At 48.5% G+C, this 143,347-nt stretch overlaps 1 protein-coding gene across 4 annotated transcripts; it reads right to left on the minus strand.

Moving 5' to 3' along the window:
- Positions 1 to 2,650: 2,650 nt before the first annotated feature.
- On the minus strand, positions 2,651 to 118,928 carry NRP2 (neuropilin 2). 4 transcript variants are annotated; one of them, XM_053656886.1, is made up of 17 exons: positions 118,003 to 118,928; positions 102,559 to 102,736; positions 83,957 to 84,138; positions 76,074 to 76,304; positions 74,863 to 75,018; positions 73,017 to 73,186; positions 71,004 to 71,159; positions 58,551 to 58,695; positions 55,724 to 56,073; positions 53,702 to 53,846; positions 49,453 to 49,569; positions 46,463 to 46,603; positions 35,512 to 35,774; positions 33,882 to 33,978; positions 32,643 to 32,663; positions 8,004 to 8,054; positions 2,651 to 5,895 (listed from the first exon to the last, which is right to left on the minus strand). In XM_053656886.1, the coding sequence occupies exons 1-17, from the start codon at positions 118,073 to 118,075 to the stop codon at positions 5,591 to 5,593; spliced, it is 2,781 nt and encodes a 926-aa protein (XP_053512861.1). In that variant the 5' UTR covers positions 118,076 to 118,928; the 3' UTR covers positions 2,651 to 5,590. The 4 variants fall into 4 exon arrangements, with proteins under 4 accessions (XP_053512861.1, XP_037021945.2, XP_053512889.1 ...); XM_037166050.2 differs by having other exon boundaries at positions 32,628 to 32,663; XM_053656914.1 differs by lacking the exons at positions 2,651 to 5,895; positions 8,004 to 8,054 and adding an exon at positions 19,171 to 23,411 and having other exon boundaries at positions 32,628 to 32,663.
- Positions 118,929 to 143,347: the final 24,419 nt, after the last annotated feature.

The following is a 143,347-nucleotide window of genomic DNA, read 5'->3' on the forward strand; positions in this document are numbered from 1 at the left end:
CCACAAAAGAATCGAGCCCAAAGATATTCTCCGGCTTCTATGCAAAAGGAAGATGGAAAGGACTTAGCAACAGGAGCATCTGCAGAGCTTTATCCTCACTGCATGTACAACACAGATTCACACAACTAAACAGAACTACACCATTGGCTCGGCTGTCAGAGCTCAGGGCTCAAAATTAATGTCGCCCAAATGCCCAGTAGCGATGGGAAAGCCAAGATGTGCACGGCCTTCCCAAGGTCACAGAACTAGAGGCGGAACCGAGAATCCTGGTCTTCCAAGCCCTAAGCTGGTGCTCTTCCTTCTCCTCAGCATGTCCAAGTTCAAGGGCAGAGAAGCAACAGTGGGTTTGAAAACCTTCTAAAGCTTTCTTTGAAGTCCCACAAGGTTTAAAAATAGTTGGCTGAAAATACAAATGTGTCTGCTCAAGAAGAGGTGAGACGAACGGGTTGGGGGAGGAAAAGGGGAAGGAGGAGAGCAAAGCCAGAGAGGCTGCCTGCCTTGGCTCTGGAGTCAAGCCCTGCCAGGGCAGTTATGTGTGAGGCTTGGCAGTGCAGCAGGGCAGGCAGCGGGTGCTCCGGAAGGCTGCGCTTCAATTCCCAGTGGAGGCAGTCAGGGCTGCAGGATGGAGATTTATTAGTGGAGCTGTGCTCCAAGCCACGGCAACCTGGCTCTGCTGCTGATGAGGCCTGGGGTGGGGAGGGTGGGGTGGGGTGAGGAGGCTCTAGAGGCTGCAGCAAACTGCACCAGTTTTCAGGGGGGGCTGTTTGAATCGGGACAGAGGAGGGTTTTTACCTGACCGCAGCTCTTGCCGGCCTGCTGTTTGGGTGAGGAGCCCAGAACAGAACACCCCGAATCCTCAGACCCCACGTCCCCGGCACAGAGACTTTGCTTCTGTGCTGGTGAAGGGCTGTGCTGGGTGCCTCTGCACACAAGCGCCTGGCTTGGGTTGGGGCTTTGAAACACCTGCGTGGGCCTGCTCAGGCTGGATCCTCTGTGGGGAGAGAGGCCAGCCTGGGGCCAAGGGCAGAAGGAGGGCCGAGGGGAGGTTCAGGCTGCTTCCACCAGGAGGGCAAGAGTCCTCAGCCGAGGGCTCTCTTCCTCCTACAGCACTTGAACAGTGCTCCTGTGTGTCATAGGACACACAGTTTGTCCTATGGCAGGGGACGGAGGGAACAGGTGTCATCCCCTGGATAAGCCGCAGAAATAACGCAACTCGGGGCTCCCTTTGGTGGTCTCTTGCTCCGGTGTGCAGGGAGAGCACAGAAGGCAGGCCCTTCCTCCAGGAGCCCCTTTCTCCTCAAGGTCACCGAGCAAAGGAAGGACTGAGGAGGGTCAGCCTTGGCTGGGAGGGAGCAGGCTTCGTGGCGTGGGAATTCAGGGGCAAGCGTGCCTCTGTCTCAGTCCGTGGGCTTCTGAGGACCCCTCTCCTTTTGCTGACGAGAGGGCACTCGAGTTATCGTGAAGCCCAGGGCTGGACAGAAGGAAGCTCTGAGGACCTCCCTGGGTAGGTAGCATTTTTTAATCTGATCATCAGCCCCTCAGCTCCCCCCCCATCCCCCCGGGGGAAATATTTTCCCCAGGAGTTTTGTTTAGCTCAGCCTGGGATTAGAGGCTGAAGCTTGTGAGAACTGGAAGAGTCATCTTTCCATTTCTTCCTCGGGCTCCACCACCACCAGCGTGGTGGGGGCAAGGGCTCCTCGCATCCAGATGGGTTCTGTTTCCCGCAGGGATGGGCCTGTTCCAACTTCATTTCACTGCCTCCCCTGAGGTTTGTATAAACATTTCCAGAAGGATACAGATAAGGGGGGAAAAAGACCTTATGTAAACACTAGATGGCTAGAGACCAGGAGATATTATTAGTTTATTAGGGCTTTTAAAATACCCAAAAGCTCAACTAAAGGAAAATGGAATTTGCTTTTCATTTTAACCTCTGTTGTTGTTGCTTGGGTCAGTCATACAATAGGAGCAGGCATCTCAGGAGACATGCGATATTATGAAGATCGCAGAGAGGGCAGAGAGGGAAGTTGCACAAATGCGGGTCTGGTGACCTCACCAGCCAGTGAGAGATGGGGGCGGGGGTGAGGGACCCGTCCTTTCCACGAATTAAGGAAGGCCAAAGAGCGGCGCCGGTTCAGCAGCACCTTCCCACTGTGCATCTTACCTGGCTCTCAGCCGCGTCTGGAACCCTCCCCTGCCGATCCTGCCCTTCAGTGCCCCTGTCCCCCAGTAGCATCTCTACCTGCTAGTCCCTCAGAGTGGAAAGCTGTTCCCATACACTTTGCTTAACTGACTCCTCATCTCTTCAGGTATCAGCTTAAATATCACCTGCACAGAGAGGTCTTCCCTGGTCAACTGTTAGGAGCTGTATTTGTAGAGATCACTGTCTCGGAAACCTACCAGGCAAGTCTTTGAGTTAAAATAGCCCTGGGCAAGGTAGCCCACTACCCACCTCCAGCATATTTTCAGTTCCTAGAAAAGCCAGACAGACAACCTATTAATTCCACATGAAAGTGTCGAGAACCAATGTCCCAAGAGAGGGAGGCTGAGGGGTTTTTGAGACTCAGGACTTTCCCAGAAGTCCTGGGAGGACTGGGATGATCTGGTCACCCCAGGTCTCCTTTTTCTCCAATAAAAAACACGGGACAAAAAATCTCTGGTATAATGTTTATTTAAATAGTAATCTTAAAAAGGCTTTTTATACAAATCATATAAACACAGTTTGACATTGTTGTTTGTTTACTTTTTACATTGAAGAATCACAGTAAAAGCTCTCAAGTTCCCGCGATCTGGCTCAGCCAGTGAATGGTCGAATACCTTTAACTGCAAACCCTGGAAAAGTTAACCTTCGGAATGATGGTTTAACTTTTCCCCTTGTTTTCCTGCCATTCATGCTCATTCCTTGGACCCGCATCCCTGCCAACTCCTCATTCCCACCTAAGAGAGAAAGGGGCCCTGTGGCCCTGGTGACCATCTAGTCCGGGAGAGCGTGGAGGTAATGTGTCATTCAGTACAAGGCAAAAAAGGAGACCAATACTGTGAGTTGGGTTTCCCAAAGGGAATGACTTAAGGAGATGGGTCAGCCAGTCCACCTGCAGATAGAGACAACAAATGCACCAGGGTACCCCTGGCCACGTTATATAATCGGGCCCCACTGTCTTTCTGTCTCATCAGAGCCCAGCCTCCAGTGTTGGTGAGGTATTTACATGTGGCCCTGGGTGGCCTTTTTGTTCAGCATTCAGGGCCCACAGTGAATATGGACATAGGGGGATGCAGGTTGAGTTGTACATAACTTAGAGGTGAACTGCAGGCTGGAGACAAGGCTGGTCTTTGGGGAACTGTAAAATGGCCCACTGGGCAGGAGACGGTCAGACCCCCAGAGTAGGTTTTTGAACTTCTCTTCTTCTGCAGGCTACTTCCGGAAATCCCTAGGACTTGCTAGCTTCTGGAACACTGAGCGACATGGGAAGGTGAAGAGGAGGGTAGACTAATTAAAAACTTGCTTCTGCCGTAATGCCCAGCTCAGGGTGTGCCTCAAGCTAAGCCCTTGGGCTTGACAGCTTTACTTTTTACCTCTAACTACCACTGTGCCAACAAACGCCAAGATCAGCAGTTAACTCAGGCCCTAGGTCAAAGTCAAAGTCACAACAACAACACCGAGTCCCACGTGACCATTCACATACACAGTAGATACAGAGAACTCAAGGGCGGCAACGACACGTACACATGTGAATAAATAGCTGTCGGTATGAACTCTCCCTCTCTGCATACAAAACACTGGGACATCACCTTTGGAACTAGTGTTTCCATAAGTTAACATTGAAAGGAAATGGCCAGTCCCACTCATTCTTCCCCTTTCGCCTGGGTATGAGACAAATGAAATTGTGGGAGACCATAGCAGCAAAAATGGTCGGACAGTTTACCACTGATATGCAATAGTCTGGGCACACCGGCTGGGTTTCAGATGCATTTCCAGCACACTGGCAATCCTCAGGCATTGCTACAAAATCAGGATTTGGACCTCGATGCGGACGATCTCATCCTTCACACGGTTTCATTCTGTTCCTGATGCCGCCCCTTCTGGAGTAGTTGAGAGTCATCTAGGGTGACGACTGCCACTGGGGTAGCAGGGCTCATGCCATTAGTAGGATCAGCGATGACGTGGGGAGGGGGAGCGACGGGGCGTGGAGCCACTGGGGTTAGGGAAGGAGGAATGCCTTCGCTTGTATGATATTCACTGATTTTGACATGGAGGGAAAATACATTTTTCTTCCCTTTTTCAAGGCACTTAATAAAAAACACATAAAACTGGCGTGTGTATGTGTAAGAGTATCAGTCTCTCTGGGGCTCAAGCACTGTTGTCGTGTTGGGGTTCACGGAGCTGGCAGACTTCTGGTCAGACGTCCACATGCCCCAGCTCTGACTCTCCCGAAAGGCTGAGGTGGTGGCTGTGAACCCTAAGGAGAAATCAATGTTTCCTGGCCTGTCGGAGAGACCGGCTCCTCAGAACGTCTCTGTACAGTCTGCTCAGCCTTTGCTGTCACGTGACCAGAGGCTGGCCTTCTGCTCCCTCTCCACCGCTCTCCTTCCCACCCGGGGCACCAGTTACATCACACGGACAGAGAAGACATACCGATAGCCTGTACCCCTCCCACCCCATCTTTCAGAATATCCAGTGACATGTGCGCGCACGTGTGTACATGTATGTGCATGTGTGTATGTACATGTCTTAAAAGAACAAGGGGGAGGGCGAAGAAAAAGCAAAACCACCACCAGAGGCCCCACGAAGTAGCCTCACAGCCATAAATTCTGGTCTGAATGGCTCCTATTCACAAAGCAAGTTAAGGCTTGTCCATTTCTAACATGGAGGTGTTTTCTATGGATTTTGACGTGTGAAGTTTCCTTTCTGGTTTGTTTTAAATCGCAAATAAGAAAGAGCTGTTCATGCTGACCCTAAAATGGCAATTTTCCCCTGGATAAAAAAAGTTAAAGGCAACAACATCCTACTTAAATCCTAGGACTGGAACGGCAGCTTGTACGGTTGGCTGCAGAGTCTATGCCTCAGCTATCCCGTCCGTCAGGAGAGGATCAGAGGCTGGGAGAAGCTGGACGGCTTTTTTTTTTTTTTTGAGTTTTTTTCCTAAAGGTGGAAAGTCTGAAAAGACTCTGCTTTTCAATTGTTGATTAGAAAAGAGAAAGTAGAGGATAGTGATCACCTCTCTGCTTCTATACCGGAAAGTCATTCTCTTCTGCCTCTTTGAGTTGCTCACAGACCAAAAAAATAAAATATAATAATAATAATAACCAATTCACAAACAAAATAGAACTGTGACCCCCCCAAAGAGATGAGCTCCCATCTTTGTCCCAGCAATGACTCGGCCACTGCAGTGCTGGGCGGGTCATAACCCCCAGCACGGCTGCCTCTCCTCTCCTTTCTCAACTTGCCCCTCTGTCCTGTCCACACCTTCGGTATCCTGGACCGGTTTGATAGAGATTATGGCATTCAGTTTCCAAAGGAAAAAAAAAAAACCTGTAATCTTCACTAGCCCCTCTTGCTGGAATGAAACGTCAGGTGTGATTTGGGTGCAATCCGTCACGCCTCTGAGCAGCACTTTTGGTGGTTCATCTTGACCTTGTGCTTGAGGCCGTCATAGAGCTCGAAGTTGTAGTTTTCCAGCGTGGTGCAGCTGCGGGAACTCAGGCCGGAGTAGGAACAGGTGCAGTAGAGCAGGAGCCCTGCACATGTGGCCCCCAGGAGGACGCCCAGCGAGCTCATGGCGATGATGGTGATGAGGATGGGATCCAGCGTGTACAGCCAGCTCTTTTCTTTGTTGGCCGAAGGGGCACTGGACCCTGAGGTCGAGGAAGAAGAGTTGCTCCAGTCCACTTCGTACTCATCTGCAACATAAAGGGCAGGACAGATGGCACTCGATGCCCCTTCCTGCAGGGTGGACTAACTTAACCGAACCTCCCCAGCCCAGCTCAGAGCTTCGGAGCACAGCTAGGGAAGCTGGAATTTACACTGTTTGGCTTTAAAGCCCAGCCCTGCCGCATTCTAGCTGCGTAACTTGGGACAAGTTATTTAACCTCTCTTTGCCTTAGTTCTCTCATCTGTAGAATGGGGATAGTAGTAAAGTCTACCTCATGGGGTAGTTAGGAGAACTAAGTGAGTATTTATAAAGTGCTTGGTGTCCAGCACATCATAAGTACAGTCTAAGTACTTGATACCTAAATTACTTGACTTGTGCCAAGTAAACACATTATAACAGAACTACCAGGGCATCTTTGGAGCACCTCTGGGGGCCCTGTGTGTGGACACCCTTCTTTCTTTGCCTCCTCATCCCTTACTTCCAACTGCTTTGAGTTGAATCGAAGGACGGGCTGAGACTGTTTGCCCCTGGGGAGTTTCTCAATTTAGCATTTCTGGCCACCCAAGCAGCAGGTTTTTTCCCAAGCTACCAGACCTCACTTCCTACCTCACTAATGGGTTGAATTCTGTACCTTCCCCAGATTCATACATTGAAGTCTGAAACCCAAGTACCTCAGAATGTGACCTTATTTGGAGATAGGAGCTTTACGGAGGTAATCGAATTAAAATAGGCTAGGCCCTCATTCAATGTGACTGGTGTTCTCCTAAAAAGGGGACATTTGGAGACGGTCACAGATGGCGGAATGCCATGTGGGTATAGAGGTGGCCATCTGCTAGCCAAAGAGAAAGGCTTGCAACAGATCTTCCCCTCACGACCCTCAGAGAAAACCAGCCCTGTTAACACCTTGATCTTGGACTGCCAGGCTCCAGAATGGTGAGAAATAAACTTCTGTTGTTTAAGCCACCCAGTCTGTGGTACTTTGTTAGGCAGCCTGAGCAAACGAATATATTTCTACAGAGCCAAGGCATGCCCACTTCACGACTCACTCTGTGGGATTCCCTAATAGTTCCATGCAGAAAGCCAGGTGATAGATATATTTTGTAATATATGAGGAAACTGAGGTTTTAAGAAATTAGGTGACTCACTCCAAGTCCCAGAGTTAGCAAGCAGTTACACTAGGACTTGGATCAGGCTTCTTGCCTCCTTCTCCCCCCACCCTCTCCCCGTGACTGGCCTTCGGCTGCTGATCCGCCGCAGCCTCCCCACGGAGGCCAGTTGTGCAGCTTTGTCCATAAAAGGAGCGTTAGCCTGGGCTTTGCAGGGAGAGTCTGCCTTCAGTTAACAAGGTGCTGTTTGGATTAGTCACTCTGTTTCTATAACTACACTTGAAGTGTTTGATTAAGGTCAGGTTAAAAGCAGCTGCTCTATAAACTGCTCTTCTTAAATGCATCAATCTTGGTCTAGAGCTGTTCTTGGAGGGGCACCTTTGTGATCCCTCTCGGAGATCAACTTTGGCACTCTGAGAAGCCCCAGGAGACCCGAGCTGCTATGAGTCGGGGGCCAGGGGGAGAAATTACATCGACACGGTTGCTCGGTTGCTCGGCCGCCCTGCAGTCAAGGCTCGTGCTTCAGCCTTTTGAAGTATGTGTGTTTGAAGGGGGGAAATAGAGCTTGGAATAAATAGGAAAATTCGAGATGGGCAGTGTGAAAAAGAAACACATCTTGCAGCAAGACCCAACCTGGAGTCCTGGACAGTGTGAAAAGCGTGGCTGCAAGCCAGGGATCCGGAAGCCACGGCAGGCCTGGGAGAAAACCCACATTTACACGCGTTCACTCAGGCCCTTTTAGGAAGGAGGTTGGTGGGTTCAAACCCTGACTTGGGTAGAGGAGCCTGGCTCTTACTTCTAAAGGGTTTATCCAGATTTGAAGTCCATCAGTGTTGAATGTTGCCCGACATAGGGGACCTGTTTTGGATTAGGCAGAGGAAACTCAATAAACTTTTGAAACTCCAAATTTGACCTTGACAGAGCAATTGGTGGTTTCTGGCCTTCTAATACCCTGGGCATTATTTTGGTTGACGTCTTTATAACCAAACTTGAATTTCATGATTATCTGCTAAATCATAGCAATACTCACCATCAATTTCATCTTCATAGCCCCCTCTCCCATGTATTTCTGGGATGTCCACTATAATGAAAAAGAGAACAGGCAAATCAACTTATAATAAGTTCTACCACCATGGCTACAAGGCAGAGACTCAACCTTTCTGAAAATGACTCCCCACAATGATGGGCAGCAAAGCATCACATCTGCTTCTAGAACACTCATTTGGGTATGTTACTGGAGCCTTTCTCCTCAAATGATTTGTCTTTATTTCCAGTAGCCAGAAGAACAGAAACAATAAGAAAGGTCTTTAGTGCTAAGTAAGTTCTCACTCGTGTCTTTCTAATGATTGTCTAAGGCAACTTCAACGACATTATATGCCCATCCTCAGTTGCCATTACTGTGATGTTCATTTAGTATAACACGCTGCCCCTCCTTACATGCGTACATCTAAGAGGACTCAAGGTACAAGAGTCTTTCTCTTCTGGATTTCAAACAGATGTACGGTAATTTAAGGAAGTCACGTTTCATTGTTATGTATTTTAGTGTAGATGTAGAATTGGAAAGAATGTCATAATGCCTATTCACCCTCACATGTCTGTGCTCATATTGCTCATCCTTCCTTCCCTATTTTTTTCTATTGGCTCTCTCCAGTTTCGAATAGATCAAACGTAGGCATCCAATCTGACTAGCCCAGGCTTGAATAGAGCTAAGTTAATTTACTCTGAATTTTCTGCAGTATTACCACTACTTTCTTCTTTTCTTTTTATGATAATTTTTGGGGGGAGGGCTGTAATACAGGTGTCTCTATTCATTAGGCTGTCCATCTTATGGAAATTAGAGGTAATAAAAACTACCTGTTTAAAATGGTAAAACATTAAATAGAGAATCAAATATGTGGTGAAGAGCAGGGTTTTATCATCTCTTCCAATCTCACAAGTTAATTATGCTTGTCTTGGCTGTCAGCAAAGTGGCACCAAATGAATGTGTGTGGCCCTTTGGGAGTTTTATTCAACCTAAAGTCAGGCAGACAAACTTGAAGTCAGCGCTATAAGTTGATATGCAGAAATCAAAATTTAAAACACAACCCAAATTGCAAACAGCTAATGTATCAAACAAAAAGGGAAAAAAAGCCATCAGACGAGCCTGAACTCCTCCCTCAGCAGCACAACATCTCAGGGAAGATCTGCTTGACCATGACCTGAACGAGAGATTGATCCATCATGGCCACTCATAAAATCCAATCCTTTCCTGGAGGCAGCGGTCATAATCATATTAGAAGACCTCCCCATTCCTGGCTAAAGTGCTAAAGCACATTCTCATCCTCTTGGTCTCTAGAAAGGCATGTACACACAACAATGTGCCAAGACCCCACTTGAAAGGACTGACGCCATGTGGCACTGATCTGCCATAAATCCAGCCTGTTCCTGGCATGTTTATAGTGCACCAACTGGCACCCGCAGGCCAGGCCAGCTTCCTCACCCCAGTGCCCATCCCCTGCATTGTTCTTTAGGCCCCTACACGGCAGCCTGTTTCCTTGGAAAAAAGACATGAATGTGAATGAACCAAAGGCAGGTGGTGTCTGTCATAGGGATCAAATCGAGCCTGTGAAACTCTCTGCTCGGAGAGGTTTTTTAACCTTATGAAAAAAACCAACACATGTGGAAGGAAGCCATCCTATTTCTAACAATTAATCATTTTGATGAGATGCTCATAGGTCTTAACACCTTCATGGTTAAAAGAGAAAGAACACTGGATAAGATGGTATGAATCAGCCTAGAATAAAAGTTGTGGGGTTACTGCCAGTGGGTTTTGGGCCAAATCGCTTTGAGGTATTTGGTCTTTGCCAAGGCTGTGACGAATTCTTTGAGGCTAGACTGCCATCTTATTCCATCCCACCACTTCAGGGAAGAACTGTTAGGACACTGTTGATGGAAAGGGATGCATGTAGCATGAGTCTTAAAAAAAATGGTAGAGGGTGGTAATGACTATGAGAACATGTTGTGCCAGGAGATCACAGCCTCTTGTCTCTGGAGGCAGAGGACTAGATGAGATTTCTAAGAAAATGGACCAATGAAAGTGGTCTATGAAATTGATTGCCTAAATATGACTGATATTTCTGCAGATTCTGGAAAATCAAAGCCTACTTAAAGTGAAGAACACATGAGAAGCTTAACTTGGCTTTTGACTGCTCCCAGCAGTTTGGGTGATGAGAAGGGGTTGAAAAAAGGATAAGTTAATCAACATTTTCAAAAGCGCATCTGCTCACCAAGCCTTAAAGAAAGAATGGCACACTGGGGAAAACCCAAATAAAGGGAACATTCGTACAAAAAGCAATTTAACTTGATAGCAATTTTCTCTAGTCCCTTTGCTAATATTCTTGATATCTGTGTTCGATTAAGAGCATTCTTTCTCAAAATCCTCTTTACCCTTCACAGGCCACCTTCTTTTTCTTTTGAGCTTGGTAGGGAAACTCAGCCTATTTCCTCAGGGCGCTGGCAAGAAGGAGTGGGGTTCTGCCACTGGGTTCCTGTGGGTCTGGCAAAGAGAAGGCAAGGGTTTGGAAGAGGGAGGGTGATGAACTAGAAGCTCAAGGCAGAGAGTGGAGGCAGCACCTTCCTGGGAAGGAAAAATGACAGCCACACGATGGGGACCCAGCTTGGGAAGTGAGGCAGATGGCAAAAATATGGGGCACAAGTGACTTGGAATTCTGTTTTTAATTTTTGTTTTTAATGAAGAAAAGCTCGGAAAGAAGCTTCCCTGATTCTGTTCTAGTATGTGGGTGTGGTTATAACTGTGAGATAGATGAGGGAGAGTGGAATGGGCCACACCTTGTGGAGAATACAGACCAGAAATGGATCTGACCACCCACACGACTTCCACTTTCAACCTTTGTGCTCACATGACCTTAGTTCCTTTTGGGCCCCTGTGTGGGTTCAATCTCAGGCCAGTCCGACCGCCAAGCCTGAATTCTGACTCTTAGTACTGTGTTATGGCCAAACCAGGGCCCCTCCGCCCCAAGTCTGCACTCAAGTTCTCCAGGCATGGGCAGGACACTATGACTGCCACCACATTCCCATTGCGCCATTCTAGTAGAAATAAAGGTCTGCCCCGTCTTGGGTCCCAGTTGACTGGACACAGACCCTTCAGCTGTTTGCCTGCATTAATAACTCCCCACTTTGATGAGAACTAATGAAGACCACTCATGACCATGACCATGAAGATGTGGAAATCTGAAACGCAGGGCTTCACGTTTTCCATGATAGACATTACTCAGAGAGGTAAGGCTGATAGAAATTGTTCTTCATCGACCGACAAACTAACCAATTGGCCAACCATCACTTATTAAGGGGGTATCCTGGGTGCCCGGGGAACCATACTGTGCACTCTGGGAAAGGAAGATGTATGGGATCAGGTATTACAATCAAGGCCCTTCCCTGTGGTTGGGAAGGAAAGACCTGCCCATGCCGAAATAGCATACAGGACAGTGGGACACTGTGAAGGGGACTGCAAGTGCTGCTGGAGCCCAGGGCAGGGAGTGGGCAGACGAGGCCGGGCCACTGCCAGGAAGGAAACCTGGGGGCGAGGAAGGTGCTGCTGCAGAACCGAGGCTGCAAGCTGTGGATTCTAGGAATGGTTTCAAACACGGCACCTGGAGCTTTTGACTCATGCACTGATTTCTTGGTTGAGAGCAGATCCACTGAGAAATTCAAAGAGATTGCCTTGGCTGGCCACAAATCTTCCACCCTGTGCTTCCGGCAGGAGAGTCGGGTCTCCATCCCCCTCTGCCTTCACCAGCTGCTGCAGAGCAGCGTAATGAGAGGAAGCAATGCCTTTGAGTGCCCAGAAGGGAATTTAACAGAGCTTTACAGGTGTGGAGTAATCAAGTGAGCAGTGCAGCCTACTTAAAAAATAAAAACAAACAAAACCCAGGTTCGACAAGACATGGTCATTTTCATAATGACATTGAACCTCAGACTGTAAGTCCTCTTATTTCCCCAGGTGTCCCTTCCCTTAGCAACATCAACAGGTGGGTTAGATTCACAGTGATGAGTGATTCAAGATAAAGCTCCCATTATCCTGACTTTTCAGGGCAAGAGCTATTAAAACATACACTGGACAGCTCCAGGAACTCCCTTCACCCCCGAACAGTCAAATATTCTCCAGGGTCCTTATCAGTAGATCACAACACTATGGCACGAAGGGTAAACAGTCACAGGTAGGTAAGAACTGAACTTAGTCGAAGGAGATGTTTCCCCCAAGGGGTCAGGAACACTGCCTGGTGTGGTGAGACCACCCATGCTGTTGCAGGGCGAACGCCGCCGCAGCCACTCCAACCTGCAACTGGGAAATTCCCCGCTGAGCGCGAGCTAGGGCTGAAACAAGAATGCTTTCTCTCTCTCGCTCTACACACACGCACACACACACAGACACACACATTGTATCCTCTTTTCTCCTTAGTGTATTTCCATTTTTTCTTTTCTATTAAGATCGTTTGGGGTTAGTTTGTTTTTCTGTTACAGAAAACTTGAAACCTTCACTTTCACCACTTCTGCTGTGCTGTGATCCACTGTGCGTATTGGCCTTGACATTGCTCTGTGTACTTTCTGCAGTGTCAAGGATGCTTCCCGGGATTGCTCGAAGAGTAAGGAGCCTGCCCCAAATCACTGGCTACCTTTGGATAAATGATTTATGACAGTCCATCCCTGGGTCACTCACACACAGATCACTTCAGGACACTGACTATCACTGGTTCTCTTTGGAGAGTCCCTTCCCTGCCAACTCTGAGCAGTGGATTCAGAGGCTCGGTTGGTACTGAGGACAGGTTTTCCACCCAGAGTGCATTAGCAGAGAGACCGTAGGGGCCATCCACTCCGTACCTGAGGGGAAGCCACACGGGATATGGAGGAGTGGAGGGCTGGGAGCACTGGCCTGGAAACAGACTACCTACTTCTTGTCTGCATCCTGCCACTGCCCGGACAAGTCATTGACCTCCCTGAGTCTCTGCTCCTCCGTAAAGTAACCACTGATCTTCCCTGTTCTAGAAACTCTATCGTCTTCATGGGCAGAAAATGGGAAGGCAACGAGAGCCCTTCTGATGAAGACTCTCTGAGGACGGCTGCTGGCAGGAGGGGACAAGGCGCCACCTACAGGCACGGGCTCTGTGGCCGCACATGGCTCACTGCCCCAGCCTTCACCCCACGTCTGTCCTCCCCTGGAAGTGGCTGCGCCCTGAAGGCATCGATCTTCGGGTGTGCAAGGAGAGAGCAGACCATGAAAAGGACGGACACACGGGAGCCATGCAGTTCTGCGTTTGCAATACTTGTTCATTAGGCTTAGCAGCCAGTCCTGCCATCTGGCAATCCAGGAAACGATGATGTGGGTAACTGTGCCCCAAGTTTTAAGTCTCCACCTTAAGAGACAGGGCTGAGGAAACCTCACGGAAAGCCAGCCTTAACACCTCCACACAACCCGCCCAACTGCAAGCGGCCTTTAAAGCAAGGATGGAAGAGACTTCCATGCAGAAAATCGTGGAAATCATTCATTTTCACAGGTACCAGGTGTCATCGCTTCTATTTTAAAGAGAAAATTGAGAAAGGAGGGCAGAAAAATGCAGTAAATCGCTGAACAAATCAGCAGTAGAACTGAGAGCAAGCCACATTTTCAACACCTTGTTTTGGGACTACGATTTGTTTGGGAAAAGCTCTCGGCCACTCCGAGCCCTTCTTGAATTTGATTCCAAGCTTCTGAACTTCCTGAGCCAGCTACATCACCGGACCGTTCGGACGGGAGCAGCCTTCAGAAAGTCCTCTCAGCCTCTCTGTTTTGACCCCAGCGGGAGACACAACACTGGGACCAAAATAAATGAGAAACAATGAAGGACCAGGAGATAAATATCTCCTGGTTTAAATATCTCCTTGGCCCTTTAAAGTGTTTAATTTGGTATTGGCTACAGGTCCTTCTCCCCCCACGACACTCAATTTCCCCAGTTAGAGGTGCTCATTCCCAGTTGCTATAAAAAGCCAAAAGTTCAGCTGTGCATCTAAACTTCGTCAAAGCTCCTCCACAGAGTCAGGCTACTTGAAAGTCATTCACCCCTTGCTGGGTTTGGCTTGAGTTTAGAAGCACCACTAGAAGGGCCTTCATCGTGAGTTTCTCTCTCTTGGGCTACAGCCAAATCTATGGAAAGTCATGGAAAAAATATTCTTTTGGAGTTTTCAAGTGGTTTCAAGCTGGAAAGGAAAAGGGGGTTTGGTTTGAGATATTAGAAGAGTCGGAACTTGAATCTAGCCATTATTTCCTATTACCGTTAATTGGGTAACTGGGGGGAAACGCTAAACAGGATTGGGAACTCCAGCTGCAATGGGAAGGCTGTGAAATGACCTAATAATACTTTCAAGTGTGGCAGCAGATAAGCGGTGGAGGCTGGAACAGCTCCATTGGGCCCCCACAATGGCGTGAACATAAGAAAAATGCAGCCAGAGAGAAGCTAGCTCTGGAGAGAGGCTTCACAAGTGCACGGGCTGGAGAAACCCAGTGATGCAGGTGGAAGACAATTCTAGAGTCTCATCTTTGCTCTGGGCCACTGAAAAATCAGAGATGTTTTCCACCACTGTAGAAAGGATGTCTTCTTAAAGACGGCTCCTCATTTTCTTGAGGACCTGAAAACAACCTCTTACATTTGTATCTTACCTAGACAGTTGGTTATACTTACAAGCTGGGCAGCTTTTCCGAACACAAGAATGAATGAATGATTCTGTGGTGAGATTTTGGGTGTTCCCTCAAGGTGCCTCTCTCTACCCATTCAAGAGGTGATTTCCCTAGAAGCTTGCCGGTGACCAATGTAATAACATGTATTTATGTAAATAATTAGAACATAACAGAATAATGGCTCTGGCTTTAGTTTTGGTCTCCTCTAAGAATGCAACAAGTTGGAGGAAACAATCAATTAAGCCTCGGTGAAAGGAATCTGATCCATGCTTTTCTGGGAGAAGGTTGTGGGTGGTGGGAGGGCAGAGAGAGCGTAAGAATTCGGGAAAGAGACAAGCGGGGCCACGGAGAGAGAAGAGGGCGGAGGCTGAGGATGAACACCTGGCACAAAGGCAGACGGTGGAGACAGGCCCTCCTCAAGGAGAGAGGAGGGGCGACGGCCCCTCAGGAGGTCCAGAGCAGATGGTGATGATGCTGTGGGCCCGGGGCTTCTCACGGACACTATTATTGAGTTCACCCTCTTGGTCTGCACCTGGCCAAGGCTGGTGAGGCACCTCGGGTCTCCTCTGATGCTCCCACATCACCCCCATGTAGGTCCTAATGTCTGTTTTCCTACCTCAGTACCAGCTGTTGATGCTGCCGTGGAGAAGTGATGGGAATGCCAACGGGGGTCCCCAAGGTCCTTATACTCCTGTTCCTAACTCCTTGGTGGCAATAGGGAATCAGTGAGGGACAAAACAGCTCTTTAAATGTCTGTACTAAAATGTAGTCTCACACCAGCAGGCTAGCTGAGAACAGGACTCTGGTCAAGGCCACCTCTGCTCGAAGCTATCTCTGCACTCCCATCATTACGGGAGCTGGTTGCTCTCTAACAAGGTACAGAGAACTCCAGTTCAGGCAACCTGTTAATGAGTCCTGCTGCCTGAGAAAAATCGCTGTGGTCAAAGGCCAAGACATGGTGTACTGTCACGCCGGCTCTGAATCAGAGCCTTGCTTTTGGGTATGTTAGTTAATGATACTAAAAGGGTTCAATTTTACACAATTATACATAGAAGACAAAACAAGGCTTGTGTGTGTGTGGTGACAGGTCTCTTAGCTCACCCACATCTCAGGCTTACGCTGCTTTTTTTCCCTGAACCATCCAGAGCTATCTACACAAGCCTCATGCCCAGGAGTTAGCAGTCCTGGATTTCTGGCAGACACCGAAAACCCACAAAGCCCCTGTACGGCCGCAAGAACTATCCATGATGCTCTGAGTCCAGGTCACATTTTCATGACCACTTTGTCTTAGTGCGCAGTAGAAATCAGGGCAGTGCTCTTGGAAGAAATGGTGTTTTGGACTAACAGGTCCCTTGGTTTCTCTCCCATTTGCCACTCCTCCCTAGAGCCGTTTGGGGCTAGTAGCTTTGCCTGCATGTATGAACCTCCCACGAGAAAACAGCCTTGTTGCCTGGTGTCTCTCCTGGGGTCACATGAGCCCCAAACCTTCTCAGAGGGAAGCTGGATACCTCCTTTCAGTCCAGAAAGCCTGCTCCTCTTAGGCTCAGTGTGGGGCCCCGGGCACAGGGCCCAAGGATTGCAGAGTCTCAGTCAGCATGTAGACCTACTTGTGGCTGCTGGAACATTTTAGTCTGCAGTACAATACTGTGCACTGACCTTAAAGGATGTTTTTCACATGAATTTTTTAGTAGAAAGCATAAATAAATAACAGCAAGGCACAGCACAGTCACTCTTTGAGGAAACCAAGTGGAACTCATTAATCATGGAGAACAGGGCTCTGCCTGCTGAACCGGGCACAGAATTAACTCCTGGGCCGCAGCTGCCGCAGCTCCGGTGGGCTGCCGCCCACAGTCGGGCCCACATTCTCCTCATAGTGGAAGTTTTTGGAAGAAGTCCCCAGGATTAAAATTCCCTTTGGCTAAAACTATCCAGAGTCCTTTCTTGCAAGCACTCATTAGAGAAAGGGAGATAGTCACAGAGATTATGTGGCGGTGCAAATGTGACAGGGATGTCCACTGCTTTGTTACCCTCTCCAGCGGGGACAGGCTCATTTAAAAGGAAAACCTCAGCCAGTCAAGGCACGCACTAAAATGAAGACGGGCACATCGTCCGACCCCAAAATTCCATCGGAGAGAAACGTGCACAAAGAGGTGATGTCAAGGATGTTCATTGCAACATTGTTTATAACGGTAAAAGACAAACAAACTGGACACAATCCGAATGCTCACCAGTGCGGGAGCAGCTAATAAACTATGGTACTTAAACATGACACGGAATGCTACGCAGCAGCTAAAATCGGTGGGGTAAATCTGTCCATGTGCACTGACGTGACCTTGAGAGTTTGTCAAATGAAAAGAAGCAAGCTGTCCAGAGAGCCACCGCGATGATTCCATTTACGCAGAACCAAACCAAACCACAGAATCGGACATGCACATATGTGTGTAAAGGTATAAAGCAAGGCCTAGTCATCTATACCTCCAACCATCTCTTGTGGTTACACCTGCTGGGGAGGGGCATGAGGATGTAGCCACGTATAACTTGTAAAAAAAGAATAAAAAAGTAAAAAAAAGAAAAGAAACCAGTCACTGCCCCCCACTGTTCCCCAGCTTGTTTTAGGATCCATAAGCCCTCTAGTCACAAGCCTCCCCCAAGCGGTGCTTCCCCACTCGACACCCAGGGCAGCCGCCGGCAAGTCTGCCCTTGGTGCTTCGAACCGCCTCTTCTGTTTCTTGGTTTAATGCCCGTGGGACTTTAGTTTTTGTGAACTCTTGAGGGTCAGTGACTGAAAAGCCCAAGAATAAGCCCATTCTCTTACTTTACCCAGACGAGAATGACTCTGGGTTACCTGCCCACCCCCTGGGCACTTGGGGCAAGAGTGGTTTCTGCTGGTTTTCCGGCAGCACCTAGGTTCTCCTTTGTGCCATTCCATGCTAAAAAAGGTTTCGCCCTTTGGTGATTCCTCAAACCCTGAATCTCTTCATTGCTTAGGTTTGGGGTCAGAGGGAGCCCTTCCTTCCACTGTTAGTACAGTTGGACTCTGGCTGAGGTCTGTGGCCTGGCGCCTCCTGGGGGTGCAGCTTTCCGACTACATCTAACCTCCAGACGCCCTCCAGTGTGCCCGATCCGTGTCGGGCTTCATGAATTCCTACACTCTTCCCAGCCTTTAATTTATTAATGTAAGGCGATGCTTTTCCCTGCCGATTGCAAGGCTATCAGCTGGTGTTCCCCCCCCCCCCTTTTTTCTCTGGTTGGATTTGTTTTGTGTTTTTTTTGGTCCGTCACTGAAGTGGATGAAAGACAGACTGCAGCTGTGAGCACCCCAGTGATGTGCGCAATTAAGGACAGAAAACAAGCCGCACGGACAGATCTGCAGGTTGGCTCAGATTGGGCGGCCTGCAACGCAGACAAATCAAAACCTAAAACCGAAGCTCTTTCCATCGAAGATTACAGAAAGGCCACAGTGTGTGTGTAAAACAAAAGCCATCAGTGAAGAGGGGCGGGGACAATAAACACAAGCCTGCTGATTGGCTGGACTTCAGTTATCTGGGCTAGGGGGGCGGTGTCTGCTTCAACAGCAAGAATACCCATTTAAACAGTCGTAAAGGGCCAGGTAGGAGCCCAAACAGACCACGCTGCCCTCGACATCTGGTATTTATGATCCATGGAACACAATTTCTCTAACATTTATGCTTGAGTTCAATCTGAAACACCACGCTGATAATAGCACTGTGTCTGAGGCCTAAGATTAGAGTCCTAACAGACTTTGCCCTTTTGGGGCAGAGAAAGAACCTGTAGAATAAGCCTTGGGACTAGAGTCAAGGGGGGAAGAGCAATGATGAAATTTGCAAAGAGGGCCTCAAAAACGGCAATGCTACTGAAGCATAAACAATGGCTAATTTAATTTAGTCCGGAGAATTTGGCCCCAGGCCAGCTCAGGAAAATGTTGACTGAGCCCTGGTCTTTGCCTGAAACAAATACGTTGAGAGATGTTTTCATTTCATCCTTTACTAATGGGAACAAATGGCTTTAAGGAAAGCCAAATGTTATTTAGACAAAATGGGTAATTACGCGTGTCAGGGGGCGGGGTGGGGAACAAACAAGGCTCTCATAGAGGACATTCTACTCTGCTCCCCTGCACAGGACAGAGACCGCTGCATGGGGCCATCTGTGCTCACAGGGCTTCCTGGAAGCTCTGAAAACCAGAAGCCCGGAGGAGGTAGAAGAGTCGTAAGAGCACTTTTTCCTGGACCTAGGTTTAGAGAGGGGAAAGAAGGACTCTGGTGGAAGCTGGGCCTTCTGCATAGGTTCCTGGTAAGGCCTGTCTTCCTGGTGCGCAGACCCCTGCGGAAGGCTGCTGTGTGAATGGAATGCTCTATGACTAGGCCGTGGTGGGAGATCCTTCCACGACCTCTTCTTCACCACCTTCGAGAGACACTGAACATCTGGGAGGTTGTAGTTCCTAGATTTTTCTCCCCTAATCCCCCTATGATAGAAATATGTTATACAACGAATTGCTATCAACCCAAAGAAGGGAACCAAAGAAAAATACCTGTCAACGAGACCTGGCTTTTTGAACAAGTTCCCCCAAAGCCACTCTCCTCAGTTTTTATAGAAAGTCCCTTTTATAAATGGTTCTACCCGGAGAGTTCCGGGTTCACGGCAATCATATCATTGTCTTCACTACTTGCTGCAAAATGAAGTCTGGAATATCTATGAGCCTCGGACATGCTACAAGTTTTGCCTGAGAAAGTGCTCATCAACTGGAGATCAACATTCCCCTGGAAGTAATAATGAGGTATGCAAAAGCTAAGATGTCGCCACTTCTCCAAAGGAAGTTTATCTGTCTCCACAGATTTCAAGTACATGATTCAGGCCCATGGGTCCCATTCCTCTGGGGGACCCTTTGAAAGGAGAGTCCAATCTCCAGGGGTTTGCCATCAAGAGAAGTTTTGTGGAAATTCCATTGAACAATTTAGCACTTAGCAACTTCTGCAAACATCCCACACCAATCATAAAAGTTGGCTCAGCTGCAGAAACTGGATAAAACTCCTAACAAGCAGTAATAAAAATACACGAGAGAAAAGCTGGCATTTCGGTCTCATAGAGAAAAACCCACCTACCTCCCACAGAAAGGCCCTGTGGCTCAGAAGATAATCTGTAAACTGTGAAAACACCAATTTGTTCAAAGCCTACATTTCAGCTTTGTTCTCACAGGCAAAGGAGAAAAGAAAAACCCAGATGTTTGTATAAAAAATATTGTCATTTTATTACATTCCACACAATACATTTTCAAATAGTTTCCAATGTCCACAAGTTATTTTGACACACAGGCAACTGAGCAATGCAAGAGTTGTCACAGTTACAGGGCGAGGGGATAAGAACGGGAAGTTCCAATGTTTAAGTTTTCTTGGTTTCTTTCTTTTGTCGTTGTGGTTGTTCTTTGGTAATTTTTGATTATTTAGGTGTTTGCTTGCCTGCTAGCTTCATTTTCAAGACAGGGTCTTTTGAAAGATGGGGTGTCAACCTCGAAAACATGACTGTATTTCCTACACTTTTCTGGCTTTAGTACCAAGAAGGTGGGATAAGGGAAAGGACCATTTTACTTTATTTTAAGCATCCTGTTTTGTTAATGGCAATGATATTATCTTTCCCCCCCTTTCTTCCTGCCTTTTCCAGCAATTAGGGGTTAGCAATTGCCAGCACAACATCAAGGAAGGGTTTCCACCCAGAGATACGGGTCTCCTCCCTGGGTCTGTTGACACAAGACCTCTACTAAGGCAAAAACTTTGACAGCCCGAGCTAGACCTTCAGTTCATTCATCCATTCATTTTTATTTTATTGGTTGCTATTACCTCCTTGTCTTCTGAGAAGCAACTCTTAAACACATGCACGCATGCATTCACCTGTCTGGTCTATTTTTCTTGGAAGAGAGTGAGCCTTCTCTCCCTCTGTGAAACACAGAATTTTGCTTTTGAAAGATGCAAGTCATGATTTTATAGAAGAGCTGCCCTTTTAGCATAGTACCTGGATAATACTATGAAAGTTGCTGGGGAGAGAGAGACAGAGAGAGAGAGAGAGAGAGACACCCCCAGCTGAAATGCGTCATGGGGTTCACAAAGATTTGAGCAGTCTCATGTTCTCAACTATGGCATAAAGATGATGCCACATGGGGCATCAGATAAAGATACAGCATATTCACAAAGTTGTTGTCATCTTCTTTTAAAGAAGGGAAATCCTCAAGGGTGTTTGGTAACTCAGACAGTTGCTACACTGGCTGGATTTTCCAGGTGTAACTTCCTGACACACGCTTCCCTGGGTGCCTGCAGGGATGCCAATCATTTCGAGGGAATGTCTGGCCCCAAATGCACGGCTGGATGTAGACACGTGACATAAAAGGCCCTTGGTGACTGGCATGGAAGTCATCACATGGTATCCTGGGCTCCTGTCCCTCCTCCCTCTCCCTGCTTCTCTTTTCCATCTTCAACCAGGGTAGGACTCTTCTTGAAATGTCAAGGTGGCTCATACTCTAGCCTTTCATCTTTTCTTGGCAGGGCTGCTGTGGTTGAGACAGAGCTGCTCTTTGAAATAGAATTAAGAGTGGGAGAGCACCATTCTTTCGGGAGGATGAGACAAACCAGATGCGAAAGTCAGTGTGTAGAACGCTAGAGGGATGATGTGGATATTCTGAAAGAATGCTAAAAGTCTCTCCCAAGCAGCCGAAAAAAAAATCAATCATTAGTATTTTGTTCTCAGAAGGTATCTAGAGACTTTCAGCCCAGGCAACCACCAACTTTGGAGAGAATCTTAACACTTCCCCAGTGGATTCCTAGCAGGAAGGTGAGAAATAAACAGCCCGAAGGTGGAGCCCCAGTACTCTGAGAATCTTATTAAAATATGCATTTCCTATCAATGATATTAACTTCACTATGGAATCTATCCTTCGCACAAGATCATTAGGCCATTTATCTCCAATGCCCCTTTCCCTGTGTTGCTTAGAGAGGACAAATGGGCAGCCACAGATTTATCTTCATTATACTTTCTCCTGCCGGAGCGGCAACATCTGGAAACGCCAGGCCAGCCTATGAGGGTGTATTTGCCAGATGCTATGAATGCGATAAGGGGTAGCGCATTGGTGCATTTAAAAACAGTTACTCTTTATTCTCTCATCATATTCAAATACGTCAGGTGGACAGCCTTACATTTTAGTGGCTGTAGGTTCAGGCACACATCAACACCGTGAAAAGAAAGCAAATGATCTCTTTCCCCCCATGTTTTACAGATGCTATCACAATGACCGATATAATACCAAAGAATATGCTTTGTGATGTTCTTACTCAACTCTGTCCAAAGTTGGGACAGTGATTCCCCTCAGGGGAGGGGACAAAAAGAACGTTTCAGTCCTTCCCCCTCCTCCCTTCTCTCCCCTACCTCCTCCTGCTCTCGACATAAGCTACTGCTTTTCCTACATCAGCCTCCGTTCCCTCTTTCTCTATGACTTATTCCAAGATTGGACTTAACTGACCAAAGCTAGACATTCATTACGAGCTTCTCTTTTATAAGGCAACATGAGACAGATTTGCTTGTGGGCTGGAAGTAGGGGCGGTTCCACTCACACCCAGTGGCTGTTATCTTGTTACTTCAAAGACGCCAGGAGGTGTGATGGGGGTCACACCTGAGTGTGTCTGAGTGCATGGAGGGAACCTTCTTCTTGGGTCAGGTGGGTGGGGGATGGGGATGGGAAGGGCCACGTTTCAGTCCATGTGGCCTCTAGTTTTTTTTTAGGTACCTGGAAATGACAATGGTAGCCAACAGAAAGCCAGCCAGAGCTAGCTAAGGCAACAAAAAGCTTCAATCTCTTCTCCAAGTAAACAAAACTAGTATCGTATATTATTATCTTGTAAAATGTACCCCCGGAGAAGTAACACAAAAGTTAAAGGGGGCCCTCTCGGAACACACCCACACATTTCCCCCGGACAATGCACCAGGCTCTCACACCCACCCACACACACACACAGCGCTACTCACGCACGCAAAATGTATATTATGTACAAACACACAGATCCAGGCTTCCCCTTGAGCCTCCTGGCAGACTGCCCACTGAGAGGAGTTATGGGGTAAGGCAAGGGGAAGCATCAGGGGACCAGTCTCGGGAAGAAAACCAGCTGAACCTTGAGCCGTGAAGTGCTTAGGGGTGTATCTCTTCTCACATTTTGAAGATGCAACATTAGACCTGGGGTCGGCTGGTTGGTTTGGTATCAACAAAAGGAAAAAGGAAAAGAACTCAAGAAACATGGTCAGGATGGGTAAGAGTGCGCAGGGTTTGGGCCCCAAGAGAGAGAGATGTCTGAGAGTTCACACAGAGACTAGGCGAAGAGAAAAAAGTGCAAAATCGAGGCAACATGTTTGCAGTCTTTCTTGTTTGTTTTGGGCGCTGTCCTTGCTTCGGGCCTCAGCAGTGCGAGCTGCGGTCTTGCTCTAGCTTAATGGTTAGGGTGGGCTCCACTGCCAGAGGGGCCCCGTTGGTGTAGTGGGAGGTTTTGTAGGTGATGGAGTGATCGGTCTTCTTGGCCGCATAGCGGAACCGGTGGTAGTGGAGCACCAGGGCCAGCGCGACGGAGACCAGCACCAGCACGGCGCCCCCGGCGGCCATTACGTAATACCAGTAGACTGGGATGGGCTGCACGGGCACCGTGTCCACTGTGGGCTCGGTCCCTGGTAGGAGGGTGCCCCCTGGTGGAGAGACACAGAAGAGTGTTGCTAGGCTGAGAGCATGCAGACTAATCAAAAAATTAATTAAAAACAAAAAGAGAAAACACACACATGCTTTGGAGTGGATAGGGAAGGGGAATAAGATGACACTATTTTCCTGGCAAGCACTTCTTCTACTACCACTTTGCGGGAGGCACTATCAGACCCATTTTGCAGATGAGGAAATAGAGGCTCAGAGATGTTAAACCAACACGCTGCTGCAAGTAAATACTAAAGTATGGGATTCACCCAAGACGTGTATGATTAGAAAGCTCTATTTCTCTTTCTGTTACACCACAATTACTCTGTAATGCATAGAAGTGGTATAATTCCCATACACACGCACACACGCACACACACACAGAAGAAAATGATGTTGAAATGACTTCTGGGATTCTGCAAGGCCGATTCCCCGAATGTGTAGAAATACAGTATTTGGTCTGGCGGGCCAGCATTTTCAAACAGTGTATTAATTAGGCTGGCTGGACTTGAAGGTAAATTCCACATTGGATTGCCAACGCTCCCATGCCCACTGAAATCAGCTTGGTCTTGTCTAAACAGGTCAATTACCACTGTCAAGCAATGACTAATGATTCATTTCTTTAATTGGATAGAGGGCTTTAAAATCTGATTGGAAGGATGTTACAGCAAGAGGAAAACGTTGGCACAAAATGATAGTGGGTGTGTGAGAGCGAGAGTGAGTAAGAGCAAGCGGAGGGAGATCGTTCTTAATCACGGAAAAGACAGAGGAGGGAAGAGGCGCTGGTGGAGGATTTAGAAGGCAACCACACTCACTGGCTGGCCTCTGGTTGCCATGGAGATGATGTAGTAGATTTAAGCCCAGGGTAACTCTGGGGAAAGACTGGCTGGAGTCCCACTTGATGCAAAACAGTACTACAACTTGATTCTCCCAAAGATTTACATCAGATGAGAATCTGGCCCAGAATGGGACTGGGAGCTTTTGAGCTTGCCAAAACCAAACATGATCTTTACTTCTGAAAAATGATGTATGCTTAACCTATGAAAAATTCCTCCCTAGCTGCTCACACCAAGGGCCAGTGGCCAGAAGCATGTATCCTCTCCATCCACGGGCTACCCCAGTGGGGCGCCCTTTCCATGCTGCTGCCTTCTCCATACATCACTGGTCCTGCTCTGTGGGTGTATCTCTGCTCAAGACGCAGACAGAGCTTATTCATAGTTTCAGGCCTCCCCAAGGGGACCCAGAGCTCCTCAAGCAGAAGAACGCACTCTCATCTTGGTTTCTACCCCCACGTGTGCACAGAGAAGGCACTCAATATATGCTTGTGATTAAATGACCGAACCGAGGCAATGACTTCTACTTGAGTCAGTGTTCGCCCACTCCTGCAGCCCAAACACCAGAACTCCTCTCTTTGGTTGCAGGGATAGCTGAGGGGCGGTCAGACCCTCCGATGTCTTCTCAGAAGTGGTGGAAAAGTGAGAGCGTTTTTCTTGAAAATCTTTCAGAGCCTGTACACCTTCTCAGATCTTAATCACTGGTTCCTCTAGTCTTAGGATCCCTTCTGCTAAGGTACAGGGTTCGTGGACCCCTTTTGGGCCATCCGAAGTGCCACAGTATCGGAGGGGCTTTGTCGAGATGTGTCTCACAGCACATGCCCCGGAAGCCTCATCCACAGCCCTTGGGGTGCAAGGGACCCCAGAATCCCGGGCTCTCCTCCCTGCCCCTGTCTGTATGGTCGTCTTCATCATCCCTCATTTGTTTTTCTTGATTCCCAGACCATTTCTGGAATCAGGAAAATGCTCCCCCACCCCAACCATATTAAAAATTATGCATAGAAACAGAGGAAAGGAAAGCAAAGCGCTAAAAGCAGCTCCTTGAAATGGCCAGCTTTCGAGTCCCAGTGACGAGTGTCAACTCATTATTCAGGTCACCAAGAGTATCTGCTGCCTGGCAACCATCCTGCTGTTGGATTTTTGCGTGGGCTCAGGAGGACGCAGAAGAAACACCAAGTGTGCAGGAACAGCCCGAGTTCCCGTGCCAGCCCCCCTCCCCCAAGGGCACCCTTGGGCTCGCCTCTGATTTCGACTGGGCTGCACCTTGAGGGCCGTCCTCTTAATGAGGCTGCAGCTCCCCCGTGAGCGGAAAGGAAGGCGATAAACCCACAGGGATTAGCTCCCCACCCAAAGCACCTGACCAGACCACAAAGGCAAGAGTGCAGATTTTCGTCAAGCGGAAAACGGTCCCAATTGCCCACGTTCCCTCCATCGCCACCTAGTTTCAGTTCAAAGGGTTGCTTTCCTTCAGCTCAAATGCTGGTTTTTCAACATTAAATACACCACCCACGGCTCTTAGGGCTGGGGCTGAGGAAGGATGCGGCCTTCATGCTACTCCTGAAGCCTTTCTTGTGATAGAGACAAAGTTGGGGCACAGTGGGGAGCCTTAAGGGGACCCAGTGGAGGAAGGTGACATTACAATACGTGGACTACCCATCCAAAATCAGAGACAGACCCTGGGCGTCAGAGTTCTACTCTGCTTCAGAAGACTGGCTCCACTCTGGGTGGAAGACCCTCTTCCTCTTGGCAGGCCACATTTCCTCTCTGCAAATTATCAACATGGAGGAAATGACATTCGATTGGCTCCTGAAATGATTTCCTTAGACACTGGTTTGGAGAAACAAGAAAACAAACTACGTGAGTTTGTGCTTTTAATGGGAAGGGAGTTACAAAACAGAGGATGTACTTAAAAGTCCTTCCTGCATCTCCCACCGGCAATTTTTGGGTGACCTGCAGCTGGGGGTCAGAGAGCCTCAGAAGATTCACCAGCTAAAGAGACTCAACTCCCACAGGCAGGCAGATCGCTGGTTGGGATCCAGCTCTGCGGTAGCCTTCAAGGGCTCTATGCTAATGAGGCTGTGGTCTGCCAGAAAAGGAAGGTAATGGATCAATAGCAGTTCAATCCCTTTCTAAAGCCGCAACCTTCCTACAGCAGCAACCGAATGAGTATCAGATGGTTGGATGGATGAACGGATGGATGAATGGATGAATGGACTTTGGACTAACATTCAGATTCCCTGGAAAATGTTAATGACCCACTAGGTCTCCACCTAACAGTTATTCTTGGAAAGTGCCAGAGATCCTGCTAGCTCACACGGTGCCTCTATGTAAAACTGCATAGAAGGTGCTCCCTTCAGGCGGATCTCTCCTGCGCCAGGTGCCTGGGTTGGGGGGTAGCTGTATTTTTGCCCCACTGTACACTCAGCCACATGGGGTGGCTGGGCTGTTGCTTTACATTAAAGGAGCTGGGGTATGGTCCCCGACATGGGAGAAAGAGCTCAGGTGAGACTTGAACCTGGCCTACAGCTAGTCAGATGCTGACCTGAATGTTCCCTTTGATTGCTCCAACTTCTACTGCTTATTTGCATGCCTTCTTTTTTCCCAATTGGAAAATCAACTCCTGAACTATTTTTTTTATTAATTGCCCCCACCCCTCCCCCCATTCCCCACAGAGTTTTCTCCTTGTGTGATAATGAGAAACATATTTAAAGAGTCAGTAACTGCAAGTGTATTTGCAAAGCTAAACAGGCCTTCCTCTGTAAAGGTTCTGAGCCCTCTGGAGAGGGGGAAAGTGAACGTACAGAATTTGAATTTGGAGAAACAATAAATCCGAAGAAACCATGCACGGGAGGAAAGTAAGGAGAGGAATTACATAGTGGGCAGTGCTCCTTCCATTCGTGCTGTGCGAACAGGGTTCCTGGACTAACATGGAACTGGGAAAGGTGGCCAGCAAAGGAGCAGCTGTCCAGGGTCATTCCCTGTGCCATGGGCACAGGGTCACAGGCTTCAGGTGCATTATCCTCTTTACTTCTCAGGATTCTCAGATGGAGAATTGAGAACTTAGAAGGGCAAGTGAGTTTCTCCCGGTTTTACCTGGAGGAAGATTGAGGAGGAGGGCAGAGCGACACACAGTGAGACTCTACAGATGGCCCAGGGCCCTCGGAAGATGCTCACACCAGGGAAGGGGTGGGGTCACGACCGGAAGCATGTTCTGCGCTCAAACCCAGGGCTCAGAGAGCAGCGGTCTGCAGGTCCACCTGGCCCGCCCCCTGCACACCGCACACCGCACATCTTGTTGGCAAACGGCCTCCCTCATTTGTTCCACTTATTGCCCACGGCCGCCTTTGCGCTCAGGGGCAGCACTGCGTCCTCCCCACAGGGCCTCAGAAAGCCCACCACAGTAGCTCTCTGGCCTTCCACAGAAGAAGCGTGCAGACCCCGGCTCTCCGACGGGACGCCCCCACTCCCGCTCCCTTCCTGCCGCCTCCCGCCCTCGGAACCTGTCTGAGGACCGTCTCGGTCAGGTCAGGATCTCACTGAATCACCCACAAGAAAAACCATCTGTTGCAGCCAAGTTTACCACACGGCCTGCGGACCCCGGGGAGTCGCCCAGGTTCCCTTCAGTAATGTTTTGAAAGACAACAGTGGTGAGTCATCTCTTTCAGGAGTGGAAAAAAGGGTTCAGTGCAAGGAAGAACTGCTTGAGGCCTGGGCTGTCTGTGGAGTCCTTTTTGTATAGGTTGAACATAAAGTGTTGGTGAAGAGGCATTTGAGATAAAAGCTTTATTGAATTTGGGAGATTAAACAAACTGAAAAAAAAAAAGGTTGGCTTCTCTAGAACAGTTTACAGAAGATAGTAGAAGAATGTGGTCTGCTTGGCAAAAGAATGTGAAAGTGTGAAATATCCCTGAGAAATGACTTCCAAGCAGTGTTGGGAGGGGAGCTTTGCACGAAGCTCGCAGGGGCTGTGCTGACCCTGCCCCCCCCCATCTAAAATGCCTCTAGTATTTTTTTTTAATGCAGAACACGGACTTAATGTAGAAAGCACTTTCTATCTTGGTGTTTTAATTTAGCTAAAAGATTTTAAGTCCGGGGCATTCCATGCTCAATGGGCGAATGTAGACAAAAAAAACAAAACTGCAAAATTTGCACGAAGATGGAAAGTACTAAAAATATTTCTCCCTATCCCACTTTTTAAAAAATGTGAATTGTACCCTATACTACAGTTGTTTCAGTAGCAGTTTTAATTATTGCATCAAAAAATAAATATAAACAACGTCTCTACATTTCGATCTGTCGTTGGTTGGTTCCGGCCTCAGATGCCCCTCACCTTGTCCATCCCTGTCTCTAGACTAAGGCTTGTCCTTTCTGTGCCTGGAGAGAGGAGAAGTCCACCAGAAAAACATTCTTCTCCCCTTAGAGGAACTGGCACCAGCAGCTGTCTAGATGAATGGTGAACCTCACAGAGGGGGCAGGCAGCGGCCGCCAGGGAGCCACCCGGTTTGCACACATCTGATCTCCAGGCTTCCTTGCTCAGCAACACCTAGGCTCCATCTGGCAGCTGGAGACGGAGCGGGGCGCAAGCAGAGGGAGTCACCCAGCACAGCTGCCTATCTGGAACCCTGGTGGGTTCAGGAGTACTTCTCTGCCTTTCATCGGAGGATTACGTGCACAAACACCATTTAACCCTCACTGCGTCTCACAAGTGCTTCTAGTGGAGAGAGCTGTGGGGAGAAGGAAGCCAGGGAGAGTGGGACTTGGAGGCGAGGGCCAGGTCCTGTGCCCTGGGGTGGGGGCCATGACACAGGTGGGCAAAGCCTCTGGGAGGTGGCCGACCAGGGAGGAGGGTGGGAATGGGGCGGGAGAGACGGGCCAGCTGGCAGCTGAGACCTGATGCGCAGGGTCCAGCCCCCGCCGGCTCTGTTACTGCCCCCAAATGGCTCTCTCTGACCACTACTCCCCTCTATGCCCACGAGAAAGGCCTGTGATGTTCACTTTCTCCCGGCTTTACCTGGACGGGAACTGTGGAGGGCTGTGGACAGTGAAAACCAAGAGATGGGCCCTATGACCCTCAGACCTGCTCTGAGATGTAAAGCCCACATTCACAGTCATGAACCGGACACACTGATGTTCCTTTCGGCATCTGTCATCTCGGCCCTACCAACCACCTTCCCCGTGGAACCCGGCCTGGGGCTGCTGCTGGCCTCTAACGGCCGACTACCAGACCCAGTCCTTCTGCTCCCACTTCGTTTAAAGCCCGAGGCCTCTAACAGGGAGGAGAACTCTCAGCTCCGCTGCGAGTTGCTAAAACTAACCACCTGGTCAATAGCTACAGAACTCTGATTATGGGCTTTCTTTATTTTCACTGGCTTCTTTATTATTCTTTATTCTTTTATTGAAAAAAGGAAAGTATTGGTTAAGAGGAAATAATCCATTACCTTAATGACACTTTTTCTCCCTTTACACCTAGTTTTTCATTTGTTACAGCTAAAATTTTAGAAAAAGATACATGATGTACTTATGTTTGTATCCAGTGCTCAAAAATAAGAGAGAAAGAAAAGGAAGAAAAAAATGTACACCGGGCTACATTGTTTAAAACGTGACTCATAACAACAAGAAAAAAGTCTTTTTAAAAATTGCATGACAACTCAGTGCATTCATTCTCTCTTCTCCTTGTCCCTTTTCTATGGGGTCCTTTTTCTCCATGGCTTGTTTTTTTTTCATTACTGACTCACACCCTGCTATACAATCAAAGTATACACACTAAGCAGAAAACACAAGGTGATTTGAACAAAAAGAACGTTTCATGGCAAGAAACAAAGAAGAGGCAGACAACGAAAGAGACTTCAAAATATAAAAGACCAAGAACAGCTAATGAACCCAGGTCCAGAGGCCACTTTGACGGCATTGCCTCCCGGAGTCACCGTACACAGTGGTCCCTCCTGAAGAACGAGCATGCTCCTGTCTCACGGGTAACTTTGAATGGGAAAGAACAATTCAAATTCAAAAAGACACACTAACTATGGAAAGGCCTGCTGTTAGCAGTACTTTGCCGTCCACTTCCCATCTTCTGCTGCCCACGCCTGATTTCTCTTTCCGAGGGCAGAGGCCGATTTAACCCCAGGGCACCCACGCCCCCGAGAGAGAGGCCTGCCTCTGCAAGAGGAACGGCGTGCGCGTTGCTAGGTTAGACAGAGCAAGTGGTCTTCTTTCCTCTCCCAAATGGAAAGCTTTGCTTGAATCAAAACAGAGGCTTGCATACTGAGGTCCAAAGGGCCTCTGTCCACATGAAGACACTCTGGCCTGGGCTCAGCTGGCCACCAGTTTGCAGCTTGGTGTCAAACCTGTCAATGGGACTGAAATGGTCCATCCTCAGTTCTGGTCCTCCTCTCGACTCCGTGCTCCTCGGCCAAGTCTCTGCTCCCCAAGACTCAGTTTCCTCCTTCCCAAGATGCCCTTTACCCCACAAGACAACAGCCGTGGGCCGATCCATGCCACCCGTGTTCTGCCTTTGCCTAACCCTAAACCAGCCAGCCGGGAACACTGGAAACTCTTACCTTCAAATCACTAAGCTCTGTGTTTATTTTGGCTAAATGAGCTCGGTGGCTCTGATGATATTTTATTTATATACTTTTTGCAAGGGAACATGACTGGACTGCGAAGCCCTTTGGTAAACACAGCCTCAAGGAGAGCACATGTGCCCTGGTTTGTTTATTCTCTTACGGAAGCAAAGCACTCAGCCACTGGACCTGTCAGTCACGGACCCAGGCAGGCATGCGCACACAGAACGGTGTCTGCAGCGGTGGCTGGAAGTCTTTAACCAGCCTTCCTGGGAGCTTTGAGTCTCCACAACCAATTAGAGTCCAGTGAAACAACATAAGCAGGTTTCACTTCCCCAACATCAACATCACCTTAGGTGCTGAAGGTCAGAACTTGAATTCTACCATAATCCAAGTCGTTCGGTTTCAACCTCAGCATTCCTCCCCATGCTTAGATTTGAATCAGCAGAAATCGCACACCCAAAACGCACCAACACGGGCACATGAGTACTCAACACTTCAAGGGGGAGTGGGGAGGGAGGTTCCCGGAGGTGAGAAAGAAAGAAAAGATCGTCTGTGTGGGTCTGTCATTCTCTGCTCCACTGCCCTCTTCCTCATCTATTGTCCTCATCTATTGTCATGAGGCCGTGGGTGATGAGTGGCAAATTCGGTGACATGATTTGGAGTCAGAGAGCGCATCTAGGTGACAAACCAGGAATTCATCTCTTTCTAGCCAGGAGCTGGACAGATTAATGAGAGTGAAGATAATGAGTCTAGACTTTAGATATAAAACTGACTTCTCTTATCTCTGAAATGCTGTCACCTGCGGGGTTAAGGCCAGCGGGGACAGACAGGGCCCAGCAACCTTGCAGTTGTTTGCATACATTAGGTTATGCAGAACCCATCCCCAGGTGAGGGCAGTGTCCCCGAGTGCTGTTACACCCAGGACTGTCCCAAATCATTTAGAGTGGCCTCTAAACGCGTAGCCTTGGAACCTGAGTGCAAACTTCAGCAGTGACAACTCGCTGGATTGCAAAGAGGGCAGAACGTGAAACCCACTGCGTTATAAAAGCACCAGCACAACCACCCCCAGCCTGAAGGCCTTTCTCTTCATCCAACCCCCCCCCCCGCCCCCCACACCAGCCCCCGTGGGGCAATCATCTCAAATTCTTCTCTCTTTGATCTGCTCTTTATTTACTTTATTAGGGAGAAAAATGTCCTTTTCTGTTCTTCAGTCCTCTTTTCAAAGGGCTCTAATTCCAGTCATCAGATGTGCCTCCGGATTCCCTTTATTAGACACCAGCTCCTGAAGCCTACAGCGTTCCCTCTTTCGGATGACCCCTCTGAGTCTCTCCCCTGGTCTTCCTTCCCCACCGCACTGCCTGCCCCTGAATCACACTGAGGGTTCGTGGGGACCGCTGCCTCGGAGCCCTGGAACTAGGACTGGAAAGAAACCATCTTCAGGCCCAAATAAATCATTGCCACCTCATTTCACTTTTAATTTGCTACTGATTTTTTTTTGGTTTCGTTTCCCCACAGCCTCTCCTCTCTCACCACTCATGCATTTTCAGCCTCATTGCTCCCCGTCGGACAAAGCAAGGCTGAAAGGTTTATCTGTAACCTATTTGTCTCTATTATAGGTTCCTAAACTTTAATTAAACAGGAGACAGTGAGGATCTCAATCCTCCTTCCTTGCCTCTACGGGTGTTGCTGGTGCCATCTAGTGGCGAGAAGGTGTGGCGTCTATTTTCTCTTGCGACACGTTAAATTTGGAGGTGTGTTCACTCCATCAAATTCACATCACATGAGGGGAAGGAAAAGGCATGCAGAAAAAAAATTTTTTTACCTTGAAAATTCTCACCTGCAAAAGCTGAGATGGGTTCTGGAAAAAAAAACAAAGAAAGCATTTTGAGTTAGATAAGGAGAAGAATCAAGCGAACCCAGGGCATGATGAAGATGACTTCCATGAACTCTTTAAAAAATAATACTCCTTAGGACATGTCCCATAGCCTGCACATGTTCTAGGCTGTGTCTAACACATGATCACCATGGGGGCTGGTGGGCGGAGAGAGATTCTCAAAGTTACTTTGGAACAAAAAGCCCTTTATAGGGTAATGGGTCCCAGAAGCATTGTAATCAGTCACTTACCACTGATTACTTTCTCAGAATCTGGATTACTTTGATATGCCCGGGGCCTGAGAGTTGCCTGAAGGGACTGGGTGGTCCCAGGTGCTTCTGACATCACCAGGCACACACACCCGGGGCCCTTGTGCCAAGAAAAGCACTTGGTGAGTTACTAGTTATTACTGTCACCCTGCTGGTGACAGTAATATAAAGGCACAGAAAGCAGGTTCCGTGCCTTCTCAGGATCCCCTCTTGCTATGAGGAACATCTGTGGCTCTGATGGAATAGGACCAGGGTGCTCTAGGGGCGAGCTGGGTACAGTGCGTGTATCTGAGGTGGGCTGGCTGCTCTGCACTCTGGCCAAGGGGGCACTCATGATGTCCTTCCTATACTGGTCACTGAGTGTGCAATGGTTAATCTTACACTAAATCTGGGACCTTGGGCATTGGAGTTCTGAGCTTCAAAGCAAAATCTACAATGTTCCTCCACTGCCATAATTTGCTCTGCAGTTCATTCATGCAGAAGAGCTATTTGGGTGATTATGTTATCACTCTGATGTAACATATCTACTATTTTTGCTCACCAGTAAGGCTTCCATTAAAGCCATCAAACCTTTCCAACACGTAATTCTGACTGGCAGTTCTTCTTGTAATTCTTGTCCTCAAGCATTTTTTTTTTTTTGCTAAAAGCTGGAGTCTGATGCCGGGGTCTTGGCACCCCCAGTCTCCACACACTTAGTGCATGTCTGTTTCCGCATGGGCATGGGACTACAAGACTTCCCTTCACCTGACCCCTACCACCCGGGATGCTGCCTAAGACACAGTGACACTCACTCCTCGCCTCCTGCCTAGGCTGGTCGCTGCTTGCCCCACTGGGTGACAACTGGGTCTGAGAAGGGTGTGCTGCCTTCCCTCGAGTACCCCAGCCCCCAGGGTCTCATTTGAACAAGCCAGAGAGAGACCGACACTCAACGTACCCATGCAGTTCTCCAGCGGGACATCTGTGCTTATCCGAATGTCATCAATGGCAATTTCTCCTGAATGTCCTTTCCTGATAACTCCCTCGAACACAATCTAGAAGCCAGAAGAACACGAGCCATGGTTAACTGAGCTTCCTGGTCCCAACAGTGCAAGGATTCCCAATTTTCTGTGAACTGCAGCTTAAAACGTGTGTGTGTAAGAGAGAGAGAGAGACGGCTCCTGGTGCACATCTGCCGACCACATGGCGAGGTGCTTGGAAATCTTAATTTAAAAAGAGTTGGTTCAAATCAAATGTGTATTTGAAAGGATTAAAAAATATATATTACAAGGTGATGGATATTGTCCAGTAACTCAAATGTATTGATTAAAGAGGCCCCATTCGGGGTGTGTTTAAAGAAGGGTTAAAATTTCCCTAGCCATTTTTGAGCTTCCTTTCTCATAAATCTTTCAACTGCCCCCCCCCCAAGTATTTGGAAACTCAGGAGACATGAGCAGGTGGGGGTGAGGTGAGAAATAGGGTGCACAGCTTCAGATCGCCTTGGGAGGAACACTGTTTTATGACCCTGTCATGACAACTAGAAAGGAAAGGATTTGTTCCTTTAGCAATAGTTTACTGAGCACCTACTATGTGCCAGGCACGAGAATGGTCACAAAACCTCATAGACAAGGCCCGTTGAGAATCTCACCGTCTAGTGGGTGAGACAGAATTGCAAACAGATACTTCCAAGATGTATTAAGATTAAAGCAGGAATGCAGGTGGGTGGGGAGAAACTCGGGACACCTTACACCTCCAAAGTGACCGCACACTGCACACAGAAGCCCCTCTGCTCTCTGGGCTTCAGCCATTCCCCATTCTCACGCTCGCCAGATTCCCTCCGCAAACTAGCACTCGTCCTCTGGCAAGCTGAGCGAGCAGTTGGCTGCCTCACCAGCCATCTGTTGCCGCTTCTCGTCTGGGGAGGAGCAGGTTAATGCTTTGGCTGGTTCTCAGTCACCTCTTCCACGGCGCCTACTCTACCCAAGTTTCAGGCACAGCTGCGCATACCCATCTGTGCCTCAGTCTCTCGCTCTGTGGGGCAGAGATAATAGAACTAAACTCCTGGAGCCACTGGGAGAGAAACCACTCATTAGAGATGAGTCTCTCTGGTCTACTGGACATTAAGCACAAACAGCAACTCTTCCCTCCCTGAGTTCACACACAGGCTGGGACAGGTCTGGGAGGTTGTTCTCCCGGCTCCACGGGAGCCCGAGCCGCTCCACGGGCCTCTTCCCTGTGTCTGGGGGGCGTGTTTGTGTTTATTTCCCTGGCTTCTATGTCCCTTTGTCAGCCTACCTGATAGCAATCTAAAATAAAATGGAGAGAAGAAACATTTGCTGGAGAAGATTTCAGCAATATAAAAGGCAATAGGAGGAACAAAGAACCAAGTCTGGGTGTAGAGATAGTCACATTCTGAATAACAAATAAGAGTGTCATTTAGTTGCCATGGCAACGTGAGAAACACAATGAAAACAGCAGCGCTTAACCACGTTCCCTAATGATGAATGGGCATGGCCCTTTGAAATATTGAAATACAGATCCCCACGGCTCCCGCGGATCTCCGCGCCCGCCTCCCGCCACCACCCCACCTGATACTCCATGTCGTAGCTGGGCAAGATGATCCGCCCATGTTTCCACTCGCTGCCCTGGTCCTCGCGGATGACCCAGAGGAGCTTGCTCTCCTGGCTCGCTTCCCGCAGCACCTGCAGCGCCACCCCGCGGCCGCCTGTGGCTTGGTACTGGAACTCCATGCACACCGGGCTCCGCGGCAGGTGGACGGGCGGGCTGATGAGCCGGGCGTACTGGCCCTCTCTTCGGCCATCACTCTGCAGCCGCAAGAAATTCCTGTCATCTGGGGAAAATAAGCCAAACAGAGGTTTTCCTGGTAAATGCCAGGGAAAGATACCAGCTTGCAGCTGTTGCTTCTCCAGGGGAATGGCGGGGATCAGAATCTTGTTTTTTCCTGTCCTTGTTCTCCACACCCCGCATCCCTTTCTTAAGGCTCCTTCAGAGTCTTGATTCAAATGCTGCGTCCCCTTGAAGCCCTTTGCGTCTTTCCATCAAGGTGGTCCCTCCGGTTTATTCCTAAACACCACTTTCTTTGAGCCTCTTTTATGTACGGCACCTGTGGTTGGCCTTATGTCTGCTTGCATCTGCACTGGTCTTCTCTCCCTAGATTCCAAGAGGCCAGGCCTGTACCTTGTTCATCACTGGCATACCAAAGGGGCCACTGCAGTCTAATTAATGAACGGCATTGTAAGGGGGTGAGGGAGCTGCTACAGTAGATGATGATTCTGGCCAGGTGGTTTATGCTTCCAGCCTTTATCATCTTGGCTGAGCACTGTCCAAATAGAAGGCATTTAAAACCTTCTGTCTCCACCAGTGTTACTAGATGGTGCCTGGGCGACTGTAAATCAGATGCCTAGTGTCAACTTTGAGAGGACAGAGGGTGATGGCTGATAAGGGGTGATTCAAGGACTCCATGCCCTTCCTTGCCCAGCCTGGGGAGGCCTGACCTTGGCCTTTCTCAGACAGCCAGGGGAACACACCACCAGCGGACAAAGGTGCTGTCATGGCCCATCACAAGGGCAATGTGGTTAGTAGAGGCTAGACACATGTTGGAAAATTAAGGTTTCACCCAACCAAATGTTTAGAGAGTGGGCCTTTCAGCTGACTAATTTTCAGCTACATCAGACACTGTGAAAGACTGCGTTCCTCTTCCTGTTTGCAGACCTCAGGCCTCGCAGACATGGGCGGGAGGACCTGCACCTGCAAATCCAACTCGTGCAGGGGTGTTCTGCCCACTTATACGGAGAACAGGGTGGCATCCGAGGAGAACATCTCGCTGCCTCCTCGTCGGCCCTGAAGCCTCCGAGGCTTCTGTAAATGGCAGGGACACTTCACGCCACACACCCAGCACAGCACACACCTCAGGATCTTGCTAATCAGAGACATGTGCACCGAGCCTTCCTACTCAGCTGGGTCTGTGATCACCTTGGGCTTGTTGGGGGAGGAGAGGCAAGGACTTCAGGGCTCTGAAACAGCTGGTTTGCTGTTGTTACTCCTGCTGACATCATCTTTCTAGTGAGAGTGGAGCCTGCCACAGGCCTCCCATTGGGGGCCCAGAAACAGCGCCTTCCTCCCCCTCCTCCCAGCCACCGCTCTTCTCTCCCCTGGCTTCCCTAAGTCCCTCCTGGTTATATTCCCTGGGATTACTGCTCTAGGAGCTATGCTGCCCTGAAGTCAAGTTAGAGTAGTTTAGGATGCATAGTTGGAATTCCAGTTTGTGTGTCCTTCACCATTCAAAGTCATGTCTGTCTAATACCCCACAACATAAGGCCTCTTCAAGGCCAAAGTCGGCACAGATAACCGAACAGCTGCCTACAGCTGGGAATTTTAATGATGGTGATCTCCTGAGAAGAGATACTGGTTCCACAACCAGACACTCGGCGAGCTTCTGAACCTGTGCTTCTCCTATCAGATCTCATTACTACTGCTATTAATGATAATAATTATAAGTCCTATTTGCATAATGCCTTACAGGTTACAAAGCATGTTCATATGCATTATTTCATTTAATCTTTGCACTCTGCCTGTGAGCTCAGGTTTATTCATCTTACTTTGTACAGGATGAAAAAACTGAGGCTCAGAAAGGTTCAGGTGGTTTGTCCAAGGTAGAGAGAGACTAGTAAGGAAGCAGTAGAGCCGGACTTGCCCTTAGGTGTTTCCACCTTCGGACAGGAGGCTCCTCACTCCAGCTGCGCCCCACACACCCTGCCCCAAGTCTGGGCAGTCAATCACACTCTATTCAAAGTCAACTGGCTTCCCTGGAGGCCCTGCTCCTTTTTCTCCTCTTACCTGTAATTCCTCCCTCCCTGACCAACCCCCCTGTCCCACCTCTTTGGCTACTTTTTCTCCTAACCCTTCTACCATATTTCAGCATTAATTCTTCCCTTCTCTCAACAACTTGGGCATTTACTGACTGTATCCCTGATGTTACCTTGTTTTTTAAAAGGCTGGAGGGCATTTTTTTCTTGCATTTTGGCAGGTCAACACCCACTGTGTTACACCATAATTTAACTGTGTTAGGTGTGTCTTTCTTATCGCCCCAGTTAGAAATGTCCTGGTATCACACATAGAAGGCTTAATACGGCTTCTTCTCATGGACTTTAAATAGAGACACATATAAGCCACTACGTAAGGAAATTTTGTTTCCGTGAATCACTGAACAACAAATACAAGGATAAGGAACGATATGAGGCTACATATTGGAAATAAGAACAGAGGGAGAATCAGCTAGCCTCTGGCAACCCCTCAGCCTCCCAGTTCCCTCCCACTTGCCTGAGCCAACAAAGAGCCCTTTTCAAAGGTGAGGTGAATTAATGACAATAGGGGTGACCTGCGGATGTACCCACCCACCGACCACCAGTGAGAAACCCCCAAATGCTCCCACGCTCTAGTCATTTTCAAGCCCTGACTGTTTCCACCTCATAGATGAAGAAAACCAGATTTCAGAGACTCATTATTCAGTCTTCTTCCTTCACAGTTTCACAAATAAGACCCCCTTGCTGCCTGAAAATTGCTTGGCAGAAATACCGTCACTTGTGTGAATTTACATTCTTAAGCAGTAGGGGAATCGTGGTATAATGGTTAGCATTTAGTGAGTAAAATGCGTGTGGAGGTGTAAAGAGCTGGGCTGGCTGGGTGTTATCTGGGTCTGTTCTGTGCACCCCTCCTGTTGCTAAAACTTCAGGCCCAGTCAGGCCAAAGGCTTCACGGGCTGCTTCTCCCAGGGGCCCAAGCTCACCCCCTCTCTGCTCCCCCCTTGCCTCTCCTCTCCTCTCCCCCCTCTCTTACACAAGATGATAATCACTATGCATGATTTAAAGGACCACTGGAAGACCAGGGAGTTAATGCTGGTGGCGTGCTAAGCACGAGCAGCTGAGGGATCATAATTCAGTGCTGACATCTGAGCTAATCCACTAGTTTGCAGAATCTCAGGACAAGCAGGCCTCTGAATTTCACTTAGTTAAATCATTTGTGCCCCACTTGTCTGTTAAGTGCTATGAGCTCCAGGGAAGAAAGATGATATGTAAATTTAAGGAATTAGCAGTAGACATCCGTCAGAGGGACGCTGAGCTGCAAAATGTCCCTGCCTGTCACTGAGGGAGACCTGATTAGAACCAGGAGATCATGAAGGAATGGCTCAGACTAGGAAAATTCCAGGGAGGGGGAGAAAAGAAGCAGGAGGAGGCAACCAGTGTTAACTGAGCACCTACTATGTGCCAGATGCTATACCAGAGGCGTTATCTGCCTCTATGATGTATTCTTCCCTGTGAAAGAAGTTCCACTTTTACAAAAAGAGAAAGTGAGGCTCAGAGAACTGCAGTGATGTGTCTGAGACCTTAGCTACAGAGTGATGGAAGTAGGATCTGAGCCCTGATTGGACCCAGTGAAATTGCCTGAGCATGGCCTTTCACCTGGGCTGGGATCCTGGTCTAATCCTTACGAATCTTTTAAAGCCTCAGTCTTCCCACCTGTTAAATGGGCACAATGACATCATTACTGCCCAGGGCTCTGAGGAGGGAGGAGGAAGTGGCAGGATGCTTCACAGAAGCATTCACACTGATGCTCCACACGACGCCTCACACAGGGACAGGGACGCAGTAAAATCTCAGTCAGAACTAAGGTCTTTGTCACTCCCACTATGGTTGGACGCACTGCCTCTTGTGCTTGCCTTCATGTTTGTTTTGTGTTGGGTTTTCGGTTTTTTAGAAAGAAAAAGGGTTGAAAGAGCACCAATAACTTGGAAAGGCCACTCCGAGACAAAGGGAAATATGGTTTGGCCTGAAGACAGTAAAGGCGTTTTTTGGAATAAGACAGTTCCCGGGTCCATTGTCTCAATCCCCGAAACCAGCCGGCCCCAAGCTGTACATCATGCACCGTTTACCACACAGGTGCATGCAAATCTATGGTAGATGAAGTAAAATAACACATGAGCCTGGACGAGGGCGGGACCTCGTGAGACGGTTTGGAGCAGGCCAGCCCTGTTGTCCGGGGAAATGATGTTGAAAACACCCAGAACAGCTGTCCACGTCTCTGCTTTCAATTTCCCAAAGAAGGAGTTTCCATAGGCTGCACTGGCCATGCGTTTTCTGGGTCATTGTCCCAACTGTCAGGAACTTCTTAAATTCAGCTTTAAGTTTTCCTGCTGTCATTTGGACACATCCTCTTTCTATCCCTGATGGAGCACAGCCAGTATCTGTCCTCTGACTTAGAAACACTGTCACTCGTGAAGAATTAAGACCCTTAGCCTTCCCTTCCTTGGGAAACACAACCCTTCTCCTTTAAATGTCCACTTCCCAGGCCTTTGCTTACAGTGGTGGGTCTCCACTGACCCTTCTCCAAGCTAAGTGCTTCTGTTCTTTTAAGTCAGGGCACCCATTCATGTGCTGTAACGAAGCATATGTGTACAAGTGAAGTCTGCTCTTCTGGAATGTCCCAGTTTATGGCTCATTACTGCCAAACACAGGGGAGGTTTAAGCACACACTGGCTGTTGATTACTTGAGAGAGCAAAGGGTTGGCATGGCATGGGTGGGCTATTTTAATGATTTGCTTGGACTTTAAAGAAGAGCCCTTTGCATTGTCCAGAGGTTGCCTGAACAGGACAGTTGACTAGCCGAGAACCAACCCTGCCTGCTGGAGACTGTCTTCTCTGTCTCATAGCTGACGGCCATGACGCCAGCAACGTAGAGCCTCCAACACAAGGACAACGGGAAGGACATGTGTTCAGTTGCTGAAGGAGAATGAAGAAATAACGTCCCAGAGACACAGTCCCCTTCCTCCCGGGCCTGACATACTTGGGAGGTATTTGCTAGGGTCCCTGACTCAGAACATCTGCTGTTGCCCGTGACACAGGGAAAACAGTCACGTGGGAATGAGTTGCAGGGGTTCAAAAGGGCAGAGAGGAAGTGCAGAGGACGGGCTCATTCAGGCGTCTCAACCTGCTGCTGTCTCCAAAAAGGGTCTCCTGAAGTTTCACCTGGCGATTTACAGCCACATCTGATTTCCGCTGCATAAGTGCTTTGTGAGCACATGGCAGCGTCCAGCCCAACAGCAAGGGGGACACTGTGTCCCCACCTTACCCAGCCCTGAAATAAATTGCCAGTCTGATCCTCTTGGCTATCGCAAAGCCAAACACACCATCTGTCCAGCACGTACATCTCCTGGCCAGCATCTTGCCCTCCTGCTAGAGCAACCATCTGAAAGAATATTTGGTGCTGCAGGAGATGTAGTCTCTTTGTGTGGGTCATGCTTAAAACATGAGTCAGCCCCTCAGCCAGCCTCGCAAGGTCAGTCTGTCTCGCTAAGGTCCTCGAATTAACAACCAGGGAATGGAAACGCTGACTTTGGATGAACTCAGCAAAATGTTCTCAAGGTTTACGATGGTCTGTTTTGTGGACAATTTGAGCGTTCAGGCCTGGTCTTTGCAGGAGTCTGCCTGAAGCTTTGCTTTGGAACATCGGCTTTCCTGAGGGTTTTGCAGTGGAGGCCGTCTTGCCATCATTCTGTCCCTTTATTATCAACCCACATACTACTGGGGAACTCAATCATGACTTCTGAAAAATAATAATAATTGCTTCTCCTCTCTACTGCTGTCCTTTCTACCAAGTCAGAGAAGTGTTTCTACTTTCCTTAATGAAGGACCTCTATGCTTTCTTTTTCAGGTTGAAGTTATGAAGGTACTGCCTGAATGGCGGCTTTCTTGTAGCCAAACTGGTCTTTAATTACCTATCGTGATCTCAGCCCAGGAAGTCCCTTTCTCAGTCCTGCAGTGGCTGCAGAGCCACCGCCAAGCCACAGCAACCTCTTTCGAAAGGCAGTTCAAGCGAATGCCAGTCCTGTGTCTGGACTGTCTGCTGCCACTGGTCGCATCCATGGGGAAGGTCTTCGGAGTTCAGAGAGTTGCTTTTTGACTCTGAGAGTCCCCACTAGCTCTCTGACAAAGTTCAAGCCCATCATAAGCACGTTCACTCACCCATGACTTCCCTTGGTTTCTCTGCTGTCATCTTCCCACCATACCAACCCACACTTAATTGTCTCCCATGTATGTCCCCCAGTTTTGCCCCCCATTCTAATGGAGCTTATTTAATGGCCCACTCTGCATCAGAACAGCCCCATGTCTGCCACGTACATTTGATGGGACAGCCACCGTTTATAAGATTCAAATATTTCAGAAAACTGTATTATTGATTTTATGCCCATTTAAGATTGCTTTTGAACTTGGAGTAAAGATTCTGTTCCCCCAATGCAATAAGCATATAAATGCGAGGCGCCAAAGCTCTGTCCTTTCATAACGGCATATGGCACACTATTCTAAATGGGCTTTGCCTGTTCCCTTCATATCACTTCCATGATCTGAACGCATTGAAATGAAGTGACACTGTAGTCATCCTTCATGAGGTCGACAACCGCATAAAGAGCACACACTTAGGGAGGCCACTCACGCAGCCTCGGGGCCGACCTGGTGTAGCGCCTGTACCTCTAGTCTTCTTGTCTGGTTTCTAACAACAACAACGACAACAACAACAACAACGACGACAAAAACAATTATTATTATGACTGTGATTGGTACTACTTGGCATTTATTTAGGATACTCTTTTTGATCAAACGAAATAGTTCCTACACTACCCAATGCCCATGTCACTTACTTCACTATGGTTGTGCGCCAAGGTAAGATGAACCAATGACCAAAATGCCAGCCTTCAAACACACCCATCAAGGGATAGTAGAAGTGGCACATCCCCCTAATGATTTGCTTCTTGCTTTGCAGCAAACTGAGGAGCAATAGCATCAGCGGGGGTCCCACAGGTCACGCTCATGTTAACACCTCATGGTGTGGAGCAGCGCTCGCCAAGACAACGTTCTGTGAAATGAGCAAGCCGCATACCCGCACCACCCAATGCAGCATGGCTACCGAGCCCTGAAATGTGGCCAGTGTGGAGCAGGAACGGAAGTGTCGGCAGCACTCGATTTTAATGAATTAAAATGAAGACAGCCACACGTGGCTGGTGGCTACCATATGGACAAAGGGGCCATTTCAAGGACTTTTTGCCTCGTGCTTTAAAGACCTGGTCCTGATCGTCCTCAAAATGCCCCCTCGGGAGACACTTTCCGCATCACGGCAGCTGCAGAGAAAAGGCGAAGTGGCCTCTGAGAGGACATGGGAGCAGCTCCTCTGTAGCCACCAGAGGTCACTGGATTGGGCACAAGTTCCCCAGGGCGGGTGTGAGCACACTGCAGGCTTCTGAGCCCAAGCAAAGAGCTAAATAAAGAAATTCCGAGTGCCTTGAAAGACTATCTTGAAAAACAAAAACAGTGGCATGAAACCAGTGGGTGTCTTGTCAGCCGTAAGCAACCACTACCGCTAGCCAAAAGAACAGAACTAATTGCTTACTTAAAAGGAAAAGAAAAAAGAAACTAAAAAAAAAAAACACCCCAAAACACGAGAAAAGAACTAAATCAGAAAATATCTAAGGAATGTAAGTAGTTTCCACAGACACTTCTAAGCCAGCGGCCTTGAGTATGATATTTCAACATGGCTATTTCCTTTTTTCTTTCCTCCCTTCATTTTTCTCCCTACTTGGTGGAGACACCTCCTTCCTTAAACATAATTACTTTTGTTTACCAGTCTAAGAAAGGGGTAAAACATATGGCCCGCTTCTCTTCAAGAGCGAGCGGCTCCTCTCCGTGAAACCTGGGATGTGCGGTGACAAGAGGCTTTCAGGTTGGACTCGGAAGGCCGGTGCTCTGATCCCATTAGCATTTGCCCTGCCCCTGAGCAAGCACAGCTGTTTCCTTTCTCCCGACTGCTCCCCTCAGGGCCCCATTTTTTTTTTTAAAGCAGGGACCACCCTGAACAGAAAGGGCTTTCTATCTTCTCTTCCTTAGAGCCTGCTATCCAGTTCTGTAAGGAGGAGCATGGGAAACAGCACATGGTTTTGTAACCCATCAGGAGGGCAGAAGGAAGGGCCCCGAAAACGGTATTATGATTTTGTTTTCTGGAGGCAAGTTACAAGTGCCATTTTCCCAAACTTCAGGGATTCCTCGGGAAGAGGAAAATAATTATGGTCTTTCTCTATATCTTAGGGGGAAAACTCCATTAGATCTAGCAGTTCCTATGGCCTTAATTTTCCTTCTGTCCCTGTCCATCCAGCCGAAGGCTGGAATTCTGCCCGTGTTGAGCTTGCTCTGAGAAGCCCTCCCAACCACAGGGTGTAGTGAATCAACCAGGACGGAGACAGGGACTGGAATTCCCAACCACGGCCAGATTCTGCAGACGAGGCACTCAGGTGAGGCGGAGATGAATGGGCAATGGAACAGAGGCAAAGGCCAGGGAAGAATGGACAGCAACTTAAGCTGCCACAGAAGTGTCACTTGCTAATCCGTGGCCTTGTGACCTGGACTGGACAGGCCTCAGACATTCTCTGAGGCAATCTGCTCAGCAGTGTGCAAAGGAGGAGGCTGAATGATTAGAAAGAACCTGACATTGAATGCTGAGTAAGAGCCAGTGAATGTCCCCATGCTGTGTCATCCACCTTCCTCTGCCAAGCTTCCCTCTTACACACGCAGCCATGCAGATAAACCACGGACACAGCAAACACAACCCAACAGACACACAGGTAGAGATTCACACACAAAACACACACACACACAAACACTAAATGCATATACATCTACACGTAAAAGACAACATGACACATGCACGCGTACACAAAAACACCAAACACCTGGAGAAAGGGACACACACACACACACAACCCCCAAATACACACATATAACGAAGCTATGCACACAAGCACACAGAAGTACAGTACCTACAAATCTTTAAGATAAAAAGTGGGGGTTGGGAAAACCACCAATTAATTGGGCCAAGTCTCAAAGGAGAGGAAATAAAATGAAAAATCCAGGCTGGGGTTATAAAAATAAGTATTTTTTCCGACATGCAGGAGGCTCATTATATTAATTAAACATTATTGCAGTGAACGAGAGGAGGGAGGGTGATTAGGGCTGGGACGAGGGTAAGTGTTCTCTCCTGTTGCCCGAGGCTGCGGTGATCTTCAGATATTAATCTCTCCAAGCACTTGAATGCTGAAGAGATAAACACTTGAAATATGAAAATGTTTTTCTCCAGAGCAGACGCTGTGACCCTCTGGGAAAGCGAGTGCAGGCTGTGCCGGGCGGCCGGCCGTGGCGCTCTGCTCGGCTGTCCTGCTGCAGCCTGGGAGCCGGGGACAGGGCCACGGCCACTTCTTGGGGTGAGGGGCAGCGGGGCAGCTCTGGGGAATTGTGCAGAAGGGGAGGACAGCTTCCCCCTTTTATTCTCCCGGCAACATTAATCTACTAACTTCCAGAATGAACCCCTTTCCTCTGGAACATTTACAGGGACCTCGGGTCCAGGCTGGGGCTGTAGGAAAACTGACAGCTGGAGCCTAGAGTGCTGGGCTGGTATTTGTGAGAGCCCATGGTGAAATTATCTGGAGTTCTGCAAGCCAGTTGTCAAGCATTATTAAAAATTAAATTATAGAAAGTTACAATGAAATAAATTATATTAAAAACTAAAGGTAATAAATTCTCAAAACTCAAGACGTCCTAATTATTTGAAGACAATTTGCTGGTCTCCTGCCCCTGAAGTTATTTATGTGTATCACATCTGTCTGATGGGAAAACACTGTACACAGCGGTGTTACTGCACTTTCTCCGCTCCGCCTCCAGCGGAGGTGTGGGCAGCACAAATTTGACCCTAGTAGGAGTACCGACATCACCGACAGTGGCAAGCACGGCCAAGCAGGGTGTTTTAATCCTGGGAGGGCCGGTAGTTCGACAGCTACCAGAACATCACAGTAACGGTACACAATGGGGGAGACAGTAGATGACTTGCTTCTGCCTGCTCAGAAGCCAAAGCCAACCCCTCTCTGTCAAGGTGCCGGGGAGGCTTCTGAGATCAGAGTCTCCGAAAGGACAAGTGCCAGGTAGCTCTGCCGGACACCCCTGGGTACGGCAGCATTCTGGGCCCTCGACTCGGTTCTGCAGGAGCAATGATACCCAAGGAGGAGGACCCAATGGACATGAGGCCACTGGTTCCCTAACGGGCCATGTTGTTGGAAACGACACTCGGGCTGACGTTGGCAAGAGGTTGAGTGAAAGCGGCAGTGAGTCCTGGCTGTGAAAACGAGGCGACACTGACTCATCTGGTCTCCTAGGACCTCCCAACTGCTTTTTCTTCCTCCTCTTTTATCTTGGCCTCTCTCGCTCCCTCCCAGCTTCTAGGCTTTCCTGTAATCATAGGAGAGGGAGGAACCACCAACCTGCTATTCTGTGGGGTGATGTTGTGAGCAAAGACTGTGGTGGTTTGTGGGCAAAGAGCAGAGGATGGCTCTGTGGCGGGAAGTCAGGAAGCCTGCCAGGGAATCTGAGCTGGAAAATGTGGGGAGGGCTAGCATGAACTCTTTCGTCACTTACTTCGCAGCTGGCTTACCTGGAAATGTCCTGTCAATTGGGCTAGTGCTGCTGGTCCAGGTGCTCCTGAGCCACTTGGCATGGTCATACATCCAACCACACGGCTCCTCGGGGAAATCAAACTTGCAGTTGAATCCTGAAGGGAGCTGCAAATCATTGTCTAAAGCGGGGAGAAAAATAACCCAAAGGAAGGCAAATGAAATGGATTCAGAGAATAGCCACAGTGGTGCTATTTAAATGGCTGGCAAGGCCTGAGTGCAGAGCAGAGAAAAAGTGGCTCCCTTTGCTTATTCATTTAACTCATCTTGGCGATCGTTGGCTTTCGGGTCAGCCTTTGGTCTCATCCTTCCCAGGCATGAAAGCCAAGTCTGCCAGGGGTTCCCATAGTGAGCAATTATAAATGAGGCCACCAAATGGCTTCGGGCTCTAATCAACCTCTTCTGTCCACCTCGGAGAGCAGACAAATGTGAAAATCGCTGTTCCCTAAATGCCAGAGAAGAATGTCTTCCCAGAGCCTCAGTGGATGGCTGGCTCCTGCCAACCTGGCTCTCAGAAGTGATGGGGCAGCCCATTAGCATCCAGAGAGGCCGAAATGCCAGGGAGGTGTGGGCCAGGGAGGAGAAAGTGGCCTCAGACACAAGGCAGGCTTGTTTGCCACACTTGACTGCCTTGCGATGGGTCTCCTGTTTCGGAAGTCCGGGTCATTTCGGCATCCCCAGGCAGAGGTGCTGCCAGGTGGCGTGTTAGGGTGAAGTGAGGAGACCAGAGCAGCTGGACCTGCCAGCCGCCCAGCTCAGTGCTGACTGGGAGGAAAAGTAATTCCACGTGGTGCTGAGTGCCCGAAGGCCCAGGTCTGAGGTCAGCAGAGAGTGCACTCTCATGGCAATCTAAGAAGTGACCACCCAGCGGCTTGTCCCATCTGCTTGCTTGTTCACCTGCCTAAGTGAGGAAGACTGAACACGAGGCATTTCTCTTGAGGTTCCACTCAGCTCTAAAAATTCTGAATGAGCTGCTGCCAAACACGTGACGAAGCAGGGGTGAGTGTGGGGGGGGACGACGAGGAAATGGGAACCCAAATCCAGACGCTGGGCGGCCACGGCTGCGGAGACAGCAGCAAAGTGTTGGCTGATGCTGGTGGCAGAGAGGAAGTGGGGTCTTTGGCCTTCTCGCTTCCCTTCTTGGGGTTCCCAGGGAGGGGTTTCCAAGGGGACGGCCTAGAATGCAGGTTCAGAAGTCTAAAGGAACAACAGACTGGTGGAAGCAAACTGCTCAGACCATAGAGGTGAGGAGGGCTCACCTCTGAGGGGAAGGGCACCGCTGGCCCCAGAGGCAGAGTGCCACCGGCTGCTGTGCCTGCCCCCTTCCCGAGGGGAGATATTTAATGCTCGCCCACCACTGGCCAAAGTCAGCTTGAGTCGGGAAGAAACACATGGAATCTGTTACAGAAGCATCAACCTGTGGCTTGGACAAGTCAGCTCTTAGCCCTCACCATCCCTTTCTCCCGACGATTTCTGAATTTCTATTTTTCCGTTTGAAAATATGGAGTAATTCAATATACCGTAATTCCTCTCTCATGTTTATGTGCATATGGTATCTCCGGAACCAAATTCCGCAGTGAGAGCTCATGCAAAAATAAAAGGCAAAGGGAGGAACCACCAAAGAAACCTCAGAGGAAACGAACCACCACAAAGGGGAAATTATGTTCAACTTCTGAACGTTTGTAGCAGAACCCTTAACTTTCCTTTGGACTGCCATTTGGGCGGGACCCAGCCCCTTCCCTCCACCAACCGAACTTTGCTAATCCGATACTATTAACCCCCTGCGCATTCCACTTTTGGCCCTCAAACTATCTTCAACATGGAAGATTCTTCAAGTCTCTCCTTGTCACAAAACAAAAACAAGTTCATGAAAATGTCAGAATTCTGTATTCCACTGACTCTGACCAATAGCGTCCCTCCACCCGCACAATGTACTAAAGCCCATTCCTAAAAGCATATGCATTAAATTATCATTTTTCAGTCACACACCTTCAGCATTTATTTATTTTTGGCTTCCCTCCCATTCTCCTTCGCAGCCACTTCTTTGGAGTCGGCCACTGCATCAGCGCAGCTCCGCGGCCTGTCAGACGGCTGAGCGTGTGGTTCGACAGACTCCACCCCCCACCTACGGAGCCTGGGCTACATCTTCATGCCTCAATCCCTCCCCAAGTCTCTTCACCAATCTGCCCTCATTCTGTTTAATGAATGTTTGAAAATGGTCAGTCATTTACTGTAAACTGAGGCTGTCAAGCATTAGGTTCTGGTCAGAGATGCCAGGTGTTCTAAAATCTGTGGTTTTTAGGAATGTCCTCATGCTCAGTAACCTTAGCGGCATGATGTGAAATGTGCCGCACTTTCGGGCCTGCCGACCGTTTTATCTAAGGTGGGTGCGCTTAGAAGACCAACGAAAGCAATCCAGGTTTCCCGTGCGAGGAGGAAGAGGCCCTGCGTTCAGGCTGACGTGCCTCTCCCCCTTTCTGCCTTTGTCACTGACCTGCCCTCCCCTCATGCAGGATACGCTATCTCACCGAGTAATAATTATTACTTTCTCAATCAGGGGTGAAAGACACAGCGAAAAACAAGTAAGGCATGGTTAACTGCTGGGTTAACCAGACCACTGCGCTCAATGAACCACATCAGCTCCAGGTGGTCAACTGACTGTGTGGTGAAGACCTGGCTTAGTAGGAAAAAGGACCATAGACACGGATTCTGCAGATGCAAAGTGAGGGCTAGAGAAGAAGACTTCTCAGAGGAGGCTTCATGCTCATGCGGCTGCTCAGGCTGTTCCAGTATCTGAATGCTTCCGGACTGCTTGTAAACAGCCACCACTCCAAGCCCCTGATTCCCACACTCCCTGACCTCTGACCTAGGGGACCTCCAGGTTCCTGCCCCAGCCATAGCTCAGCTGCCACCCCACCGGTCGGCACCCATGCCACCCTGGGTGAAATAGGACTTCGACCCCCATCCTCACCGTCCTCAAAGCTGCAGTTCTCTCCGCACTCTGTGGCCTCCTCATCGATGGGGTACGGGGTGGTGGTCTCTTCACTCTTCAGGGTGGGTCCCAGTGTCTCTACTGTAGGCTTTGCATCTGCATAAAGGCAAAGGAAGGGGCATGAATGTTGCGTGCGGCAGCTTGCATCAAAATGCAGCGGGGGAAGACGCCAAAAGCTAAGTTTCCTCTCTAAGTGTGCACTACCAGAGAAGGAAAAAGAAGGAAAATGAAGATGGACGTACACATCCCCCGAAGTCACCTCTGTGTGCTGTGGGAATGATGTCAGGGGCATTGTGTGAGTTGAACAAAAATGGACCCGAGCTGAAGAAACAGCCCAGAGAGCGGGCCCGAGAGAGAGAGAGAGAGAGAGAGAGAGAGAGAGAGAGAGAGAGATGCACGCTCCTTAACGTACACCAGAGGCCCTGTGGTGGTGGCACACAGGCTTCACAAGGCACTAATGAATGTGGGCACTATGGCCCGGAGGTGGGGCTCAGCCATGCCAAGGTGCTCTGTTTAGGGCAGAAGTGTGGCTGGGCACAGGCACGAAATGAATGGTGTCCATCAAAAGTGGTTTGAGAAAATCTCGGTGCTTCACGAAGAGAGCTTCCATTCCAAGGAAACGCCCATCTGTGCACTTCCCCTTGGGCAGGGCGCCTCACTCCTGCTTTCAGGTGGGACAGACTGCCTCCTTTCAGCCTTCTCTGAGTCAGACAGAACTTTCTGAACCAAACCTAACCTGACCTAGGAGGCCCGCCTATAACAAGATAATCAGCACCGTCACCAAAGCCGTAAGCAAAGGCAGCTGTTTGGGAGGTGTGACCCTAGACACCGTTGTCATGTTTGCACAGAAGTGAATAGAAAGGAATATGGATTCAAAGGGACTCAGACTCCATTTGATAGAAATAATTGGGGGCTGTGCCTTTAGGTCACAGGTGGGGCAGAATCAAATGTTTCCTGGAGGCAAATAGCTACTGTTAACCAGGGTAAACGGCTGGAGGTTGGGGAGAGTCAAGTGTGGGACAGAGGGTGGCAGAGGGGATACTGGTTTAAAGGAGGCCACAACGACTGCTCCAGCAGATTGAGGCCCTGAGGGGTGGGGGTGGGAAGGGGTGGGGAGGTGGCCCAGTGAGGCCAGATCTTGCAAAAAACTTTTTGCCCACATGAACGCAGCAATCCCCATGGAAGACCTCTGCATGTATCAATGCTGGCAACTTATTCAAAATATTATAAGAAGCAGAATGCAGCAAAACCGGGCTGGGCCAAACCTAGCTGCAGGAAGTCAGTTCTGACCCAGGCAGTTCATTCACCCATCTAGTCACTTGTTCATTTGCTCGCTCCACTCATTCATTTAGCAACCATTTGTGAAGTGAATAAAGTTGTGAGTCAGGCCCTTCCCTGGTGGGGCAAAAAGGAGTTCTGGTAACTGTGTTGTGGGCGGAGCTTTTGCCCCAGAGCTCCGAGGAGACTCCCCAACGAGCTTGTGCGTTGCCCCTCCCACTTTTACATGTGTTCTTGGCACTGCTGTGTGTGATTAGGTGTCTTTGTCAGGGCCCCTTCAGGACACCATTTAATAAAGCCAGGAGCTGAAAAGAAATCACTAAATACGCTGAATAGCTTTCTCACGGTCGACTTCCCATCTTTTTGCTATTAAGTACCATGCACATAACCTTTCAGACTTCCCTTTGCCGTGTCTGCCTCTTGATCACAGTAAATAGCAAATAACCTCGCAGCGACCTAATTTGTAAGTTCAAATTTGTCACCGTGTCACAGTATCTCAAACTTGTTTGTAAAGCAAACTCTGGGCAGCAAGGCAAGAAATAATCATTTGAAACACTAACCAGCTAACAGGTGAGGCGGCCCTGTCAAATTATTTAGCCGCAGTGACTCGACACACTATTTTCCTGGGACCCTTCTGGGGTAGGGATGAAGAAGCGAACCAAGGATGAGTCTCGGAAACGGACCGACGTGTGAAAAGCAAGAAAGCCACAAGCCCTAGCAGAGCAGCTTCTGGAAATGTTAGGTAGCAAAACGGGTGAGCTGGTTGGTGGAGATGACGTTAAACCCAGGGGCACAGGGGGCTGAAAGGCACAAGTGGGCAGGGAGTGTGACTGACAGTGAAGAAACGGCAGCCAGCCTCTGTGACCACTGTGTTTGTACTGGGTGCTCCGAGGTAACTGCCCGTTAAACTGCAATCGAAACCAGATGTCTGAGACTTCAAAGGGAGGGAGGCCGGCCCCAACTCTGATCTTCCGAGGAATGACCAGGCAGGACTTTGAAATGAGAAACCTGTTGCTGACCATCACCAGTGTAATTTGGGCCAGGTTGGGGTGGGGGAGCAGTAAGTGGAAAAGGCGATTTGCAACTGTCCTGCCGGGAGAGGCATGGCACAGAGGGGCCGAGGGGGGCAGGGGAATGTGAGTCAGCCCCAGCGAGCTGAACAACCTCTGGCCAGTCGTTTCCTCTCTCTGGGACTCAGTTTCCTTGTCTGTGAAAGAGGGGTTGGCTTAGATTTATGATTTTTTATCAAACTATATGTTGCCCTCATTAGTAGGTTGTGGAGTCAATTTAATGGGTCAAGACTAGCATTTGAAAAGTAGGGACGACACTATGTCAAAGTGCACAGGCACGGTGAGGATGAACACTGCTTCCAGAATCTTCCTTCAGCCCTTTTCACGTATCCTAACACATCAGGTGCTGGGCAGCAGTCCAAGTGCTTGAAGCCTGCCATTTCACTGGCTCCTCCCAATTGTCTGAGGGGGCGTAGCTGTGTCACTTGCGTCCCCATCTTTCTGCTAAGCTAACTGACCTGGTGGGAGGCTAAGCACCTTGTCTGGGGCTATGCCACCAGTGACCAGCAAAGGCAGGGCTTGTACATGGCAATCTGGGAGATAACACACTCTTCCCCACGGGCCCACACGTGGGTGTGCTTGCATGTGTGTGTACGTGCACACTCCTGTGCTTGTAGGTCAAGTGGGTTGTTGTATAAATTTATTTTAAGTTGTGGGTGACGGTTAAAAACATTTGAAAGCCACTGGCCCAGAGGCTCCCGGGTCTCGTGACTCTAATACTCTGATTCCAAGGAGGCCGCACATGCCACCAGCTTGTGTCGCTGCCGGAGGGGGAGTTTTCAGCACCGCCAGCAGACAGGTGGTGCACACTCAGCCGGCAGCAGGGAAAGTTGGCCTTGGTCCTGCCCGATGGGGAGTAAAGTGCCTTCCCACTTAGTGTGTGCGCTGGGGCTGCCTTCAGTCTGAGAAGAGGCTGAGCTGGGCGGGATCCCAGCTGCGGCCTCAGCGGGCCTGCCCCTCTGCACCACCGCAGCTGCACACGGGAGGCACTTTCCTCCCCGGAGCCGAAGGCGCTTCTCCGGCATGCCCTTATTAATCCTTCAGGCTACCCTGCTGGGGGAGCTGGTGACAGGTACGGCACAGACTGGAAAATGCAGACACCTGGGGCCCTGGTGGGGTGGGGCAGGGAGGCTCAGCCCGCCTGCCGCACCCGCTGGCATGGGGCTCGTTTGGCTGCCCAAGCCCCTTCCGACAGGCAGTGTGGGTGCCCAGGGGAGACCCAGTGTCAGCCCTGTGGAGGAGGGAGGGCCGGTGCCCAGAGGAAAGGTCGGGTCCGACTCAGAAGGACCAGGCCCTTGCCGGCAAATGGGAGAGTGGGTGTGTGTACTCAGCAGAGCCGGGCCGCCCGGCAGGGGCAGGAATGAGCAGTCTCCCACCACACACTGGGAAGCAGTGCCCAGCAACAGGGTCCCTCCTGAGCAAATGAATGCCTTTTACAGATGTGGCTTCGAAATGAAAATGCAGTCTCTTAGCCACTGACATCTGGAGGCCAGATTCAGACATAAACCAATTACTTTATTATCATGAGGGTTTTTTTTCTTTCCCTAAATCAACAGCCACAGCTCCATGGCCTGAAGAGTCAGGGTCTAATTGAATTTGGGTGGGTGGTGTGTGGTTATGATTTGTTTTTGAGACTCGGGCTGGAGAGCTGAAATCATCCTTCAAAAATGACAAAGCCCCCCCCCCCCGAGAAATTGTCCCAAGACCAGAGGCTGTGGTCCCCATGGCCTGAGGCAGGAGAACATGGTGGGGCCCAGGGCAGGCAGCTCTGCAGGGTTTGGGGCTAATAGGGTTTCGACTGGGGATGGGTGTCCTCTCTGGCCCCACCCACATCACGGTCTGACCTCCTCCCCGGGCATCTTGACAAGGCGGGGCCTTACCTGTCCAGTCACAGCCAAGCACCTCCAGCCGCATCCCGATTCCTGCTGGCGACCACCTCTCGGGGTACACCCGCACGTACTGCGCAGGGACGGGGTCGAACCTCCGGATGTCAGGCGTATCGTAGTGCATGTTCCCTTCAAACAGCTGCAGGGGAGCCAGGGCGCTCAGCCTTCTTATGAGGCACCGCCTCCTCCAGCATCCCTTCCTTCCCTTTCCTCCCCCTCTTCTCCTTCCCACCCTTCACATCCAAGAAGAAGGCAGCGTCATGGTTGATTCACGATCACTGCACATCATGACCCCTGGGTGCTCTGTTCTCAGACCAAGGCTCTTCTTATTCCTTGGGAAGGTGGTTAGAGGCCCAGATCACGGAGCCCGTGTCGGTGGCGATTGCCAGGTCCTGCCTTCTGCCCTGGGACTGAAACTGAGGGCTCAGAAGAGCATTAGGCTCCAAATGAGTCGTCAGCTGGACTGTGCCAGGGAGAAGAGGAGGGAGTTTAGGCGGCCCTGCCCATCCCAAAGTTCTCAGTCGATTAAGAAAAGAAGTTCTTTTGCTATTTTTAAAAGCCTAGATTGAGAGAGCCCCGTTGACTGATAGGTTTTAAGTTCACTGAGAGGCTGAAGGGAAAGTGGCCATCGCCTTCTCTAGGTTAACGAGGACCCCTTCCGGTCACACACTGATGGTCAGAGGCTGTGGTCTCCAGACCTTTGCGTTACTGGAGTCAGTTCTACCGAAAGAAAACTCCCCTAGAGCCCCAATACACGAGACTGATGGCGGTGGGACTGAGCGCCCTGGTGCAAATCAGGGGGGGGACCCAACCCAGAGTACAGCCGGGAGCCGCTGGTTTGGGGGAATGTTGGTTTGGTGTAGGGGCAGCCAGGGCTGTGGCTGATCAGCGTCCAGGAATGCTGCAGAATCACCGCGCTGTGCAGGATGCCCTGGCTCCACAGTTCCAAAAGAGGGGGGCTGTCAGGGCGAGGGCAGGCTCTGACCCTGGCTAAGACCATCTCCTTTCCCAGGCCCCCACAATGGTTAAGGAGAGCCAGGGTCAGCTCTCCCTGGGGATGTCTCTGGTCCAACTTCTGCTCCATCCCCTGAAGGTTCCGGTTACCAAGCCCTGAACCCTTCCCAAGCCTCTGGAATTGCAAGCTGGGAGCTTACACCAGCATTGCAAAACCTCCAGGCCAGCCCTCGTCTCTGCATTAGGAATGAAAACATTTTCTTAGTAAAGGGGCTAGACAGAGACACGTGATACCCCCTTCCTTGTTACGGGCCCTGTTCTCCTGAGGAAAACGAGGGGATAACTTAGAAGTGAGGACGGGGAAGCCCCGCTAACTGGGACATTAACCTGGAGAAGGGATGTGGTGTCCTCTCTCCTTCCTGGGGCCCCTCCACGCCCTGTGGAAGGCCAACCCTCACTCCTCTGCCGGCCGAAGGGGCTGCGCTACACTGGCCTGTGCTTGAGGCCGGCCCAGCCTCGGCATGAGAGGCGGGGAAGATGGAAGAGTCAAGACTAGGAAATTGCAAAGGAGGGCAGCAACGTTCAGAAAAACAGTTGTTTTTGGAAGTAATAGCCTTCGTTTCTATAGTTTAGCCTCCAAAAACCACATCTCCTCTGGATGTCTGGCCAATTGTTAGGAAACTTTAATCTGAAAGAGAATACAATGGGCATTGAACTTGACAGAAAGGCATTCAGGCTTTGGAATCAGACTTTCCAGGCCTGGGTCGTGGAACCACCGCAGGGATACCATGTGACCCTAGGCATGACGTCCAGCCTCAGTCTGTCATCCCTAAAATGGGAGTGGCAAAAGGGCATGCCTTCTAAAAAGTGTTCTAAGGATTAAAATAATAATGGTTAAAAGGAGGCATTTAGTGCAGTGCCTGGCACAAAGTAATCTCTTAAGTAATATCTGTTATTCTGGAATAGAGGGGTTTGGTGATGAGCACCTAGATAAAAAACCAGCACCCCAACTTAAACTGCCCACTTAGAGGAAGTTTCCAGAGTCCTCTGGGGATGGCTTACCTTCGGCTGCTGGGTCTTGGGGTCCTGGATGTATTCCCAGTCCTTGCCGTTCAGGCTGTAAGACACTTTGAATTTGCGCACAAATGCTCTGGCTTCCACCGCGGTGATGCTGTCTCCTCCTCGGGCCCCCTGGATGATGACACCTTTCACCGTCTTGGGCACTCCCAGGTCCACCTGAAGCCACTCCTCGCCTGGCTCGACCTGAGGGGTCCTAGGGAACCAGCCCGAGCGGCTGCTGACCAGGCGAGCGGCACTGGGGCTCCAGAGGTACTCCCGGGTGGAGGAGGCGGAGATCTGGGAGTCGGTGATGAGGCCCGAGAGCATCCCCAGCATGTTGGAGCAGGGGGCATCTGCGGAGAGACAGGGAAGACATCAGAGGCCAGGGCTGACACCGTATCAACCAATGGGGGACCACCCTCTGTTATTTGGGAGCTGTAAAAAAAGACCCAACTGGTAGCAAACGCTTTTAGTCAGCACTTAATTCTTTGCATTTCAAGGTAGAATAGTGTTGCAGTTAAGAGCCAAGAGTGGGAGCCAGGCTGCCTGGGTTCTTGTTTGCTCTGCCACTTGCTGGCTGTATGACCTCGGGCAAATGATTGAATTGCTCGGTGCCTCAGTTTCCCAGGTCTAAAGGACTAATAGTAGTACTGACCCCTTGGGGGTTGTTGCAAGGATCCTGCTAGTTATTATACAAAAGCTCACAGCCCTGTGCCTGGCATGTCTAAGCATCCAATGCTGTCAGCCACAGGCTCCCGTATCCTTGTTGGTGACACTAGCCCCATGACCCTCCCTGGGGTGGTGTGAGCACAGGCAGGAGCTCGGCTGAGCATAGTTTCCTGGTGACCGTTTTCCCAGCTGGAGGGAAGCCTTCCTGGGGTCAGATCTCTATTCCGCAGGTGTTATCGCAACCCCTTCCTACCTTCTGTCCTTCCCACGAGCCCCAAATGCTGCTCCCCTCGGTCGTCACCACCCCACCCTTTACTCATCTGCCAAGCTTACGTGCCACACCCTCAGAAAGGCTGTCCCCCAGTTTTCAAGCGACGGTCAGTTAGGTTTCTGCAGTCACTCTTGCTCAGAGCGCCCTGTTCTTTTCCTCCAGACACACTTCCCAGTTTGTTAATTATCCAGTACTTGTCTTTGTGAATTATCTGCCTCGCCCACTAGCCCGAAAGTTCCATGATGGCAGAGACCGCATCTGCTGTGCTCACTTCTCCAGCCCCAGCTCCAGCATGGGGCCGGCCCACGGCAGGGTGTTTGTGCAGCCAATGAGTGAGCGGAGAAGGCAGGGTCCACCGTCAGTGCTCGCTAGACTCTTGTGAGCCGAATTACAGATCCTCCAGGTGGCCCCAATTCTTCAAACCCGCTGGCTCTCCCTTCTCAGTTTCCCAGAAAAGTGAGTTTTAACTGAGCCCTTGCTGGTTAGCCTGTGCAGACTGGAACAGCAATGTGAAAGGGACAAAACACAGTCCCCTCGGTAGGGCTAGGAGGAACCACTCCCACACAAGGGAAGCTGAGTCTTTGTGCAAAGGTGACCAGAGCAGAGGATTGTACTGAGAAAATGTGGGCTCAGTTTCTGGCTCTGCCGCCTTCTGGTTGGGTGGCGTTAGGCAAGCTGTTGATCCTCCTTGAGTCTTGGTGTTCTGCCCTGCTGACCTCACAGGGTTGTTACAGATGGTAGACAAGATGGTGTGCAAGGAAGGCATGTGAAACCTACCGAGACCGTATAGATGTGAGGTGTTTTAACTATTAATAGAAGCCTGAGACAGTGTCTCAGCATGGAGCACGCCCTGTCTGAGCTGGAATGAACGACTAGGGGACAGGATGGTGAGCAGATGTACACGGAAGACGCTTCCAGGCCAAAGAAGCAACTGGTTTGCTCTGGGCTTAGTCTACAAGACGAAGGGTGCAGACTCTTCATAAATGGCTGTGGCTGGGCCAGCCACCACCTTCTCTCCTCCCCACCACTGCACCAGCCTTCTGATGCTACCCCTGTGCCTGCCATGGTCCTTCCAATCTGTTCCCCACATTGCTGAGACCCCCTGAGGTCTCAGCTCACATTCCATGCCCACTTTCTCTTTCTGTCCATCCTGCCCCTGTGCCACTGAGCAAGCTGTGACCCCTCCCTGGTGGACCTTCCCTCCAGTTTTTAACGAGGTGAGGCCTGTGTGCCCTCTGCCCCCAGCTCGGTCACCACTTCCTCAAGGAAGTCCTCCTCCTCCCTGACCTCTAAGGTGGGGTCAAGTCCTCTGCAATGTTCTTTATCATAGTTTTGATTTTACTTTCATTTACGGGTTTGTTTGTGCATCACTGTGTCTTCCCAACTTGCCCAGATGTCCCTACAGAGTTGGGTCATTGTGCTCATCACCGTATCCACAACGCCTTGCATAGCTCTTGGCCCCCAGACGAGGCAGCAGAAAGTGTTATTTGGGAGCCGGGCTCTAAGTTCAAACTACCTAGTTTCAAACCCTGGTTCTACTGCTTACTGCCAGGGGGACCTGTGTCCCCAAGTCTTGGTTTCCTCAGCTCTAAAATGGAGAGAATAATGACATGTAATCCATAGAGTCCTTATGAAGATTATAAAAGGTAACACACCTGAAGTGCTTAGAATGGAACCTGGCACCCAGTTAGCATTCAATAAATGTCAGCCAGTAGAAACAGTAGACTTTTAATGAGTATATACTGAACGAATGAATGAATGAATGGAGGAATTCTGCTAGGACTTGCATCCTTGAGCCAATCCTTCTAGAAAGGTCACGCAAAGCAATCGTGCTATTTGCAGAGCCCAGGATGCCACCAGCTCCCCAACCTCAGTGGAGGCCCCCCTCACCTGTGACCCGGCAGCCGAAAAGCTCCAGCCGCAGGGCGATGCCCGAATGCCAGGTCTGAGGGCGGACCCGGACGAACCTCGTCAGCAGCGGCGTGTGTAGCTTGTTCAGAACCACCTCCGTTGCGTCGTTGTTGGCTTGGAATACCTGTAACGTAAGATGCGAGACCACATGAATGAAATCCTCATTTGTAGTTGGGCCACCCGTGCAGCCTTTGAAGGGGATGGGGAAGTTCTGTTGACTTTTATTTCCCTCAAGTTTAAAAATAATCAGCGGGTTTGTTGTTTGGGGCGTTTTTGGAAGCACCATGAAAAAAAATTTAATTTCTCACAGAGCTCTAACTTGAAAACAATAAACGGTCTTCACAAAAACTTTTGGAGGCAAAGAAAATTTTGCCTCTGGGCTGAGAGCAAGCAAGGAAGGCACTGTGAAAAGAAAAACACTTCAGAAGCTAAGCATGGGGGAAGTAGAATATCCTTTAAAAATGGAGCAGAAATGTCATCTTTTAGGGCTCGTGGACCTCACTCATTAGCTTGAACTTGACTCTCCCCTGTGTTCATGTTGCAGGCATACAGTCATATTTGCAGGGTATTTAATAATTAGGAAGTGCTTCACAATTGTCTCTGTTAGTTACCTAGAGGCCTCCTTGTGCCACGAACGGGCGGGAGGCACCGTCCACCCCCAGTGCCCCTGCGTCAATCAACATGTTCTTGGTTCTCTCTGGTCTTTGTTGTAGGGTCAGGGTTGCAGACGGTCCCCTTGGAATCCTTCTCTGACTTCCTCTCGCTGTAGTCCCCGCCCTGTAATGAAATCCATCCCTGTCCCCATCTGACCAATGCATCTCTTACCAGAGGAAAGGCTTTTTGGAATAGCTTCTAATCCAACATGGTGGGAGCCAGTCCTAGCTTACCAGATGGCCCAAATCAATAACTGCCATATGGACCTTATGCTTTTTTGTGCTTGCTCTCCATTAAAAAAGTAGCTGGGGCAAGTATATGTGAGTTTCTTCTGGTTTTCTGAATAAGGGCGGAGGGGAAGATGAAGTTACCAACCATCACTTTTAAATCACACCTGTCATGGCTGGAATAATCAAGTGACCATAAATCTACTCACAGCCGGCTGTGGCACAGCTAGCAATTTCTCCTGGGTAGGGGAGTGGATGCGTCAGGTCCTGATACTAGATTGCACCAAGTGTTTGGGCACGGACGGGCTGGGAAACTGGTGTATCTGAATAGGAGCACCTTTGAGCCAGACACTCTGTAGAGCCAAGTGCATCCACAACACCCCGAAGTTAAGTATTATTATTCCCACTTCACTGATGAGGAAACTGAGCCATGTGTCTGGATCCAACAGCCCTGGCCACGTTTTTAGGGTGTAGGCTGTGGTTTCCTAGGTAGACCGTCATCTCTTCTAATACATTTGCAGTGTTTATGTTGGTGCCTGGAAGTCACGGAGCCCTTAGGGTCTCCACACATGGACCGAATGGGTGCAGAGCTGCTTCCTGGTGCGTTTATAATCTCAGTTTAGAATGCTCTGGGAAACAGCAAAGAGCAGCATGGAAGCTCAGAGCTAATGAACAAGGCGGTCCTTTCTTCCCCAGGAAGGGTAATCAGAAGCTCTGCTTTTTGGCAACCTTGACCCCACCACATTTCCTGCTTGCTAAGGTCCAACGTTAGAGCCATTTAACATAAAGCACACCACTGGTCGTGAGGACAAAGGGTTAAGAGACACCACACCTTTCGCAACCAAATGAGATGTGGCTTGCTTAAGACAAATAGAGGAAGGGAGAGGGAGAAATAGGTTTTTGCCAGTCCACTGAATTCTGTTTAAATCTCTTGTTCTGGGTGTTAAGCCCACCAAGTCCTGGGGAGCCTGGACTGTTCTGATCCTAAGGACACCAGTTTCCTCCTCGGCTGCCTTGGTGGCTGCAGGGAACACAGAGGCAGGACGGCTTGACCACTCATCTCTCCCCAGTTCCATCTGCTGCTTTATGCACAGGGACGGAGGGAACAGAGGGGCAAGAGGACAAAGCAGGGAAGGCCAACGGCCAAGGAAACACCCAGAAAGAGGGCAAGAGCCAGACACCCGGGAGAAGGCGGGCAGAGAGAGGCGGAGAGAATCCGAGAGAGGCGCCGAGGCTCTTAATCTCAGACGGGGAAGACTGGAAGGAGGGAGCAGGGCCCAGGAAGGCCCCCACTTCACCGTGCCCGTTCCTTGGCTTCCTGGGAGCTTAGAAAGTACTCCGTGGCTCTGAGGAAAGGGAGAGAGGAACTGGACCCATTCAGGGAAGATGAATCAGTGCTCCCAGAATCCTAGAATTCAGCATGAGGCAGAGGCTTTGTTTGTTTTTGTTTTGTTTTGGCAAGGAAGAAGCAAATGCAGCACTTTGCTTATTTGGGACGGGTGCTGTGAGCAGTGGGGGGGCCACCACTGGCCAGCTCCCTGAGGATGATGACAGTGACTGTGTGTGGCCTCCATCAGGAGAGGCTAAGGAGTTGGAGGGGAGGGGCCTGGTTGGCCATGTGAATGCATAATTGGACCGTTGAGTGGATTCGAACTTTAACACAGCTGCAATCCACAGCTCACACACCACGCTGGTGCTGTTTAGTTAGAAACACAGCATGTCTTATGTGTTTTTAATATCCAATTTTATCTTATCTGACCTCTTCATTTCTCAGCCTTGGCAGATAATATGAAGAAACCTTTCTTCCCCCACCTCAGTGAGGAAATGACTGTGTCTTTGCACGGCCTTCGGGAGGCTGGCGTGTGTGTGGGTGTGGCAGCATGTGTGTGCTCACTCCTGTGTACACGGTCAGGGAGAAGGCTGGTCTTCCCATGGATGCACGTGATCACAGGCGCTGAGGGAGCACCCTCAGGTCTCCGCCTACAGTGACAGCAGTCAGAAACGGAGGCACATACTTGGTCTGTCTGCCCCAGGCCCCCAGCCTGGCTGCTCGAACTGAACGTCAGGCAGCCATTCTGTCTGCTCAGCTTCTCCCACCCCCGGAACCAAATCAGGCTCTTCTGACGTGGCCTCGCGGCCCTTCATGGTTCCTGGCCCAGTCCCTTCTCGGTGTTTTGTTTGCTCTTGACCTCTGTCCTCTGCAACTGGGACCCTTTGCTAAAGGAATACCATCTTATTTCAGTAAACTATTTATACACCTTTTACTCTGAGTGTGGCATGTGGGGGCCAGGGGACCCAAACACCACTGAACTAGGAGCCAGGACACAGACTCTACTGCTGATTAGCTCGAAAGTGTGAGCCCCAACTCCCTCCTCTATTAAAGGAGGGGACTGTGTGAGTTGATTTCTAAGATCCTTATTGCCCCCCAGATTCTCAGCCGTCACAAGAGTTTTCAATTTAGCCCTGCCCCCGGAGAGTGCTCGTTGTCACAGGGCATTTTAGTTACTCACAGTCCCTGACAGCCTCAGTGGTGTGTGGACAAGTGCTGTGGACGTTCGTGCACCTTGAATGGTGACCAGAACCCATGGCGAGTGCCCCATTCAGAGGAAGAGTATATCTGGTGGATGTTTTGCTTCCATAACAGTTCAAATGATAAATAATGAAGAATAATAAATAACAATACCTTGGGCCTTATATATTGTCTTTTGTCCAAAGATATCAAAGTGCAATTTATGAAAATCCATTTTAATGAAATATTAAGCACGTTCTATTTCTCCTGACCCAATGGACTTTAAGGTCTCTATTTTCTCCCTGCATCCCCTATTTATGGCTGGTAAATGCTATCATATATTATACATCTTTATGACTTTCTCAATGCTTCTGTGGTTTCAGAATCACCTTTCATAAGTTTTCTGGCCAAATCCTCTGAGATGGATTCTTGGCTTCCAGACTAGGCATTGCAAGGTCAGGGGTTGTGTGCACAAGAGACAGTGCCAGGAAACTGGTTTTATTCCCTATGCCCTGCTGGCTCACTGAGTCACTATAGGCAAATCAATAAACCTTAGATACCTTGGTCTCTCCTTCAGGAAAGTGAAGTCAATAACAGGCCTGCCGATAGATACGGTACAGTCCACCAGCCGTCCCGTGGCCTCCAGTCCCAACATAACACCCAGGACAGAAATGAGAGGGGAAGCGATGTCACAAGTCACAAGTGGGTCTTGGTGAGATCGGGAGAGCACCAGTTCTGAAAGCCGTTGGCTCCCAAGTCAAAGCTCGAGGCCAAACATTCTCAAGCCATAATTTTGCGGTGAGGTGTTCATGATGCTGAGAAAACTCAGTGGACTGTCAGCATAAGGTACAGCCAGAAAGGCATATATCTAATGCGATCAAATTATAACATCTGCTTGAAAAGCTGGATGTCACAGATGGTATACATTTTTATTAATTTTAAAAGAAAAATGCTAATTTGGTTGCCTTAGCACCCAAAGGAAAACCACAAGTATGTTCAAGGTGACCCTAGCTTTCTTAAGAGGTGGGAATAGAGAAAAAAAAATCTATAAATACAAAAGCTATGTTGAACATAAAGATTTCTTCAAATGCATCTTTGTAAACCAAGTTTAACAAACAATTCAGGGCACAGAGTGGTTTGGATAATCCATTTGGTGTCTCGCTGTATTCTGAACGTAATCCAACACTTTGCAATTGATTCTCGGGACCTTTGGTTTCTTTTCAGTGAGACAGAATCTGAAACCAGCAGCACCTCGCGGGTTTTCTGATTTGCACCTCTGGGGGAGGGGGGCACCTGCCAATTAAATTGGCTGCTACCCAACATCCCAGTTTGGTTATTATCTATATCCCTCCCCCCAACCCCTGCCAGGAAAAGAAAATAAACATGTTTTGACCATGCCTGTGAGCGCATAAGGTGTGGATTGTAATACCATATAAAATACAGGAAAATTATAATTTGAAAGCATCACTGATGGTTTCTAAGGCCAACCTTTCTCTCTTTTCCACTCCATTTCAAGTCACAGTGACCTCTCTCTGCTGACTCTGGCTTGAGTCCTCGGTGAATAATGTGCAGTGAATTTGGCGCAGCTGGGAACAGTGAGCATTTCGGCCTGCCTACCCGTGAGGCCTCTGGGCTGGGGGACTTTCTGCCAGACCTAAGTCCCTTTCTTACACACTACACTGTCTGCCATCGACGCCCCGGGGCCCAGGACAGTGGAGACGCTCCACGTGCACCGAAGCCTTTGAGTGCAGCCTCACAGAGTCCCCCGGCTGTCCGGCGTTCCTCACCGAGCAGGTGGGTCCCTGGTGGAGGATGCAGCCTCCCATTATGGGCACTGCCTCCCCTTTAGCAGGGTTTTGGTGTTCAGTCCGCACTCACCCATCTCTTCATTACCTATGATGTGACCTACAGTTTGTTTCTATTTTTTCTGTAAATATCCGAATTCAGGCAGCTCCAGGGGCTGCAAAGAAAGCAGGAAATTTTTTAAAGCCAGCCCAGTGTTGGGGCCCTGAGGTAGAAAGTGTGCAGGCAATGTTCTTCTACTTCTTTCTTTAAAAAAAAAGAACTGCCTGGCTGGTGTAGCTCAGTGGATTAAGTGCGGGCCTGTGAACCAAAGAATCGTGGTTCAGTTCCCAGTCAGGGCACATGCCTGGGTTGCAGGACAGTTCCCAGCAGGGGATGCATGAGGCGCAACCATACATTGATGTTTCTCTCCCTCTCTCCTTCCCTTCCCCTCTAAAGATAAATAAATTAAACTTAAAAAAATTGTATTTCTCAATCACATTTAATCTCAATAATTTTATTTTGTGTTGGTTTCAGTATAATATAAAAATAAAAAAATAAGAGAAAAGTACTTCTTCCCACTGCACCCAAAGTTCTCCTTTTCTACGTACTTGGTACAGACCCAGAAGGAGGAGGAGGACGAAGCAGGCAGCAGAGAGGTGGCAGGAACGAAGGGAGGGAGCAAACGCACCGACTCATCCTCCCTGCAGAGCCCAGGGGCCCGTGCCCCCTCTCCACCCGCTGCCCTTGCACTTTCTCTGAAACCAGCGTGGGATCTACGCGTAGAAAGAAACTGTCAATCAATGAATGTTATCCTGTTTAATTAATTAGTTGCAGGAAACAGGTGAGGGGTGAGGGGTACAGCTACACTCGGGGAAAAGGATGTTAAAGTAATGGACATTTCCTCCCCCCTTTTCTAAATCATGGTCCTGACATTTCTCTCTGAAAACTCCTCCATGAAGACTATAAAAAAGATTTTTTTAAGCTTTCATTCTAGTGGATGTGGGAACTTAGCCAGACTCAGAGTCAGAAAGGATGTATCTCTCTCATGTGCACGAGAGAGGGAATCTAAGTGAGGGTAAGGATGGGGGCGGGGCGAAGCCACTTCCCTAACTACCAAACGCTCCTCTAGGACCGACCCCCTCCTGGCTCCTCCTCCTCCTCTACTTTAGGGCTGTTTTTGTCATCAAGCTGTTTTTTGCTAATGTGAAGGAGGAGAGGGAGGAGCAGGAGCGTGTCACGGGGTGCAGGGCGGGGGCGGCCTGTGGGTTTCTTTCTGGGGGGGTCGGGGTGGGGGTGTGTGCATCCCCATCTGCGTGTGCAGGATTATGTTACCCCCATGGAGATGCTGAGCCCTGGAACACGGCACACTAACAGGATTAGGGTTTCAGGATCTGAGACAGGAAAGCATCAGGGAGGAGAGAAGGGGAGAGGAGGGCCGCTCAGGGATTCGGGGCTGGAGGAGAGATGGGGTGGGGGAGAGTATAGCGACAGAGCAGTGAAGGGCTGGAGGGAATGGTCAACATCCTCCTGTGCGGGCCGGGCAGGGGGCGGGCAGACATTCTAACTGGGGAGGAAGGGCCCTCGACAGGGAAAACCTCCTAAAGGAGACACTGCCACATTTTTTGTAACTTGCAGGTGGGCAGCAGAGAAACCAAAAAAGTACATGGAATGAGGTTCTTAAGCCTACCTGCCACCTGTCTAGCTCTTCTGGGGGAGTCTCAGTAAACGGCCAGAGCAGAGAACCTGACAATCGACTGAATGAGGCATCGGCACTGGTGCTCATCTGGGGCCTCTAGGGTTCGGGCAGAGAGCAGGCTTTCCCAGCCCAGCAAAACCAGGACGCCCTTCCACGTCCCTTGCTCGTTTGCTCCATCGCATCAGCCCCTGCGCACAGCAGAGGTCTGGGGAGCATGGGGAATTTAGCACCAAGGCTGAAAGTGCCAGGGAGGCTGGTCTCAGCTCCCAGAGATAATTCAGCACCCAGGGGAGTTGGGTGAAGCCAGCAAGGGGAGCCTGATAGAGAAAAGGTTCCAAGCATATGTATAATGAAATTTTCCCTGAGCTTCCTAAGTGGAGAGGCTAAAGGTCTGAGCTCATCCCATGGCAAATGGATGGATAAGGGACAAACTTAATTACCTAGGGCCCTGGATTCTTCTCAGCTATAACTGAGGGGGCAGTTAAACTGGGGGGTGAATTTGGAAAAGGCATCGGCCCTCTTCTGAACACATAAGCCTGGTGAGACAATGCAATCATACCCACGACTTCTGAAGGCTGATGCCCATGCCCAGCTGATGGTTTGAGTCACTGTCCTAATCTTATATACAATAAACACAATTATGGCAATCAAAAGGATAAGGGGAGGCCAGTCCTTTACCAGGAGGTATTTTTAAAAAAGGTATTTTTGGAAAACTCAACATCATTAATTGGAGGAATGACTGCACTCCTAAGAGAAGAAAGAGGCCAAGAGGAAAAGGCCGATTGCCCTTGGCCAATCAGCTCCGTCGCAGGCCCCCTCAGACGCAGGGAGTGGTCAGGATGACCTATTAGGCCCCTTCCAGACCTCTGATTTTAAAAGAGGCACATAAATATCCCATGGGGCCTTGTTACTTTTTAAATTGATAACTTGCTTCTGCTCAAGAAGAGCTTTGCGGGCCTAATACATTAATTATATCGGCAGAGAGCCTTCCATCTATCTACAGATCCCAAGGTGCTCTGCCAACAGCAGCTGCAGCACCATTCCACTTGGGCAGATGCAACACTGAGTGAGGCACAGGCCTGAGCACAGAAATTTCTGAGGTCATGCAGCACATCGTCTAAAAGTTGACGCCGCCATGTGGTTTGAACTGTGAGCCAACTGAGTTGGGGGGGGGTTGGTTTTCGGACACCACTCTCTCTCCTCCTCAGCCTCTGATCTGTTTCACAGAGGTTTTGAAATTCTCAAACGGCTTTCGAAATGATTAGTTTTAATTTAGAAAATAAATATAGGACAGAAGATTTTTGAAGTGGGACGTTTGTTTGTTTCCAAGGAGTGTGGCCAAATCAAATGCAAAGCAACCTCTTTCAACTCTACATCCTCAGGGTTCTAGGAAGGAGCCCAGACTCTGAAATGCTGAGCCTGGCACTCTACGCCATGCTGTCTAATTGCGACCTGCCTTCGGATCTCCACTCCAACAGAGGCTTTCCTAGACAAAGCACACCTCCTGACCTCTAGACAGAACATCTAGGAAGCCAATTTCCCCCTGGATGCAAGATGATGAGCCAGGCGTGGGTCCCCCGCCAGTCTGGGAATCAAAGCCTGGTGACCAGGTGCCTTCTACAGGGTTTTCCGTGTCCCGGAGACAAATTACTTGTCTTTGAAATCTTCAATTTCACAGTCTTTGAAACGCTGATGGAAGTGTATAAGCCAGAGTCTGAGGGCTCTCTGAGCCCCTTGGAGGTCACCGTCACATTAATTTGGTGAGCTTAGTGCATTTCTGCCACTCACTGTGGGGGTCATTCTATACATTCTTGGACCCAAACCTTTCCTCATCCCAGTCCTCACCCTCCCGTCCTCAATGTGGTCACCAGGATATATTTAGCAACCCGTAGACTTACTTTCAGCCAAAATTATTCTAAATACAACAGAGTAGCCCAGCAGCACGGTGACTAAGAGAAAGGTAACCAGAGCTGTGTCAGCAAGGGAGATGCCCATACTCGCCAGGTAAGGGAGGACCGAGGACAATGGCTTTTACTTGAACATATAAGGGCAATGGCCTCTGTCCCCCTGTCCCAACACCAGTCTTGGTCTCATTACCTCCAATGCAAAGGCACGGAACCAGCGACTCCGAGGTGAGCAGGAACCTGGCCAGCTCCTCCCTCTATCTCCAGGCCTCTCCTGGGTTTGTGTGTACATAATTGTGCCTATAATTACAGACACATCCATGAACCTTCTACTGTTGTATTTACAACACTCCGTCTGTGTTTGGGGTGTTATTAATACAGCTGGGGAAACCAAAAGCAGTCGTTTTCTGCTTGTGGTTTCTGAAGAAATCTATGTGAAGCAATTTGTATAATCTAAGGGAGCACACGGGCTGGGCGTGGGCCGCCTCCGGCGGATGAGCTCTCTGCCTTGTGCTTATGCTGTAAGTGTGCATAAGGGGCCCACCCTGTAGGAAAACCATAGGTTCCATGCCTATGGCATGTGGAATTGGACAAGGACCCAGGAATGTGTGGTGCATATGGCCTGCACCACAGGCTGTGCTGCGCTTTGCCTGGAGGATGCTTGCAATGCCCACAGCAACAGTGTAAGCCCTTTTTCGGGGGCAGTCTCACGTGGCCTGTTGGATGGAAGAGACTAAGAAGATGCTGCTCCCGGTTGGGGAAGGCTGGAAAAGAGTTCACTTCCTGGACACAAGGAGAAAGTTGTCCCCCCAACCCCCCTTGCAGGCCCAGTCCTTGCCTTAGCCCAGTCTGGGTCCAAATTGTAAATAGTGTTTTGCAAGGCAATAGCACAGCCACTTTCCGTTACCCTGAGGGCTCATTAATCTTGTTTTCCTCCAGTTTCCCAAATTCCCTGGCCTTTGGTACATTGCATTGCTGTTGACAGTGACCAGGGAATAAAATCAGGTTCCCACATTTCTGCTGTAAACATCGCCATCCCCTCTTCACACCCCATGCACTGGTTTGCATCTGTGAACCCTCCCCCATACGCACGGCGGAGCCGGCTGCTGCCTCCTTCTCGGCTACACTGTGCTCACAGGTCCTGCTGTCTGAATTTTGCTTTCAAGCCCGCTACTTAGCACCAGTTAGCTTGGCACGGCGCCCACCATCCAGTGGCTACAAAGAAAGGCTCAGCGGTAGTGCCCGTCATAGACAGAGCCTCTCCCTCCACTGCCCCCGAGTCCCCTCCTCACCCCGCCTCCCCTTCATGGCATCAAATCAAACTGCAGCAGACTTGACAAATCTATTTGGCATGGTTCACGCGACTATTTCAACCCCAACAGCCCAGAGAGCCACGCTGAGGCGCAGGAGCGGTATGGAATCTGCACATTAAGTACAGACATCCAGGGGGTCACTCTGCTGGTGAAGGGGCACTGGAGATCACCCTGGGAAGGGAGGACCCAGCAGGTTTCCCCGTCACCTGCCTGCCCCCTGCGGTGGGGCGAGGGGGTGTGGGGGAGGGGGAAATGCCCGATTGGCAGGCTTTGCATTCTCTTGCCTCCTTTCAGGTGCCACGAGGAGGAGGAATTTCTAATGGCGAGAAACAGGGCTATTCCTCTGCTCCAGTGCCTTTATGTGGGCAAGACTGAGCCACGAAACAACCAGAGAACAACAGCAAAACAAAAGCAAAATTACCCCTTGGCTGCTGAGGAGAAAAATTTAGCCAGTAGCCAAGGATAGGAAGAGGAGGCGAGAGAGAGCGAGAGAGAGAGAATGATGTATTCAACATGAAAAAGTTGAGAAGAATGATTCTAAAGGAGCCCAGAAAGCAAAATTCAATTCTCAGGAATATCTTCCCTGCAGAACGAATGCCAGGGATAAAGCCAGGAAGGACAGCATTCTATCAAAATATGCAATGCTAAGGTATTTCCAAAAGCAGATTTCCTACAAATGGTGTTTTAAATAGCATCCCGGTCCATCTGCGTGCTTTTAAAATCGGCTTATGCTACAGTATCCCTCTGGCCAGCGCTGCTTAGTCATTGAGCTTGGACAGGGAGGTGGTCAGGTGGGCCCCCTCCTCCTCCCCCAGGACCCACACCTAACCAGCTGCTGGCCCTCGCCCACCTGGCTAAGCCTCTGGGCTCCACCAGTTTCCTACCACAAAGGGTGGGTGGAGAATGAAGGCATGAAAATGAGTGGGGTGGGAGGAAGACTCAGTCCATAGGGCACCCAGCCCCCAAGGCCCACCCAGCTTGCCATGGCCAAGTGCTGTTTGACCAAACTCTTTCTGAAACAAGTGACGTCAGTGAGAAACTAGATCCGGCTCTGGATGCCAGGGTGCAGAGGCCTTTCACTTGCTTTTTCTGTGAAATGGGGAATTTCTGCATCTATGTGCATTGATACCTAGTAAAATCTAGAAGCCACGATTTTTGGATGAATGGTGCCATGTTACTATGGCAATTTTAATTTAAAAAAAAAATCCACTCCTTTAAAAACTCACATTTCCCGAGTGAAGCAGTGCCACCAGCATTATAACTTGGGATTTTCCGTGTCCAAGATTTCCAGTTGCTCCAGGCAGAGCGAGCTGCCTCGGGTCAGTGACAGCAGCTGAGAAGACTCTGTTTAGGGTCTAGTCGCCCCTCTAGGTCTGGCTGCATGTGTCCCATTTTGATCACTCACGACCCAACAGACCAGGGGACTGGTGGAACTACAGCACTAAAGTGGAGACACTCTTTCCCCCTGTCCCCAGTTCCCTTTAGAGAAGGGTGAGCACTCTCCCTCCAGACCTGAGAGCCAGCCAATGACAAACAGAGCTCCCCACCCCCTTCCCAGCCCAGGTGAGAACACTGGCCATTACCAATTAGCCCCCCAGACACCGAGCTCACAACCACTTCCCCAGTGCCGGCTGCTGGCCTGCTCACTGCCAGAATGCCATGCGTCTTAAGAAAACTGAGTGCCAGACGTTCATCCACCCGGACAACAAAAGCCCCACATCTCGCAGGTGGACACACCTCTGCGAGCCACAGACACCGAGGGCACCAGCCCAGAGAATTTGATGCTTTGCTGCCAAGCACAATCGGCAGTTCAGACGCCGTCCCTGACAAACTAAATTTCTCCTCATTAAGTACTGTCTTCTTTCTTCTTCGGGAGATTGTGATTCCCTCTCAGGATTTGTGCCCCTTTCATTTCCAGACCTTGGTAACTCCTGAACTGCCATTTCATGTGGTTTTGTGATTGTTAACCCAGCATGTGGAAGGGACTCAGGCCATAAATGCTCAATGAATCCTGTGTAGGAGACACGGGCTGGGAGCACGTTTCCTCCTTCATTTGCAGTCAGAGAGCAGGCTGCATGTTCTCTCTCTCTCTCCCGCCCCCACCTCTCTCTCCTCTTTCTGCTCTGCAAGATGCAACCGCAGCCAGGCTTTTGGAGAAATGGTATTTTCCAATCATTTTAGGATAAAGAACATTTTCTGGGCCAGCGTCTCCCAGGCCTCCATCAGTTATTTGAGCCTCAGTGAGCCAGACCTCCTTTCCTGTGTGGGGTCGACTTGAAACTCTTCTTGCCCCACCCCTCCTGCACCATCCCAGCATGACTTTGAGGTGGGGAAGTGGGTTTACCTTGTGGTTTTTGCCATGCCGGTACACCATCCAGTCTTCACCATTAGTGCTGACTTCCAGCTTGTAGGATTTGACATAATAGCCATTCTGAGTTTCCCTGGAAATTGCTCCCTGTGTTGCAATGGCCGTGAGCAAGGTTAGAAAGCGCAGGTCCACCTGAGGAGGAGAGGTGGAGAAGTAAGGGGGTGTGTGGCTCGCAACACCAGGCGGCAGCTTGCTTTTTCTTCAAAGGACACAGTGTTACACCTGTGACCGTGACTAGCTCACATGCATTGGTGATGAAGGACCGTCTGCAATTCCACTGGATGGGTAAACTCAACTTATCTGACACTAAACTGGGCACCTTTGAAATTGTAACATTTATTTATTTTTCCTCCTTTTTATTCTTTTTGCGAATCTGAATGGACGGATTAAGTTTATCTTAAAAGAATCATCCGGCACCTAGAAGAAGGAACCCTTCTTACTAAACCACAGCCTGCCTTGGATAGCAAAAGCAGATTCTGTTTTAAAGGAACAATGGCTAAATCCAATCCAATCCACTTCACTCCCTCTGGTCCAATGCAATCCAATTGACATATAATGCCCTACTTGCAAAAGTCTCAGCTCAGGGCTGCCTCCCCTTCCCTGAGTACCTCACTCCATTGTGTATTTAGTCATTCAGGTCAGGAAGGGGTCAAAGGGCATGCAGAGTCTGCCCAAGCAATTAGGCTTATGCACCAAGTCCTGACCTTTAGCTGGATGAGAAGGATAGCCAACATTTTGAGGCACCTCCTCTCCCACAACATGAAACCCATTTGGAATTTGCTGGATGTCATTCCTTTGCTGGCCACAGCGTTTCTTGATGGTAACCTCTGTGTGCTCAAAATGTAGCCAGTACGCACTGGGAGAATTTAATTCAGCAAGCATTTATTGCCTATTTAATATGGGCTCAGCACTATTAAGCATTCAAAAGAAGTACCCAGTGCTATGTATGTGCATGACAAACAGGTGGATAGCAGTAAGAGAAAGTATGTGATTAAGGACCAAAACTAAGGCTATAATTAATGGGATGCCCATTATAAGGAAGAACTTTCTGGAAGCTCTGCAGGATGAGAAGGATTTTTTGAGAAACAGAGGGAAGAAAAGGACAAATGGCCTCAGGGTTCTGCTGTGAGAACCTCCCTGGAAGTTTCCAGGTGGCCGTCCTCTCTTCCCCGTTGTGTGCTCTGCAATGTCCTTCTCAGGGCCGAGATCACCACGTCATGTCAGAGCTCAGGCAGGCTTGTCACCGGGTCACAAGGCTGTCTGCCATGTGTCGTAAGTCATTGCTCTAGTGTGGAACCAGCAGCTTGCTCTCCCCTGGGGATGAGAACTGGACCAGCCTGTCATGCAAGGAAGGGTTACTCGACATGACTGCAAGTCTTATTCGGAAGAAAAGCAAACAATAGTCTGCAAAGATGCTGCAGAGCATCTGGGCGACTAGCGTTTCATTGCCGGTAGTGACATTTTCCCATGTGTTCTTCTGAGAGCGATGTGCAAATCCTTCCTGGCAGGGCTCCTCCCCAGCAGCAAAGATCAGGAGAAGCTGCCATGCTCAGCTAGCAACTCAACAAGCCTGCCCTTAGGAAACTGTCTGCGGTCCCCTGCCCCCCATCAAATTTCGGATGCCTGTCTGTGCCTAGAAAGAGGGAGAGCTGGAACTATTCATAGACTGTTCCTTGGATGTCTAGAGTAAAAGGGAAAACAGCGCCCTGGCCAAACAACTTCTCCAAGGCTGGGAATCTTCACAAGAGCAGAGGCAGTGCCCTTTTCACTCATCATTTTATCCCGGCACCTAGCACAGTGCCTGGCACATGTATCCTGTTTGGATGGATGAACGAACGGAGGTCTCATGTATGCTGTGCTTATTTTCTTCGTGTCCTTTGTTCAGTGGAGATGAGGAGCCATACCCGTCCCCCCTACTGTGCCCACCAATACACACACACACACACACACACACACACCCTGCATACTCTCTGATATCTGAGTAAGTACCTGGAGATATTCCTTGTTGGAATCCAAGTTGGGTGTCCAGCCATTGTCATCGCCATGGAGCCGGCTTTGCTGAGGTCTCCACCTCCCATCAGAGTAGGTAGAGGAGGCACTGATCTGTTCATTAGCAATCCTGCCAGACTCCATTCCCAGAGGGACATTGCACTGAAAGTCTGGGGCACAGAGATGGTCAAGGACAGAGTTAGGTGTCTCAACCTCATGCCCCCGGGACTCTCAAAACACTCCTCCCTTCTCAGGGCAAGTCCTTGCAGGCACTCTCTCATCTTAAAGACCTAATTATACGCTCACATTTTAAAAACAACTCCACCAAGACACAGAGCTTGACAACCCCTCTGGGTCTGCAAGAAACTAAATTGGACCTAAAAGAAATCGGGCTGTGGATAAATAAGAACCATCATACAAATTAAAAATGCAAACTAAAGCACAAGAACTGCTAGTGCTGCAGGCTACAGATGCTCACAGATGCCAGATGTACCACTGCTGAACACAGGTATATGTGTGATAGACTTGTGGCAATTTGGGTGGGCTGATACATCGTGGGAAGCCTGCTTTATTAATAAACACCCAGAAGGCACTTTTGCTTCTTTCTTCCTTTCACTCCAGTGTCTAATGAGTTCTAGCACAGAAGACAGACATTACAAAGCAATAAATACCTGTCTTTGGGAGACTTCTCTCTAAACACAAGCATGTCACTCTACATCCCCCCAAACCACCTGCCTGGGCAAATGGACCCAGAAGTCACTTACTCTGACCTTGTGTCAACAGCTTAATCGCTGTCCTTCCCATGGATACTGTAGACACTGGTCAATATTTGCATGTGCGTGTGTGTGATAAGGACCAGCAATCTTTTCAGCTATCAAACCTATTCTTTAGCTTTGTGACCGCCCTGGCCATTTGGGGGACATGGTGCAATTTGCAGTACTATTTTCTTGTCATTCAGCATGCATGAGCTATTTGGGGAAACAAACAAACAAGCAAAAAAAAAATGAAATCCAGAATACAAGCTATCAACTTTCCAGCAGGCTAGGCTGCCGTGTGTATAGGTAAGTGTGTGGTATGCCCTCTGCTACCACGGCAGGGCCTCCCAGCTCTAATCATCCTATAAGTGCTCCTTTAGTCCTTAAAGTGATCATTTGGGTTTCTTCTACTGAAGCCCATGTCCAAGAGAAGCATATATGGTGATGGAGCATGTATGGAGCACGATAAGAAGGTGTAGCTCAGGGCAAGAGACTAGAGGTCAAGTTCCATGACCGCTGGGGTTGGAGCTACACTTTCAGTGCTTTGCAGAGTGCCTGGCACATTGTGGAAGCTTAAACAGCTTATTGGAAGTGTGAAGTGAAAGCCCAACCAGTGGACCAGTCCAGGGAAAGAAGCTCTACCCAGGGCCAGAGATGTTTCATGTCAAAATACCTATAAAGAGAGATTTAAAATTGCTGCTCTGTGACAATGGCCACTGAGGCTTGGAGAGAAAGAAAAATGGCCCCAGACTCAAAAAATGTTAGCATGGGGGGGGCTTTATACAGATGTCCTAATTAACCTCCCTTTTGTTCATAGATGAGAAAACTGAGGCTTGAGATGGTCCTATAACTTTCACTGGGAATAACTAATTCTTAGTACACATGCTTTTTTTTTCTTTAAAGAAAGGAGCACCCAGATGGATATTTATTCTGTTTTCATTAATGTTTGCCTAACAAGAGACTATTCTCTTGAACTCAGATGCCACTGCAAGTTCTGTAGAATTCCCACCAGGCCTTTTGTCTTGGCGAGGCCAGCACACCCTCACGGTTCTGCTGGAAGGACAGACAGAGGTTCCCAAAGGCCAACTCACTCTCTAGCGGTTCCTGGGGGACCAGGTAGTAACGTGCAGAGAAGCCATCCTTGGCCACCGCCATGTCCGTGTGAAAGGTCAGGGAGAGGATCTCAGTTGATGAACGGAGTTCGGAGGGGGTTTTGGTGCCACAGTACTTGCCAATCAGGGGACCAACTGGATATGCAAGACAAAGAGAAGTCAATAGTAAAGGAAATGTCGAACTCCGTTTTCAATATGTTCTCCCTTCCCACAATGGCAAGTCATTTGATAAAGCATATGCCTTGGCATAAAAGAACAACGAAAGACATGTTTTAAGAACAATGTGTCATATTTTTCTTGCACATTAAAAAGTACTTCCGCTGGCCTGGCATCATTCTACTCTCACGGCCCTGGGAGATGGGCTGGAAAGGTATTATTATAATGCCTGCTCTACGGAAGAATACATTGAGGTTTGGGGAGGTCACATGACTTTTCATTGTTTATGCAGCAAGGAAATAACAAAGCTGGGATTCAAACCCAAGTTCTGTGACTAAATCTTCATTCAGGAAATGAAATTGCTTAGCTGTTGAGTCTTCATTACAGGACAAAATCCTTAGAATGGCTACCAAAGCGAAAGGCTGGCTTGCTCACCAGTACTGATTATACTCAAGACTTATGCTGCTCTCCTCCTAAGCAGTACAGGTTCCTGGTCCCTCTTGGTCTTGGGTGATATACCTTCTTGACATCTATGACTATACCAATAACAATGAAATTATAGTAAGGATAATGACGATGACAGCAGCTTATTTACAAAGATAAGACAGATGGGTTAGAACTTGCCCAGGGTCTCAGATATGTTGATAAGCACAGCCAGGATTTAAACCTCATCTGTCTGGCTCTAGAGTCCTATTTGGGCATAGAGGGTGGCCACTGAGTCATTCTATTTGGGAATCCTGACAACTTGGAGCAGAGAATAACATTACCTATAGTTTTTCTCATCCTCATCCAAGTATTTGCTCAGTTTCCTCCTATCCTTCTCCAAATAAATATCTCCGAGAAAGGAAACTGCCTTTCTGCAATTTCACTGAAATTGTCCTTGGTGAAGGATAAGAAACAAAAAGCATCATGGGTTATACACAAACCCTAAGGAGTTCTGAAGTCTTGGTTCTCTCTTTGAATTTTTACTAAAGCAATTAACAGGCACAACAGGAGAGGCTGCAACAGTGCCTTGCGACAGTGACGTCACTCACCGTGCGGAATGCCGTCCCAGATGTCCAGCCAATCGTATTTGCAGTCACCCTCGCCCACCTGCAAGGGGTCATACTCCAGGTCAAAGGTCAGAAATTGCAGGACGATCTCCATCTTGGGTTTGGCCAGGATGGTAAAGGTGCAGTCCAAGTTGTGTGGGTACTTCTCGGGGAACCCAGGGGATTCAATGGTCCCGTTGGGGCTTGTGAAGTTTTTTGAACACTCTTCAGAGCCTATATGGGAAGAGAACCCTAGTATTAAGAGAGTAGAAGATGCCTTTCTTAGCTGTCTCTGTTGCACAGGTTATTTAAATGTTTGGGCCCCAATCCCCCTACTCACGAGGCCGTTGTTTCCACTGGAGTGGCCCTTGAAGCAACATACTCTTCACAGTCACGTTTCAAGCCCTTAAGCCAGACCCTCTTTAGCAGAGAAATTAAGGAGGCGAGATGGCTTGCTCTACATATTAGAGTAAGAGCAGTGATTGAAGAATTGAGTGGGGAGGGTGGTAGAAAAAAGTGTATGTGTGTGTGCGTGTGTGTGTGTGTGTGTGAGAGAGAGAGAGAAAGAGAGAGAGGTTGATTCTCTTGAAAAGAGGAACAGAGTCTTCTTTCTCCATTACTCAGCTGCTTGCTCCAGAAATGTAAGTTATTTCAATCCTTAAGGAAGGCTTGCTGATTGCCAGCGGGGCAAACAATGTTACCCCTTATTTATTGCTGACCTCAACACAGCCCCTATTGTACCAGAGCCAACTAAGTGCCCCCTTCTCCCTCCAAGATCCAAGGTGCCTCAGGGGAGGGGCAAAGGGGAGCTCGGGTCTCATTCATGTCAAGACTATATTAAAACGAGCTGCTCTGTAGTGGCCAGACAATTAACAATCGACGTTTTTAGCCGGTGGATCACAGCGGGACGTTGGGGATGTTAAAGGCCGCTCCAGCCACAAGTTTGGAAAAATGCGGCAGTGTATATTGACGTTTGGAAGGCTTCTGGTTCCTTTCTGGTGGAGATGGCCTTGCTTCTCTCCTAAGCGCTTGTGTCTGCTTTCTTGGGACTTAGGAGGCGTCCTTATTAAATGCAGTATACATTCCGCATCCTAGTTCAGGCTGGGAGGGCAGCGGCGGCTGTAACAGGATTACAGCACCGTATCTCCTAATGCCTCTAGGTGGAGTCACCTTAAAAGAGCCCTCGGGTATTTTAATCCGGCCCCCATTTGCCAGGAGGGGCTGGGGGCCGTCCCAGGACAACACAGCCCAGACTGTGGCCCGAGAGTTAGAACAGATTTCATGACATTCTGATTTTAAAATTAAAAAAGGTAGCAGGATTTATGAGGAGGATAAATAGGTACTCTAAGCATGAAGAAAACAGAGAAATACTCAATAAACCAGGTGTTTACTGGCAGGAAGTGTCCTCTGGGGATCCCACTGAAATATAACTATGCGATGTCAATATGCCGATCTTAGCCCGCAGTGATGTCTTTATCCGCGCTCCTGCAGAGGCCCCTCCGCGAGTCTCTTTATTGATGATGGCTTTCTGGAAAGCAGCAAATGTCTGACTTGGAAAAGGTGCCATGCAAATGAGCGGGGGAGGGGAATGCAACTTTTTTTAGCATCAGGCAGGAAATTCCAATATTCCTACCTACGCATCCATCACCTCCACCCTTCTTCCCAGCTCTGTGGTTTGGCAAGGTCGGGGCCAGATACCTGGGGCTAGAGCGAACCTTTTGGCTTGCTGGAGGGTCTCTATGTGACATATCTTAGCAGGTCTGCGTTCCATCATTCAGGGCGGGGCAGCCCGATGGGCAGCCAGGGCCTCCCCCAGTTTGCAAACCATAGAGTCCCCAGCTTTGTTTGCCATCGGGCCCTCAGCTCCCGAGGGTCTCCTCAGTGGCCGGAAATGAGGCAGTTTGGCAAAGCCACGCCAGCTGGCAGCTCCTGGGGGGCCGACAGGAGCTTTGAAAGGTTAGTGTTTATGACTGCTGTGCAGCCTTCTTCATGTGGGCCACTTAGCCAGAGGAAATTAACTCTCTATTCACAACTTGCTTCCAGAACTAGAAAAGGCATCCTGACATTCCCCCCTGGAGTCTGCTCCATTGTCCTCCCCTTCCCAGGCAACGCCCCCTGGGAGTGGGGAATTGATGGGGGAATCTTCCTTTGGTCCCGCTCATCCACGGGGGACAGGGGCTCCACAGTGGCTGCCTGGTAAGTTCAAGAAAGGCCCAGAGAATGTGAGTTTCTCCAGAACCCAGTTTCCAGGGTTCTGAGGCCCTGCCTGTGACTGGACATAATTTTTCAATCTGAGATCCTTAAGGCAAAAAAAAAAAAGTGTATCTATCTCTGACATACAGTTATACATGGGTGTATCCCCTGGCTTATTTTGAATTAGGTAGACAGTTTGATCCTTTTCATGCAAAAAAAAAAAATGTAAACATCCACTATAATTGTGAATTTGTCTGTAATTGCACCATCTCCCTGTTTAAACTGCAGTCAAGGCGTCAGAAAGCGGGCAGCGGACTGTCACAGGTAGAGAGGAGATCTCAGCAAAGGGTGAACATCCCTGAGACAAAAGTTGAGTCCTGCAGATATCCACCTAATCGCAGGTCCTTTCTGTAATGTGTTAAAAGGACTAAAGGTTAAAAAAAAATAGCTCAGTCAACAAATACTCAAGTTCAGTCAGTGCTGAGACTGTCCATAGAAGCTAGAGGATTTCGACTGTAGTGAATGATCTCTGGGCTCTGGTATGAAAAATGCCCACTCCGTGTTTTTTTCACTGTAAATTTTACACCAGTCCTGCAAGGGGAAGAAGAGGCTGCACATATAAAGCTAATTAAAGTGTGGTGGGTTTATCCGAAGCTGAGTTTGGTCTGATCACAGATGTGAATACAGTTCTTCAATTCCCGCAGTGGGAGGTGGGGGCTCTCCAGGTTTTCTCTGTCTGTGAATGACCCCAGATATTCAGTTCCCAAAGTGTCACGGAGCACCAGGAAAGAAAACTTGCCCTTGAACTTCGGTCCAAGGAGCATCAGAAAACCAATAAACTAAACAACCCCACATTTTCCAGTGATTCAGTCTCCAATGTTTCATTTTAAGTTATTTTAAAATTCCTTTCTCTGTTCTGCTCATGATTTGGTGATTGGAGAGCCTTTAAGTTTGTGAGTTGTTTTGACTAACCCTTTTATATGGGGGTAGTCTGGTAACATATAGACTCTTTTATAAACCACTTCATTCAGAGCAGACATGAACTTCCCACTCCAGAGACATGTCCCCTGTCTGTGCCCGAGTTGTGGGTTTATGTCTGTCAGTAATTTTGCAGCAGAGTCTGGCCAAAGCAATGTGCCGTCAAAGGCTTCCAGAGCCCTCTGCACAGTTATTTGCGTATCTGTGTTTACGGTTCCCCCTTCTTTCTCTATGAATCTGACCAGCAAACATAGCTGTGTTTGTTTGGATTTCATTAGGCTGTTCATGCATTTCTTTTATGTGCTGCAGATGATGCAAATGGTGTATTTTCTCTCAAGGCTCCAACAGCGGGGGCAGGACACGGCACCTGGAAGAATGTTGAGTTTTGCATACCCGCACACGTATGCTCTTTGGAATGGCAGGTTAGCACGGCCCTGAGGAAACCACTGGGCTCTCACCTTCCTTCTTACATTCCCTAGAAGTGGCTGCTGTTGGCAGGAGATGCCTCCCGCTGCAGTAACCTCCTTCTTCCTTGTACGGATGATGCCAGTCCTTCAGGCAGCGCCCCCGCCATTTCTCCACACCCCGACCACCTCTCCGGGCTGGCACGATTGTTTCCAGGAAGTCCACAGGCTTGCCGCCTCATATGAAATCCTACTTCAGCCTGTCCTCAAAACAGCAATGCTGAGTGATAATACCCTCTTGGGTGTTTCATCTTTTAACGTCATCCCCTCTAGCCATCATTTTTTTGCGTGGTGGAGAGAATTCACATTCACCTTTTCTGTGGTTTTCTGGAGAATGTGGCAGCCTCCTTGTGAAACACAGCAGAGGTGAGTTTGAGTGGTCCTGCCCATCTTGTCGGACTTCCTGTGGCCGGCTCCCCGGAAGGCCTTGCTCGGAGCTGTTTTCCTTTCACGGTCAGCGCGGTGGAGCTGAGTGACAGTTTTAGCACTGGGGACTTTGCTATCTAATAAGACTTCCCAGATTCTCCGCTTGCCACACCCAATGGAGCCCTAGTTTTCATAACCATAGCAGGTCACTCACACCTTTACTTAGCGCTTACTCGTTGTGCCCCACACTATAGTTTTTCTTTCAATCTGCATATCTATTTACATATAATCATTCAACAACATCAACTGTGCATCTGTTCCGTGCTGAGGGTTTACATACCTGTCTGGCTCATGAGAAGAGGGCACACTTTTATTCCTTTCCTCCTCTCGCTCCCCGCTGCTCCCCAGCAGCAAGTGCTACAATGAGCATTTCATCTGTGATCCGATTCTCGCACAGGACTCCAGAGAATGTTGATCAAGCTCTTCAGGAGTCTCCCCACCCCCACCCCAGCCACTGGACACAGATTGTCAGTCCCTGTGACCTCATGGAGCCAGGAGCTGGATGACTCACAGCAGATGGACCTTGTTGGGGAGTCAGCTCCCACTCTGGCTTGACACAGTTCCCCCAGCCACGCCCCTTCATCGGACTCTGCGCTCTTGTTCTCAGGCAGACAAATCCGACAAATATTTAGACAGAGTGGATATAAAAAGTGCTTTCAGCAGCTACCACTTCCTTTCAAGAACTGTTTAGCAAAAAAGAAAATATATATGAATAGCTCCCCTCACACTGAACTCAACAGGCGCCAGACTTGGGCCTCTCGATGACAAGGCCTCCCCTTTCACCAGGCTCCAACCACAAGTTGCCCAACCCAGGCTGGAGAGGAGAACACACTCGATAGATGGAGATGGGGCAGGAGCCTCTTGAGTAGAAGAGCGGCTGAGGGAGAAGGGAGAGTGGGAGAATAAGCTTCACTTGGTCTGAAGAAAATGAGCTCACATATCAGAGGGAAGGGCACACTGCGTGGAGTGCGTAAGTGTAGGTGCTGAGCCAGCGTCTTATGGATGAAAGTTGGCTCTACCCACTCACGGAAATAAGCACTAGCCCATATTCTCAGGACCTGACATAATCGAAGGGGGAGCTAAGGGAAAGCAAGCAGTCAACTTGACGTGAAGTGTTCTCTGCCTCTTTTTCTCCTATCTTTTTAATTGCTTTTCAGGGGGGTCAGCTTCATTGGCATTTAGCAAGTTAGCCATTGACATTCAAGGGTAGAAGTAGTAAAATGGATCAGCAAGGGGGAATTTCTCCGTATCAAGCTACTGCATGACCCCAGTGGGAGGGGGCAGGAGGTGGTGAAATCTTTTTTTAAGTTTTTTAAATATATTTTATTGATTATGCCATTACAGTTGTCCCATTTCCCCACTTCATTCCCCTCCTCCCTGCACATCCTCTCCCACCCACATTCCCCTCACTTTAGTTCCTGTCCATGTGTCATAAGTTCTTTAGCTTCTACATTTCCCACACTACTCTTGCCCTCCCCCTTGTCTATTTTCTTCCTACCGTCTATGCTACTTATTTTCTGTACCTTCTCCCCCCTTCTCCTCCTCCTACTCCCCTGTTGCTAACCCTCCATGTGATCTTCATTTCTGTGGTTCTGTTCCTGTTCTAGTTGTTTGCTTAGTTTGCTTTTGTTTTTGTTTTAGGTGTGGTTGTTAATAATTGTGTTTGCTGTCATTTTACTATACATGTTTTTTGTCTTCTTTTTCTTAGATAAGTCCCTTTAGCATTTCATATAGTAAGGGCTTGGTGATGATGAACTCCTTGAACTTGACCTTATCTGAGAAGTGTTGTATCTGCCCTTCCATTTTAAATGAAAGCTTTGCTGGATGGAGCAGTCTTGGATGTAGGTCTTTGGATTTCATGACTTGGAATACTTCTTTCCAGCCCCTTCTTGCCTGTAAAATCTCTTTTCAGAAATCAGCTGACAGTCTGATGGGAACTCCTTTGTAGGTGATTGTCCCCTTATCTCTTGCTGCTTCTAGGATTCTCTCCTTTATTTTAATCTTGGGTAATGTATTTACAATGTGCCTTGGTGTGTTCCTTCTTGGGTTCAACTTCTTTGGGACTCTCTGAGCTTCCTGGATTTCCTGGGAGTCTATTTCCTTTGCCAGACTGGGGAGTTTCTCCTTTATTATTTGTTCAAATAACTTTTCCACTTGTTCCTCTTCCTCTTCCACTTCTGGTATCTCTATAATTTGGATGTTGGAACATTGAAAGATGTCCTGGATATTCCTAAGCCTCTCCTCATTTTTTGAAATCTTGTTTCTTCATTCTTTTCTGTTTGGTTGTTTCTTTTTTCCTTCTGGTCCACTCCATTGATGTGAGTCCCTGTTTTCTTCCCATCACTATTGGTTCTCTGTGCATTTTCCTTCATGTCACATAGTGTTAGCCTTCATTTTTTCATCTAATTTGCAACCAAATTCAACCAATTTTGTGAGCATCCTGATCACCAGTGTTTTGAACTGTGCATCTGATAGGTTGGCTATCTCTTCATTGCTTAGTTGTATTTGCTTTGGAGCTTTGATCTGTTCTTCCATTTAGGCCATTTGATTTTGGTCTTGTTGCACCTATTACTTATGAGGGGTGGAAGCCTAGGTGTTCCCCAGGGCAGGGCAACCCGGTTGTTGGGTTGTGATGCTTATGTGGGGGTGGGGTCTGAGAGGGAACAATGGTTCTTGTTCTGTTCTCTCTCGGATTTTAGTCCCTTCCCCCACTTTCCACAAGCAAATTGGGCCCTTCTGGTGCTGATTCCCGTGTGGGTGGACCTGTGCATGTTCTAGGACCCTGTGGGTCTTTCCAACAAACTCTCCTGTGAAGCTGGGAGTCTCACCCTGCAACTCAACCCCTGCAGGTGTTTTTAATCGGTGTTTTGAGGCTTTATTTCCCCACACTGGGACCCCAGGTTGCCTGGTCCATCTCGCTCCCCAGTTTTGCCTGGTTTATCTGTGCAGGAGTGTGGGACTGCCTGGTCCACCAGCCGCCTTGTGCGCTGTGCCCTGCTTCACAGTTGCCACCTCGCTGGGTCTGCCTGTTGCCACCCAGGGTTTGCCCACTACCGTCTTGCACACCCAGGGTTTGTCAGCTGCTGCCCTGTGAATGCCCGATGCCACCACCTTTTTTGCTGAGACCCCTCTCCCCATGGGCTGCCCGCCTGACTCCACCCCTCCTACTGGAATGTGTCTATTTTAACTCCTTGGTTGTCGGACTTCCATACAGTTCAATTTTCTGTCAGTTCTGGCTGTTATTTTGTTTCTAAATTGTTGTTGTCCTTCTTTTGGTTGTGCGAGGAGGCACAGAATGTCTACCTACACCTCCATCTTGGCAGAAGTCCCCATGGTGAAATGTTTAGAGACTCCAAACACTAAAAAGATTATGTCCTCCTATACCATGTAGTTCTAAATAAAGGCCACATTAAACCATAAAGTAATTAGCAGAAAATTCAACCAAGTTTTGCTTTTTCTCATGAAGATTATTGTGATTTTTTAAAAAAACTCACAAAAAATCAGACTTTTTTCAAAAGTGGTTTTCTGTTTCATTGGTGCCCCTACTCTTTCAGCTCCACAAACAATGCTTGTCGGCAGGTCAGGCAGCACCCAGCACAAGCCCTGAAACGCACTCCCTCAAACTGGATGATAACTTCAACTGTCTTTTCATCTTGGGCTGTTTCCAAGTTCACTTTGACCTCTCCTCCCTCTATAAACTTGTCTATGAGCGCACAACCATTACACAGCTCCTGTACACTGTGCCCCGTGGCCAGACACAGATGGCGACCTCCCATCTTCTTTTAGATGCCCCACTTCTGGCTTTCCACCCACGACCACACTGACCTGTTTTAAAGATCTCGTAGCGCAGGGAGAAGCCTGCCCCCTGCCGGGCATAGTCGGAGGTGAACTTGATGTAGAGAACGGAGCCTGAGGAGATGATGGTGGGTGGGGCGATGTTCCCACAGTGCTTTCCCAGGAGGTCTGCAGATTCGCTGTCCCCGTCACGAATCTCAATGAAGTCATACCTAGGTGAAGATGGCACCAAGGGGCACATGTGAGGAAAGCTCAGTTTAAGGAGATGAGAAGGACTCTTTGTCTTACTCCAGCTCACAGGCCCACCATCCAGCACTAGACACACAGGTGTTTCAGATTGCTACATCAAAGCCACTTATGTTTGCTTGCAGACTGTCCAACGCAGATATAGGAAGTTTCATTGGTTTATTAAAGCCACAGAAAGAACCGATGGCTAGATTGTAAGGACTTATCTCTTGCCTACATAAGAGCAGTAGCATCATTACACTATCAACTATCTCAAAAAAGAACAAACAAACCCCAAAAACCCCAAAACAATTTCTTTGTTCCTTTTATAGCACCATTTTTATTTCCATTATGATCTCTCTGAATGTTGGTCTTTTCTTCTTAGCTCTGTATCACTGCAAGTTGTTTTTACACATTTCAGCATACATTTCTTTATCTATAAAATGAGGATAAAAATATCCACTTCAGAGGGTTGGGCTAGAGACGGAATGAAAAAAACATAGGTAAGGTGCTAGGCACCAAGCCAGGCACACTGGGGATGTTTCAGAGATATTTTTATTTTCTGGCTCCCTCCGCCATATTCCAGTTTTCTCCTGGGTCATCCCCTCTTCTCTCGTTTTTAATTATTAATGACAAAGACTCCCCGCACATGGGCCACCTCCCTCCCCGAGATGACTCTGCGAAGTTCACATCAGTGATGTCTCGTCAACAACACATTGTAAAAAGGAATCAGCATTGTATTAGATAAGGCAATAAAAACCTTTCTCCCAACGCCGGGGGTGAGTCCCCAGAGGCCAGCGTGTCTGAGCACATCACTCCTCGGCTCAGCAAGAGGTGGAGCAGCCACCCCCCCCACCAAGTCCTGAGCTCATTTCAAACAGAATCAAACCAGCCCCGGGTGGGGAAAGACACCTCAAAGACATCCGTGCCTAGGCTCATGGGGTGGCGCCATTTCACCTGTACAGACACACCTGGTCAGCCTGGCCATGTGCTCGGCCAGTCTCATGTGCCCGGCCAGTCTCAAGTGCCCTGCCCGCACTCCTTCTCCGGGCTCCCAACGGCTCAGGGGGGAAATTTCCACCTCGCTCTCTTCCAATTGCTAGTCACTCTGCCATTATTTACTGAAAACTATCCATCTCCCTATTGCTGTGTATTTATTTTGCATCAACCTGTTAAAACAACATGGAAGAAGTCTGTTTCTTTTGGTTAAAAAGAGGCCAGAGGCTACCCATCCTGGGACGTGCCTGGCACACCCACAGGGTCTGAGGGGCTGGATGCTGGCAGGAGTGGCTTGCCTGGGCCAGAGGGGCCAGAGGCCTCACTGCAGCCCCCGGGAGCCCTGTTTCAGATCGTGCAGCTACTTCCAAATAAACAGGCCCGTGAAGGAAATACAAGGTGTGGACCAGGGTTAGTTCACTCTTTCATCCCAGAGCCCTGGAATCCTACAGTCAAAAGAATCACAGGAGTTGTTGGCAGGAGTCTGGGGAAGACGATGGCAGGCTTTCCCCGAAGAGCTCTGGAGAGACGGCTGCAGATTGAGAAAGACAGTGGGGGGTGGAGAAACCTGTGTGGGTCTGTGATGTCAGTGGGGGAGATGGTGCTGACTTCGGACAACATGCTTCCTCACTTCCAAAATAAAAGTGAAAAGACACTTAGTTTGTTCTCAAAGGAAATTCCCCAAACTTTCTGGAAAATCCCTTCTTACTATTTCTATACTAAGGCAGGACTGCTGCCCAGTCACTCCCAGCTGAGTAATGGCGATGTCCCTCCAGCGCAGCCTGCACAGCCTTGGAGAAGCCACATGGATGCATTAAGCAGATATTACCTGGTTCACCTGGACTGGCAAAGGCATGGCCCTGTAAGCAAGAGGCCCCACCCTCACCCCACCGCCCCCTCCAACCCAGAAGTGACACAGCCCAGTTCGGACCCCAGCTCAGCCTTGTTAACTAGGTGCCCTCAGGCAAATTGCTTAACCCTTCAGAGCCTCAGAAATGGGGAAAATAAAAGAGGGATATCTGAACTTTCCTCCTAGAGGTGTGGTGAGACTTAAACACTGACCTAATCTATATACAGTGTCAGTGCACAGCCTGGCAGTGCGTGTGCGCTTCACAAGTGTTTGCCATGACCCACTGTCCTCACACCCACCGTCCAAGGGGCTGAGCCCGGAGCAGAGGCGCCTTTCCCTGAGAAACGGAGCCAGCCAGGAGAGCTGCCGTGTGAGCAGGAATGCACATCTGTTCAAATATTTTGGAGGGCATCTTGGCAAAGAGGTGAAAAAAAGTTAATATGCACGTACCCTTTACTCCAGCAATCCCCCTGCTAGGAATTTTTCTAAGCAAATAATCAGACAACTGTGCAACCTATAAGAAGCATATAAAAAGTGAGAAGATGCTTTGTTTACAAACAGCATCAAGTCCAAATGCCCGACGACAGAGGGCAGGTAAATTAGTTTTCGTGAATGGATAAAATGGAATATTCTGCTGCCATAATAAATCGTGCTGGAGGTGCATATTGTTTTTATGGAAAAAGTGTTCATGATATATTGTTAAGTTGAAAAAAGTAGATTTTTTTAAGTATGTTTCAAAAAATGTGTGTGTGTATATATTTTCTCACATACATACACGGATAAAGTCTAAAAGATTGAATATTAAAATATTAACAGTGGGGAGATTATGTGTGGTGGAACACTTGGTAATTTTTACTTTCTTCTTTGTTCTCTTCTATTATCTATATTGCTTACAATGAACCTACATTTCTCTAATAAGCTACAAATATATAAAACTGTTTTCCTTAAGAGTTTTCTTTTTTCAGAGTCAAAGAACTGGGAAAAATAACCCAGCTTTCATGGCTCAGCAGGTGAAAATATGAATATCAGCTTCACCATCATCGTCACCATCATCATTATCCATCTCACAGACTGACAGTGAGACCCAGGGAGACACCTGGGGTAGTACCCGTCACAAGGCCTAGCTCAGTGGGTATGTAACAATAAAGACCACCAGGTAGCTCCAGTCTTTGTGGCGCCAAGTTCTCCAGGAAGGACAAAGAGAGGCCCGATATCCCAGAGGCCGGAGGGTGTCACCTGGGCTTGCCTGGTGACCCATGGAGCACCTGAGGGGATTAGCAACATCAGCCACAGGGACAGGGCTGCCCAGCAGATGCCTCGGCTAGGGGCTGGCCTCAATTTCCTTGATGGATGCCCAGCCCCACAGCCTTCTGTGTCATGCTGGCAGCTGCAAATACTTCCTTGCATGTCCACGTACACGCAGAGTGAAGAGATGCACTTTTGAAAAACGTTTTCATATAAATCAATCATTATTATAAATTTTCTCTCTGAGCTTGTTATTTAAAGGACCCCTCCGGTGAAACCTTTTGTAAAGCAAATAATCAGCCCTTACTTGCACTTGTTAGAAAAGCTGGTCTTTCCTATCAGGTTTGCTTTCAGGGGAAAACTACCAAGAGTTTTAGTTTGGTGGTAAAATCCCCACTCCCGCCAGGGTCGGGGCTCCGCCCTGCGGACAAGCCCCAGTTACCCACAAGGGCTCTAGCTGGGCTTTTTGTAGACAAGGTACACTCCAAATGCCGCGCTGACTTCACACAGAATGTCTCATTTACCTCCTGTGTGGCTGACTCATTGGGGGAAATTTTTATTAGGGATTTGCCACAGCTGGAGCGAATCTCAGACATTTCAGTGTTGTTGGGTTCATCTGGGAAAGCTTGCAGAAGCCTAGGCAGCTCGTGGCCTTGGGGTAAATATGGCTCTATGCCTGTGGGGCACAAATGCAGGGCTCACCCCTCCCCCAGCGGGTTATCCTGCTGGATAACCTGAAAAGCCGTCCCTTTTGAAATACCATCATTCATTTTCTGGAAGGACACACAGACCAGCTAACAGACACAGGAATCACCGAGTTCGCATTTCATTATGCAGTCCCCCCCGAGTGAGAAAATGCCTTTCAAATTTAATGCTACCTTTTAGTATTTTATTTATTTACTCTCTTAGGCTGAAGTAGCCAGCCCTCTCTACTGCTTGTTCTTTTTTGTGCGCGTGTGTGTCTCTAAAATGGCTCCCCAGGTGCCTTTTTACTTTTCTCCTCACAGATTCTGACACTTACAGATTGAACATTTGTCCAGAGGACGCTGTCTGTTCTTTCTCTCTGGACTTCAAAGTCTTAGTTTCTCTCCCAAAACCCACATCTGGGGCGTGGGAATCCTGACAGTGGAATTAATTTTCAGAGTCCACGGGAGAGATATGGAAAAGCAACAGTCTCGTGGCCTCCTCTCATCACTAGGCAAGCATGAAAAGAGGCTGCCTGCTCCCCACGACTGTACCCACTCCGGACACCTCTCGGCAGGAAGGGCCGGCCCACTGAGCCTGCGCAGGAGGACGTGCCGCGCTGAGGCCCAGCTCGCAGGGCGGGACGATGTCGCCCCTCCCAGAGTCTACCTTTGTGAAGGCGTTTCCGTATCGCAGGTGGTACGGAACAACACTGTGCCCATCCTCCAGGATTTCGGTCTACACATCAGACTGCCTGTACCCACCCCAGTCCTGAAGCCAGAATGTTTTACAACCCGGTGATGTCTCCTTTCATGTTATTTGTATTGTGAAACATTTACGACATGACATTTGGTTCCATGACATGCTTTTTCCAGCCTCTGGGCCTTTGCACCTGCTCTTCCCTTTGCCTGCAATACTGTGAGCTTTTTCTATTGGCTGAGACCTTCTCATTCTCCTAAGTGCAAATGTTACCTGCGCAGAGATATCTGCCCTGACCACCCTATTTCAGATGCCACGCCCTTATTCTCCACCCCACCCCCACCCCTTATTGCCTTTATCCTGTTATCATCATCTGCAAAGGTTTCGTCAATACACTTACTTCTCTGATTAGACTCTGTGTCCTGCACTGGATAGTGGGCGCCAGGAGGGCAAGGGCCCTGCCTTTTCACGGCTGGGTTTGTAATACTTGTTTGGCACAGCGCACACAGGAGGCTCACTAACTCACTCCTGAGTGAGTAAACCAACGGGGGACTCGAGGATGGCGCTACCCGTGAACTCTGTGGGGACACTTTCCGAGGAATGTGGTATGTTTGGTCCGTTTCACGCTGTTTGCCCGTGTGTTCCCATGAACTCACTGAGCGGTTCCGGTTGAATCTGGAAACCCACATGCTGCCTTGTACCTCAAAAACTTGCAATAGAACATTTTGAGTGGAAGAAACATCTCAAATCATGCTGACAGCATTTTCACTATTAGCGGCAAACAAATCAACTCTAATTAAAATGCTGTCATAGTGATCTGAGATTTTTCTCACTCATTCAAAGTTCCATATTTCATGAGTAGATTATCCAGGCCAGAGAATTTATCACCTCCTGGAGAGCCTTTCTTCCAGGAAGCTCAAAGACAGCCACAAACCCTATCTTATTAATCCTTACATTAAAACCTGCAGGGAAAACAAGAGGAGAAAAACCATCATTTACATCTTCCCAAAGAAGAAGCTGCCAGAGATAAAAAGAGGCGGCCGAGGGCAGGTCTGCACAATGCTGAAGTCTCTGGTCACTTTGGGCCCAAAGTCAGGTCGCCTGCTTCTCAGGGTCAGTAGGGACATCCAGCCTTGAGGGAGAAATCAGCTTGCTATCAGGTAGGGGTTATTTAAGAAGCAAATTTCATTTCCTTGATTTTTTTTCCCTTTCACTGCTACCACCCATTTGATAAGAAGCTGGTGTTTTGATGGGATAAGTCCCATTAACTGAGTACTTACTATGCATTAGGCCCTCAGTTTAGATACTATTTCATTCAACCCTCATTTAGTGCACACCATGCTCTGTGCCAATTACCATCCATTTGTAGATGCTGATACTGAGGCCCAGAGAGGTTAAGTGGCCTGACTAAAGTCACATGACGAGAAATGGTCAGAGGCAGGCTTTGAACCCAGGTGGTCTCAGTCCAGGGCACGCAGACCTCGCCTGTGTCCCTTTGCCTCGATGTTGAAGGAATATCTGAGAGCAGAGGGAATGCCAGAGTGCTGAAGCACAAGAATACTAGAAGGCACCAGAAGTAAAGAAACTGCTTGATCTTTTTATTTAGCTGTTTTGTTTAAACAAATCGCCAATAGAGGCAGTGAGCAGATTTGGAATTCATGGTTTCAGGGCCCACCTGGTAGAAATCTAGCATGTAAGTGTTCAGATGGGATAACATATTAATTTTTGTAAGTGAAGTATTTTTATATGCACATGTACACCCATATGAGAACATATGTCCTATTGAGGGAGAAAATAGTATCCTGTGTATTTATAAGCTCTTAAAGTACAGTCTAGAGCATATAGTCTTGAGCTCATGGATTTTCGGTAGGGTCCACAGGTGAGTTTTAGTAGGTCAGGGACCCCTATAATCACGTGCAGAAATGTTGTGTGTTTGCATGTAAAGAAGGGGCCTGTGACAAAAACAAATCTTAAATGCCTCTTATGGAGAAACATATCTGTCTATAAGGGTGCGTGTCTGGGAAGTGAAGTACGTGGGCTTTGCAGACAGACCTGTCTAGTTGCTGGCTCTCACTGATGGCATGACTGTGGGTAATGCATTATCTTTTGAGTCTCAGTTTATTCATTTATAAAACGGAAGCAATAATAGTCCCCACCTTGTGGGATTGATGGAAGGATTGCAAAGAGACGCAAAGGCCCAGCCTAACGCCAGATACCTTAGAATGTGCCTGGGAGACACGGACCATTTTTTATTATCACCTGTGTTCTACAAAGCAGGGTGGTAGACTTGGGGGAGGGGAGTGTCATGTCCACATGATGCTTCGGAAACCAAACATGTGACGAGAAAATGAAAAGTCATAGCGTTAGAGAATCTCATCAATGCCCCACAACTTGGGTGCTTGGGGGCGGTTGGTTTCTAAAAATCCTCCTCCTGTACCAATCCATCAACAGTGCTTCAGTCACTTGAGTTTTGAAATTTCATGTCCATTGATTCCTGTGTTTTCGAGCCCAGGCTCTGGAACCAGCCTGCCAGGCTGGGTTCAGCCCACCCATCCTCCCATTGGCCAGGTCCTGAACAGCGAGGCGCACAGCTTCCCTCCGTTGAATGAATTAATGCACGTGGGCAGCTCGGCATGGTGCCTGCTACATATCGGTACCCAGTAAGTAGGTGTCGGTTGTGATTACTCCTGCTGCTGCTATTATTACTTTTTAGTTATCTAGTTTATTATTATCATTTGTTCTGTCACATCAAGGACTCAAACAGTGCCAACACTCTACTTCTGTTTGTGTATTTGCCGTGGTCCCAGTTGGTTTTTAAATAGTGGCCACTTGCAGTTCCCTTCTCTTCCTTCATTTCTTCCCACCCCAAGTCTCTGATATTTTGAGCTTATTCACAATCCCCTCCCAGCCAGGGTCACCGCGGCTCTGGAGAAGGGAGGAAATCTGACCACCCGGCAAAGGAAGGATACGAAGAAAATAATCCAAAACAAACTGCACGGATTATTCCCAAAAACCTTGAAGGCAAGACTCTGGAAACTACAAATACCATCTATTTATAATTGCTGGCTGTTTTTCCGCAGGAGCTGTGGGACGATGCAGAGGGCCCCGCCGATCTCATTGTTCCTGACGGAGCAGGCTGCCAAGAACGCCTCCCATCGTGAGGAAGGAGGCCGCTCCAGACAGGGTGTCTGATAAGTGTCACTGCGATGAACTTTCAGAGAATCGAGGGCACACAACAAAGCCTCCACCACCTCCTCCCTGACCCTCGGGCCGAGCACCCCTTCCCCCACTGGCCTGGCTCCCTGCGCTGCGCATTCCTGAGGCTGCGTGGCCACAGACCTGCTCGGCTCCCGGAGGTCAGCTTGGATGGGATGTTTGCTTACATAAGAAATGATTTCCTAGACAAATGGTGCCAATGGGAGGTTTAAGGCTTTGGGGTAGGCGGTGTTCAGGTGACGGCTGGGCCTTTCTTCTGCCTGCTGTACATGTCTATAGCGGCCTCACTCTCTGCACTTAGCTTGCTCATTTTCCAAAGGCACCAGAGCCCACAGTGTATATCTGCTCACCAGCAGGCTGGCGCTTGGACCTGAAGGTGAACCCCAGCAGGGCCAGAGCCTCCCTACCATGTCCTAGCTGGCCTGGGCCAGTCGGACATGCGTGCCTCCGTTTGCCTCACCTTGTAAATGGGAACAGGGGTCACGGCTCTGTGCCTCTTAGGGCTGGCTGGAAAGGGACAGAAAGTGACTGCTTCCCACTGAGGGAAATCAGAGCCCTCCACCCCGGGCCTGGGTGCTGACAGCATCCCTGCACTCGGCCGGGTGAAGGGCTGCTTCTGGGACAGGTGTTCACTAACCCTGGCTCCCAGAGGGTCTACCTGCGACAGTGATTTGGGACCTGCCCATTTGTCTGAAAAGTGAGAGCCTGCTGGGAGTGAGGTGTGCTGGGCATGGGAAGATCAGTTGTGGCCTCGGAAAAGTCCTTCACGGTCTTCCAGGAATTCAGGCTCCCAATCATTTTTCTACCTCCTTTTTGCTGGCATCCAGGCTCCATAACAAAACTAGGAAAATATGAAACTCGTCTGAAAAATGTGCCATATGGAAATCTAAGCAGGGGACAGTTGGGGAGTAGGTGGCAGGTGTGCCAGGCCTGTCCTGGTATTTCTTGCTCTCAGAGCTTCAGGTTACAGATCTCGGAGCCTCTCCTGGCCCCAGGGGCCACGTTATCATTGTTGTGCAGAAAGCCCCAAGCACTGTGGTGTGGGAATGGAGGCCTGCACTAACATCGGAGCAGGAAGGGGCTGCTGCCACGCCAGGGTGGAGATTCTGAATACAGCACTCAGTGGCCAGTCAGCTGGAACTTCTTCCGCCTCTGAAACAGCAGCTCGCTAAGTGTCACTTCCTCGGTGGCTGCAATCTGCAGGCACTGTGTCTGTGCTCGGAGGGTGTGCTGTCCTGGCCACGCTGAAGCGGTGTGTGTTAAAGCGCTCCCCTCCTCGAAGAGAAGTACTGATGGGGGGGGGCGTTTGTTATGGGTGGAAGCCACAGATGTTCTGGAATGTTGGGGGATCTTGGCTGGGGGCTCCATAAGACCAGAAGGCAATATGTCTAGAAAGGACACCAGCTTCTCCGAGAAAGGGAACCAGATTGCGGGAAGTCTCATGGAAGCACAGGAACAGTGTGAGTCAGAGCTTGAAGGACGCAGCCCCGTGTGCCGTCTGCGTTTTGCACACAACTGCTGGCCGGCCAGCCGGCCGCCGGAGGAGAAGGGCCCTGGTGGGCAGTAGAAACCCCCTCCAGGAGCCCCAGAGGAGTCAGTACCCCAGCGCTTAACCCAGCACCCTGCCATGGGCCTTGGCCTGCATCCCGCATCTCCTTGGACTTCAGCTTCTCAGCAGATAAGACCAAAAAAAAATAACACTGCTTTACCCTCCTACCACTCTCAAAGGGAGGCCACACAGACAAATCACTTTGAACTTTTAGATGAAAGGTGCTCTATAAACCTGAGGTCTCATCAACTGTAATTGTTACGGTAATTATTTTAATGATAATAATGATGATAATGGGAGAAGATGGTGGGCGGGCGGGGACGAACCCCCTGCCTTGAGACAAAGAGAAACTCTTCCGTTAAAACCTGCCTCAGGATTCCTTCAGCTCCCAGCACTCAACCATCTCTTTCAAACTGTTGATTCCTAGGCTGAAATATTATTTACTTCTTTTCCTCCCCAATAAAACAATGATTTGTTCCACGGTTTCCCTCTCGCCCACTCTCTGGTGTGTCTGGCTGCGCCCTGACAGCCCAGCCGCGGACTGTTTACATGTCTCGCTCACCCTCCAAGACTCTGGTTCAGCTCCACTGACACCCAAGGCGGCAGAATTCTCTCCGTGTGAGGAATCAATTACTTCCGCTGACACTCTATTACTAGCCCTCACATCTTTGGATTCCAGATGGAGGGTGAGGTGGTGGGGGGATGGCAGAGAATGCGAAGAGGATGGTGAGGGGGCTGGAGGAGACCAGGGCAGTGGGAGGTGGGGGACAGGGAGGCCGTCGGAGACTATTGACAGAGTCAGTATAAAGACAGCAAGCTCTCTCTCTCCTTGACTGCCCTGCTGGCATCCGGGAGTGACCACATGGCAGGAAGAGGCACAGAAAAGGATGGAAAAAAGAGAGAAGGCAAAGACTTATCAAGATTAGCTAAGGAAATCAGAGGGTCCCCAACTCCCTAGGCATCGAGACAGCAGATGACAGCTCTAGGTCCATGAGCACAGGTGTGCAAAGGCAGCTTTGGGCGGCGGGCTTCACATCCCAGTCCTATCATCACAACCTGTGTTATTCCTCCGGGCCTCAGTAGGCCCATCTGTTAAATGGGAATATTGGTGGTTTCAGACCCATAGGTGAGCTCTTGGAGTAAAACACGGAACGTTCTCAGTGTAGTGGCGTCTGACACCTGTGGAGGGCGCGGTACATAATTGCTGTTACTGCCTGACAGTTTCTCCATCCCACCGACAGACGTACAGGGAGGCGGAGCAGAGAAGTACAGGCAGAATTCCTAGACGGCTGGCTACAAAGCTAGAAAATAAACAGAAAAAATCATGTGGATTGTCCTTTATCATGCTTGGCTGCCCTCTCACACCTAACTCCAACTCACATTTCTTTCTTTCTTTTTTCTTTCGAATTTTATTTCGGCCCAGCTAACATTGCTCAGGGACTTTTCTCCATCTTCTCTGCAATCAGCGTAGATGAGTTGTGAGACACTGTGTCCCCTAATGAAGGACAATTATGAAAGCTCTTTTCTAGAAGGAAGACAAGGGCGGCTGATGTATTTTTTTCCTAAGATGATTTATCCAGGCAGAAGCAGAGGGATGGAATTAAATTATCTGTTAAGTTTCTCTTAATCCAAAGGTTTCGAGCCACCTTGCCACTCAAAAGGACAAAACAAAAGAGAATATATATATTCTCCCCCTCCCCCTCCCTGTAGGACTCATGACTACAGGAAAACACACAAATCCCTTTTTTAGAAAAATCCAATGTCTTTACTAGGTCGATTTCCTCTTCCTCTTTATCCCCTCCACGCCCAGGGCTCCCACTGAATGTCTGAAGACACTCTCACCCAGTGTAATTAGATGGGAGAATTACACGGAGTTACATGGGGTGAGATGCAGGCCTTCTGGGACCGCTGGGTTCAGAGAAGGCACCCGGGCTGCGAGGCAGAACAAGTGGGAGTGTGTACTGGAAAATCTCAAGTGATTTTGCTCAGTCAGAAGACAAAGCGCATTGTTAAGAAGGACGTCCACACCGAAGCTTGCATTTGGAAGATTGTGATTGCAACATCGCCTGTTTAAAAACAAATGGCCAAAAATAACAGTTGTCCCAACTGCTCTTTAACCTTGGTAGGAGGAGGAGGAGGATCATTTTGTGGTGTTTTTCCTCACTTCTTCAGTGAGCTAAGTTGCTGGGTGGAGTCCGTGGTCAAGGCTGGTGAGCCTGGGGTCAGCTGCCAGCTGCGCCTGAGTCAGCAGGACTGTTCCCCTTTATTGCACCACATACCTGGAGAGGGATCTGTTTCTGTTCTCAGCGGTGTTGTTGCAATACAAAAAAAGCATTGCTGCTTATAATTCCTTGGGGGCATCGGAATATTTCTGTGGTTGGGCAGGCAGTAATTCTGGAGTAAAGTTGTAAGTAACCTGAGGGTCTCTCCTGAGTGTAAGATGCCCTCCTGACCCACACAGAACTCTCACTTCTGCTTTGATTTCTAGAGACTCAGGCGGAGACCTCCAGTTGGACGATGGGGCCTCCCGCCATCTATTCATAGGAAAGAGACGTGTGTTCAGAGGCAGCCCTGTGTAGGAGTAAACTGACCAGCAGACCCTAATCCAAAGTGTTACCAGGAATTTCACAGGCGACCCCAGTTTCAGGCATTACACTAGGGTTCCTGGGCATAGGGTATGAGACCAGAGACCCTGGCTGGGGGGGGGCAGAATGGAATATCCCTATAACCTCAGTCTTTCCTGCTTCCTGACCACACCCCTTCTCTGAGATGGTGGAAGTTGCCTGGCCAGAAAATAAAATTAAACAGCAACGCTCAGGCACCTCTTTTCCAAGAAGAGGTTTGTATCAGCAAGTCCTAAGAATGGCCCTTCAATTATTGTGATTCCCGAAGTCATTAAATTCTCTACCCTCCTTGTCTTGACATGCTGCTCTCTGCCAGGACCACCAGCCATACACACTCCTCCTTTGCCTGGTTAACTTCTCAGGATCAGGACAGGCATCACCTCCTCCAGGGAGCCTTCCCTGATCTATCCAGCCTAGGTTGGATCTCAGTGCTGTGTGCTAACAAAACATGTCCACATCATATTCCCCGTCAGAATGCACAGTGCAGGGAGGGCAGAAGAGCACAGAAGTACAGAGCACAGGTTGCAAAGCAGAGCATTCCAGCCTTCAAACCCCTCTCTGCCACTGGGTCCGTTGCTGAACTTCTTTGGGCCCACGTTTGTCCATCTATATACAGCGGAAAGAGTAACAATGACTTCACAGGGCTTTTTTTTCTTTTTTCAAGAATCAAATGAAATGATGTAGAGTGCTTAGGTGATACTCCACATGTGGCAGCTTTATTATCCATTACTGTATGTTTTTCCTTGTTCCCTCCTCCCGAACTCGAAGTTCCAAAAGGGCAAAGAGCATGATTTACTCATCCCTGGGTTTCCAGTGCTGTTAGCATGTCTGGCACATTGCAGGGTCTTAAAAACCAGTTTTGGGTGAAGGAATGGTTGGTCTATTGTCACTTTGTGGGGGAGAGACCAAACCACAGAGAGCCTGGAGATGTCCACAGCTGGTGTCTGATCCTCCTGCTGTCACTATGTCACCTCACAGGATGGACAAGTACAGAAGACGGTTCTGTCAGCCTTGGAGTGCAGGTTCATGTCACACTGACCTGTGCCCTGGTGTCTCAAATGTAAAATAGCACCGACACAATCACCTGCATGCACCTGCCCTGGGGACATAGACATGAAATATGGGGTCCATGCCCTTGGAGAGTTTACATGCTCAGAACACAAGGTAACTACACATGGGCCAAAGGCAAGCAAGCAAATCAAGGTGATCTGCAATGCTCTGCGTTCGGAGCAGGGGGTCCATCAGAGACCTGGAGGGGTCCAGGAAACCGAGGGGAAGAAGAAGGGCGTGTGTGGCTGCACACTGTGGAGGGGAGGGTGAGGACAGTCGGAGCACTGGGCACTCACAGGGTCTCCTGCAGGTCTGACTGTTTGACTAAAATCGAGAGTGTTTACCGAGCACAGGAAATCAATGTTGGCCAGGTGGGGCGGGGCCAGATTACTGAGGTCTGATCTGTTTCCTCTCTTTACTGTAGTCAATTTATCAACTGCTACCTTTCTAAGATATCATCCCCTATTTTGGGACAAATAGACACGTCTTCTAGAATTTGGAGGGCTCCTCCGGCCATCAGTGAATACAGGACCAACTTGTCTATCCAGGACACTTGGCTAGAGGCCAAATAGCCCAAACCTCTAATATCCCGAACAGGGGGGTGGGGGGTAGGGGTGGTTTCTGAAGCAAAGATAACGAGCAGCTCAGTTAATGCCCAGGGCTCCATGCACAGTTGCTCCTAGACCCTGCGTTGAGCTCGGCAGATGGGGCGAAGCAGCTACACTGGCCCTGGGCGTGCCCTGGGTTGGGACAAAGCTCTGACCTCAGGACCAAAACTTCCCGATAGACTAGTGATTTTCAACTTTTTTTTCTCACGGCACACATAAACTAACTACCAAAATTCTGCGACACACCGGAAAATATATTTTTTGCCTATCTGACAAAAAAAGGTATAATTTTCATTTCATTCACATCGAATGGCTATTGTTGTGTTGGCTGTGGTCATTTCTGCAGTTTGACAATCTAAGGCAAAGAGGTCAGTGTCTCTGACTAAATAGTCAGGTAGTGTGTGTCTAAAAAATTCTTGTGGCACACCTGGCGTGCTTCTTGCAACACACCAGTTGAAAATGGCTGCAATAGACAGGAAGACCTCCTGAAGCAAAATCCATGCCCACTCTAAAATAGAGTAAAAACAGGTCGGAAGAAGAAGTCCCCGGGAGATAGGCTACTCATAACAAGAAGTAACAAGAGGATTGACCGAAGAAAGTCCCAAACATCCCATGACCAAGATGCTAACATAGTTGCTAATTTATTGTGCATCGACATTAACAAGGAGTTATCATGTCATCACAGCTTCTTAGATAGGGAAACTGAAGCCTGGGAAGTTTAAAACGTCAGCAAAAACTCAAGTCTGAGTCTACCTGATCCAACATGACAGATCCCGGCCAGGCTACCCCAAAAGGTCAAGTTTAGAATTAGAAGCCCTGAATCACTGAAAAAAAGTCGACTGTCCTTTGTCTTATAAGACAGGGAAGTATGGCACATGCTTCAGGAGGCCCTTTAGCACATAAACTTTTCAGAAAGAATTTTTGGAACTTTAAAGATGTATGTTTCAGTACCTGGCAGTTTCACCTGGGTGGGGCGTTATTCTGCAACGGCCCGTGGTAAGTCATACATTGCTGAGTGGGACGCACACATAAAGTCACTCATGTAGACTTCTGTGTGGGGTTTTTAGCCTAAGAAACATCCTTTCAAGATTTTTTAATGGTTTTTGCACTTTGTGAAAAACGTTTTTCAAGACACCCATCTGGAAGTGACCAATTCCCTTTTCTTTTGATATTTAAAAAAAAAATTGTATTCATTTTCTGTTACCATTTATCCCCCTTTTCCCCACCCTCACTCCCCTCACCACCAGGACATGACCAGTTCCTAACAGCACCCAGGCTCTCTCAACGCTGGTTTTGGTGGCGGAGCCCCTGGCTTGGGTCGGGACGCCATGCCTGAGTAAGGACGACTCAGAAGCAAGCTGTGTGTCACACGAGGCGGCTGTTTTTCAAAATGCACAAATTTTAGATGTCACAATCGGAAAAATACTCGATTTTGTGTGCATATGCTTCTAAAACCCATGCGTTCAGCCCGGTGGCCAATGACTCAAGTCAAAGGCAGCAAGCAGGAGCCTCTGCCCACCACATGAAATGAGGTGGCTTCTCCCTGTTTGCTCAGCTAGCCCCAGTCCTGCCCCTTTGTCCCTGGGCCACACCAACCTGTCAGGGCCACAGGGCCCTCTGGTTACTGCCCACAGCAGGTGACTAGGCTCCAGAACAGCCTGAGGGTGCTGGGGGTTTGGATTCCTGAGAATGGCCACAGGGCACTGACTCAGGCAGGCTGAGGCTTGTGAGTACAAGTTTCCAGGCAGCCAGTGTGATTAGGGGAAAAGGTCTTGTCTGGGGTTTGTTCGGTGATGGCCTAAACCAGCAATTTTCAACAGGTGTGCCACAGAATTTTTAAAACACATGATACCTGACTATTTAGTCACGGGCACTGATGTGATCTCCTTTCCCCAAACCAATCAAAAACTTAGATTGTCAAATAAAAAAAGTGCCAATGGCCAACACCGCAATAGCTATCCAGTGTGAAAGAATTAAAATGATAGCTATTTTTTTGTCAGATGGCAAAAAATACATTTTGGGGGGTGCTTCAGAATTTTGGTAATTAGTTTATGTGTGCCATGAGTGAAAAGGTTGACAATCGCTGCTCTAGACCTTCGGTGGCTGATTTCAAGGCACGGAAGTGCCAGCTGCACTGGCCAGGACAGCCACCTCCGGCCAGGGACCATTCCCAGGGCCTGGGCGAGTCTCTGCAGTTAATCCTGCTCAGAGGAGGAAGATGGAAAACACACGGGGCTGACTGTCTTACTCATTTCTCTTTTTGCAGGGGTATCACTGCCATGTTCTCTCATCAGAAGGGCGGTTCAGGCCGCTTTCTCTTGGGAAGCATCCACTCGATGGGCTTCGAGAGCCAAATCCAATTCGAAACATGCACCCGAAACGAAAGGAGAAAGGAGGCTACTTTGCTTTGAGAGTGAGTTGCTTTCCAACCCAGGGGCTCCTTTGGAACAGAAAGGAGAGAGGGAAAGAGAGGAGGAACCAGACAGAACTTCCAGGACTTCAATTAGATTAATTGTTCCTTTCACAGGGAAGTGAACAAGGCCGTGGTGGGAAGAAGCCTATTTATTCTGAATGCAAATGGCCAGGGATGAATGTTAAAAATACCTTGCAGAGTGAGAGGTTGGGAGAACCGGATGTGTCTTTCTAAATACAAAAATTAATCAGGACGAGAGAGAGATGGGCAATGGAGGGGAAATGGGGGAGAGAGAGAATGAAGGACGAGGTTAAGTAGCACAGGCTTGACCCCAACAGACCCTTTCTGACAATTTGGCACTGGAAGAGAGAGACCCCAGAAAGACTTTTTTCCTGACCTTCCTGACCTTGTTGGTTCAAGCCAGAAGCATTGAATGGGGGAGTACGAAGAAAAACAGGAAGCTACTTAGTGAAGATGATAAGCCAGAGATAACCTGTCACTGGGCTGCTTCCCCTCCTGTAACCCAGGCATGAAACTACTTTGTCCCTCCTCTGCAAGACCCTTCAGCAATCTGAGTTCTCCGCAGCCCTGGAACTGAGTCCTGTAAGGGGAAGCGGGACCCTGCAGCCCCAAACAGGACAGGAGCCTGTTTTCCTGGCCTTTCACACTTCAAAACATGTGTAAAGCCAGGCTCACTAGCTCCTGAGTTTTTCTTTCTGAAGCCATGCCTTCCCTCTGCCACTATGAATATACATAAGATGACCTCTGAGCAATTTCCCTGGGAGATTTGCTGGCATAAGCATAGCAGCATTTGGCCCTCAGTCGAGAGAGGTGCTTAGTCAAATTTCTCTGAGCTCAGACCCAAGCTCTCTGTGCATTACGCTTCAGTGTGTGCCAACCTTCTGCAGCCATGCCAGAGGCCCCAAGAGCAAAAACACCTTATAAAGAAGCTCTTCTAGCAGAAATTCTTGGTAAAGTTCACTGGCAGGGAATGGGCAGCCTTGAGAGTCTGTACAAATGTATCCAGGGTGTGCGTTTAACTCAGACAAAGAGGAACTGACGAATTACCCTGTGTCAAGAGATGATTTGCAATTAGAAACTCTGTCTTATGACTCTTTGTCACATGAGGCATCTATCCAGGAAACCGTTGGGTTTTCAACAAAGACTACCCCTTGTTGGGGGAAAACCATTAGGTACTGTAGGTGAAAACAGAGGGTACAGTGGCATGGATTCACAGCTTCGCAGTCCGCGCTGGTTACAGGGGGGTCCTGTCTCCTCTATGAAGTGCTGGCTGGACCTAGGCCTGTGTCTCCTACCTTCCCCACCAGCTGGCCCTGCATTAAGGTTTCAGTACGGCTCCGCCTATTTAGTAATCATAAGGGGGCACTGACCGCCCATTGGAGCAGAGGCACGTTGTAGGAGCCCACCTGGAGCCGGACAGGATTGTCTGCACATTCTCTCCTGCCCAGAAAACTCTCCTTGTTTCAATGACAAAATGCTGTACGACAGAGCCCACTAGATGGTACAAAGCACATTCTCGACGTGACAATACTTCCTGCCCCCTCGCCTTACTTCACAGGGCCCTGAGTGTTGACGCGACATTGCCGAAGCGCTCAGAGATGTCTGCATGTCCACGGGGGGTCTCCTCAGCCACACACTTCCACAGCGACAGAGCGGATGTGGTGAGACCGCTGAGTCACCTAGGGTGATGGACTGAAGCGCTCCGGGCTTTGGTTTTTCTCATTGGCAAAATGGAGGTCGTCGTGACCCCAATTTCCCAGGGCCATTGTGAGAATTGAGTGGATTGATACTTATAAAGCAATTAGAAGAGTGTTTGTTGGATAAATCCAGCTCTGAGACTCTAACCTGCGCAGCGCAGATTACCAGGAATCAATGCAAATCTTAGATCTACCGGTGGAGACTCGGATTTTTAAGTGTCAGGAGAGCAGCTGCCGCTTCCTAAGGTGACAGCCTGACCCTCCACAGCTGACTGCAGAGGAAGCCTCCACCTGGGGATTTGGCTACTGTTTTGTTAAGGAAGCTGGTGGGGTTCCTACGTGTGGTAGCAGCAGTGGAAATGGGGAGCCCTCCAAGGGGGAGGCAAATCCCACCATCGAGAGCTCGAGTTTTTGTAGTCCACCCCCCACCCCCACTCCCACTGCTCCCACAGGGAATTCTCCTCACTGCCAGCTTTTGAAGATAGGATGTTATTCTTTGCACAATTCACTCAAGAAGGGTCTTTCCTCGACACGAGGGGACCAGCTAGGCCTTATTTGCCCCTGAAGGAGAATCCCACCTTGGGTGAGATCCAGCGCTGTTCAGCAGGTCCTGGTGTTGGGGGTGTGGCCATGAGGCAGCGGCTGCCGCAGTGGGGTGGGGTAGGGTGGGGTGGAGTGGGGTGGGGTGGGGGAGGACCCTAAGGGGCAGGTGGGATTCTATCTCCCGGATGTGCCCTGGGCAGGATGGTGCTTACTTGCAATCGTGCTTCTCGATTTCAAAGTGAGGGTTGAAGTTGAGGACAATCTTCTGGTTGGGTTCCGGGGCATACACAATCCACTCGCAGTTCTGGTGGGAGGGGTAGTCCTGGGGGTAGCCAGGGGAGGTGATGTAGCCAGCATCTTTGGAATTCAAACGGCCTCCACAGGGTGAGTCTGAAAGAGAAGGCAAACAACCCAAGGAACTTCAACTATGTCCCAGCATTTTTTCCCTCTCTCCCTGTTTGTCTTATCTACCCGCGGCCGTCCAGAAAACTAACCTGCTTACTCATTCGGGGGAAGAGATTACCAGCTCACCGAGCATGGCTCCGAGACTGCACACACACATGCACATACACACACACACGCTCCCCAAATGAAATATTCCAGAAAATGGTCATAAATACTCCCAATCACATGCTCTGGGATTAAAAACTATAAGAAAGCTACAAACTTAACATGCCTCCCAGCCTCTTCCTGTCTCCCTGCCTTGGCCCATCTTCCTCGGCGCCTTGTTCAAACCTCTCATCTCCATCTTTACCTCATAAATCCTTCATGGTCTGCGGTGTCTCCCCGCCCCGCCCGGCCCAGCCCGGCCCAGGCCGCCAGAAGTAACGGCTCCGGGAACTGACAAGGGCGGTTTTGTGGTGCCGACCCACAAGCGGGCCTGGTAACAATTACATGCGATGCGGAGGAAGCATTTTCAGCTCTGGGCCAGAACAGGCCCTGGAGGGTGATTTCAGCCCTTTTTTTTTTCTTTTTAAAGAAAGAAAGAAAAATCAAAACCCCCAAACACTTAATTCCACACACACCACAAATTTGATTTATTATTTCATTATACACCGAGTGGAAAATCTGCATCGGAGGATCCACCGGCTCTGACCTCAGAGTTTCGACAAAGAGCGCTTTGTGCTGAGTGGGCGGCTGTGTTTTTTCCATGCTTTCTGCCCACTGTCCCTCCTGCCTGGCCACCACCACCAGAGTGTGCTGCTGCTTTGTCCAGCGGGAACCAGCCCTTGGAAAGGCCGCTGGCTGCCGGGGAGCAGCACCCCCACCCCCACTCTTCCCAACAGTGCCTGCGTACCTGGCTGGGGAGACAGCTGCCCCGTGCCAGGAGGAGAGGGGCAGTCTTCAAAGGCAGAAAAGCGGGGTGATGACATTTGAAGAATGGCATATATTTGGGAGTGCAGTTCTTCAATCCCCAGGAGGGGGTCCTGGGAAATGGGGGGGGGTTGCTTAATACCACCGTAGATCAGAGGACGAGAAGACACAAGAGGCCTGGAAATATTCAGAAGCCACTTGGAGAGGTGCACCCCTCTTACCATCAATCACGATTTAATACCGCCATCTGCATGGAGCAGCATGGGCCCGTGAATTATGTATTAGGGCTCAGCAGCCACCTTACAGGATGGGTCTCTCTCCTGTGTTCACTCTTTGAGGGAAAGGGTCATGCATTTTTTAACTCTACAGGTGCACTTTACTATTCTCCCTGCCTGTTGGCATCACCGTCTTCCAGAACTCTGCTTTCGATTACGAGGCTGACAGGCTTTAAATGCATAAAATATGGGCAGCTGCACAGAGGTGGTTGGGACACACACATCCGCACAAGTAGCCTTTCAGGCATCACGCCTCCAAGAGCTCAAACGGTGCCCTGCTGAACTGCCCAGAATTGAATAGCTTCAGGTTCCACTTCCTACTGGGTGGAAAACAAAAGCAGGCCATTTCCTCTGACTCAAGAGACATCATCTCCTAATGACCCCACACCCTCCCCAGCCCAGGAGGACAACAGGCCCAGGCCTCCTGCCCAGATGAAGATGAGGCCAGAGGTGAGGCCTGGTGCCACCGCTTCCTCCGCGGCCAGTCCCTGCAGGCCTTCCAGGTGCCCACACCACTCACCTGAGCTGGGCACCTAACATCTTTCAACAACTCCAACTGTGGCCCTTTGGTCCTGGCTCAGGCTGGTGAACTAGAGCGGCCGTCTGAGAAGGCAGAGGTTTGGGGACTTGGATCTCCAGCTCTGTGACCCAGCTAACAGGGGAGGACATTTTCTACTGAACTTTTTTCTACAGAAAGAAGAACTTCGCCCCCTCAATTCCCCTGTTGCACCAAGTTTAAGTTTCCAGCAATTAGAGCAGGCACACACAGTCAGCAGGAAAGGCAGGACACGTCCGCCTAAGAGGGTTTCATTTCTGATCCACGCCGGGAGTTCTCACTTCCCCACCGAAGAACAAGTCCCAACTGTGTATGTCCCATGGCTGACTCTGCCTTTCCTGCTGCTAAAGACTCAGACTCAAATGAAAAGGAGCAAGTAACCCATTCCTTTCTTCTGTCTTTCCTTTATCTGGAGAAAATCAAGGCACTCATTAAAATATTTGAGAACTCATTAAAACATCTGCTCTGCTTGTGTGTAGTTACCCTTTCCAATATCCACACATTTATAAACTCACACTCAGAAACACACACAGAGGTACCACACATATTAGAAACGAACACTTTTGTCCTGTACACACTTTGACACCCGCTCATAAAACATCACGTATCATTTCCACAGACACAGATCCATCAAGATAAATGCTAGTATTTCCATCTCTGTGTTTCTTGGAGAAAACCAAATTCTTGAAATACATCAGTAAAAATTGTAAAGAAAACACACATTCCCTTTATGCTTACTCTTGACCATTGATCTTTCATTTCCAGGTTTGCCCCCCCTTCTAATTCCTAAAATACAATCATGTGCTCTAGAGAAATGCCCTGGGCTTTCTTCTGAGGAGCTATTCCATCCAGCCCTTTGGAGGCCTTCACTGTGTTCCCAAAGGGAGACCATGAACACTCTTCTTGCTCTCCTCACAAGCCCAGGCAAAAGAGGGCTGAACTCAAGGGCAGACCCCTGTAGGCCGATATGCATACACAGAAGGGTGGTTGACCAGGTTGAAGTTTGAGCTACTGAGCCTGTTTGGTGAGTTGACAAAGGACTTCTTTCTCCAAATATTTTGTGAACACCTTTCACCTGTGGTGAATTTACTTCCCAAGGAGGAGCAGGCAAACTCAGACCTGAACTGTTCAGAGAAGTTTTCTGCTACATCTGAGATGGGCCAGGTTAGGGCAGATAAAGACCTCAGAGGCCCGAGGGTGGAAGGGTTGAAGGAGCACCTCTAGACAACAGTATGGTGGTTACCACAGGGGGAGGGGGTTGGGAAGAGGATGAAGAGGGTAAAGGGGTTCAAATACATGGACACAGAAGGAGACTAGACTTTGGGCGGTGAGCACGCAATACAATATAAAAGCGATGTATTATAAAACTGCACACCTGAAAAGTACATGTTTTTTAACCAATGGTACCCCAAATTCATTTAATTTCAAAAAGTAATTTGAAACAAAGGGAATATTATGTCACAAAGGTCTGATTCTCCCCACCCCCACAATGACCACTTACGTGTTTTTATTTGATAAATAAAATGTTAATTATTTATTTATTTTTTAGAGAGAGGGGAAGCGAGGGAGAGAGAAAAAGGGAGAGAGAGATCGATTGGTTGCTTCTCATATCCAACCAGCTCCCCCACTGCCACCTGTAACAGAAGTTTGTGCCCTGACTGGGAATCAACCTAGAAACCTTTTGCTTTGCTGGACGTAGCCCAACCCAGGGAGCCACACCGGCCTGAGTGAAATGTCAGGTTATTTCTGACATTTTCCTCCTTCTCTCTGCCTGCGCTCCTCCCTCCCTCCCTCGCTCCCTGAGGTGTCCTGCTTTACTGGGGGCCTGGGCACCATCCGATGCACCTTGGGGTAACCGGTCCCGTCCCTCCCACAGAGCCCAGTTTCAGACAACTCACTGGTTCCTAGTAATGTCTGTTTTTTAGAAAGGATTGAGGAGAAACTCTTTTAAAAAATCTGGTCTGCCTTCTAAGGAAAGTCAACTGGAGTTGTTTTATAGGCACACTGCATGGCTACAACTTGGCAAAAATAGTTAAAAACTGAAGCCTGACTATAGTGAGGACTTTGAAATGATTGGAATCACAACAGCCAGAGATGCCAGGCGACACCAGGCGACACCAGGCCACAGCCTGCTGGCAATTCCCACAGTAAAAGAACAATCAGATCACTTGGTTTAGCTGAGCGGGAGGAACAAGTCCTTGGCAAAAACAGGGGACTTTGGGACTGGCTGGATGTGAGGTCGCAGAGTCAGGGTGTTGTTAAAGGTGGGTCTGGGTTAAGGGGACCAGGTTGGCAGGAAGGGGTGGGAGCTGACAATAACAAGAAGAGAGACCAAACTCAATGAGTGCATTGAATTAAGTGTGTAATTTTCAAATTCTTTTTAGAAGTGTTTGTTTGTTTTTCCCTTGAACGCAACTCTGCCCTGAACTCCAAAGTACAAGGCAGCTAAAAGTGAAGCTGTTTCTGGGCTCTGGGACGCGGGGTGGCCAGAACTGGCGGGGAGCCCACTCGGAGTCCCTCCCCTCATCCCTGATGGGCCTTCTCTCCGAGAACATCAGCCCTTCCTGGAAGAGAGTTTGAAACCCTCAGAACCAGTCACCGCGTCCTGTGTTACTTCAAAATGCCACGGCAAAGAGAGAATTAAAGGATTTGAATGCATCTATTTCTTACACACACCTCAGAGCACCTGGTGGAGAAAAGCAGTACATCACATACTCATTAAAATAATATACCTTATTTACTTCATAATTTATCCTTTATCCACAGTATAATCCCATCCTGTCCCTATTTCCACAGCATTGTTTTCATGTAATTATTAGGAGCTGAGGCAAAGAAGATTTCTTTTTTTTTTATTAATTTTATTTAGTTATTTTTCAAGTACAGTTTTTTTGTCTATTAGAAGATTTCTTCTACTAACAAGAGAACTTGTCACCTTGCCACTTTGCCAGTAAGGATGCTTGCACAGAGTATGATCGTACCACTAGCAAGCTGTGTGACCTTAGCTAAGTTAGTAACTACTCTGAGCCTTTGTGCTGTCATCCATCAACTGTAGAGAGTGAGTCTAACTCTCTCTAGAGTCTCGAGTCTAGAGTCTCTAGACTCTAACACCCTAGTGAGAGTGACCTCACTAGAGAGGAGGTCGGTTTCAGCTCTAAAATTCAAAATCTGTTTAATGAGGTGGGGAATCTTATAACCCATAGATGAAGCAAAACAGTGAAGGTTCTCCACCCTCCTAGACAGCCAGATTATTTATTCAAGGAGTTACACCTGTTTCATGTGCTTTAGGTAAGCCTAAAACAAAACTGCGGGACTCCTCAGAGGTACACGTCTGTCTTACATTATGGAGAGTTCAAATGTCTCTTTTAATCGCAGTAGCTCTATTGACGTTTCTTAACTGAGTTGGTGGCTGCGTATGTATAAATATTATGGATACACAGTTCTGTGTGCGAGCCTGTCAACAACCGTAATGCATAACAAGACCAAAAAGAGTGTCTTAAAATCCCTCGCCCAAGTCATCAAAGTCCTCTGCTCGGGGCTCTAACCAAATTTTGCTCACTTACCCTGGATAAACTGCGTTTTAAGAGTTTTTTTCTGTGGGCTGAGGCTGGATTTTGTTTTATTCAAAGCGACTTCAGTCTGTCACAAGACAGTCTCATAAAATCTGTATCTTGGCTTAAGCTGGGAAGAAATGAGCCAATCCATCAGCCCAGGAATGCGGCTGTTTGACCACTTCCTAAGGCAACTGGGAAGGGATGCAATCTATTCAATTTATGGGGCTGGGTGGCAGTGAGCGATGCACTCCTGAAGGCACAGCAAATGGAAAGCCTTGTGAACTTCTGCAGTGATAAAGTTCAAAATCTGAATAAAAATATCTCAGGGAGGGCAGAAAGGAGAGGATCTGAGAGCGGGGGAGGAGGCCAGCCCAGGAGTGTGCAGAAAGAACAGGACACGGCAAAGCCTCCTCTTCTAGTAGAACGAACACCTCCAGTGATTCCCCAAGGTGAGAGCTGGGTGCTGGGTCTGGAAGCCGGGCTTTGGAAAGTCTCTTCCCCTCAATTTGGCTTCTGAAAATGAACCTTTGCTTAATCGTTAAAATGTATGTTTGATGTGATTACTTCCCTGACCTCAAATCATGCCACCTGTGGTAACCTTGTTATATGTCATCTTATATCATAAACAAATGCAATTCCAATAGGGCAGCCAATATAATATCATTACTTTGTATTTATGTCCACTCTTTTCCAGCCTTCATTGTAAATGCAATTTTGATGCCATTGATGAGAGATGTGGGATTACAACTCCTGACCATTTCAACAGACATTTGGGGAAGGAAATCGAAGGAGAATAATTTTGAGGTCTCTCCAAAAACCAAAGGAGGAAAAAAATGTAATATAATATTTTTTTTCATTTATTCTGATTAACTGGAGCCTTATGTTGAAACATCAATGGCTCCCCATTGGTTAGGAAATGAAACCTAACCTCCCTGGCCTAGCAACTTGGGCCTTGCATTTAGCTCGAGCTACTATTTCCAACCTTATTAGCAGTTATTTCCCCCCATACATTCTAAAACTGCAGCTTCTGAGTGTTTGCCTCAAACAGCCCAGTGGCTAGTTCTCTGCTCCCACCCTCCCCTTACGCTGTGGTATTACCTTCCCAGCTCCAGGTCCCACCCCTTCCCTCAGTAGTCTGGGCTCAGATGCTCCCTCGCCAGCCACACCAAGGGCACCCTTCCCCTCTCCCCACGTCAGACCTGGGAGACCGGAGCTCTTCCACGTATCTGAAGGCAGTGATGGTCAACCTTTTACACATAGACCAGTACATAGACTAATTACTAAAATACTTGCAGCACACCCAAAAATATGTTTTTTGCCTATGTGATAAAAATGTAGGTATAATTTTGATTAATTCACACTGGATGATTATTGTTGTGTTGGATGTTGTCATTTTTTTTATTTGGCCATCTAAGGGAAAAGAAGAGGACAGTGCCCCTGACCACATAGTTGGGTATCGCATGTTTTAAAAATTCTTGCGGCAGGCCAGTGAAATTCGCTGCTCCAAGTTGTGTGAGAGCCCAGGACAGACTTATCTGTTCTGCTGGACCACCACGACTTGAGCGCATGGCCCCCTTCCGATTCATCTTTGGTGAACCTTATAGGATCAAACCCAGAGCCTTTCCCAACCATCAGTCTTCTTGAGGTTTGATGAGTTAATAAGTTACTAATTGCCTAAAGTAACACCAAAAGTATTGGTAGGTATCGCAAATGCTAAGAAAGCCTTCTTGCAAATTGTTCTGCTTCTCCAGCTACAACCTGTCTTTCTAGCCCACAGCCGCTGTTAAGTGGGAATTTTCTTTAGTGATAAACTGAGTGTTTAAATGACTTGCTTGGGGTAACAACACCTCGTCATAAGTCAGGGTGGAGTTAGTGTAAACTGTGTCTCTGAAGACACCCTGATCTCAGATAATAAGTTCAAACGACGCTTACATTTTAATTCTAATAATGGTAAAAATAACTCGTCAGAGGGTTTTCCTGCCCCCTCACTCCAGACCCCCACCGTCCCTCCCAAAGGCAAGTTCTAGATACCTGTTGTCAGGACATCAGGAAGATGCAAACTACTACGTCACCACTGAACTTGGGCTGGTAGAGGATTGTCTCTTGCTGGGTTTTAGTTCATTTCTTTGTACCCACCCCCCTAACGTTGCCACCTCCCTCCCAGTGCCTTTTGGGCACATCTGTTTTATTTTTCTCCTTTTTCAAAACAATTATTGTTACCACTCAGTCCAGTAATTTGCAATTCCCTTTATCTTTTTCACTGACAGACCATCCAGAGCCCTGGTTATCATGGGATCTTTGGAGGCAGCGAGCAGGGTCACCCTGGGCGTGTGCATTAAGCGGGCCAGCGGCCCCGGCCATTGCACACTACAGGGAGAGCTCTCCTTTTGTTAGTCCCAGGCCCCCTCCCTTTTTTCTGGATTAGATCATGACTCTTTTATGAAGACCCAGAGGGAAATGGGATTATTAAGAGTCTTGCTGGGTAAAAGCTATTTTGTCTTTATGATGACTTTTTTGAGTTCAGCTGCTGAGGGGCCTTAATGCCAGGGTAGAAGTTACTGCACATTCAGGGTGGAGGAGGGGGGGCACCTTCAACACTGTGATCCCTGCCGAGCACCCCTTTCCTGATGAAGGGCAGAAGATAAGAAGAGGAAAAAAGGGAGAGAGACTTAAAACAATCAGTAGAGGCAAGAACACAAAGTGGAAGAACAAGAAGAGAAAAATAGGCAGAGAAGTAGATGGAAGATGAGAACCCAGCGGAGAACAGCTTTCTTTGAAGAAGAACAGAGTGCTGAGGCTAATCCGAAGCTTATAAAACACAGGCAGAGGTTTCGTGGGGTAAGAGCTGAGAAGGAATAATTATCTACCCATTAAAAAAAACCTCATAAAAATAACATGAACTTACCACAATGGGTACAGTGTGTTTTCTGTAATACAGTTAACCCCACTGAAGCTGTTTGCTTTTTTCAAGATTTTGTTTATTTTGAGAGAAAGGAGAAGGGAGGATATCAATATCAACGTGAGACAGAAACATCAATCAGTCACCTCTAGTATGCGTCCCAACCAGGGACCAAACTCATAACCTAGGTATGTGCCCTGACAGGGAATTGAACCGGTGACCTTTCGCTTTGTGAAATGATGCCCAACCCACTGAGCCACACCAGTGTGGGCCGAAGCCGTTTTAAAGAGGAAATAACTTCAGAATCGTTAGATAATAGTACCTGTGAGGCAGGCTATACTATTATCCAACACATCTTACAGACCAGGAAGCTGGGGCACAGAGAGATCAAGATTCTGGATCACAGACTTGGCAGGTGGCTGGGCTGAATTTTAAACCCAGGCGGTCTGTCCCCGGTGCTTCAGAAGCCGGAAAGCCCAATGCAGTTCTCCCCCAAACGTCCACATGACAAACTTATTTAGTGGCATTTAGGGAAAGACAAACGTTTTGCCTGTGTGAAACTCCCTTTTCTCTTCCTGTGCCAGTCGTCTGTCTGTGTGGACGGACAATGGGAGACCGTGTTCAGGGCTGGGGTGTGAGCGGCTGGAAGCACTTAACACCTTCTCCATTCCCGGCTCCCCCAGGCCTCTGCTCCTTGTCCTCCTGGCCCTTTCCTGTGCACTGGAAACCAGGGTGTGTGTTTGGGGCGTGTGGAGAGTACATAGGATGCTCAGGCCTGAAACTGTGTGTCAAAACATGGGAGGGATTTTTGTTGGAAACTCCCCCTGTTCTCCTTTCTTCTCAACCTTACTCTTCATCTATGTCAAATACCACGTTGTTATTGTTCTACTGGATAAGAACAGCATTTTCAGAAATGGGGGATTTATTTTTATAGCACAGCTGGTCTGCCAAAGGTCACATAATTTGGCAACGTGCCCAGTGGTTAAAAATTAATTTCTCCTTATTAATACAACCAAGGTCCCATAGGATCAGAGCTCAGCCTTATCTAAACTTGACAGTTTCCTAAACCTTTAGAAGATGCTTTCTCCTAGAGGGCCAGCCCCGCTGCAAGGAACCACCCCACCGAATCCTGAATCCTGTTATGTATCGTAAGGAAACCATTAAGCCCTCAGCCACTTCTCATCAAGGTAGATGGAGCATTGAAAAATGCTGTAGGCTCTCCAGTGCAAACTCCCCCAGGATCTTCCAGGAATGGGTTAATTTTCTTTTTTTAAGTGACGTCCTTACCTGGAAGGAACAGTACAAAGACTTACGTTCTGGGGCTCAAACACATGTCTGCCACCCCAGGAGGGTGACTCAAAGACTGTCCAGTGGCAAATGATGGTCAGATGACATGATAATCACATATGTTAATGACATTAAAACTATTTCTCAGACGTCACTTTTCAAGTCCTTTCTTGTCAGTGTAAGAAATTAAAATGGTGTTTTGCTTCTGCTCCATCCTTTAAGAACGGGATATCACATCTTTATTTCCTAAAGTCTTTCCAAACTGGACTTCTGCGGAATACATTCTGAAAACTCTTTACCCATGAAGCGAGCTCTGAATTCTGCCATTCGGAATTGTCCCACACTTAGATTATCCAAGGTCAGCTCATTCTCTTGATTGCCTTAATGAGCAGCTGAGTAAAAACACCAGGTAGATTACCCAGAATTATCTAACTCCCTGCCTTCACCAGGCCCAATGTTATTTGCATTCATGCCTCTCAATTCAATGCATATGAACTGGCATTTGGGCTCCTAGCTTCTTCTACACCGTGAAGATAGGATCGGACCTTTCACTGCCCCAGTGCGGACTTTACATTCAATGGCAGGGGTTGAAAGCCATTTGGTAGACAGCAGGAGTCCTGTCTGGATAGCCTGGGGTTCCAGTCACTTCCAACCTTTCATTTTGCCAGTCAGGGCTCTGCAGTGTAATCTGAGGGCTCCACAGAATGACAAAAAGTCCAAACCCGCGGTGCTGCCTGGGCATTCACAGCCCTACCAGGCTCATCCAGGACAAGAAGGGGCTTGCCCCAAAGCCCTGGCAGGAGCCCTCTTCTGCCCGCTGGTCTGCACTGTGTGCCCTGTTGGCAACAGGCAACAGTTTCACTACCTCCGGGGCTGTTTACCGGGTAAAGTTCACGGGGCACCTATGGAGTGTGGGCATGGAATCAGTCCCCAGAGCCTAGAGCAGGCTGTCTGGGCAGAATCTAGAAGTGGACAGTTTTGTTGCAAATTATTATGCTTGCTCATAATTATCCTGCCTGCCTGGTGGGGCGGGGGGGGGGGCGCGGGCTAAAACAGAACCCTCTTCAAACCCTCATCCAGAGCCTAGACCGTCACTGCCTCTCTTTCAGGAGTTGTTTGAACTCAGACCTGTCTCCCACAGCCAATTTACACCTCTTATCTGATCATTTCAGATGGAAGGTTGAATGGAAGGTCTGTCCCGCATCTAGGCAATGGTGTTAAAACCCAAGAACCATCAAAGCTCTCTAGACAGAGGAGGGGTGTGTGGGGTAGGTTACAGGGTCTGGGCTCTTTTGGCTCCAAGCAGTGTGGACACTGGGGCTAGGAGTGGCCACTCTCTGAAGAAGCCCATTGTCAGGGACTGAATGATTTCCTGAGCGTAACCTAGTCCCCTGCAGACCATGATTAACTCCAGCAAAGGGGAGTTTTGTGGCCAGGCGCTGACAGGGAATGGCAAGCGCCAGGGGGCTCTCCTCTCCGTCTGAAACCGAAAGGACGGAGGGAGGTGGAGGGAGGGAGGCAGGCAGTGAGCACGTGCCAGTAAACCAGAGCCTGCATTCCCTCCCCTTCCAGACAAATTCAACCGGGGATGCAGAAGCAGCAACACGGACAGACGCATCGTACTGTCACGAGCGTAAGTTTTGATACCGCTTTTTCTATAACTCAGCGGGGCAACTGCTCTGCTGGCTGCCTGCTGAGCAGCCGGGCACCAAGGAATAGACCAGAGTCACACACAGTAATTACGCTGCCATTCACTCAGCTTTTATTACATGCAGGTTCACTCAAAGTAGAACACCAACATACATTAATATCCTACTCACACTCCAACAATCTAAGAGAATTATAACACATACACAGAATAATCAATGGAAATCATGAACCCAAGTCCAAGAGTCTCAGCCTGAAGGTCCACGGGACAGCACGGTGGGCAAGGGAGTCTTCAGCATCTTGCAAGGAAGGATCTCCAGAGCCAGATGGGCAGCAGGGCAGATGGAGTCCTCAGTCCAGCAGGGCAGGGCCTCTGGTGGCTGATGCCAGGGGAGAGCAGCGTGGTGTGGAGCAGCACCCTGGTGTGGAGCTCAGCGGTCTCAGCAGTGGTCTAGAGCCTGGTTCAGTTATACCTTGAAAGTGGTGGGCTCCACCCTTTTGGGTCTTTTGGTAACTGTCTTGGCACCCCTGATGGCAAACGGGGAATTTGCCCAGGAGCCTATCTGTGTGGGTGGTCCCGCTCTGCAGATGTGGCTACCCTGACCGCCTGTGCAGATACCCTAGGTGTGTCTCCTTGCCAGATGTGTCTGCTCTGACCTAGGCAGTTTCCCTCCTGACCCAAAGCGTCCTGGCTGACCGGCGGCCATCTTGGCCGACAGGGGTGACTCCACTCTATTGGACACACTTCGTGCCGTCTGGATGGGACCAGTGCCATTGTACTGGTCCTGCTCTCCGCCCGGTTGGATCCCCTCCGCTTGGCCGGGAGAGCTGATTCCCACCCTCACACCCCCTAGATTCCCAGGGGTTGACCGGCTTTCCCACCACCATCCCTCTCCAGCGCTGAAGTGCGAGCTCTGCCCCCTCCCTGCCCCCAGCAGCCAGGCGCGGGGACCTGGTGGGACTCGCTGCGGTGGTGCAGTTAGCTCAAGGCATAAGGTGGGGGCAGCCATTCAATCACTGCTCGCCTCTCCTCCATTAAATTGTGTCGATATTAAAAAGAAATCAATCAGTAAAAATGAAGCATTGGCCATGAATATTTCTTTTTCTCACGTGGAAAAGCAAAGAGCGAGGCGGCGGGGGGCGGGGAGGCTCGCCAGCTACTGCAGAGGTTTCTTCCAAGCAGGGAACTGCAGCCGCGACTTAACTTTCTGGCAATGGGCGGCCTCCAGGAAAAGCCGCAGGCTCCTCCCCGGTGGTGTCCTCAGTCTGGAGGAGGGGGACAGAGGCTGGAGGAGTTAAGAGTCTGCCAACTTTGCCCAGGCTTGAGCCTCGGTTTTGCTTTCACTGGGAATACTTTTGCCTAATAGAATGTTTATGGATTGCTCGGCTGTGTTTCTACTGCGTAGCCCAAACAAATCGATGCGGCTTTAGCGACGGCGCTGGGGGCTGGGGCGGGCTGGGGGCCACCAAGTCCTCACCACCACGTGGACGCCGGAGCCGCGTGCTCTTCACCTGTTTCGGCGCAGCGGCGGGCGCTCAGCGCGCGGCGCTACTAGAGGCGGTGCAAGTTGCGCGCATTTCCCGAGGCTCCAGCTGGCTTCTGTCCACCTCTCTCTCCGCCCTCGGCTCGGAAATCCCACCCCGGCTTCCCGCCACCCAGCTCAGCCGGAGCTCAGACCCCCAGCTCCGCTGGCCGCGGGCCTCAGCCTTTCAAAGACGGATCTGCTGGGGTGGAGGGAGGGTTGAAGCAGCGCGGAATAGAACGCGGGAAGGCAGAGAGGGAGCTCCTGGAAGGGCCCGGCCAGCGGGCCCCGAGTCCCCTAGCCCGGGCAGAAGGGAGGCAAGAAGGCGGCGGTGCTGCAGTCTGGCCGGGCAGCGTGTGGAGGAGCGGGGGAGCCTGGTGCGCGCCGCCCGCTAGTCCCAGAGGCCGCACGCCGCGGGGCTACTTGCTCAATTGCTCCCCCTCTTTCCCCTTCCACCCTCCTTTCTGCCTGACTCCTCGGAACGGGTTCCCGCCGTCGCTGCCGCGGGCTGGGCCCGGCCCCCTTTCGGCCGGCGCGCACCGGGTGAGTCAGAGGTCTGGCTGGGCCTCGCCCTTTGCCACCCGTCGCCAGCTGCCCGAGTGCCAGTGGGCTGCTCCGAAGGAAAGCGGGAGCAGCACGGGGCTTGCGATCGCCTTTTCGCCGGGCTGGAGAGTATCTATCCCTGGGTGGGTCCCAGCTCCGCGACCCACCAAAAGGGTGACTTGCCCTAGGCTCCGCGCCTCCGGGCTTCTCTAGGAGTGACGTAGCGAGGCTGCGGGGTGGGGGCGGGGGGCTCTGCGGAGAGAGCCGAGGCAGGTGGCGGAGGGGGAGTGGGTCCCCTTCGGTATCGCACACACACGTACACACTCCACACAGCGCTCGGGGACAGATGTGCGAACATCTGGGGTAGAAGACGTCCCCCGTCTTCACGACCCCTCCCGCTCTGCACAACACACAGATTCTGGAGTTGTGTGTACATGTATGTGAGTGCGTGCGTTTGCCGGCGTGTGCGCCAGTGTCTGCGCACTCATGAACCTGGGCCTACCAGAGACCGTGCCTGAATACATAATATACCGTGGGCATCCTCACCGCGCGCTCGCGAGCGAGGGCACACACACAGCGAATCACACAAACATACATAATTTATGCAGCCTTCAGGTCGGGCGGGAGGTAATTTCATTTCATTTCAAACTGGGAACTTAGAATTAAGGTGAGAGGGAATGGGGAGGCACAGGTGATCAATCTCCCCAAGTGGAGAGCAGTCATGGCAGAGAAGACACAGCAAACATGTGGGTTTGGACCGCCAGGGCAATCCTGAATTTCCTTCCCCCTCAAATGAAAACCCAAGTCTAAAGCGGGGTGTGTGTGAGGAGGCGAGAATCAGAGAACCAGGCACAAACTTCCCCTTTAGTCAAAACTGGCTCCCACTCGACCCACTGGCCGTTGTGGTGGGGGGAGGTGCCCACGAGGCTGCAGGGGTTAGCTCTACACTGCAGCTGTGGCCTTGGGAATGCTGCTGGGTAAGTAGCAGGAGGGTTTTTTCTCCCTTCTCTTTTCCTTCTTTCCTCCATAGATGGTTTCCTCATTCTCAGTCACCTGTAGCAGCTTCTGAGAGTTTTGTCAGATTCCAGACACTGTTCCCAGAGGGAAGAAAGGCTCTCCCTGGACAGTGGTGGAGGGAAGGAAGGACGAGCCCCACCAGATTCCCCGAAACCAGCACTCCCTGCTCAGAAGCTACCCCTGTGCCAGCCGCCTCTCCACACATGTACTCACACAAACACTGGTCCCCGACATCCTGGGCCTGCGGTGCTTCTCTCCGCACTCAGTCCACACACCCTTTTTGGCAGCAGTTGAGAACAAATTCCTCTCAAAAGTTTCTAACCACTTTGCAAGAGAGACCTTGGAGGACCACACAGTTGTTTTATCTAATAATTTTTTTAAAAAAAAACCCCATGATTTACTTCCCCAGAAAACACACGGATGCAGGAAAGAGAGCAGGGACGATTAACTGCCTTGGTTGCCAGCAGTGCCCAGCTCCAAGCTCCTAGCTCAGCCGAAAGCCAACTTGCTCCCGAGCCCTGTGATTTTGAGGCATATCCACACTTTCTGCAAAGAATCCACAGCATTGGAAAATCAAAACTAGACTCTTGCCTTTCCCAAGCCCTTCAGTTAACATTGCTCAATGTAGCTAAGTGGAGAGAATGCAAATGATTTATATTCCGCTGGCTAGGTTGGAGAAACTCAAGGGAGATGTGCTCTGCTTCAAGAAAGGGAAAAAAATTCCCCAAAACTGTAATGCAAAAAGGCTTTGTAGTATTTTTAAACCTTTGATTCAGTCCATATGTGACATCTGAACACCGCCCAATTCTGTCTATGTTTCAAAACACACACACACACACAACCCTAGCAGGAGAATAAAGTTGGGTTTTAGCAGCAGCGGTGGTGTACGGTAGGGAGGGCCGGCTGGGACCTCTCTTTAAATTATTCAGTATTGAGGAAGCCTCTTTCCTGTGCCATTCCTCGTGCCCCCACCCCCCTGCATTAGCAGTTACTTTGAAGGGCAACGCATGTTGAAATGAATAGAAAAAACTTTAAGGGGCTTACCTGCTTGGCCTCTCACTTTGAGTCCTGAAAAGTGGAGAGCTAAGAAAATCCAGGTGAGTGGAAACATATCCATTTTGGAGAAAGAGGCTCTCTCCAGAGCTGGATTTGTAGGTTTCTTGTATAATTATAAGTCTTTGTGTTTTCTCGGTCTTCTGTCTTCCTTATAGTGTCTTCTGCAGGGATTCCTGATGGCCAGTGTTTCCCTCCCGGGTTCTGGCCGCCCGCCTTCACCTTTATTCTTGCTGGATCCCCACCTCACCAGGAGGAGGGTCGCTCTTGAAATCAGCAAAGAGGGAGCAAACCGGGAAGAGAGGACGGGTTTCCTCTCTTAAAAACAAAACGGATCTATGTCCTCTCCAGTTCCTCAAAGTATCATTTCCTTTATCCTACAACATCAGGAATATTTCCCGAAAGCCTGGCGTAAAAAAAATTGTAATAAAAAAAGAAGCCAAGACTTGCCTTGGGCATCACACTGCCCCCGGGCAGCTGTGTGATCTCAGAGACGTAAACTGACACACAGTCCCAGGCACCCGGGACCCGTGCGAGGGCGGAGGCACCCACCGCCGAGCGGCCGGAGCAGGAGGCGGCTGGCCGGCTCTTGCCCTCTCCGAGTTCCCCTAGCGAGATCCTCCCCCAAGGGCTACACCCGCTTGGCCAGCCTCAGAAGGGGAGTCTGAAGAAGGAAGCCGCTGGCGCTGCTGCCGTGGCTGCTGCCGGTGCGGTGGAAGCCGCTCGGATCGCCTGGGAGTGAGCGAGCCCCTCTCCGAGTTCGCTCGCGCCCGCCTTCACCTCCACCTCGCCCAGCGCTCGGCCGAGTGTCTGAGCGTCTGAGGACGTGCTGGGGGCGGGCTGCGGGCTGCTGCCTCGCTCGCGTCCTCTGCTTCCCCTCCGGCTCCCCCCTGCCTTTTCAGGCCGAGCAGCATGTGGATGTCAGAGCCGCGGCAGAGCTATCCGATTACGCGCCGGCTCAGGGCCCGCCCCTTCTGTGTTCCTGATTAAAGAGGCAGCCGCGGAGACGCGCGGCGCAGAGCCGAGCGCCGCGGCACCCACCTCGGGCGGGGCGGCGGCGGTTTCCCCGGGGCCGCGGCCGGATCAAAGTTAAGGCAGCTCCCACCCAGCCGCCCCACTCCCACCCGAAACCTCCCGCCCAACCTAGGCTCCCCAGCTCCTGGCTCCGCGGAGCCGCCCGCGCGTAAATACTGCGGAGAATGAGCGCCCCCGGACACATCCAGGGCGCGCTGCCCTTGGCCGAGTCGCCCCCGCCCGAGGGAGACTCCGGGAAAAATGGGGAAACCCTTGTTCTCCCCAAGTCCCAGACTCGCATGCCACACACGTAGACCCCAACACAATGCCACGCTCAATGGCGTTACAAGAGGAGTTGGGTGGCGCAGGGTGTTTGGAGTAGAGAGCGAGACGGCAGCTCAGCCATGCGTTCGCACAGGCAGCAGTGCGTGGCGGCGACACACACGCACAGCCCCGGCTGAATAAAATCCCAAACACCCTGCATTTACTGCTCAGATCCTTTGTTGTATCCCAAACACACTCCTCGCCTCCCTAGGTGATGATTTGTTTCTCCTTACGCCCCTAACTTGCAACTATCAGAAGAGAAAAGACTTCAAAGAATTTGTTCAGGTGATTAAACTGGATTCCTCCAACCCTCCAGAAAACGTACAGGTACATGAAGGCTTCTCGAAATGCTGCTGTGACTACTTATATACACACTTTCCCCTTGGAAATGTGGCCACAACACGGGGTGAAAAAAAAAACCCAGCATTATGCCAGCTATTAAGTGGAGGTGTGAAAATTGTTTAGAGGGAGCTGCAAGCTAACAGGGAAACACTTGTATCTTTGTTTCTGAGGATGGCTCTGTGGATTCTACACTGTCTTGTTTCACTAGGCACCTATTACTACATTATCATAAAGACTCTAACAGAACAGTCTAAATAGCACCCTGCATATACCTTTTCTGCCACTCTGCAGATGAAGAAAAATAAAGTTTCCATGACAAGAAACACACACATCTGACTATCTCGTTTATTTCTTTGCTTGTACTTGTGGATTCTTCTGGGTGGTTTTCCCCCTTATCTGGACTTGCCATTAGCTTTGTTTATCACTTTTAGTGTTTGAAAAATCTGTAACTCCCACTTAACTGTTATTTACACTGAGATAACCAAAACAAAATTGAATCAGAAGTGATTTGCAAATAGTGAAGCCAAGCCTTGGAGGGGTTTTACAGTTCTGTGCAAATCCGAGGGCTGTATATCACACTGTGAATCTTAGATGCCTGGTTTGAAAGGGTGTTTAAAAGATGCCTGGTGATTTCTTCCAGCAAGCCTATCGCCAGGCCTAATGGCTACCTTTCATTCCTCTCATTTTTTCCCTTTCTCTCTTACTGCCTTCTTTCCCTTCTTCTTTCCTTGGCTTGAGAGCACATCCACAATATTAAAACTCCAGATTTACTTTTTTTCCCCTGAAGTGTCAATTATAAAGAAAGACTGACACTCCCCAATATTTAATGGAGTAAAGAGGCAGTTTGGATTTTGAACCTTAAGCAGAGAACTTGGCCTCTATTATGGTCAAAATGCTAACCTAAGGACAAATAACAGTACCTACAGTGACCTGCCTAAATGAAGAGGTTCATTTAGTATCACCTCTGGTCACCACTCACCAGGCTTGCCAGGCCGTTCCAGCGCACGCCCACCATGGAAGAATCCTATTTCTGAGAACATACTAGCCAGAGTGTAGGGAAAGGGCGTGGGGTAGAGGACAGAGAGAAAAAACCAAAAAGACCACAAAAAAAACAACAAAAACCCAAGTGCATTGGGAAACCACAGAATGCCAGCTCTGGACTTCTGATCTTGGGGTCTCAGGCTTGACGGTCTGTCTCGTCATCAGGCTGTTTTCAGAGCCCTTGGTCTGGTAGAGAACAGTGGCATTTCAGGGTGCTGTGCCTGGACCTGACCGCCGGCAGGATGGATTTTAATTTTTCAGTGGTGTCCTAAAGGGGGCGCTAATTTACCTCCTTGGAGTCCTCACATGGCCTGCTGCGTGGTCTCTCCGGAGCCCACTTGAGGAAAGGCCTGAATTCCGGCTGTTGGGTCGAGGTCTGGCGAGCCTGGTTCAGAGCCCTCAGGACTCCGTTTGTTAATCCTCTAGGGGGCAGCACTCAATAAATAATGGTAATAACTACCTGCTGTAGCGCTTCTGGTGGAGCTTTTACTTCCAGGAGCTCACAGCCCTTTATCAGACCAGAAAGGACCCACAGTGAGACCAGTTTTCCCCCAGCCCACTATGAATAAGATCTCACGGGACAGGGATGACTTAGAATTGCTTTAATCCTGGACTTCCAAGGACTCTTGGGAACTGAACACAAGTCCCACACGTGCCTGGTGGAAAATGAACCTAGGAAAATTCTCCAGACTGGGGCTGGCTCAGACCTGCCGAGCCCCAGCTCCTTTGTCTAGACTGGAATCTCAGGGGTTTGGCTGCAGTTGGTTTGGTTTCCACCAGGCTCATAGGAGTGAGGAGCCAGGCACCGTACTTTTCATGACTTGGGGAGTTCACATCCTTGACTCACGGAGGAGCCTGCCTACCAAATGGCTAGTAGGTAGCATCCACAGAAACAGCGGGCTTCTGAACAGAAATACCGAACTGACTAGAACGCAGCTAACTGGCAAAGCCGAGATTCCTGGCAGCATCACTGACTCACCTGGGACGGCTCACTGCATTATCCTTAATTGTGAAATAATAATAGATAATCCCACCCTGCATTCCATTCCTTTGACAGGAAGGGATGTGGGGAACATAAAACAGATTTGTAGAAGATGCTAAGAGAAAGCTGTAACGCACCCCAGTGGAAAGATGGGCGTTCCCAGCTAGGCCGTCCCAAGCCAGAGGGTACTTCAGAATCACCCAGGGTGAGCAGTGTTAAAAACTCAGGTCCCTGGGTGCCATTCTCCTGCAGGTTGGCTTCCTTCAGTCTGGGGTTGTGTCTAACAATCTGTACTTTAACATACATTTTAGGTGATTCTGATGTAGGCCAAGCAGTTGGAAACCTCTCTCCTGAGGTATTATACTTACACATAGCCTTCGATATTTGCACTTTCACTGAAGGACACGGGGATAAGTATTTTTTGACATTACCTCTTCAGGCACTTTTTAAATAGGGGGCACATGTCTCAAGATCCAGGGAAAAGCCAGTGAGAACATGGTCCTTCAAATGCCAGAACTGGGGGGATTCCCAGCTGTACCTCATGACCTTATTAAGCAGCAACAGCAAAGAGCCGATCTGAATGCAGGAGAAGCTCAGGGGCGGGGCAGGAGGACTGCAGGGATGCATTCAAAGGGCCAGCTGATGGGGTTCATGGGTGCGGATGCAGCCCTTTCCCCACCCACCCACACAACCATTGGCTGTTACTAGGGGTCTGTTTCAGGTATGGTTCTCCATCTGTGCTCATCGAATTGTACTTGTTAAATGCTCGGGGAAGCATGACTATGAAGGAGGTATGCAAGCAAGGAAGACATTTGGGTCTTGCCTCCTGGGAACACAGGATTTAAAGGCTCCAGAAACTTCATGCTTCCACAATAGATGCCACCTGTCATGCGGTGCGTCCCCTTATCTCAGCCCTAATATCGACAAGCTCTCACCCTGAAAGGGGGAGTTATGAGGCATAATTGCATCTTAATCTGTAATTTACTACACTGCTTTAGTTAATATTTAGCTGCATCTGTCTCTGAGGCAAAGCTTCAGTTAAAATGTAATAGCTCCTCATTTTTTATTCTTTTGTTTGAAGCAAAAGTCCAGGTTTCTGGTCAATAAGCATTTTCCCTCTCACCCTTTAAACAAGCAACACTTTTATTTCTTTTCAACACATTTGGACACTGCCTAGTAATTTCCATTTGATGTTGCCTTTGGTGGGTTTCCAGAATTCTTCAGATTTCCATACAGTATTAAAATCCCCTTCACTGTGTGTGTAAACTCTGTGTGTGTGTGTGTGTGTGTGTGTGTGTGTGTGATCTCTTTCTCAGACACAGATGCCGGATCAGGTGGGAGGGACTCTTATGAATGAAAAAAAAAAAAGAAAGAAAAAGGAGTAAAATGTGCAAAATTCACCCAAACATTCCTGAAATCCTTGCAAAGGAAACGAAAGTCATGTTGCTCCCTCCACTCTGCTTGTCTTAAGCCTGAGGCTCATCCCCTCTGCTACACTCATTTTTTATACATTGAAGGTATCAGTGCTTCCAAAAGGACTCAGTGGACATCTCCCTTTAGAGATGTGTTCTCCAGTGCGACTCACTGCAATGTTGGCAATATCCGTGCTCTTCGAATGGCTATTGGGCATTTGAAATGTGCCTGGTGTGACTATCATTTTCCCAGCACCTCAAAACACACAGATTCTACATGTGTTTAACAAATACCATATTCAGCAACTCAGCTTTAGATAATCATAAGACCAGAACATGAAATTTTCCATAGAAGCCCGGAGAAATGGAGACCCTTATAAGTCTCTGAGGCTGTCTTATCTGCTCACCAAAAGTGAGCCCCAAATGATGCTTTATCCACAGAAGCATCATTTGAAAATGTTTGGTGTCTATTTAGTGAGGAAGAGAAGTGCTGGCTCATAGTATTGTCCATCATCCCTGTCACTTCTGTGTGCTCTTGACTTTTGGGGCACTTGCCAGGAATCGGGGACTTCACCATGCTGCCCAGACCCTTGACCTCGGCTTCAGTCTGCAGCGGAGAGAAGCGGGTTGGAGCGGCAGATACCCGAGGTCAGGGCAGATGGACCTCAGCTCTCCACCACCCTCAGGTGTCCTGGAAAAGTCTATGAACCAATCTGGGACCATTTTTCTCACCTATAGAAGGAAGAAGTTAGTTTGGATGACTACTAATCCTTTCCTGTTTTGAATTTTGGTTGGAATCTCTTCTGACCTCCTCATTCATAAATTTAGAACTGGGTTTAGTTCTAATTTCAGCTACCCTAACTAACTGAAATTAATAATCGCATATCTGATCGTATAGGATGTTAATGTATAGATGGAGCTTAATGGGATGTTCCAGTACCACAGTATTTAGTTATATTGGGTACCGTTTGTCAAAAAGTATGTTCATCATGTTGGCACGGCTTTTAGAGGAGATATTTTCAGATAAAGGACTTTCCCAGTACCTCAAAAAAAAAAAAACAAACAAAAAAAAAACGTATTCCACTTCACACTCACAAACAAAGCCAAGAACTTATTTGTAATCTCATGGCATTCATAGGTGATGTGATTGGAAATTTTAGAATTACAGCCTGAAACTTTTTACTATTCAATAAACTTATCTTATTCTGAACCCCAAATTCCCATTCTCATATTAAATTCATAGAGTAGTTCCCTTGGAAACTTGAATCTTCCATTTATGAGTGCCCGTTGCTTTTCCTCCATTCACATGTATTCATCCCCGATGAAGCCCCACAGATTTATAAGGGACTTTTTTTTGGTTATTGCTATTTTCAAATTTGTAACTTGTGACTTATGGTACCTTAATTAGACCTCTATATGTCAAGTGATCGTTACATTATGATGGCAATAGCTGCTAATTTGAGCATGTAAGCCGTGATGGAAAGGCAAGAGTCAGGGAGCTGACCTTTTGCTATTGAGGATCCTCCCGGGTAGGTTAATTCACACTCGCCGTAGTCATTAGTTCCCACACTCCCCCTTCATTTTTACTCCCACGCAGTTTACTGAGCTGCCAATCAACCCGGGGAGTCCAGATGAGAGCCCCAGTGGGAGGGGCTCTGAAGGATACTTGCTTTCTACAGGGATCAAGAAATCATTTGTAGAGGCAGCCTGATTTTGCAACTCCAGACTTAGATTCTACTTGTCTTTTAAATTAAAAAAGACAATAATTGGTGCATGGACTTCATTAAAAACATTTCAAGAACACAAAAAAAGGAGTTCAGTGAAGACTTAACTTTCCCTCCCTTCCCAAAGGTTTGCAGTTCATATCTCCATTGATCCAGGACTTGGGTGCCCTTCCAGAGACGTTAGACTATGTTCCAAGCTAAAAACAAAAACACATTTTTTTAATGTTTTTCCTCAGCTTCCTTTCTCCAGCTCTCTCCTCCCTCTCTCTTCTCCAGCTCTAAGCTGTAATGATCCTGAAAACCATTAGGGGGCAGCTGTGACCAGAAAAGGAAGAAACCGGAGAAAATGCAGAACTAAAATCCAAGAGGAAAAGATGCAACAGGAAGATCAGGAAAAAGAGGGGAAAATGAAAAAGAAAGCAAAGTGAACCAACACAAAGCTTTACAAAATAAAAGGAAATGGAGCATGAAGTAATAACATTGAAAGGCTAAAGGCAGCGTATGTGTTAAGAAAGGGGGAATTTATGAAGAACGGCCAGAGATCGAGGGGGTTTGTTGTTTGTTTTGTTTTGTTTTAGGCAGACCTGCTGAACCCAAATTGGCTCAACATCAGCAGAAGGTGGGAGGTTATCTTTTCCTGAACTGGAAGACGTTTATCATGCTGGACTTCATATTCTTAGGACCTGGTGCGAACTCAAGTGTTCAGAGTGCCCTTCCCTGAAGCTTGATGTGGGGGGTGGGAACAGCCCCCTTCCCTTACATCTTCAAAATGCGCCAGAATGCCTTCGGCCCCCAGCAAAGCAGCAGAATTAGCCTGATGTAAAGGTGCCATTCTGTTTCTCAATGCCGCGGAGCTCAGAAAGGAGGGAATGGGTTTCTTTTGAAGCCGGTGCCATAATCAAAGTGCTTTCAGGTGTAGTTCAGGCAAACCTCCCCTGGTTTCAGCAGGTTAACTTCATTAAAGCTCCTAGCTACTGCTTTAATGTTTTCTAGGCTTCCCCCCAGGGTACATTAGGCAGAAACAAGCCCTCATGGGAGATCCCTACCCTGATGTTTGGCATTGTGATTGGAATGCAGGGGCAACATTTATGCTGGGATAATAGGAAGTGGGAAATTGCTTCTAGGGCGTGGTAAATATGACCGCTTTTAGGTTAGTCTTCTGTTCTCCTTCTCATCTAAAATTCCCCTCCCCAACTTCAAAAAAGACAACACAAACTTGAGGAAACTGTGGTCTAGGGTAACTAGATAACACAGGGGATGCCTGGGCATCCTGTATGTATTAGTTGCTGCATCTGATTCAGATGTCCAGAACTCTATACCCAAGGTTATTCTTCCAAATCCAGTGAAAACTTTTATTTTAGGATCAAAGGCACTTTGTCTCAATCACCCATCATGGTTGTTTGACTTGTATTATTCACTGAAGACCCAGGATGGGAAGGGGATATTTTGGGCATGTGGGTGTTATTAAACAGAAGGTTGGGGTGCACTTGCTGTAGGGTACCCCTAAACCCTATCAGAGGCAGCTGGGCTTTTTCAGGTGGGCACTGGAGTTTTGAGGAACTGAGATAAGTTGCAACACAAGCTATTTCCAATAATGGTCATTTTGCAGAAAATTTGGGTTTTCTCTGCCAAGTGAGAAGTTCTCTTCTGTTCTCTTATTCTCTTTTTCTTTAACATGAAATCCTGGAATTTCATTTCTAAGAAATTTTAAAAGTCATACTGGAAATCTGGCCAAACAAAAACCTCTCTGACCAGAAGCAATTTGCTTCCCTTTAAATAAGTTCCCTAGAGTTAAATTACAAAGAATGTTAGAATTTGATAGGAGCTGGGATGTAAAAATAGTTCCCATTTGATGTGATCATAATTTAGAAGAGGCAAATGTAATTTCTCACCTTTCAACACATCTGGAAGTATGCTTCCCTGTCGCTTCACCAGACAGACTGTATGGTCACACAGTCTGTGGCTTCTTCAACACTGAGGTCCTCCAGCCCCCAGAAAATGGACAAGTTGCACTGTCAGGATGAAGAATGTTCTAGGGTAAGTCAGCCTAGTACCACTAATAATTAAGTTCACAATGTAAGTCAACAGAAGTGCCAGAGGGAACTCAAGGCCCCAAACTGGGGTCGGGAGACCTGGTTTCCGGTCCTAGCTTTTTCATGGACATTGTGTGTGCCTTCGGTCAACTCTTTTTACCCCTCTCTGATTTCGTTTCCTCACTCGTAAAAGGCACGTTGTTATTCCAGGGCGATGGCCCCACCAAAATTCAGGTGAATCTACACTTGGTATAGAGCAGGATCCATTTAGAGCCCTTACTGTTTCAAAAAAATATTTATTGAGCACATAGTATATGCTAAGCAGTGCACGGGTGGAATAATAGTGTCTACATCAGTAAAAATGGCTGTTCTCATGGGCTTTACTTCCTCGTGGGGAGGTAGCCAACACCCAAGTCAACAAGGAGCAGGATCACTTCAGAGGGTGGTAGTGAATTCTAAGAAGCAAACAAAATAAGATAATGTGATGGAGATCAGTAAACCAGGAGATAGGAAATCTGGGTTGATCCTCCCGTAACTCAGGCTCTGCTGAGCAAGGCTCCGAGCTCGGGCTCCGTCTCTCGGCTTTAGGAAATGGGCTGTGCTGCGCTGGTGTTTTCCGAGGTTCAGCTTGGGATCTATTAGTAGATTATTAAATCTACTTAGACATCTGTGATCACTATTTTTAAAAAAGGCAGTAGATGTGAATAAAATAAGTGTATATTGTTGTACAAAATTAGTTTTCGTTTGTTGTACAAAACTAATTTTGCAACTAATGCAAAATTAGTTGATGCATTTTATATCTGCATCAACAACCAGAAGTATTCTGGGTCATGTATAAAAGATGTTTCTGTGGGTCGCAGTGGCCCAGGTGATCTTTGAGTTAATTTAAACTCTCAAAGTCTATGATTCTGTTAAATCTTGAAAGCGGGGGCCCAGTGGAACATAGTTCTTGCTTGATTTTATTTATTATTGAATAAATAGTAGCCTTGCTTATCAGAGAATCCCAGTGTTTAATTCAGTTTCAGGGACAGACATGCATGGTGTTTGCTAAATGTTTTTTGAATTAATGGAGACATGAGGTTTATGCACTGAGTCTGAAAATAAATATAGCCACCTAATATAAGTTGCCATATAACTTACCAAAGTACCAAAGTAATTTATTACATTTTACCAAATGCCAGCTTTACACACCAAATTCAAAATTATATTGCCCTTGTGATGCTAGGAATTGTATTTCCTTAGAATTCTCATAAACTCTGTTATTTATAAGAGAGAGAGAGAGAGGAGAGAGAACACTTAACATGTTCTTCTCCCAAGTAGGGTAAACTGCCTTCTTCCTGCTTATAACTATAATTCTATAAACCTTTAAAATGTTTTTTAAAAGAATTAGTGGGGAAACTTTTCTTTTTCCTGTCCTTGGGGAGCCAAATAATTCTGCCTTTCCAAAACTGGCCTTGTAAGTTTTCGTTTGTTAAGTCACCCTTTTCAAAAAAGCAGTTATTTTACTTTAACAAAGATTTTTTCCCCCTCTTAGTTATGGCTTAAGAAGTAGGCTTCTCAGTCTCAGAATCAATTTTTGAAATTATACATTTGATTAGAAATAGATGACCCACGCCTTCCATTCTTCCTTGCCGGGAACCCTTGTGGCTGTCGGGTGGGATGGGGGGTACCAGACCAAGGCGATCTCATTGGGGAGTCAATGATACATCATCCTTAAGAAAGGCGAGAGTCAATGGACCCTGCTCAGGGCCCAACGCACATGTCCATGAGTTAATTTTCAAGTCCATTTCCTTAATTGCCAGAAAATCCCTGGCCAGGCAAATTGACTTAGAGTTTAGAATTGCTACACCCAGCCTTCTGTATCCATCCCCTCCCACCTTCCCCGGAGCAGAGCAAAGCAGACACACACAAAGCAAGAAGAAACATTGGCACCCGGGACCCCGATGCATTGCCACTGCTCACCCGGTGCAGGTGTGTTTTTGTTACCGGGGCACCTTGGTTCATGTGGAAATATGCTCCTGAGCAGTGACATGGGAAATCAGTTTAGTGAATTGAAGTATATTATAAATAATCGAAAGGGGGGCATTGCTTGAAGGAAACTCATATTTTTAAAGCAAATAAGGATCTCAGAGCTAATCTGCTCAAGAAGTTGAGGTTGGCCTGGATCTAACTAAAGCATATTCGCTCTGAATTAGTTCTGAAACTACTGTTTAGACCAAAGTGCGTTAAAGTCATGAAAGGCTTTTACATCAGTTTATTGTTGCTGTACTGCTTTTACTAATGATGAATTTGCTTAGGTCAGGAAAATTCAATATAGTTGCTTTTTTTCTTCCTTTCTTTTTTTGGCCAAATATAAGTCATATATCAAATACGAACCCATCCTGTGTGTTTCTCTTAGTAATTCTAATCTTTGTAGATTTTCGCCTTGCAGGATCTCTCATAGAATCACTTTGACAATGACACTGTGGTGAAAATATGCTAAAACTCATAATTTTCTTCTGGTAGCTGAAGCTAACCGTGCTCATCATTTTGAGATGCGACACCAAACCGACACCAAAATGGCAGCTTTCAGTTAAACAAACCCAAAGCTGTATTTAGGCTCTTTTGCAACATTGTGATGGGAAGAAATCAAAGCCTCTTCTGCTGCTATTTTTAAAATACTCACAGGGCAATGCCATCAGAAATATTGTTATGATAGCTTTCGTATTTTGACTTTTTTTCTGTTCAGTGGTAGCGTGTTCAGAGAAACCCCAGATCCAACGCAAACTATTTTAAAAAGTGAATTTGGACAAATGCTGCTGTGATATTTATGAGTTAATTGAGAAAAATTCTCAGACTCTCTTAAAATGTGGTAGCAGAAGGGCTGTTTAAAGAGGAGGGAGCCACATCAAATTGGTGGAAGGAGTGTCAAGTCTGGGATCCTCACTAAATTTTTCAGGGAAGACCCTTTACCTTTTTGCTAATTGCAAAATAAACAGACCTCCCTGCCCCAGGGTCAGGGAGACAGTCATTCTACAGACGGTACAGGGACGTCAGTTTATCTATCACACACAGACTTGTTGGCTGAGCAGGAAATGAAACTCTAAACTTCTGACACTGAGTTCTGAACTTTCACCACAGGGCAATGTTCAGACTCCAAACTCCAGCTCTCCTTACCTCTCCCCACTTGGTCTGCTTACTCACTTGCCAGCGAAAGAACTTGGTTATAGATTCCAAAAGAAATCTTGCAATATACTGAAAATCAGCACCGACTGGCTAAACTGGGCCCTATCACCAACGTGCTGATGTTTTAAAAACACAGTTATCGCCATTGTAGTAAAAACCTGTCATCCCACCATAGCATTTACTAAGCACGTAATTGCTCCTGGGACATAGCTGGAGCCACGCAAAGAGCTAGTGCCTCCTTCAGCCCGGCTGTGGGTACAGATCACAGAGTCACATGCTCTATGAGCAAGAGAGAGAAAGACGCACGCATGCCCTGCATGGAGGGAGAGATACATGCTCCTGAGGGATAACTGGTCTCACGTTGGTGTGTCAGCTCTGGGAATAAGCAGATAGGATGTGCTTGGGTGAGGAGAACCACTGAATGTTATTTCTGTTGGTTCCAGTGGGAACTAAGTTAAATCAACCAGTGCCTACCTACTTGGGGACAAGTGGCCATTACTTGTCATGTAACAGTTTCAGAAATACAAATATCTCAAATATCTTCTTGTTGGTTTGTTATTGCAGAAAAAATTACTGTGCTTAGCCCAAGGAGGTGCCAAGGTGGAGCAGAAAGAGCATTGCTTTAAAGAGTTAAGAAGTCTACTTTCTGGTGTTACCAGCTTTGTTTGCAAGTTATACTCAACCGTCTAGGTTTCTGTTCCTTCCTGTATAAAGTGAGGGGGTGTCCTGGTCAGGGAGCTCAGTTGGTTTGGGTGTTGCCCCCATAAGCCAAGTGTGTGGATTCTATCCCTGATCAGAGCACACACGAGAATCAACCAATGAATGCATAAATAAGTGGAACAACAAATCGATGGTTATCTCTCAAGTAAATCAATCAATCAATCAATAAACACTAAAAAAAAATAAGGGGGTTGGAATAGATTGGTATCCCCACAAGATTAGTTTTCCTTTTACGCCCTGGTTCCATGAAGCGGGCGCTCACGGAAGGTTTTTATCAACAGCCCTCTCACAGCGGGTGTCCTTTCACAAGGCAGCCAGCTTTACATGATTTCAAATGGTCGTCCACACTTGAAGAGAAAGAGCCTGGCAATTTATAGGTTAGCACCCTTTGTCCCAAAGCGGTGGGATTAGGCCCAAGGATGGAATGCAAACACCATGAGGGTCAAAGGTCATGACCTTTCTGGGTTGAAACCAAGGCAACTGCATACCTGAGTAGCACTGGGTCTTGATCTGGCCTGGTCTCGAGGTCCCTCTGCACTGGACTCATCTGTGAGTCCCAGGCCGTGGGCAGAAGGACTCTTCATCAGGGGAGTCTGGAGGGTGTGAGCAGAGTTCAGGCCAGAGTTATCTCAGTGACTATGGAAGGACAACTTGGCAGAGTGAAAAGTGGAAGTCCTGGTGCGCCGATGTGTTGTTTTGGAGGTGATTTAGGAGTGTCAGGGTGTGTGGCCACAGCGTCGGGCTATTTCCCTGAAATATATGGGAGCATCAACAGTGATATGAGATCCTGGACCCACAATAGGGACAGTGCAATGCTGGGAGCAGCACCCGTGGACATAGGCCTTTGAAAATGCTCATCTGTCCCTGGCACCTTCTGGACAGGAGGAAGCTCCTGCAGAGTACTGTCTAAAGAAGCAGTGGTACCTTTGGCAGAGATGAGCGAGTGTGGTGGCGGTGTTGGAGGGGTGACACAGTGCCCCAGAGGAGGTGGCACCCTGCAGCGGGCACGCACTGGGCTGCTTTCACTCACCACTGAAAACAAACAAAAAAACCCCAAATGGATCATCGCAAGAACACACACACACACCGAGAAATGTTAAAAGGGCAATCACTGGGTATGTCTCTCAAGGATAAGTTGACAGAAAAGTAATTTGTCTGTAACCAAAGGTTGTGAAGGCGACAGCTGTCCTTTCAGCCTGAGAAAGTGCGAATGCTTTGCTGGCAGGAAGAATGCGAGTCTCATCCGAGCCTCATCTGTAAACTCACAGAAAGCCATTGGCAGGAGATAAACTCTTGCAGTGGGAGATATCTGATTTATTTAACGTGTGCCCAGGGTGCCCGAGAGACAGAGAAAGAGAGAATGACAGCATGCTGACTCCTAAAGTGAGGCCCACACTGTGTGTTTCTTTCCTTCTCTTACTGTAAGGACCTGAGGCTTTCCTCTCAGCTCACTGGACAGAGGAACAGCTGTGCCTGCTACCCTAACGGTGTCTGGGGCACAAGCAGAGCCTTCGGGGAAGACTGCAGACTGGGAACGCAGGGGAGGCTGGGAATTCAGGAGAGTGAAGAAGACCCAGCTGCCGTGTGTGTGAGAGGCGAACAGGGAGGTGAAGAGTGAGTATTGTGACATAAAAAAGGGACAAGAAATTCTGTGGAGGACGCTCAGTGCTGAAGAATAGCAATGAGTTGATAATGAATTGATATTCCCTCTGCCCCACTCCCCACCCCCCACCAAATCTAAACAGTGAGACTCTACGACACTTTGTCATTGAAATAAACAGGCCACCTTCTCCGTGGGAGCTTTTCTCAAACTTTAATGTTACCAACTGAAATAGATTGTATTATTGGTCCTAATTATTCACTTCATGCGCTGCAGAAGCATGAGGCAGCCCCCTTTGTGGGGCACAGGGCCTCTCTAGGGGGTAGTGTACATCTCCACCCCTCTGACATGAGACTTGGTCCATGTAACCTGCTTTGGCCTTTGGAATGGGACTGAAGGCAGCATAAGTCACCTGCAGGCAGCCACCTGAAGAGCCATGGTGAGTGGTTCAGCCACTGCCCACTGCCTCTGCTGTGCGAATGGCACGTACCAGCCCAGGGCTGTCCGGCAGCTGAGTCTCAGCATGAAGAGGACACGAGGAGCAGACCCAAGCTCCAGGGAAGCTGATGTGCACTGTGAGCAGGACGCAGACGCCTGTACTCAGAGTCACTGAGACGCTGGGGGTCACAACAGCGTAATCTAGTGAACATGGAATTTACAAACCCACTTTACATTGTGTGGCTGCTCCCTGCGATCCTGGAACAACATGACTGGTGGGATGAGACTCACTGCAGTTCTGAGGGAAGGAGAGTCCCTGCCAGAAAGAGGTGCCCCTGCCCCCCACAGAGTGGGTAGGGAGATCAGGAGAAGTCTCTGGCAACCAGCTGACCAGCTACACTGTCAGGTATTATTACTGCCCACATTTCCCCAGCCCCAGAGGTGAGCTATAGTTCCCCCTTGAGGGGCCAAGAAAGGACCGAGGGCGTTACTGGTAATTATAAGGTCTTTAAAGCAGAAATAACTGGGGGAACCAACCCAGAAAGGAGGAAGTGGAGGGCAGGGAGATTTTGTGTGGACAGAGCCCAGGAAATTCCGCTGAGTCAGAGCGTGGGTGACAATGAGATGAACAGTTTTCGTCTGGAAGCGGGAGGTAGGAGAGAGAGGTAAGAGCTGGTGTTCAAAGAGCAGAGACTCTTGCTTTTGCAGGGACCTTAGTAAAGAGAAAAACTGAAAGAGAAGCTGGGAATGCCGCAGGTACTGCTTATTGAGAGAAACCATTCTATCGTCAGGTAGTGGCCGTGGGAAACGACCTGGATTATTTGTGACAGAGTCTTCCCAGGGAGATGCTAACTTCCTTCACTCGCTGGGAAACTCACCCAGCTTCATGTCGTAAAAGCGGGCTTCCCGTGGACAGGATATGGCGGAAGCTATACTGGGTGGGAGGTAGGACAAGATGACCTGTCAAACTCCTTCAACTCAAATAGATTAATATTTATATTTTAATGCTATAACTTATGACATGAAAATGTCAACATTGACTTCATTAGGGGAGACAAGTTGAATTAAATCTAAAATGCAAACATACCATTTTACCATTTTTATCCCTGTGAGCCACATCAACTAATTTACAGAATAAGGTGGGGTGTAAATAAGTGGATGGATGAATACAATGGTACGTTGGAGCCTAGGGCCGTAGTCGGGCTAATACGAGTGAGCTGTGGCAAGTTTTGAGAGGTGCGGGAACATGGAAATGGAACCTTCGGTCATGGGGAAAATTCTAATAAATTTGGGTGAGGAGGGAAAAAGACTGATAGCGTGTGTTAGGTTCATGAGTGGCAACACTTGTAGAAAATGCTGGAAATGATTCAAAGGAAAAGTAGACGATTAGGTGGTTCCCAGCAGACACTGGTGCATTCCAATGAGACATGTGCCATTGCTACGGCTTTGCGTTAATTTCCTTTTCATCCCAAATGTTCACTGTAGTCCCCTGAGAAGATTTTCCCCCCCGTGTGACAAATTTTCCAATTTTGTAATGGAAGCCAGGAGAAGATGGAATTCTCTTTATAGAAATCATTTTGTAGCCAACTTTCTTGAGATGCATGTATCCCTGAAAGCAATCTCCCTCATCCAGCAGAGGCAGCTGAGGTGTTTAGGGCTAAGTGGGTGGTTGACGATTTGCTCCCAGAGCTTGCGGGAGATTTAACAGCAAGGCCTTGCGGGGAAGTGCAGTGAGAGCTGTCTTTTGCTGGCCGCACTGAGTTCTGTTTTCCAAGCAGTGATTTCACAAGGGAGTAGGCAGGATATGGGGTGGCGGAGCTGGGAATCGCTTTAGTACCCAAAAGCAGTGGATCAGTAATCCTTCATATGTCCCCAGCATGCTCTAGAATCTGACTGAGAAAACTGCACCCCTCACCAGTGAGGTAAATGGAAGACAAGTCGAGAGACAACGGTGGTGTCAAAGTATGTCCCTGTCACAGATCGGAATGGCCACTGAGGATGTGTAGCAAAGTGGAAGGAGTTTTCTAACGAGGATGAGAGCTCATGCCTGGTTGGCTCCTTGCCCTGGCTTACATTCCAATGCAGCCTCTTCGGGGGCACATTTGTGATTATGTAATGGCAAAACAAAGCATTTGGTAGTACATTAAATCAGTTTTAGACTATGTGGGTGACTTGCGTGCAGTGTGTGCCGCCAGGCTGTGATGCATTCCTATGTGGGAAATGTACTTGAAGCATGACAACTGGCTCTTCTCCATCTGTTCATGTTCCCCGTTTGACTCATCCCTGCTCTGTAAGTACTCTCTGACTTGTTAGCAAGTTGAACAAATTTCAAAGCTCAGTGAACGAAGCGCATGTAGGTCAGAAGTTGCCTTGTGGGAGGCCTCAGAGGGCTCGTGAACTTGCCTTAGCATGAGAATCGTTTCATCTGCTCGACACTCGTGAACAACTATGTTTCTCACGCAAGCAAGGAGATGCAAGTGAAGATCAGATGGGGCGGAGGGAAATGGGTGAAAAAGTCAAAGTTTATGCCCCAAAATAGAGAGTGAAAATCTACTACTGGGATGTGATAAAGAAAAATAAATGTTTGTGAGGGTAATGAGACAAGAAAAAAAAAAACATTGACAAGTACAAAAAAGGAGATTCTTAACTGAATTAAGTAATTTTTAACCCAACCTTGATGGGTATCCTCTGTCCCCCTGACTGGCTTCCAAACAGCATCTCAGGATGCCAACTGTGCCTTGCCATGGTGGTGACACACCATCGAAGGCTTTTGTGCGCATGCCACCTGCTGTCCAGCCCCACAGGACAGTGATTTAGTGTGGAAAAACAAGTATCTGATTTCACAGGCAAACAATCAGAGAAACCAGAGCGTGCCCTGGGTACCAGAGAGGAGCTGGTCAATTCACAGGTGAACGAGTACGACAGGCGAGATTTCACTTGCAATGATACCAGCTTCCATTTGCTGTGTTCTAACTGATCTACTGGTGCAAATCAACTTAATTTTCACAATAACGAGATAGGTTTATTTCATGCCTCCTTTTTACAGAGAAAAAGAGAAGGAAAATGAGACACAGAGATGCAATAATTAACCAAAAGTCACGTGTCAGGGTTTAAACTCAGGCTATCTGGAACCAGAGATAGAGCCTGTAACCACCAACACTGGTATAAAATACCTCAATCCAGTCAACAAAGAGCCTGTGAGTGAGTTATCTCCCCCCCCCCCTTTCTTAAATGTTTTGATTGGCTTAACCAATCAGACTGATCTCAGAATTCATCCTTTGGTGCTTTAGCCTTCTCTTAAATCTAGTGGGTACTATGTCATAGCCAATACCACCACCAGTAAATGCAAGCTCCTGCTACATACCAGGCTGTGCACGTATGCTGTCCCCAAAGAGCTTTCGATTTACTCACGGGATAGCATCTAGCTTTACTGTGAAGAATATGATGCAAATGGCAGAGCCATGAGATGAGAACAAAGACTTCTGATGGGTTAGAGCAGAAGAGAGTGGGAAGCCCAAGCAGAGGAATGAATATCAGGAGAATATTTGCTGTTGACCAAATGGATTAAATTATAAGAAGCAGGCAGAGAGAATAGACTCCAAACTTCTAATGATGGCCAACTGACTTGTGGGGAGGCCAACTGTATTCTCTTTAAAAAGCAGGGTTATTTAAAATCATCTTTGCTATCTACTTTATAGGTACTGTGAAAAGATTCACAAAGCAACTCCTTTACCCAGTTGTGGATATTAGACTTATGTGGCTCACCTTCCCTCAAAGGTGAACTAATCAGCCTTGTTTATTCTTTGTTGGTAACCCTGAATTAAGTAAACCTTTTACTATAACAAGGAACAGGTATTCAACCAAAATTAGCTCAAGCAAAATGGGACTCATTGGCTCATATAGTGAGGAAATCAGGGATCCAGGCATAGCTAGAACCAGGAACCCAAATAATGTTGTCAAGTTATTAAGTCATTGTCCCATAGTACACATGTCAATCATCTTTCTCTTGCCTTAGTTTGTCTCTGATTGGTGACGTTCACAAGCAGGTTTTGCTCAAGTGACAGAGAACTCCCATCCCAGCTTTAGCAGCTTCTGTGAAAATTGGACTTCTCTCTCCCAACATCCAAACATCAGTCATTGAAAAATCTCCAACTGGCCATGGTTGAGGTGATGCCCATCTCTTAGGTCAGAGGATGGTGTCAACCTGGGGCAAGTGGCCCCCCTCACAGGGGGATGTGGATGACACTCCAGGCATGAAAGCCCTACCATGCCTACACAGTGTTGGGGAGAGGTTCTAGGAGGCTGGGAGATGGGGGCGGGGGCAGGTGGGGGAGTGGGAAAGAAGCTGGAGCAACAGAACCATAACTACTATAATCCATCTGATAAGACCTGAGGATTATAAAGCCTTAGAGCTCTTTAATTTTCCTGATTCGTGCTACTTAGCATGGATAATACCTAGAAAGGGCTACCTCAGTGTCATCCATGACGATGAACGTGTTTGTCTCCCTATAGCTGTGAGATTCTTATGATGACTTGCCTCCTACCATTAGCAGCCACTTAACTTGTATTGTTTTCATGGTTTACCAAGCACTCCCTCATAAAAACTATCTTATCCCATCAACACAACAGCATGAAAAGTAGGTGGGGCAGCCGTCATGATTCCCACTTCATAGATGGGGACACGGGGCCTCAGAGAAGATAATGGCTTGTCCCAGGTGACAGGACAGGTAAGTGGTCAGCCCAACGAGTGACCCGGGTCTTCCGGCTCCAAGATGAACACAAGAGAAACCGGAACCTTTATGTGAGCTTAGGGAATATTTCTGAGGTCACACAGTGACTCAACCTCTGAGATAGGATTAGAGTTGCAAATTGTGATTTTCCTTCCAGGTTTTCATGACTAGAATGTTGGCCTCCAAAGGAAATTCCTGTCTTAAAACCTGTTCAGAACCGATGCCAAGAAGTTCTGTTTCCAAATGCACTCACTTGGTGAGGACTGCGGGGCCAACTCGTCTCCGGCGCACACTGGAATGTTCCACATGTTCACTTGATCTCCAGGTTCCTTTTAAAAGGAGCCAAGACAAGAGATTTGTGCTTATGAATTACTGCACTTGTAATGAAAAAGAATTACAATACATACTTGAGATGCTCATGCATCAGATGAGCACGTAGCTTCTATTATAGGTTGCGAACATGGCATCTAACTGCCCAGCCTGTTCATAATCCCATTAAAAATTTCCCCAAAGGTAAGTCAACTTTCTTTCGGGTATGTGGGTGCTGGCAGAGGTGGGCCACCTGTTTCTGGAATTACAGAAGCTAAGGAAGAGGGTTAGAAGGTGCCGTCAGAACACCACCTGGTTACAGCGGCTAATTGGGCTGTTATCTGACAAGCACCTTATTGCTTTACAGGGGAGGAAGATAAATAAAACAAGCAGCCCAGGCAATTAGGGACTAAGCAAAATTAAACAAGTCCTGATGGCCATAGGTACTGGGCATAGTGCTTTGCCTTGCACTGTTAGCAGCTCATGTATTATGAAGCACTTAGGGATGCTGGCTAATGGGGCCTCTCTGCCTCCTGGAGGGCGACTTGAACATTAGACTCTGTGACTCAGGTGTAGAAACTCAGCTGTATTAGCGAGGGCAGAATGATGCCTTCTTCCCTCACAGGGGTGTAGCGAGGCTTAATTAATTGTTGGGGAAGCACTCTGAGATTCTGGGATGAAAGGCACTATAGAATGATAATAATTTGCATAGACAAGGTACATTTCTTCAGTGGAATTCCAAGCACTTCACAAACATTAATTAATCCTCATAACACCCTGGCGAGGCAGGTAAGTTTTCCCAGGATGCATTAAACAAACCCGCCATGTTATGAGTAGGGAGGCTACTGCTATGAGCTCACTTTATTATTCATTCTCGGTGGGAACTTCCAGAAAGGCTGATGCAGACCCTGCTTCCCATTAGTCCCAACCAGTTGCCATTCGCTTTTGATTACCCAGAAATATCATATTCTGCTGGAGCGCTAATCATTCTGCTGGGGGGACACGTGTCCTGAGCAAAGCGAGTCGTAAACAGCTGTCATTCCAATGGATATTAATGCCTATTGTTCCTCATTCTGGAGCTCGGTGCCTCCCTTCTGCGGGGGGAATGGCGGAGGAGCGGGGGACATCTGTTTCAGAGATCGTCCGCAGCCATACTGGAGAGCATGCACCTGGCTTCTACTTTCAAACCCATGTAACCAGTGGTTTCCTGGTCTGCCTTTGTCGCTAGCGCATTTTATATTCTACACTCTGGCTTTTCATCTCCATGCAGCATGAGGAAACGGAACTGAGAGGCTTGGTAGGGGAGGGAGCTCTGAGCTGAATGTAAACAGGGCAACCAGTGTTTCCAGAATCGAGGGTCTGGTATAAATCAGCGGTACAGAGCAGCTCAAGTGTCGGGACCCAATTGGCTCCCCTAAACCCTACCATCCTGCAACTGAAGTAAACCTAAAGGGGGAAAACAACCCTCGAGGCAGACAAATGACTTCAACATGCTGAGCCGTTGACTTAGTCTTGAGTGGCTCTATGATTATACCTCTGTTCTACCACCCCCGGCTTCAGTTCCACACATATTCATTGACTGCAGGGTTTCAGATGGAAAAGGAAGAGAACCAGAGCAGAGAAACTCGCTTGCTGTCATTCTGCACAGCACCTGCCCTTTGAGACCTTTGTCTCTCAGCCAGACCCCTGGGCTGCAGGAAGAGGGCGGGGCTGATGAATCGGGATGCCCTCCAGAGAGATGGAAGCATTGTTTGGAGGCTTCCCTCTGATCAAAGGAAGAGTAAGCACCTCCTGGACAGGTATTTGATTTTGTCCAAAGGCAGCTTCTGACCTGGCACACTCTTGAGTGAGTCACCCACCTCTATAGATTCACTTTCTTCCCTTATGGAATAAAGGAATTAGAACAGACCATTTCTCTAAGACCCCCCCCAATAGTCTACGGTGGGATGACTTGGTAAAATGTCTGGCCCCCATTCACTCTTCCCCCAAAGTCCCCTGACCAGCGTGCCTTGAAGGGATCACAGTGTGAAATCGCCTCCCCTTCTTTGTTTACTCTGGGATGCTTTACAGATATTTTAGTTTCCTCTGCGTTCCATGACATTAACAAATTTGGAAGGGCTGCTCTACTTTTTGGTCCACAGATGAACAAGCTGAGGCAAGGAATGCTCGAGGGGCTTGCCCATTGCCGTACATACAGCTGGTGAGTAATAACGACGGTCTGTCTGATTCCAAAGACTGGGCTCTGAACCACCACCCAAGAGTGCCTCATCCCAGCGGCCCGTTGATATCAGAGGAGGAGCCTTTAACAATACCTATGTCTAGCCCTAGAGATTCTGATTTCAGTAGTCAGGGTGGAATCTAGGCTTCATTTCCAGTCGTCCCCCAAGTGACCCTCATGTGTCTCAGCACTGAGGGCACTGAGTGAGGCAACAGTGTTTCTGCTGCAGCAGTTGGAACCCGGGGAGTAGAGTCTGCCCTGGAAAAGTCAGTGAGTGGCTGATACTCGCCTACCTGATGCATAGAGGCAATCTTCCATTTTCATTCCCACATAATGAGAACAGAAAATTTGTTTGAAGGTGAAATGTCCAAAAGGCCACAGAGAGCTAAATAATCTAAAATCTTGGATTATGTGCTAGATAATTTGGTGGGTGGCTGAGAAACTTTCGGCCGCCTGGAGTGGGTGCTGGAGGTTGCTCTGGGCTGCTTTCTTTCTCCTTCATCCTTGGGTTGGGGAGCTAGTAGAACCCAGTGCTATACCTACTTCCCAGACACTGGGACTTTCTCTGTCACTTCAAACAAGGAGGTCCCATAGCCCTTTGGTCTTCAAATTTCCTTCGGTGCCTGGCTAGGTGTCCGGAATCATGGTGAAGGATTGCCTGCCTCCATTCTCAATGACAGTGAAGTTCCCTAGGCTGCTATTAATGCTTGTAGTAATGAGACCTTGGTTGGTGGGTTGAGGGAGGAAGGGACAGTGTTGGTACCTAACGAGTGGAAGGGGAGTTGGGGCAGGTCCTTTAATGCTGCTCCCAGGGTGGATGTAATCTCCACCCCTTACAACTGGAGAATGGCTCTTCTTGGAGAAGTCAAGGAGAGTGGAGCAGAGCCAGGCTTCTTGGGGAGAAGGGCAGAGTGCCCATGGGAGCTCTTCTCCAACAGCCAGTCTCAGTCACCTGCAGCTGCTTTGGGGGAAGCCGGCTCTGTCTCCCTGCTATGATGCTCCGGCAGTCCCATCCAGCAGGGGTGAGAAATTCCTGCAAGATAGGTTTTATCACCTTCATTTTAGAGGTGAAGTAACAGGCCCCAGTGGTGAATGATTGGTTCGAGTTTCCTAGCTGAGAAAAAGGGGAGGAGGTAAGACTTTAATCAGGGTGCTTGGGTCCAACTCTAGTGTTCTCATTTCTGTGATTCAGCATGGTGGTTTGGAAAAGGCATGACATTGGAATTCCTCCAGTTCAATATTCGTATGACCTTGGACAAAGCACTTGAGATGATAGCAGAGGTGGCGTGAAGTAATGCATGTGGCAGTGTCTACCACAGCCCTAGCAAAAACAAGTGTTCAATAAATGTGCTAGGCTTGGTGGGGTGGGCTTTCAGGGGGAGTAAAAACAAGAATAACACTGAATCTTGGCCCTTAGGAAGTTCATTGTTAAGGGGCACAAGATAGCATGGCAATTAGGCTCATGGATTTTGGAGCCACACCACCTGGGTTTAAAGGCTGGCTCGTCTCCTTCCTAGCTGTGCCACTTTGGGAAAGTAACTTATCTCCCCAGTGCTTCAGTTTCCTCATCTGTAAAATGGGTGTAATGCTATTATATACTTCAAAATGCTATTGCAAAGATTAAATGAATGAATGTGTGTAAATGCTTTGGATGGTGCTTGTTCATTGTCAGTACTATTATATAAGTATGTAAATATGTAAATAAAAAATTTGGGCCATAGTCAATAAAAACAATGGAAGAAATGGCACAAAAAATTAAAACTTTTCAAATATTTTCTAAAGAACAAACTTCCTGCTATGTCTGGAAACAGCTGCAGGTACAATTCGTGACCAGACAGCAAATGATCTCATTCTTATTTAATCATGAATCTGAGTCCAGAGGATGATGCAAATCTTTTTTAAAAAAATAGTTATATTGTGTTATTTCCTCGACTTGTGCTATGATCCTCTCTGGGCATCTTGCTTCAAGGTCAAGACCTCCGAGTTTTCCAGGTTTCATGTGGAGAAAGTTTTTGGCGTAGAGCATTGTTTTGTTTTCCTATTGCTGTGATAACAAACCAGCATGAAGTTTCCAGCTTAAATAAACACTGATATATTATCCTGCAGTTCTGGAGGTTAGAAGTCTAAAATGAAGGTACAGCATTTCTTTTTTGATGTTTCAGGGGAGACTGTGTTCCCAGCTCCCAAAGTCTGCCTACATCCTGTGGCTTGTGGTTCCTTCCTCCATCTTCAAAGCCAGCGATGTAGCACCTTCTCCCCTTTCTGATTTCCTGCTTCTCTCTCTTATAAAAATCCTTGCAGTGACCCTGGGACCACCAGGATAAGCCAAGATAAGTGCTCCATCTTTATTGTCTTAATACATTAATACAATCACATCTGCCTTATAAGTTAACACATGTACTGGTTCTGGGCATTAGAATGGACACTTTTTAGGAGGCCCTTATTCAGTTTCTCTCAAGTATCTAGAAGTCAAACACATCTTTCTCTTGCTGATGTGGGCAGCCTTGCTTAGAATCATTAACATGAACTCTTATGCCAATTCATCTTCATGCATGGTGTGAGGCAGGGGAAAAATGCCAGTGGTGGAGGAGAGTGAGAGCCCCGTTCTACCACTTACCTATATAATAGTTGCTAGGAAAATTCTGGCAGAGGCAGCAAGAAAGAGAAGGTTTTAGCTGGAACTAAAAATTTTAAAATATCTTGAGAAAAGGAGCAGGTCCAAAATATATTTTATTTACTTATCAAAACACTTTTATAGAACTTGATGTATGCCAGGCACTGTTCTAAGCATTTTGTTAACAGTCATGCAATCCTTCTGACAACTCCATGAGGTACATTCTATTATCATTACTTCTGTTTTACAGATGAGAAGACTGAGACACATCCAAGGTTAAGTTAGTGCCCAAAGTCACACAGCTGGAAGTGGGGGCTCCTCATTAGGTGGTACCAGATGATCTTGAACAGCAGAAACCCTGGTTCCTGCCACCTTGAGCATTCTCCACCCAGGGCTTCATGTATCCTCAGATTCATAATCTTCACAGTGTCCCATCAGGGTGGCTTTTTTATTTAGATGGTATAGCATGAACCTGGGGAGAAGTAGTTCTCACCTACGGAAATGTCTTTGTCTCAACTCTGGAATCAATGAGGGTCCCAGGAAAGCAGGGAGGAGGTACTTTTGAATCTAAGAGTTGAAACTGACCTTGGTTATCATTCTGACTATCAAGGTTTCCCAAACTTCTATTTGTGGGGGCAAATCAAAGTGGCTGAGCTGACCTTGGGGTCCA

This window comes from Artibeus jamaicensis, unplaced genomic scaffold (assembly GCF_021234435.1).
Source record: "Artibeus jamaicensis isolate MK-2021 breed Jamaican fruit bat unplaced genomic scaffold, CSHL_Jam_final contig_1015, whole genome shotgun sequence".
In the NCBI taxonomy this organism is placed as follows: Eukaryota; Metazoa; Chordata; class Mammalia; order Chiroptera; family Phyllostomidae; genus Artibeus; species Artibeus jamaicensis.

Bases quoted from the DNA above. Each gene is read 5' to 3' on its own strand.
- NRP2 (XM_037166050.2), bottom strand. From the start codon at position 118,075: ATGGATATGTTTCCACTCACCTGGATTTTCTTAGCTCTCCACTTTTCA. The intron at 32,664-33,881 runs GTACGTTGAGTG...TTTTTTTTCCAG, and splicing joins CCCGCTGGAGAACTGCATGG to AACCCATCTCAGCTTTTGCA. The intron at 5,896-8,003 runs GTGAGTATTGCT...TTTATGTTGCAG, and splicing joins CTATGAAGATGAAATTGATG to ATGAGTACGAAGTGGACTGG.